The 143,136-nt window shown below is 38.7% G+C and overlaps 10 protein-coding genes, 1 long non-coding RNA gene and 2 pseudogenes across 23 annotated transcripts in view; 4 read left to right on the top strand and 9 right to left on the bottom strand.

Annotated features, from left to right (window-relative positions):
• Positions 1–38,294: 38,294 nt before the first annotated feature.
• Positions 38,295–41,839, top strand: LOC126588048 (leucine-rich repeat receptor-like tyrosine-protein kinase PXC3). Its single transcript, XM_050253180.1, has 2 exons — positions 38,295–41,161; positions 41,312–41,839. Exons 1-2 carry the CDS (start codon positions 38,575–38,577, stop codon positions 41,617–41,619), a joined length of 2,895 nt encoding a protein of 964 aa, XP_050109137.1. The 5' UTR covers positions 38,295–38,574; the 3' UTR covers positions 41,620–41,839.
• A 44-nt stretch (positions 41,840–41,883) lies between these two features.
• Positions 41,884–45,781, bottom strand: LOC126588050 (dihydrolipoyllysine-residue acetyltransferase component 5 of pyruvate dehydrogenase complex, chloroplastic-like). Its single transcript, XM_050253182.1, has 6 exons — positions 44,722–45,781; positions 44,107–44,298; positions 43,922–44,009; positions 42,650–42,720; positions 42,457–42,540; positions 41,884–42,368 (listed from the first exon to the last, which is right to left on the bottom strand). The coding sequence occupies exons 1-6, from the start codon at positions 45,601–45,603 to the stop codon at positions 42,264–42,266; spliced, it is 1,422 nt and encodes a 473-aa protein (XP_050109139.1). The 5' UTR covers positions 45,604–45,781; the 3' UTR covers positions 41,884–42,263.
• Positions 45,782–51,360: 5,579 nt separating this feature from the next.
• Positions 51,361–57,403, top strand: LOC126585501 (uncharacterized). The gene is made up of 7 exons (XM_050249945.1): positions 51,361–51,864; positions 52,636–52,788; positions 54,518–54,752; positions 55,246–55,468; positions 55,606–55,755; positions 56,945–57,032; positions 57,130–57,403. Exons 1-5 carry the CDS (start codon positions 51,514–51,516, stop codon positions 55,745–55,747), a joined length of 1,104 nt encoding a protein of 367 aa, XP_050105902.1. The 5' UTR covers positions 51,361–51,513; the 3' UTR covers positions 55,748–55,755; positions 56,945–57,032; positions 57,130–57,403.
• A 1,692-nt stretch (positions 57,404–59,095) lies between these two features.
• On the top strand, positions 59,096–61,952 carry LOC126585500 (protein SENSITIVE TO PROTON RHIZOTOXICITY 1-like). Of its 2 annotated transcripts, XM_050249944.1 has the most exons (3): positions 59,096–59,254; positions 60,055–61,688; positions 61,933–61,952. In XM_050249944.1, exon 2 carries the CDS (start codon positions 60,075–60,077, stop codon positions 61,647–61,649), a length of 1,575 nt encoding a protein of 524 aa, XP_050105901.1. In that variant the 5' UTR covers positions 59,096–59,254; positions 60,055–60,074; the 3' UTR covers positions 61,650–61,688; positions 61,933–61,952. The 2 variants fall into 2 exon arrangements, with proteins under 2 accessions (XP_050105901.1, XP_050105900.1); XM_050249943.1 differs by lacking the exon at positions 61,933–61,952 and having other exon boundaries at positions 60,055–61,887.
• A 491-nt stretch (positions 61,953–62,443) lies between these two features.
• LOC126585499 (FHA domain-containing protein PS1-like) lies at positions 62,444–66,580 on the bottom strand. Its single transcript, XM_050249942.1, has 6 exons — positions 66,147–66,580; positions 65,830–66,035; positions 63,729–65,594; positions 63,459–63,594; positions 62,961–63,352; positions 62,444–62,855 (listed from the first exon to the last, which is right to left on the bottom strand). The coding sequence occupies exons 1-6, from the start codon at positions 66,460–66,462 to the stop codon at positions 62,619–62,621; spliced, it is 3,153 nt and encodes a 1,050-aa protein (XP_050105899.1). The 5' UTR covers positions 66,463–66,580; the 3' UTR covers positions 62,444–62,618.
• Positions 66,581–68,154: 1,574 nt separating this feature from the next.
• Positions 68,155–71,240, bottom strand: LOC126585502 (uncharacterized). Its single transcript, XM_050249946.1, has 4 exons — positions 70,796–71,240; positions 70,564–70,669; positions 68,622–68,770; positions 68,155–68,525 (listed from the first exon to the last, which is right to left on the bottom strand). Exons 1-4 carry the CDS (start codon positions 70,934–70,936, stop codon positions 68,430–68,432), a joined length of 492 nt encoding a protein of 163 aa, XP_050105903.1. The 5' UTR covers positions 70,937–71,240; the 3' UTR covers positions 68,155–68,429.
• Positions 71,241–81,373: 10,133 nt separating this feature from the next.
• On the bottom strand, positions 81,374–81,971 carry LOC126587552 (uncharacterized; annotated as a pseudogene).
• A 13,023-nt stretch (positions 81,972–94,994) lies between these two features.
• On the bottom strand, positions 94,995–95,367 carry LOC126585505 (uncharacterized). Its single transcript, XR_007610544.1, has 2 exons — positions 95,191–95,367; positions 94,995–95,059 (listed from the first exon to the last, which is right to left on the bottom strand). It is a non-coding gene; the product is annotated as an uncharacterized LOC126585505 (long non-coding RNA).
• Positions 95,368–103,540: 8,173 nt separating this feature from the next.
• LOC126585503 (uncharacterized) lies at positions 103,541–105,740 on the bottom strand. Of its 5 annotated transcripts, none has more exons than XM_050249948.1 (7): positions 105,618–105,740; positions 105,417–105,521; positions 104,993–105,123; positions 104,821–104,863; positions 104,517–104,554; positions 104,079–104,134; positions 103,541–103,893 (listed from the first exon to the last, which is right to left on the bottom strand). In XM_050249948.1, exons 3-7 carry the CDS (start codon positions 105,064–105,066, stop codon positions 103,799–103,801), a joined length of 306 nt encoding a protein of 101 aa, XP_050105905.1. In that variant the 5' UTR covers positions 105,067–105,123; positions 105,417–105,521; positions 105,618–105,740; the 3' UTR covers positions 103,541–103,798. The 5 variants fall into 5 exon arrangements, with proteins under 5 accessions (XP_050105905.1, XP_050105906.1, XP_050105907.1 ...); XM_050249949.1 differs by having other exon boundaries at positions 104,057–104,103; XM_050249950.1 differs by lacking the exon at positions 104,821–104,863 and having other exon boundaries at positions 104,057–104,134.
• Positions 105,741–110,645: 4,905 nt separating this feature from the next.
• LOC126587615 (GRAS family protein RAM1-like) lies at positions 110,646–112,303 on the bottom strand (annotated as a pseudogene).
• A 912-nt stretch (positions 112,304–113,215) lies between these two features.
• Positions 113,216–117,412, bottom strand: LOC126587616 (uncharacterized). The gene is made up of 4 exons (XM_050252699.1): positions 117,172–117,412; positions 115,524–115,676; positions 115,088–115,134; positions 113,216–114,064 (listed from the first exon to the last, which is right to left on the bottom strand). Exons 2-4 carry the CDS (start codon positions 115,635–115,637, stop codon positions 113,599–113,601), a joined length of 627 nt encoding a protein of 208 aa, XP_050108656.1. The 5' UTR covers positions 115,638–115,676; positions 117,172–117,412; the 3' UTR covers positions 113,216–113,598.
• Positions 117,413–117,916: 504 nt separating this feature from the next.
• LOC126587387 (embryogenesis-associated protein EMB8-like) lies at positions 117,917–127,657 on the bottom strand. Its single transcript, XM_050252429.1, has 14 exons — positions 127,297–127,657; positions 127,122–127,211; positions 125,649–125,710; positions 124,793–124,884; positions 122,279–122,368; positions 121,728–121,850; positions 121,245–121,322; positions 120,255–120,340; positions 119,987–120,035; positions 119,342–119,398; positions 119,128–119,258; positions 118,963–119,046; positions 118,706–118,772; positions 117,917–118,538 (listed from the first exon to the last, which is right to left on the bottom strand). Exons 1-14 carry the CDS (start codon positions 127,569–127,571, stop codon positions 118,089–118,091), a joined length of 1,734 nt encoding a protein of 577 aa, XP_050108386.1. The 5' UTR covers positions 127,572–127,657; the 3' UTR covers positions 117,917–118,088.
• A 7,906-nt stretch (positions 127,658–135,563) lies between these two features.
• LOC126586567 (bifunctional riboflavin kinase/FMN phosphatase) overlaps positions 135,564–143,136 on the top strand; it is a 10,641-nt gene continuing 3,068 nt past the window's right edge. Inside the window, exons 1-4 of one of the 8 annotated variants that reach the window (XM_050251425.1) lie at positions 140,548–140,569; positions 140,699–140,761; positions 142,476–142,600; positions 143,037–143,136. The exon at positions 143,037–143,136 is cut by the window's right edge and continues 34 nt beyond it. In XM_050251425.1, the coding sequence (XP_050107382.1) occupies positions 143,095–143,136 (42 nt within the window). In that variant the 5' untranslated portion in view covers positions 140,548–140,569; positions 140,699–140,761; positions 142,476–142,600; positions 143,037–143,094. The other 7 variants (XM_050251423.1, XM_050251426.1, XM_050251421.1 and 4 more) reach the window with 7 other exon arrangements.

Genomic DNA, 143,136 nt, shown 5'->3' with positions numbered 1-143,136 from the left:
ACATAAATAATATAGTACCGGTTCAGTTTCATAAATTGTGTAGGATCGTTAAGTTTCGTAAATAATATAGTATTGTTCAATTTCATAAACAATATAGTATTGTTCAATTTCATAAACATTGTTTGTGATGGATGAGTTAGGTTTTTTTTTTTTTTTAAATTATATCAAAATTGTGTCATTTTCATTAAAATTTAAGTTTTTTTTTCATTAAATAAAGTTATAGCATGGTTTTCTTTGTTAAAATAAACTTAACCCAAATCCTTTTCATGAAGCAAGTGACCCTTTACCACAGTGGTGGAAATGAGTTGAGTCCTTGTACAACGGTGTGGGTTCGAACCCCGTCGATAACTAATCTAACATTTAATTTAACAAATCTATTGTTTGACAAAAAAAAAAAAAAAACAATTTATCTTGAAAGCTCCCTTGGCTTTGTATCTGTGTATCTTTTAGTTTGTATTAAATTAGAAGAAGCCTTTTCCAAAAAAAAAAAATTCGTAATTTAAATTTACCGATCACGGTGCCAATAACAAGAAGCCCCTGCTCAAAAATCGCTTGGTGGAGTTTAATTCCACACTCCACATTGTAGAGACCACTCGTTTTTTAACTCTCCATTTAAAGTCTTTGCAAGAAACAGAACCATTGGTCAACAGTGCAAGTCAACTCCGCTCCCCTATCCCAACCAACACGCCCAGTATTTTTCTCTTCTTTCACCTTGTTCCCTGCTCCCACAAACTTTCCTGTTCCCCCAAACATTCCATAACCCAACACACAGACATCTACCTCTGATCTTCTCTCTCTCCTCTCTCTATCTCTCCTCCTTCCACCTGAAAAATCACATAAACTATAGTATCTGTATATCTTTTAGTTTGTATTAAATTAGAAGAAGCCTTTTCCAAAAAAAAAAATTCGTAATTTAAATTTACCGATCACGATGCCAATAACAAGAAGCCCCTGCTAAAAAATCGCTTGGTGGAGTTTAATTCCACACTCCACATTGTAGAGACCACCTGTTTTTTAACTCTCTATTTAAAGTCTTTGCAAGAAACAGAACCATTGGTCAACAGTGCAAGTCAACTCCGCTCCCCTATCCCAACCAACACGCCCAGCGTTTTTCTCTTCTTTCACCTTGTTCCCTGCTCCCACAAACTTTCTTGTTCCCCCAAACATTCCATAACCTAACACACAGACATCTACCTCTGATCCTCTCTCTCTCCTCTCTCTATCTCTCCTCCTTCCACCTGAAAAATCACATAAACTATAGTATACATACTACAAATCTCCCTCGCACAATCTTTGTAACCGGAAAATAAGGAGCTATGGCCGCCAAGCCACCTCACTTGTCCTGTATTTCAACTTCCATTTCTTCTTGTCCTTGTTCTGCTACCTTCCTGTTTCTGTGGTGTTCTCTGCACTATCCTCAAACCAGCGAACCGCCATGATCGTTCTCTCCAACAACCTCAACACTTCTGCTGGTGGTGTTGTTTCATGGGACGTCAACAAAGAACCGAACCCATGTTTGTGGAACGAAGTTCGGTGCAGTCCCCCGACCAATTCAGCAGTTATTCAGATTTCACTGTGACATGTCCCGACCCCGATATTCCCCGAATACCCGGATAGGCACGTGCTGGTTGACACCAAAGGGTGACGAAAGCCATTTATAGAATACAAGAGTAATGATTAGGGGGAAATATTCATGAATAAACATTAAAATCTAGAAGTAATAAACAAGGTTTAATGAAATGTCTAGAGTGCCCAGCACACGTTCTAAAACAAGATCACAAAAGGAAAGGTCATTACAAGATATCACTTAAGTGAGTGATAAACTGCTATTGGTAGGGGAATGCCTCGTACGTCGCATCGTAATCACCGTTTCTAAAACCTGAATGGGGGTGCAAAACAAAGGTGAGTGGACCAAGTTCATATATATAATAATAATAAAATAGTTATCAAGATACTAACCTCTACAATTTATTTAAAGAAAACTACTAGTATAATAAATGATGGTTTTACTGAAAACCCTAGCATGCCAAAAATATCTCAACAGACATCGTAGAACACAAAATATCAAACGTCTCACAGATCGTCTCGTAATGCGATGTACTACTAGTAAGATCATTGAATAAATATATATCTCCCGGTCCTATGCCAGCACCGTGGTCTCTGCGCCTGTAGCCAGAGATTACCAACTCCCGGCCCAATGCCTGCTCCGTGTCCCTCAGCCCGTAGCTAGAGATTATTTCTCTTGGCCTATCTACCAACACTAGATCCTCACCCCAGGCAGCATAGTGTCCACTAGGTACGCACAAATAGTTACGCCTCTAAAAAATAACCACTTCATAGTATAAAGTCATCCATCGTCTATACTATAAAAAGGGGTTTCTAAAACATGTTCTAGCATCCTATCGTCATCCATCAGATAGTCTACCAGTTTATGGTTTTTATAGAAAATACGATAATTTAAAATATAGCTCAATATAGGCCAACAATTAATTCCTCACAAAAAATGAGACGATAAACAACATATTTCATAAACATGCTTAACATAAAGATCAGTTAATAACTGGTAAGGCATGCATTTCATTTACGCAATTAAACTATGAAATTATGCAAATTTTAGAAAGGGTCCACTCACAGATACTCCTTAGCAGTAGAGTTGTGCGGATAAGGATTAAGAATTTCCTCACTAGCAACTTCACCTAAGCACAAAAATGTAATAAATAAATAAAAGGATTTTCTAAAAGATTTGGTTAGATTTTTTTTTTAAATTTGTCCCAAAAAAAAAAAAAATCAAATCCAACAGCTACTTGGCGTCAGCATGACGCCAACTAGCCGTTGCAATTCAAACTTTAGGCCGGCCCGGGGCTGGTTAACTGACTCATTTAGGCTAGCCGGTTGGCCTGATTTGGTATTTTTGGTCCAGTGGAGCCCATGAGCCCTATGGCCTAGCCCTCGGTTGGAAAAGGTTTTCGTATCATTTCACACTATTTTTAGCCCTATGGCCCTATGGCCAGATAGGTTGGAGATGGCCTTAGTGGACATATGTCAAGCTTTGAAAGTGATGGTAAGCATACACCCTAGTTTAGGGTGGTGAGAAAAAATGCTCTCTTACATATTACCCGTAAGTGTTACAACATGATGTTAACATTGGTTATAGGAGTAGCAATATCTCTCAAGTTATAAGTTGAGATCCTAAAACATAAACTATCGGTAAGTTCAAACACTACAAAAGACAAAAAGCTCAATGCTAATATGAAGTGAGTGTAATCATCTCAAGCAGGAGGATCATTCTTTGGAATGCTACGCTCCAAAGTTGTTACGCGACGCTTGAAATTTGCTTCCATATCATTAACTTGCTCGATCAATCATTAGTACGCTTTTGCACATACGTACATAAGTCATCGAGCTAAGCTATGGGCAACTATATCAATAACTGAGAAGAAAAAGCAAATGGATAATTGATATAAGAGTTGTTCGTGGCAAGGATTTCCTCCCACACAACTCCTCGGGGTGTGGCACTTGCTTGGTTTGTCGTCAGGCTGGATCTTGCTGTTTGGTGTGCTGCAAGATAAGTTAGTAGTTAGTTTGAAATGTGCATTTATGGGGCCTTAGGTGTAGGCCTTGAGGCTCGCAATCAAAACTAACAAGGATCTTGGCGTGCCACTGTTATCTCAGTATAACAAATGTTGAACAAGTGTGAATTAAGTTGATTACTTGCACCAAGTTACTTAAACTTCTTGTTATCAAAGGATTGTCACAGATGAGTTAAGTCTGCATTAGGTTTTTTTTCTTGCCTTGTAAACAAGGACTTTTAGTTCATAATCTTGTATGTCCAAAACAAAGGGAGTTCAGGGCCCTTTTAACCATTTCCTCGAACATGGTTTGTCCTTAATGAAAACAGATTTATTAAGTTAACTAGATTCGAATGCAAATGGGACTCTTAGGTAGAAAACAGTTGGAAATAACTTGAATACATGCTGAAAAGTACATTAAGGGACAGATCTACTAAATTAAAGTACAAACAAAGAGACTAAGGCAAGATTTCACCTTGTCAAGCAAGGTTGAACTTCTTGCAACCACTTCTCTTTGAGTTTACAGAGGTTGAATGCTAAAAAATGATGGATGGTAAATAGGTTTTACATGAGGGAATCGATACTACAACACTAATGGAAGGTAGCAGAGCTTTTACACTAGACAAAAGATAGCTTTTCTAAGGGAACTAAAGCTAAAAAGATTGAATTTGGACAAGTTTCAGCTTTCTAGGTACGAACTGGCGTGAGAGCAAAGTTTGTATATCTTTTGATTGGTTTTTTTAGTGTCTTTCTCTCTGATGTCTCTTTCTCCTTTTATAGACAATATGGCCCGATTGCTTTGGCTTTGTTCTTGGCTGAGGGCTCGTAGGGGCAGTGAGTCATCATGTATTTAAACCTCCATGCAATTAGAAAGTGTTTTTTGGCTGATAGTGAGTTGGTCTCTGTCATTTGTCACTTCAATCATAGGTATATGGCTTATGCCTTGGTTGAAAAAAGGCTTCAATTTGCTTCGGGCCCCAATGCTGGGCTTCGAGAAAGTTCGACTTGTTTTGGCGCCTTTGGCTCTCCCTAATACAAAGCCCAATGTTAAATATTAACCCAAACAAGAGTAACTAACAAGACGAACGAAAAAACTGAGTAATCAGACATCGAAAAGCATCACAAAAGTGAGCAAAAAGATGGATCTGCTAAAATGATGGAGACATTTAGATGTAACCAAACCAAGAATAACTTGGAAGCTGAGATAGTTTTAGGCAAAAGAAGCATGACATGTCAGACATGAAGCTAAAGGGACATATCACCATAAAAAAGATAAAATAAAGGGTTAATCTCAGTTTACTACTCTAAAGTTTCTTGGTTTTCAACATTTGGTACATGAAGTTTTTTTCATCCCAGAGTGGTACATAAAGTTATAATTTTAGCATTTTCATACATCCGTTAAGGTTGTTGTTAAATTTGTCATTAACTGATGATGTGGCATCCATGTGGACAATGACTAGGCACCATGTGGATATTAAAAAAATGAAATAATAAAAACTAAAAAAAATATAAAAAAAAACTTTTGGGCGTCTTCTCCCTCACCCCTTCCGACCCCTTCCCTTCTTTCCTCTGCACTCACCTTTCCCCCTTCCTCTTCGACACCACTCACTCTATTTCTTTTTTTTTTGTCCTTTGTCTCGTCTTCCTCATTCGCTCCATATTATCCGCTACACCCGCATGCCAATCCACTCCCCTACACCCTAAAACCCCAGCTGGTAGTAATCCGACATGTACCTCTTGGAGAAGCAGCAGTAGTGGCAAAGCAGCAATGGTGAGGGAGATGAGCAAGAATTATGTGCGGCTATGAGCAGCAGAGCAAGAAGCGGTCCAGGCGGTGCTGCTGGGCTGAAGAAATGGGCGGAGACGTGGGCCCAAGAGAAAATCGAAAGCTTGATAGGGTTGAGAAGAGATGTGGACTCTTTTGTCCTTTGTCCCGTCTTCCTCATCCGTTCCGTATTATCCGCTACACCCGCATGCTAGTCCACTCCCCTACACCCTCAAACCCTAGCCAGTAGCAATCCGACATGTAGGAGAACAACAGAAGCGACAGAGCAGCGGTGGTGATAGGGATGAGCAGGAATTGTGTGCGGCTATGAGTAGCAGAGCAGGAGGTGGTCCAGGCGATGCCACTGAGCTGAAGAAACGGGCGGATATGTGGTCCAGGAGGAGATTCAGAACCTGATAGGGTTTATGAGAGATGTGGACTTGGAGGAGGCCATTGATAGAGAGAGAGATGTGGGAGGGAGAGAGAAAGAAATGGAGTGGGTGGTGTCGAAGAGGGAATGGGAAGGGTAGGTGCAGAGGAAAGAGGGGAGGGGGGTCGGAAGGGGTAAGGGAGAAGATGCCTAAAAGTTTGTTTTTTAATTTTTTTAGTTTTTATTATTTTATTATTTTTAATATCCACGTGGCGCCTAGTCATTGTCCACGTCGATGCCACGCTATCAGTTAATGGCAAATTTAACAGCAACATTAATGGATGTATAAAAATGTCCCAAAATTATAACTTTATGTACCACTTTGGGATGAAAAAAACTTCATGTACCAAATGTTGAAAACTAAAAAAATTAGGGTAGTAACTGAAATTAATCCTAAAATAAAATACAATGTAAAAAACAGATAAATCGAAAGCTTTGCTATTAAAACCTACCTTTGTAACCTGTCGAACTTCAACCTTCAACCTTCAACTCAACCTCTTACTTTTGGCATTGAGCTTCTTTCTTAGAACCAGCTACAACTTATATGAACATGAAGCAACCATAGACTTGCTAAACAAGTTACCCAATGAACAATCAGACATAGATACCTATGTGCATTTGTTTTTACGCATATGATATATGACGAAGGTCCGTCTAGAGATTTTTTAGGCCCAGGGCGATGCCAAAAAATGTGCCCTTACTCCATATAAAAAAATTATTTGTTTTTACATGTAAGACGCCGATAAAATTATATTTAGAAAAGCACTTCAAACTCAGTAATTTAGTAACACGGAAAACCTAATTTATTTTGCATCGAGAAAAGTGAACAAAAAAACTTCAGGCTTACAAGTAGATAAATTATAAGTTTTGTCTTCTATATGAAATTTTAAAGTGTTTTGTATAAATCTGTTTGGGCCCAAAATATTGGTGTGGGCCGAGTTAGGAGTTCTCGGCCCAGCAGTATGTTCCTAGTATGAGGCAGATTGATGGGGTGAGTCAAATCCTAGTATAATAAGGAGTCTCAATGGAATGAGGATGCTAAGATTTTAGAAGTAAATGTGGCCGAATAAAGAAATTGGTTCAAAGTTCTAATAGAGGAAGGATTGGTCGAGATCTGGTTAGATTAGGATGAAGAATCCTAATCGAAGTGTAGTTCTGGTTCGGTCATGTCGAGATTGGCTGCTATAAATAAGAAGGGGTACGTCATTCTAAGCCCCCTCCAATTCAACACACAAACTGCCATGCGCAAACCCTCGCTCTACATGAAACCTTTCAAACATCTTGAGATTTTTATTTTCTTTTTTGCCAACACATCTTCAGTTTGGATAAACAACATTATGAAGGCAACCAGTGACGTCTTTAGTTTGGATAAATAGCATTGTTGCCGTAGAATTAGCTGACCCCGAAGCACATTCAGTTTGGATAAACAACACTGCGTCGAGGCCGACTGGTTACCTATCCAAGTCTTGACCAAGAAGAATTTTCAAGTTCTTATTGGCAGAGGTAATCTCATTAGCCTTACAGATTATTGGGCTCGACACATTGAAAGCCGAGTTGTTTATGATTGGATATTCACAAGCAAGTTTCAAAGTTTGGCATTCTAACGGCCGAACGACATTTACTATCAAGACATATATCTCTTTTGAGTACTTGTGTCTGTATAGTTTGGAGCCAGTTCGACATGCTTATACTCTCACGAATATAATCATCGTGATCGAACCCGGTACCGACGATCTGTGAACTTCGCAAGACTAGCAGCCTTGTCATCAGGTTCTAGAACCCGAAAGCCGAAATGTGTTCCTTCCTGGGCCGCAGTTGCAAGATCAAAGTCAGTAGTGCGCTTAATGCAACATCAACAAATTTTACTCCCCGGCTGAGCTCAACCAACAAGTTGGCACGCCCCGCACATAACCGAATGACGTAGTTAACTTATTAATTACTCGACCTGCGCATCATATAGGCTTGGTAGTTTTTAGGATCAACATTTTGGCATGCCTAGTGGGACCCAGTGCTAACTACGAATTTCATGACCATTGAGACATGATCGGCTAAAAAGAGAACAGTCATAGGAAAGTCCACCACCAATCTTCTAGTCTAGAACCCAGGACAAGAAGACTCGTCACAGGCACAGAATCCTTCTATTGCCTTGAAGCCTGAGGCCATAAGTGTGACACACCGAGAAAAGGAAGTTGGCCTTGGCAGCTAGCCCCTTAATGCAAAAACCCCTAACAGAACCAATGGCGTTTTAATAAAAGATTGTGATGAGGATGATAGTGAAGGTTCTGATCTACCTATTAGACCTTTTCTTTGGAGAAGACTCGAATCTCATATTTTCAGTTGAGAAGTAAGAAGCATACTTGAAGTAATACGTAGTAGTGGTGAGGCACACAACAAAGCGCTCGAATTATTGGTTTGTAAAGTTTACGACAACGAACCCACCGATCGTTCCTGACAACTTCCACCAAAGGGTAATACGGTATCAATGCTACAGACCGAGACAGGACTTGCTCGGCTCAAAATGTTCGATTTGGAAAAAAAAGAAGGATCAAGCAGCAGGTCAGACGGATCCGACCAGAGAGAAGAAATAGCATCCGTCGATGTGATCGAGGTCCAAAGAATGATCGATTCAGCTTTGAAAAAGGGGCTGAAGTTCGCAAAGTTCATCCATCCATACCTAGCTTATGTAGAGAAGTTCGAATATCCTAAAGGTTTTAAAATCCTAGATTTCAGCCTTTTTGCTGGTGAATTGTCCCAGTCTTTGTTAGAACATGTGGCTCGGTTCACTGCGCAATGCGGAGATGTTAATAACGACTTCCATACATTGTAACTATTCAACTTCTCGCTAACAGGTTTAGCATTTGCTTGGTACATCAACCTCCCACCCATTCCATCCAAAGTTGGGAGGAACTGGTCGAAAAGTTCCATGAACAATTCTACCAACCCAGAATGGAAATGTCAATTTCATCACTGGCTAGAATGGCTCAAGCATCTAACGAGTGGCCAATGGAACACTTAACGAGGTTCACGTCGGCCAGAAATTGGTGCCGAGTACCTCTCCCTGAAGTTGAATTCATAAGAATCGTTCTGAACGACCTGGATATGGAACATAAAAAGCAATTCTTAGGGGCAAACTTCTGAGATATGTACGAACTGGCCCAGCACGTCGAGCAATATGAGTATTTGCTCCGAGAAGAAAAGATCTTGAAGTCCCCATCTCGATGAACGATTTACAAAAATCCCACGGTTAGCTACGCATTGGCCGAATGCGAGGATTCCCAATATGCCAGTGTGGACACAGCTGAGATAATGATAGATAAACCGTACATATGCAAGGCATTTGCTCAAATTAATTCCAAGGATGCCAAAACCCACTCGGTCTGAAGAGACAAGTAAAACATCAAAAGTTTACACTTTTGATATCACTAAGGCCGATGTAATTTTCAACCAGTTGTTGTTGGCAAAAATCATCAAACTTCGGCCGGGACATAACATTCCCAAGGCCAAAGAGCTGAAAGGCAAAACATATTATAAGTACCATAACTCGAATAAGCATACCACAAACAATTGCGTAGTGTTCCGTGATGCTATTCAAAGCTAGATTGATAAAGGCAAGCTAAAATTTCCTGAAAAACAGATGATTATTAACTTTGATCCCTTCCTTTCAACGACAGTTGGCATGGTAGATGCTCATTTGCCCAAGAGGAAAAGGAAGGGAAAGGCTAAGTTCGTTCCAATACAACATGTCCCAAAGCAGAACTCTCGGTCGAGACTCAAGATTGATCTATTTTCAAACGAACCACCTACAGAGTTTTCAGGACCGGTTATAGTCGAATCTATGTCAGACTCCAGTGCAGAAGAAACTGATGAACTGATAGTTTTATGCAGCCATTGTAAAACACGCGTCATCTTAATCGAACCAAAGGAGAAACCACCTCAGGCTCCAACACCACGACAACCATCCACTGTCGTGGCTACACCTTCAAAGGTACTCAGCGTAGGTTAGCGCCAGAAGGTGTTCGATAGGCTTAGCCCTCAACTATGAATGGACGGCCCAACCTCAGCCAGAAGGCGTCTTGATTTTGATGCGCCGTTTTATAATGAGGATTATTACTCGCATAACTCCAGCAGCTCGAGTTCATCGGCGAATCAAAAAACCTTCAAGCCACCTGAGCCACGTGACCAACATTGGTATAGTTACAATTCTCCTACATGCATGTATACTGCATTATCCAAATCTCAGAAACGTCGAAGCCATTGGATAGATTGCATAGCTCAACGATAGGCAACGCATGCTACTTCAACTACCAAATAGCAACCGAAAGAAGTAACAGGAAGTGGAGATGACCGACAACCCTAGGCAATCATGGCTGAATTACTTTAGGGGAAAAAGGTAATTGATCATGACTTTGAAACCACCATTGAAGAGTCCGAGAAGCACATCAAACTCCTCATTCGGCCCGACGAGATGAAAGCTCGTTTCGAGCATTTCAGAAAAGAAGTTGAAAGCAAGCTTCCCCCATTACCCCTGCAAGAACCGTTAATAAGAGTTTGACGGAATCTACATCCTCCATTCTTCATAGAATCCTTGGAGTAAATGTGAGAATTTCACAAGAAACATTCTGCCAATGATTTGTACGGCCTACCCAAGGCATGTCAAGAAGCCCTCGACCTGGCACTAACTTGCCCTGATGCAGAACAGATTATCCAGAAAACCACTGATCCAGCAATGAACGCCAGGTTCCAGCATATACGTCTAGCTTGGGTCCTCGGCTTGGAGGTTGACCCGTACACAGACATAGACATTGTCGAGCTCTCTTTTTCTTTTGAAAACCTTCAGTATTTACGACATCATTTCGAAGTCTTCTCAGCCGTATCGCCTATGAAGAACGAGCCCGTAAAGCACTGTAGGGACAAAATCAAACCCTAGCAATGAACAAGCTCAAGGATGACAGCCAGAATGAAACTGGTTCAGTTAACATACCACAAGAGCAGGTACCCAATGAGGCTAGAGATAATCAGGTCGAGGATGCTCCAAAGCATGATACTGTACTTGATAACCCGGAAGACGATGACCAAAACCGGATGGGCCCTTCAGTCATTGAAAATATGGAAATCAGCATGGTCCATGTCTTACCTGCTGAATTTCAACCAACCACACACCAACCAAATTCCTCGGATGGGGATGTGATTGCAGAAGAAGTAACATAAGTCGACTTTATCGCCACCGAAGAAGATGGGCAAGCGAGTAAAGCCGACAAACTTAAAGCAGTTATGGCCATACTGTTTCCCCACTCCTCTTCGGTTAATCTTCAACATTTGAAGCCGTTGTATGTAACAGTTCACATTGAAGGTTATCCAATCTTTAAAATCTTCGTCGATTGTAAGGCTACAGTCAATATCATGCCTGTATCCATCATGAAGGCACTACGACGATCTAACAACGAACTCATTCCATCAGGAATAACCATGAACAGCTTTGTCAACGACAAATCTCAGACCAAATGAGTGTTTCCTTTGAAGGTAAACGTTGCAGGTCGCAATCATATGACCGCATTCTTTATCGTCGATTCCAAGACAGAGTATAATGCATTGCTCAGTCAGAATTGGATCCATCAAATAAATTGCATTCCCTCTTCATTATATCAGGTTCTTATCTTTTAGGACGGTAAATTAGTTGTGGTTCATCCAGCCAACAATCATCCGTTTGAAGCCAATATGATTCAGGCATGGTATTACGATGATCACGTCGGCTATATTACCCTACAAGGTTTGAACGAGGAAGGACGGCCGACTCGAATTTCAATACAGAAAGTAATCAAGGTAGGCACCGAGACTGTTCATCAGGATTCGTAAAGACTTAGGTTGGCTGATCTTATCATAGACACTAATGTCTGAAGATAGCTAGAACAGACACCATGCCATGGTTTCATCTACCATGGAACGACTACTGACCCATTGGTATGTTATTTCCAAGCAAGTAAATTCGGACGTAAGCTTAGTTGAATTTTTGGCCAAATGAGACAACGGCCCAATACTTTCACTAAACAAAGTTCAGGCTGCACTAGCCGAGCTCGAGGATAGTCAACCTCAAGTCAAGGATCCTTTAAAGGAAATAAATGTTGGAATGGCCAAAGATCCACGGCCTTTGTTCATTAGTGCTTTGTTACCCCCAACATATAAAAACCAAGCTTTATAATTTGCTCAGAGAATTTAAGGATTGTTTTGCTTAGAGCTACCATGAGATGCCTGGTTTAGATCGAACGCTAGTTGAACATGAATTACACATCAAACCTGGGTGTAAACCATTCCGCCAACCACCTCGGCGATTCTCAACTGAAGTACTACTCGGCATAAAAAATGAACTCGTTCGACTTTTAAAAGCTGGGTTTATTCAGACAGCTCGATACGTCGATTAGTTGGCAAACATCATTCCGGTTTTAAAGAAAAATGGTGTTTTATGTATCTGTATTTATTGATGCACAAAGCCGGAGGTCTTGGAACAACGTAAATCTGACCGTGAATCTGCAAGTAATGTAAATAACACAAGATGTATCGTGGTTCACCCCAAGGTTTGGGCTACGTCCACACTGATTATGTATTTATCTGAGGGAGAGAGAGCTCTGAGAGTGAGAGCTTTGAGAGGGGGTGAGAGGGCCTAGGAATTGGCCTCTCCTAATTGTGAGGGTAAGGGGTCCTTTTATAGAATAAGGACTCCTCACTTATTACATATTTTCCCTTTCATTTATCACATAATTACATTTAAGTCCTCCGAGTATTTGTACGAGATCTACACAAAACAATGATGTTGGGTGAGAATAGGCCAGTTTTTATCTTAGCCGAAATCGCAACCCACTGGAGATTAATTATTCTGCCGTCGAGAAGCTCCGCCTAGCCTTATTTTTCGTTGCATCAAAACTCTGGCATTACATGCTCCCGTCAATCACTCAGGCCATCACCCAAACTGATGTCATTCGTTACATGCTCACTCGGCCTATAGTAAAAGGCCGAATCAGAAAATGGACAATGGCACTGTCTGAATTCAGTTTACAATATGTGCCCCAAAAAGATGTCAAACGCCAAACGTTGGCCGATTTCTTGGCCCAACATCCCTCACCATACGGTTTTGAGGCCAATGACGTTGAAATCGGCATGGTGGAAACACGTGATAATTACTAGACGATGTACTTTGATGGTTCAAGTACTTCAGTTTTGGCTAGCGTTGGGATCGTTATTCAATCCCCAAATCACAATCGCTGGTAATTTTCTCTTAAGCTCGATTTCGATTGTACGAATAATCAGGTTGAATACGAATCCCTTATCATCGACCTTGGTGTCCTACACGATTTGTGGGCAACTCGTGTCTTTATTCTCGGTGGTTCTAAACTTCTGATTAACCAACTTAATGGGACTTTTCGTTGCATGAGTTGTACTCTGGCACCCTATCACATGGTTACCAACTATTTGGCCGTTCGACGATGTTACTTTCAAACACATTTCACGAGTTCGATACACTGACGCAGATGAATTAGCTCAAATAGCCTCCGGAGCACAACTCATGGAGGGCAAACTAGGTCGAGAAATACTTGTGTCAGAACGAGCATACCCGGCCTTGGTTAATCAACAAGTTCTCCAACGTGATTGCGTGATCCATACACGAGTCATGTCCTTACCTTCGTTGTTGAAGTGGAAAGACCCTATAAAGGTTTGCGCAGTCGAGGCAATGCCAGATGATTGGTGAAAGTCAATTATACCATAAGATAAGGGTTCACGCCATGAATTATGTAACGTACCAAAATGAATTGTACCAAAGGGGTGAGGATGGTCTATTACTGTTATGCCTCGGCCTTTACGAGGCTGCTCAGGAATTTGCGGGGCTCATCAGTCTGGACCAAATATGCGATGGTTGCTTCGTCGACACGGTTATTTCTGGCCGAGTATATTGAATGATTGTATTGAGTTTGCACAAGGATGTGTACAATGTCAAATTCATGGGCCTATATAGAGAGTCCCGGCTGAATCACTATATTCGGTCCCCAAACCATGGTTGTTCAGAAGATGGGCCATGAATGTAATCGGCAAAATTGCACCATATTCTGGGTCAGCAAAACATGCGTGGATACTCGTCACGACAGACTACTTCATCAAATGGGTCGAAGCCAAGTCATATACCAAGTTAACGTTTAAAGAAGTCTGTAATTTTGTAGAAGAAAACATCGTAACTAGATTCGGCGTACCAGGAACAATCATAATAGATAATGGAATAATCTTTACATCCGACAGTTTAAGGAGTATACGGTAAATCTAAAAATTTGACTCGAGCAGTCTACTCCATATTACCTGCTGGCGAATGGACAGGCCGAAGCAAGTAATAAGGTTTTGATCGATCTACTCGAAAAAATGGTAAAAGAGAGGCCCGGTATGTGGCATTTAAAGTTAAACGAAGCGTTATGGGCTTATCAAACTTCATTCCAATCAACCACCAGAACGACTCAATACGCTTTAACCTATGGACACGATGCGATAATACCGGTCAAGCTAAGTATAAACTCGTTGCGAGTGATTGAACAAAGTAGTTTGTTCAGTGCCGAGTACAGTTATGCCATGAGACAAGACTTAGAAGACTTGGAAGAAATTTGGTTTGATGCTTATAATTTATTGGTGGCATATAAGATGATTGCCGAGCGAGCCTATAATTAAAGAGTCAGACAAAAAACATTTGGAGAGGGATAGTTGGTTTGGCAAACTGTGCTACCTATGGGGATTAAAGACCCCATGTTCGGCAAATGGTCATCGAATTAGGAAGGACCGTTCGTCATTCATAAAGTTCTCGGTAAGAGGGTATACCACCTCAAGGATCGGACTGGTTTAATTCACAAATTGCTGAACAACAGGAAATTTTTAAAGAAATATTATCCAGTCACTTAGGAGACGCGAGAATAAAAGATCATTTCATTAATTTTGTAAAAGGGCGTACAAGTGAAGTTACAAAAGATTCCTAAGGCCAAAATCCTAAGGGGTCAAAGGAATAAAGGCTTTAAGAACGGCCTTCAGTTCCAACCATCTTACTTTGCCCCTTGTGACTTCAGCTTGCCTCGTTCTTTTATTAAGCTGAAGTTTCTGGATCTGCTTTATGCCAATCGTGAAGTTCGTCAGTCGAGCCTTATTCACTTCAAAATTCTTTTCGAGTTCTGAAGCAACAACCGACCTTTGCCGTTGAAGTTCAGCAATTTAAAATTGAAATTCGGCAATTTGATGATTCAGAATGGCCAGCCACGTTTTCTTTACTTTTATGGCCTCAACCTCCGGCCGACTGGCTTCATAAATAATCTTTGCAGCCTTTAGGTCGTCTTCTGCCCTGAGAGCCTGTTCAAAAATAATAAAGTACTGCCGGGTCTGCTCTAGAAGATTGGATAGGTGGATGACATTTTCGATGCTCAGCAAACCACTGGCTACAAGATCGTTCAGGCATTCTCCTATAGAGTCGAGGCCTTTACATTGAAGGACTTGTGAGGCAGGAAAGGGATAGGAGTTTCTGCAACTTGGCGAAGACATTAGATTCCGCCGTGATCGCCGAAGGCTCTGCCGACACAACAGATGACCCGGCTACTCTAGAAGTATTTGAAAGGAAAGTGTCGAGCTTGACTTCCCATGAAGGCTGCACATGAAAATATTTTAGGCAAAAGGAAAATTGTAAAGAATATAGCAGACATAATTTGTTTTAGACCTGCCGAAATGAGACTTCGGCCATGTCCTATGGTTCATTGCTCGAACCTAGAGAGCTTAATGGACAAGCCCTGTGTTTAAGACTGCTTCTCAATTCACGCGGCTGACGAAGGTTATCTACATTCGACTGCCACTGAGGTGGCCAGGAAATATAGATAACACTCTTCGGCGCATAGAATTTTCGGTGAAAGGAATAATCAGGCACCTGATATTTAATATTTTTCTTGATTCAGACTTGTTATAGTAAAATAAACGAAAGAAATGATTGAGCCTTACAAGGGTCGAAATAACTTATTAATGAGGAATGGGTCTTGATCCTGCGAATGGATTGGTGTCTCCGTTGTCACTTCAGGCTCGACAAGTGGCCTTTTTCCACGATCAGCTGCAGAAGGATCAACCTGGTCAGTCGCCTCAACCATAACCGGAGGGTTAGTGGTAGGGGGTTTAGTTGGTCAAAGGCGACTTATTAGCGGGATTTCTTCGCTGTTGTCATCCTGAAATAAGAGTTGTTAGTATTTGGAATCTAGTTGAAGAAAAAATTGCCAGCAACAAAATCATACCTTTTCCTCCAGAACGACTACTGGTTTTGTTTTTGGATTCTGAAAGAGATTTTTCTCGGCTAAGGTGGCCGCTTCCTCCAAGACAAGTGCAACGGCCGGCCCTGGAGCTACATGTTATTTGACCACCAGATCAACGGTTGGCTCAACCACAACTTGTTGAACGGGACGAACCTCAGGTGCGTGACTAGTATGAGGTTCTGGTTGCATGTCCGCTGAGGCTTGAACATCAAGAAAGTGAGGAGACTCAGCAGTTGCTCATGTGGTTTGGCTGGAGATGACATGAATCTCCCGCTCCCATTTTTTTGCCAACTTCTTGATGCATTTTTTAGTACGGGGAGCGTTGCTCGGCATCTAGGCGAGACCATTTCCCTGGCAAGGTCAACAAAGCAATCACGGTTTTCTTTAGTGAGAGGGCAAGTTTTTTCTTAGCCACGGCCGCAGCTGCCACATCCATATGACTGCCTGAAAAAGCTAAAATCAAATCAGAAAGGGAGTTTGAACAAGTGGCCAAAGTGAAATGAGAAACGCAGACAAATACCTTGAGCCGTTTCTTTGGATTTTGGGGTGGGAGTCTTCTTCAGGCGATCGTCGAAAATTTTCTTGATAACGTTTTCAACCGGTGCACCAAAAAAGTCTTGAGTATATACAGCCCACTAGTCAACAAAGGTCGCAGTATTGAGAGTCTCAGGGACGTTTGGCCGGAGGTGGAATTTCTTGCACCTTTCTTAAAATTCCTACTTAGCCTCCTGCATTATCTTTCTGAAGAACCAGAGAGGTATCATCGGCTTAGGAGAGAATGAGAGGTGAGTAGAGACATTGGGCAGCCTTAGAGGTAGCCGAGTTACCGTGTGGTGAAGTTGGGTTGGTAGACTTTCCAACTTGCCCGCTTAGCATCGCAGCCGAGAGGAAGGTCACGAGTTAACACAAACGATCCCCAGTTCTTTCGAAGGTCAGCATCTTCTGCTTCATTCCATGCCGAGGATGGAAGCTTGATGGAAGAGGGATATTTTTGACGACGGCAGATTAGAAACTCGTCGTTGAAAATGTCTTTTGGGCTGAAAAAGTATTTAAAAACTTCCTCAGCTAAGTGAAGAAGAACGGGTCTAGAGCCCAATTTAAGACCTAGTGCTTCAGAGGACTTGAAGTTGGGGACTTCTAGCCTGAGAGTGGGGAAGTAGGCTTGCAGCTAGAGTTGAAGAACCTAGAATGGGCCATTCTGATGTGGGTCAATCTTGTTGACCGTCGTCTCAACTAGACAGCGGGTGAGGTTGGCAAAGATAGCCGAGCTAAGAGCCAAGATATGACCACTGGCTAGGGCTTCAACAACCGGCATGTTCTTGACCAAACATTTATTCGACTTGGTACAGTAAATAAATTTGTTGTACCAGTAAAATAGGAAGGCTTTGTGTTCTCCCTTCCTAAGGGTTTCTTCCCCTCGGCCAGCGAAATGTTGGATGATGGTGTTGTAGTTGAAGAAATTCTTGTGTAACTTCTGAACTTTTGCTTTTGATGGCTCTTGGTTTTTCTTCCTCAGCGACTCGATAACACGTTATTTGAAGAGTGTCTTGAGGTCGAGGTTGGATTGGTACCCAGAGAGGACGACATTAATCAGAAGACCTGAAGGGGAAATCCCGCTGATGGCTGAGACGTCGAGAATAGTGGGGCCAATAGGGACCGAGTGGGAGGACCATAGTATTGGTGGCAGAGCACCAAAAACCTAGAGCTGCCATGAGAAGTTCTTTGTCCATGGCAATCTCGATGGTCGAAAACTTGATGGCATCGTAAATACCGAGAGTCTTCCATTCCTTGTTGAAGAACTTCTCCATCCTCTCTACCCAAGCTACCCAGGCCACAATAGTTGAAGGCCAAGCCCCCTGAGGTTTGGTCAGTTCCCACTTCGATCAGTCATATCCTTGAAACAAGGGTTCCAAGCAGTGAGCTTTGAGGAGATTGGTAATGGACGCTGAGACATTGTCTTTAAAGAGTGGTTCCAGTAAATGAAGTCCCGACACTTGGCGCATTCGTCGGAAAGTTTGGAGATTAAGGTGTTGGAAGCCATTGAGAACTCGAAGAAATTTCTGGACTTAAAAGTTTTTATAGTTAGAGAATGAGCTTTGAAGGTTGTTCTGGGAGTAAAAGGTTTGAAATTTCTGAAAGCATAAAGGAAAAAAAATGAAGGAATTTGGGTATTTATATGGGTTTTTGGAAGAAGGCCAATCGTTTGATTTTTGAAAAAAGGTAAGACCAGTCAGACAGTTTTGCAATCATCACGGATATTTAGGGAATCCATATGAAGGGAGCGAATAACTCGTGGATTAAGGTGACGTGGTGACGTGTGGCGGCAGGTTTTTATGATGAAAAGACGATTCGATGACCTAACGATTATTTGAGGTATTTCAGTTTTTATTATAGAGGTATAGGAGTCGATTTCGCTTCTTCAAGGTCGAGGCTCGGCCTAGGAATGAAAGCTAAGGACCTCAGAAGCAAAGGGGCAATGTTTGGGCCCAAAATATTGATGTGGGCCGAGTTAGGAGTTGTTCTCAGCCCGGCAGTATGTTTCTAGAATTATCATGGGCTGCTTGGTTAAGATCGGCCGAGTCCTAATATGGGGATGATTGATGGGGTGAGTCGAATCCTAGTATAATAAGGAGTCTCAATGGAATGAGGATGCTGAGATTTGAGAAGTGAATATGGCCGAATAAAGATGTTGGTTCAAAGTCCTAATGGAGGAAGGATTGGCCGAGATCTGGTTAGATTAGGATGAAGAATCCTAATCCGAGTGTAGTTCTGGTTCGGTTATATCGAGATTGGCTGCTATAAATAAGAAGGGGGTGCGTCATTCTAAGCCCCCTCCAATTCAACACACAAACTACCCTGCGCAAACCCTCGCTTTAAGCGAAACCTCTCAAACATCTTGAGATTTTTATTTTCTTTTTCGCTAACACATCTTCAGTTTGGATAAACAACACTATGAAGGCAACCGGCTACATCTTCAGTTTGGATAAACAAAACTGTTGTCGTAGAATCAGCTGACCTTGGAGCACCTTCAGTTTGGATAAACAGCACTGCGTCGAGGCCGACTGGTTACCTATCCAAGTCTCGGCCAAGAAGGATTTTTTAGTTCTTGTTGGCGAAGGTCTTCTCATTAGCCTTTTCGGCGAAGTGAGGTGTTACAGATTATTGGGCTCGACACATTGAAAGCTGAGTTGTTTATGATTGGATATTCACAAGTAAGTTTTAGAGTTCGGCATTCTGATGGCTGAACGACATTTACTATCAAGACATACATCTATTTTGAGTACTTGTGTCCGTATAGTTTGGTGCCAGTTCGACGTGCTTATACTCTCATGAATATAATCACCGTGACCGAACCCGATGCTGACGATCCGTGAACTTCGCAAGACTAGTAGCCTTATCTTCAGGCTCTGGAACCCGAAGGCTGAGACGTGTTCCTTCCTCAACCGTAGTCACAAGATCAAGAAGTCAGCAGCGCACTCAACACAATATCAACAAATTTTACTCCTCAGCTGAGCTCGGCCGTCGAGTTGGCATGCCTCGCACATAACTGAAGGACATAGTTAACTTATTAATTACTTGGCCTGCGCACCACGTAGGCTTGGTAGTTTTTAGGGTGAACAAAATTGTGAGGTGTTTTTTCTTATTTAATAACCTCGTCAATATAAGACTAAAAAAATAATGATATTTTCTAGTCTTTAAAGATAAGTATATGTAATGAATGGGCACCAAATTAAACCTTTTGATGACACGTTATATGATTAGCAAATTTGGTCTAAAAATTTAGTCTACGCATTACCCTTTGTTGTAGATTAGACTTGAATTGGAATGACTATTTCAAAATAGCAACGTACATAGTTACTAGCTAGTAATTAAAAATAAATTAGCAACCAAACAAAAATTTGTAAATATTGAAAAAAAATAAACATGCACATAGCATTTCGAACTTAGGATCTCTTGTTAATTTTAAATACAAAAACCATTGCTTCTAATTAAACTTCTAATCATTTAGCCAAATTTTATAAATTTATATTGTTATGAAAAGAAATTTGTAAAAATTGAAACTTAAATAAGCACACATGTTGTTTTGAACCCAAGACCTCCTCATTAATTTCAAACAACAAAATCACCGATTCTAGTTAAATTTCTTTGTCATTAAACCAAATTTAATAAATTTATACTCGTATGAAAATGCATATAAATATGCCACACTAATAATTTTGATGTTCCTAATTTTTTTGGGCCCCAGACGGTCGCCCTGCCGGCACTGGGCCTAGGCCTGCCCTGTATATGACATGTGTATACATGTACAACTATCTATATCTATGATTTAAACAAACCCGATAAGAACTACAAGGAATGTGTGAACAAAATAATTGCTGACATATACATCACTCGATACAATTTCTGACAGATACATCACTCGATACAAAGAAATGTAAGAACAAAACAATTTTTGCGCTCTTACCAACAAGGACCTTCAAAACTGCTAGCTAGCAGTAGGATTGCAAAGACTGATTATCATCAGCAGCCTACCCTTCTTACAAGAGAGCTAGCAGCAAGTTTGGCTTGTTTAATTATTTCCGAACCGAAAAACTTTGTGCTCTTGTGTAAGAACCAAGCCAAACCTAGCTTGAGCTCGGAAATAATTAAACAAGCCAAACTTGAGCACAATGTTTTTAGATTCGGTTTTACAACCATAACTATATTCGCAAACACTGATGTAATTTCCGTCAGTAATCAAGGGACCAAAACAACAATTTGATAATAGTTCAAGAAGTAGTGGTCCAATTATTTATTGAAAGAACGGAAAATTGAACTGGTGATCCAATTATTAAGGTTTTGAAAGAATGTCAAATGGTGGCCAGTTTGATCCAAGGAAGGTAAAACAACCAACACATCAAACACAACAACTGGTCAGTCAATGCAGGCCCGGTTCAAAGCAACCAATCGAAATAAAACTTTCATGACTTCAAGGAAATCACATTTTCCAGTAACAAACGATTTTTAGTGGAATCAATCTGCTCCCTGCACCTTTCCATTCTCATCTGTATTTTTAACTTCTTCTTTCTCCATTTACGCGTTTTTGAACAACCTAGTTTTCTAGTAAAGCATGGCTCCACACGATAGAAACTTTTATAGGGCCATATGAATTGAAAAGATATCCTTTCCGGATCTCTTTCTCTAAAACCATCAGATCAAATGATCGGGTTTTTGAAATTTGATCCAACGGCTAAAAACTATTATAGCTTTTAATTATTTTTTTACTAACTTCTCTGTTTTTAGCCGTTGGATTAAATTTCAAAAGCCTAGATCACTTAATCCGGTAGCTTTGGAGGGAGAGATCCAAAGAGGATCTTTTTCCATATGAATTGAGGAATCCTTTTAAGTATCAGTTCCCGTGTCACGTTACATATACACTTAAGAAAAATACAAGGAAAACTTTCGTTGGTGTTTGGATCTCACCCGACCCATTTTGGTGGACCTCTCTTTGGCATTTGGATCTCACACGACCCATTTTGGTGGACCTGGATGCAAGAGTCTATTCTTGTATGTATTTTGAGTTTATAGTTAGTAAATTCGCGTGTAATATGCATATGGTACAATTTTTTTTACATCTTAAAGATTGCACTTGTTTTTAAGCTCTAATATATGATACATGTGTTCTACACGTACATACATACTTTTTATTTTTAGGGGTGTAATATCCACACACCCCATTTTACTTCTCACATACCTTTTTAATTTTCAGCCGTTGGATCGGATGAATTGAAGAAGATCAATGGACAGAAATTATCAAGGGGTGTGTGAGAAGTAAAATGGGGTGTGTGGATAGCACACCCCTATTTTTAATACACGTTTAAATATTTTTCAATAATACAAATAATTTTTCATCTCTATTAGAAAGATAATACAAATGATAGTACAAATAGATGGTAAGAATAACATTTTTTAATATTAAATTCAAAAATGCTTATTTTTAGCTACACTATGTAGAACTCTATTTTGCTCTCACTTTGCCTCCTGACTCCTGTAACTCAGAAATCACCACTTTACTTCTTAAAACTCAAAATTCGTTCCACTTTGACTTGTGGACTCTCTTCTTCCTAAAACGTTTATGTCACATCCTAAAACATATGTGGGATCCAACAACCAATAAGACTATGCCACATGAGCAATAAATTTGATTATAAATCTCTATTATGTGTTAACATTCTAGACTCAGAAAAAATTAAGTTTAAAAGAAATTAAAGAGATGAAAACTAAAAAATAAATTGATTTGCATGGTGCACCCAAATCAAAATCACATAAGAGATTAACAAATCTAAGACAACGTGGAGAGAATTTTGAGTTTTATAGAGAAGACTTTCAAGTTTCAAGGGAAAAATGCAATCAAAATCGAATTCCATGGAGCAAAGTGAAGTGAACTTTGAGTTTTAGAGGTAAAGTGGCGACTTTTGAGCTGCAATGAGCAAAATTGGATTAAATTCGAGTTTCATAGGACATAGCTAAAAGTAAGTCTTTAATAAAAATGAAAACTAATGAAAATAACTCTAAAACTTTACATTTTAACCAAAAGCTATCCTATAACTTTATTTAATAATAAAGACACAAGAAAAAAAAAACCTTATTGGCGCGCGTGCAACTCAATGAGCACTCCCAGGTACTTAACATCAATTTCTTCAAACATTGGGGTTTTCAGGGTTTTCACCCACTTCAATTTTTTTTTTAGTAATTTTTTTTGTTATTATGGAATTTCCTGTTCACGGCCACTGGGTGATCTCCAACTTTCTCAAGAATTTTTCACCACTCCAACATTTTTGTTCGCTCCCACTCCAACATTTTTATGTGATTACAAAGCTATGTAGCTTCGTAGCAAGGGTTGTGTTTGATTTGGGTATCTCATGAAGAGAACGTGAAAAAGAAGGGAGGAACAACTGAGTATCTCTTGAAGGTGGTTGTTGCGCAGAGGATGCATCAAAATCAAAGAAGGCATTATTTTTAAAACTGAACCAAAAAACTGGACCAAGAAATAGACTATTTATGAAACTGGACCAAGAAAAAGACACTATTTATGAAACTAGACCAAGTCAGATATGGAACTGTACAAATTACTATACACTATATATGAAATTGGACCAAGAACTAGACACTATTTATGAAAAATGATGAAGAACTAGGCACTATATATGATAGTGGACCAAGAACTAGGCACTATATATGAAACTGGACAAAGAGTGAGACACTAGTTATGAAATTGTACCAATTACTATACACTATTTATAAAACTGGACCCAATAACTAGGCACTATTTATGAAAGTGAACCAAGAACTAGGCACTATTTATGAATTTGGATCAATAAATAGTGTAATCCTATTCAATTTCATAAATAATATAGTACCGTTCAGTTTCATAAATAGTATATGTTGATGCACAAAATCAGTGGGGACTTTGGTACAACAGAAAGTGTCAAGTTTGCGACCTTCGCTAGATTGCTTCAGTCACTAGTGTGGATAAGTATATAAATGGATGGAGACAGTGAAGCAAACACAAGATGTACATGGTTCACCCTGATCGGCTACGTCTACGGAGTAGAGGAATTCTTATTAATTGTGAAGGGTTTACACAAGTACATAAGTTCAAGCTCTCTTTTAGTGAGAACAAGTGAATGATTTAGTACAAATGACATTCGGAAATATTGTGAGATAATGATCTTTATGTATAGAAGAGAGTTTCCAGTTTCATTCTGACATTGACATGTGTCGTGTTGTGATTGGCTTCTGATGTTGACACGTGTCGCGCTATGATTGGCTCCTGGTTTGAGGGAAACTCTTATGGGTCCCTGACGGTATAACGTTGACCGGTGCTCAGTAGTTTCGGGATTGGTCAAGTATGGTACAAACAGTGCTCCCCTAAGTTCCCGAGTGAGGGAAGCTCCTCGGTTGGGGACTTGCAAGATCCAGCCCATTGAGTAATCACGAAACTTCTAAGTACCGAAGTGTGGCATCATTTTCACTTGCCTTATCTGTCTCATATGTAGATGTGGCATCTTCTCTGGAAGTACTTTTTCACCATCCAGGGGTGGTATCTTTAACCGATGAAGATGCACAAGGTAATGTATCAATTTCACTTGAAGCTTACTTGTAGTTTCGGGCTTGGTCAAGTACGATACAAACCCTATAGTAGGAGTCCCCCAAGTCGCCGAGCTAGGAGATATGACCAATGAGGTAACAGACAAGGTAAGCAATCGGACTTCCAAGCAAGCAACCTGGATTAGAGGTTCGACTTCGGCTTCCGGTTGATTGTTCTCATTCTCCTTGTGTCATAAACAGCAACAAGAATAAAGGGAAGCAAATGGAGAAGAGATGATATAAGATACTTTTGCTTTTGAAGAAGTAACTTTCCACATGCTTATTCTTGAACTGGACTGGAGGGTTTTCTGGTTTCCTCCAGAGTATAAGGCCGACTCAAAAATTTGAGGGTCAAAACAAGTCCATCAAATCTAGAGTACGTTCGACCCTGATGATATAGGATACTTTTGCTGTTGACAAAGTAGTGGATGTATCGGCACGTGTTCTGTTACGCTTGTCTCCACGTGCTTCCTTGTATCCTTCTCACTTGCCCTATCTGTTCCTCAGGCAGATGTGGTATCTTCTTTGGAAGCATAAGATGTTGAAGATGAGTACTCAAGAGAAATGCCAGGTAAGTAATTAGGCAAAGGGTTACAGGCAGTCAGTTCCTGACTGGAAGCTGGATTCCAAGTGCTGACTAATTACTCTTTTTCTTCTTGTCTTGCAGGTAAGAATAAGGCCAAAGGAAAAGACAAGGAAAAAGCATGATATGGGATACTCTTGCTTTTAACCCTAATGATATGAGATACTCTTGCTCTGGTGTGGCTTGTTTGCAGAGGTATTATCGGGAGGAAAAGAAGCTGAGTATTTCGAGAGACTCTGCTAAGAGTGCCCTCTCTGATGTGAAGAAAAGTTGAGCATTTTTTTTATTTGCAGGTCTGCCTGGTTGTGGAGGATGAAGGTCAACATATATAGAAGTATCCCTAACAACAAGTAGTAATGTTATTCCTTTACCTTTCTTGGTCATAGCAATGTAGTGGGAGCTGCAAGCTTCGCGTGTTTTAACTTTGTCAGAGCACTTTGAAAAAGTGGTATGTGGTATCTGGAAAGCTGATGTTGCGTGTGAAGATTGCAGATAAGCTTTATCCAAGGAAATCTGGCTCTCGAAGTTTGGAGAGAGGTGCCTCTTCAGTTTTCGAACAAGCAATCCTGTCAAGGATCTGGCTCTCGAGATTCAGAGAACGATGCCTCTTCTATTTTTGAGAAAGCAATCATGTTGGGAGTCTGACTCTTAAGATTCGGAGAGCATTGTCTCTTCGATTTTTTAGAAAGTAATCATGTTGGGAGTCTGGCTCTCGAGATTCAGAGGGCGGTACCTCTTCAATTTTTGAGCACATAATCCTGTTGGAAGTCTGGCTCTTAAGATTCGGAGAGCAGTGCCTCTTCGACTTTTGAGAAAGCAATCCTGTTGGGAGTCTGACTTGAGCAGTGTCTTTTCGATTCTTAAGAAAGTAATCCTGTTGGGAATCTAGCTCTTGAGATTCAGAGGGCGGTGCCTCTTCGATTTTTAAGCACGTAATCCTGTTGGGAGTTTGGCTCTCGAGATTCGGAGAGATGTGCCTTTTTGATTTTTGAGCAAGCAATCTTGTTGGGAGTGTTTTCTCGAATGTGAGTAAAGGTTTGGCATTTTTACCAGTCTGCCTTGCCACGGAGCACGGAGGTTGACACACATTAGGACTTTCTAGTTATCAAGCAGTGATGCTGTTCCTTGACCCTTGTGGGTAATAGTAGGGTAGCTGGACCTTCAAAATTTATGTGTCTAAACTTTGTCAGAGATCTTTGGCAAAGTTATCTGTGGTACCTGATGAGCTGATGTTGCGTGTGGAAAATTATGCCTTTTCAGAATCCGGAGAGTGGTGCCTCCTCGATTTTTGAACCAACGGCCCTGTTGCCCTTTCTTTTATTAGGGCACCAATTGTGTGCAAGAAGTACATTCAAAGAGTTATTTCTTGTAGGAATTTTCCCCTTACTTCAAAGATTTATTGCACCTCATTTCTCCTTCATCATTTCTGAGAATGTCTGGCTCATCCGACTGTCGTTTTGACTTGAACTTTGGTAAAGAGGCAGCCGTGCCTTCTCAAGACAACATATGGTGCCCATCCTTCTTATCCCCTACTGGTTCTCTTACCGTTGGGGACTCTGTGATGAAGAATGATATGATCGCTGCGATGGTGGCCAGGAACCTTCTCACTCACAAAGATAACAGACTACTTTCCAAACGGTCTGATGAGTTGGCTGTTAAGGATTCTCTGGCTCTCAGTGTTCAGTGTGCAGGTTCTATGTTTAATATGGCCCAACGTTTATTTGCTCAAACCCGCCAAGTTGAATTATTGGCGACTAAAGTGATAAGTCTAAAACAGGAGATCAGAAGGCTCAAGCATGAGAATAAACAGTTGCACAGGCTCGCACATGACTATGCTACAAACATGAAGAGGAAGCTCGACCAGCTGCAGGAATCTGATGGTCAGATTTTACTTGATCATCAGAGGTTTGTGGGTTTGTTTCAAAGGCATTTATTGCCTTCGTCTTCTAGGGTTGTACCGCGTAATGAAGCTCCAAATGATCAACCTTCGGTGCCTCCTCCTTCTAGAGTTCTGCCTAGTACTGAGGCTCCGAATAATCACCTTCTGGTGCCTCCTCTTTCTGGGGCTCTGCCAATTGCTGAGACTTCTCTTGAGCAACCTTTGTGAAGGCTCCCTCTTGTTTGTTTATTTTGATTCATGTATATGTACATATTTGTAACTTATCGGAGATATCAATAAACAAGCTTTGCTTCATTTCAACGTATTGTGTTAAATACACCAAGGCCTTCTTCACTAAGTTCTTTGAATTTTTCCTTTTGTTGAAGCTTGTATGTTGAAGCTTTGTGGGTGAAGCATGTAGGTTGAAGTAGTGCTTCCTTAATTTCTCGAGTGAGGAAAACTTCTAGTTTGGAGACTTGAAAAATCCAAACCACTGAGTGGTCGTGAGACTTCTGAGTATCAAGGTGCAGTAGCATATGGTAGGAGTCCCCCAAGTCTCCGGTCGAGGGAGTTGACGAATAAGGCATTTCCTATCTAAGTGGTAGCCCAAAACTCCTTCTTCATATATATTTGTTATGAAAGTTGTTAGGCCCAAAGAAGAGGATTTTTTTTTCTTCGAATTTTCGAATTTTTAAATTTCCGAATTTTTGAATTTTCAAATTTCCGAAAAAAAAAAAAATATATATATATATATATATATATATATTTGAATGAGGCATTTCCTTTCTAAATGGGTTAAGCTTTTGTGGGTCAAACTTTTGTAGGTTCTTTTGTAAGTGAAGCTTTTGTGGGTCAAGCTTTTGTAGTTGAAGCTTTTATGGGTGAAGCTTTTATGGGTGAAGCTTTTATGTTGAAGCTTTTGTGGGTGAAGCTTTTGCGGGTGAAGCTTTTGTGTTGAAGCTTTTGTAGGTGAAGCTTTGGAGTTGAAGCTTTGTAGGTGAAGCTTTGGAGTTGAAGCTTTTGTTGGGTACCATGAATTGATTTTGCATCACACTATCTTGATCAAGATAGTGTGAAGCTTTTGAGAATTTGTAGTTGTCCTCCATTGATGAAGCTTTTGTTGGTAAAGCTTTTGTGTTGAAGCTTTTGTGGGTGAAGCTTTTGTAGGTCAAGCTTTTGTGGGTCAAGTTTTTGTGGGTCAAGCTTTTGTAGGTGAAACTTTTGTGGGTGAAGCTTTTGTGTTAAAGCTTTTGTGGGTGAAGCTTTTGTAGGTGAAGCTTTGGAGTTGAAGCTTTGTAGGTGAAGCTTTGGAGTTGAAGCTTTTGAAGGTGAAGCTTTGGAGTTAAAGTTTTGTAGGTGAAGCTTTGGAGTTAAAGCTTTTGTTGGGTACCATGAATTGATTTTGCTTCACACTATCTTGATCAAGATACTGTGAAGCTTTTGAGAATTTGTAGATGTCCTCCATTGATGAAGCTTTTGTTGGATTTCCCTTTTTTTTTTTTTTTGGGAAATAGAAATTTGAAAATGTGGGAGAGACAACATATACAAATTTTGCTTCCACACTGTTGAGCAAAAGATTATGATGCAAGCCACACCTTGTAGTAGTCGAAGGTTTGGATGAACCATATAAATTGAATTTGCTTCGAACAGTCTTGAATTTGCTTCGAAGGTTTGAGAATTGTAGTTGCCCTCCATTGATGAAGCTTTTGTTGGCACCATAAATTGGTTTTGCTTCACACTGTCTTGATCAAAAGTGTGTGAAGCTTTTGAGAATTGTGGTTGCCTTCCATTGATGAAGCTCTTATTGGCACCATAAATTGGTTTTGCTTCACACTGTCTTGATCAAGAGTGTGTGAAGCTTTTGAGAATTGTGGTTGCCCTCCATTGATGAAGCTTTTGTTGGCACCATAGATTGGTTTTGCTTCACACTGTCTTGATTAAGAGTGTGTGAAGCTTTTGAGAATTGTGGTTGAACTCCTTTGATGACAACATATACAAATTTTGCTTCCACACTGTTGAGCAAAAGATTCTGATGCAAGCCACACCTTGTAATGTTTGCATTATTACAAAGGAGAAATGTCTGAAGCAAATGCAAGAGGGCTGAATAGCTTGATCTTCGTATGTCATGCACTGAAGTTGTTGTTGGCTTGCAATAGACTTTGTTAGTGACTATAACTCTTGTTGGGCATAAGTGCTCCCCTAGTTGAGTTGTAAAACATGAGGGTTTTTTATTATTTGTGAATGCTAGGAGTTCACATGTACAAGTTGTACCACTCGTCTTCTGTTTGGTGGAATGAATGGTGAGTTGCTTTCATCACATGATTGGTGGCACAAAGATGATTTCCTTATTCACCTGGTTGGTGGCATGAGTGGCAAGTTGCCAAATGATATTAAAGTATGGGTTATACATTTCATCACCTGGTTAATGGCATGAATGAGAGTACGGGTTGTACATTTTATCACCTGGTTGGTGGCACGAAGATGAGTTCCTTCTTCACCTGGTTGGTGGTATGAAGGAGAGTACAGGTTGTACATTTTATCACCTGGTTGGTGGCACGAAGATGAGTTCTTTCTTCACCTGGTTGGTGGCATGAGTGGCAAGTTGCCAAATGATATTAGAGTACATGTTGTACATTTCATCACTTGGTTGGTGGCATGAATATGAGTTCCTTCTTCACCTGGTTGGTGGCATGAGTGGCAAGTTGCCAAACGATATTAGAGTACGGGTTGTACATTTCATCACTTGGTTGGTGGCACGAAGATGGGTTCCTTCTTCACCTGGTTGGTGGCATGAGTGGCAAGTTGCCAAATGATATTAGAGTACGGGTTGTACATTTCATCACCTGGTTGGTCGCATGAAAGAGAGTACGGGTTGTACATTTCATCACCTGGTTGGTGGCATGAAGATGAGTTCCTTCTTCACATTCCATCACCTAGTTGGTGAGAATAAGGGCAAGGTGTCGAGGAACATTGTAGCAAGTGTCAAAGACACAAAGTATGTTGAACCCTTTTGAAGCACAGTTGGCTTATGTATGGATGTGTTGGAATGTATGATGTTTATGTATGAATGTGTTGGAATGTATGATGTTTATGTATGAATGTGTTGGAATGCATGATGTTTATGTTGATTAATATGAGTGATGCTTATGAATGTTTTGCTATGCATGAAGGGATCCATGCTTTTGATATGTGAACCATGTTGGTTGTAACACTTAGTGTCATATACTTTGTGTCAAAGTACGCATGTTGAAGCTCTAAGTTGGAGTAGAAGGGTAGGTCAGCGTAGACCAAGTGTTCCAGTGCTAGGAACGCAAAAGACTCAAAAGAAGTTGTCTGAATTCCCTCTTCTTTAAAAATTTTCCGAATGGTTTGTGTGACAAAAGATCTCAAGCGGTTGAGAGTCAAAACATTTGTAATGTGTATACCTTCTTATAATAGCATTTCCTTCAGTACCTGGTCATCCACTTTGAAAGAGTGAGGCCTGGCCCCATAGTCATAATAGTCGACGATACGTTCACCCCTGGTTGTCTTGATACGAACTTTTATCCCTCTTGTTGTAATGGGTTTGCTGAGAGTAAAAATCCTTCCTCTTACCAAGAGACAGATACGTTTAGTGACTTAAAAAGTAACTAAATGAGGCAGGAGATGATGCAATGGGTGTCTGAATGGCCAAGATCTCCTCACTTGGCAGAACTTGACTTCCACTTACCACGTGTTGATAGGGGTTAACCATATGGGGGTTCCCTTGGTATGTCCTTGCTTCAGCAGAGGCGTGGTTGTAAGCTTGTGTTATCACCTCAGAGTAAGTCTTCCAAGTGCTGGCATTGATCATGTACTTGAAGAAACAATCACGTAGGCCTGCCGTGAAGGCCTTGAGGGCGGTCTTGTCATCTACCTCAGCGCAACGAGAATACTCATGGCTGAAGTGACCGGCATACTCTCGTAGTGACTCGTCCGGCTTCTGGCAAATAGTGTACAAGTCATCTATAGAATGTAAGCGATCGGTCTGAAAGATATGTTGAGAGACAAACAGTTTCCTCAGTTCCTTAAATGAGTCTACTGTCTCAGGTGGAAGACGGCAATACCAGTTTAGAGCTCCGCCAGAGAGGGTGGAGGGGAAGAGAAGACACCGTTCTTCGTCGGTGTTAATCCGATATGCCATGGTGGACTCAAAGAGGTTAAGGTGTTCAATTGGATCCTTCATTCCAGTATAGAGTTGTAAACCAAGCTTTTGTTTTGTCTTCGCTTGAAGGGGGTGTCGAGGATCCTTCTTGTGAGAGGGCCAAGCTTGGGTTGGTTCCAGTCAGGTATCTCGGCCTAACATTCGGCCTTCAACTTGTTTACTTCCTCAATGAGCTGTAGGACAAGAGAGTCCTGAGTGGAGTCATGTACCACTGGAATTTTCTTTCATAAGTCTCCATCGTCTCTTGGAAGTAGGAAAGTTTGAGCAAGGGCGTGTGGTTTTTTCTTGGACTCACCGTACTGACTTTTAAGGCGAGTCTGTCAGAATACCTCAGAGTCCCCCGTACTTTCATGTTCCTCTGGGACCTGTAGTTTCTTCCCCAGATTGACAGCTAGCCTGGGTCGTTGGAGGGGACCGGGTCTTTTAGAAACCATTGGGTCATTGATCTTTGGGCATATATGGAGGGGATTCTCTCGACTTTCGATCTTTCCAACCCTTCTGCAAGGAGGTGTCTTCCTCCACTTCTTCTACTTCGGGTCGAAGCATCTGGGTTGAGATAAGTCTCATGTTGATCAATGTTTTGATGATTAGCTCGCTCCTCATCAGGGATATCCATGTCGAAAGGAGGTGACCCTCCGTGTTGGGGGGCACCCAGATGATGATTGATGTCCACAGGGGCAACGAGCTCGCGTGTTTGAGTACGCCTAGTTTCGTGGAGCGTCTCAAAGAGCTTCTCGTACTGTTCCTGGAGGACCTCATTTTTCATTGCTATCTTGTTGTTCTGAGCTTCTAGCTCATCAACTTTAGCTTGAAGAGCAACCCTCTTTCCTTCATTCTTTCGTTGTTTCGCACTAGGTGCAAGAGGGGTGTCATTCTGTGTGTTGTGGCTTCCTTCGCTCCCCATGTTGGAGAGGGATGCCTGGTCAGAAGAGAATGTATGAGTGGTGGAAACCAACTTGGCAAAGCGGAAGAGAGTGAGAATAAGTGTCGTTCCCACAGACGGCACCAAATGTTGATGCACAAAATTAGTGGGGACTTTGGTACAACAGAAAGTGTCAAGTTTGTAACCTTCGCTAGATTGCTTCAGTCACTAGTGTGGATAAGTATCTAAATGGATGGAGACAGGGAAGCAAATACAAGATGTACGTGGTTCACCCAAATTGGCTATGTCCACGGAGTAGAGGAATTCTCATTAATTGTGAAGGTTTTGCACAAGTACATAGGTTCAAGCTCTCCTTTAGTGAGTACAAGTGAATGATTTAGTACAAATGACATTCGGAAATATTGTGAGAGAATGATCTCTATTTATAGAAGAGAGTTTCTAGTTTCATTCTGACATTGACACGTGTCATGTTGTGATTGGCTTCTGATGTTGACACGTGTCGCGCTATGATTGGCTTCTGATGTCAACACGTGTCGCGCTGTGATTGGCCTCCTGGTTGGAGGGCAACTCTTCTGGGTCCTTGACGGTATAACGTTGACCGGTGCTCAGTAGTTTCAGGATTGGTCAAGTATGGTACAAACAATATAGTACCATTAAGTTTCATAAACAATATAGTACTGTTCAATTTCATAAATAGTATTTGTGATGGATGGGTTAGGTTTTTTTTTTTTTTTTATATCAAAATTGTGTCATTTTCATTAAAATTTAAGTTTTTTTTTCATTAAATAAAGTTATAGCCTCATCAATATAAGACTAAAAAAATAATGATATTTTCTAGTCTTTAAAGATATGTATAAGTAATGAATGGGCACCAAATTAAACCTTTTGATGACACGTTATATGATTTGCAAATTTGGTCTAAAAATTTAGTATACGCTTTACCCTTTGTTGTAGATTAGACTTGAATTGGAACGACTATTTCAAAATAGCAACCTACATAGTTACTAGCTAGTAATTAAAAATAAATTAGCAACCAAACAAAAATTTGTAAATATTGAAAAAAATAAACATGCACATAGCATTTCGAACTTAGAACCTCTTGTTAATTTTAAATACAAAAACCATTGCTTCTAATTAAACTTCTAATCATTTAGCTAAATTTTATAAATTTATATTGTTATGAAAAGAAATTTGTAAAAATTGAAACTTAAATAAGCACACATGTTGTTTTGAACCCAAGACCACCTCGTTAATTTCAAACAACAAAATCACCGATTCTAGTTAAATTTCTTTGTCATTAAACCAAATTTAATAAATTTATACTCGTATGAAAATGTATATAAATATGTCACACTAATAATTTTGGTGCCCATAATTTTTTTCGGCCCTGGACGGTCGCCTTGCCCGCACTGGGCCTAGGCCTGCCCTGTATATGACATGTGTATACATGTACAACTATCTATATCTATGATTTAAGCAAACCCGAAAAGAACTACTTAAGTAACCTATACTACAAGGAATGTGTGAACAAAATAATTGCTGACATATACATCACTCAATGCAAAGAAATGTAAGAACAAAACAATTTTTGCGCTCTTACCAACAAGGACCTTCAAAAATGCTAGCTAGCAACAGGATTGCAAAGACTGATTCTCATTTGCAGCCTCCCCTTCTTACAAGAGAGCTAGTAGCAAGTTTGGCTTGTTTAATAATTTCCGAACCTACAAATATTGTGCTCTCATGTAAGAACCAAGCCAAACCTAGCTTGAGCTCGGAAATAATTAAACAAGCCAAACTTGAGCACAATGTTTTTAGGTTCGGCTTTACAACCATAGCTATATTTGCAAACACTGATGTAATTTCCGTCAGTAATCAAGGCACCAAAACAATAATTTGATAATAGTTCTGTTCGTCTTGAGGAATATCCAGTGGGGACTTTTCTTGGCCAACGAGCACACAGCTCCCCGAGAGGTTTGGCGCCAGTTGATATTGTCTATCGGGCTTCTGCTTATTGGCGGGCTATAAGAGAAGGACAGAGTTAATCCTGAAAGGTGCCTTTATGGGGCCTTAGGTGTAGGCCTTGAGGCTCACAATCAAAATTAACATTTAGGTGTTCAGGCACTGTCATCTTTAGCATGACAGATGTAAAACAAATGTTCAGTTTGATTAAATATGCCCGAATTTAGTAATGAAAGGTGCCTTTGTGGGGCCTTAGGTGTAGGCATTGAGACTTCCAATCAAAACTAATTAAGTACTCGAACATATATTGGTTGTTTCATTGTTGCAGAAGTATCACAACCGTTATACCTTAATCGCTCGAGCCCGCAGAGCAGAACGGACTCAGATAGGTGCCTTTGTGGAACCTTAGATATAGGCTATAAGGCTTCTCATCAGAATTAATTCTATACTCAAGCGTTCTGTAGCAATCATGATATAACAGAAGTAAAACTAAGAAATAGGCTAATTATTTGCACCCCAAGTAACTTCGGACTTCTTGTTATCAAGGACTGTCGTGGATGGGTTAAGTCCACATAGGGTTCTTTTTATGCCTTGAGATCAAGGACTTTTAATTGATAAATCTTGTATGCCCGAATGGTTAGAACTTAGAAGTCTTTTAATCATAAACTAGCTAGAAATAACTTGGATGCAGCTGGAAATATACATCATATTACTAGATTTATGAATGAAAGACAAAAACAAAGGAGGTCGGGCAAGATTTCACCTTGTCGGGCAAGACTGATCGTCTTGCAACTTCCTCTCTTTGTGATTTACAAAGGCTTTGAATGCTAGAAAGGGAGATTGGGAGATGAGTTTACAAGAGGTAATCGATACTACAACAAGATTTAGATAGGGTAGCAGAGCTTTTACAAAGGCTTTCTGGTGAAGGTTGATCCCTAAAGGGATGAAGGCTTGAGGGCTGACTACAGCTTCGTGAAGGCAAATCTGGCTTGAGCAGAGTTTGTGCTTGTATTTGTTTGTTTGATTGAGTGTCCTTGTCCCTGATTTTTCTTCCTCCTTTTATAGACGATTTGGCTTGGCTGCCTGCAGTATTTATTTTGCCCGAATGCATCTGAAGGGTAATGACTCATCAGCTTTTTACTTGTACTGCCATTGTAAAGTACTTTTGAGCTGATTAGCTGGCTGGTCTACATCACTTAACCTCTAGGTAGGTGAGCAGGTGGTTTGAGTGATCTGCACTTAGTCAAGAAAAAGGCTCCTTCTTTCTTCTAGGCTTCGGCTAGGCCTTGGACTTTTCCTCCTTCTAGACCTTCTTTTGGGCTAACCCCCTTTTTAGCCCAAAATTTAAGTTTTATCTCAAACAAGTTCAAGAACTAGTGATCCAATTATTTATTGAAATAACGGAAAATTGAACTAGTGATCCAATTATTAAGGCTTTGAAAGAACGTCAAATGGTGGCCAGTTTGATCCAAGGAAGGTAAAACAACCAACACATCAAACACAACAACTGGTCAGTCAATGCAGGTCCGGTTCAAAGCACAAAAGTCAATGGCGGGCCCAGAAAAAGGGCAGCCGATCATTCATGACATGACCGCCAAGGTCAAGACGACTATGTTAACCAATCGAATTAAAACCTTCATGACTTCAAGGGAATCACATTTTCCAGTAACAAACGATTTTTAGTGGAATCAATCTGCACCTTCCCATTCTCATCTATATTTTTAACTTCTTCTTTCTCCATTTACGCGTTTTTGAACAACCTAGTTTTCAAGTAAAGCATGGCTCCACACGATAGAAACTTTTATAGGGCCGTATGTATTGGAAAGATATCCTCTCTGGATCTCTTTTTCTAAAGCTTCCATATCAAATGATCCGGCTTTTTTTAATTTGATTCAATGGTTAAAAACTATTATAGCTTATAAATTTTTTTTTACCAACTTCTCTGTTTTTAGCCGTTGGATTAAATTTCAAAAGTCTAGATCACTTAATTTGGTGGCTTTGAAGGGAGAGATCCGGAGAGGATCTCTTTCCATATGAATTGAGGAATCCTTTTAAGTATCAGTTCCCGTGTCACGTTACATAAACACTTAAGAAAAATACAAGGAAAACTCTCGTTGGCGTTTGGATCTCACCCGACCCATTTTGGTGGACCTCTCTTTGGCATTTGGATCTCACACGACCCATTTTGGGGACCTGGATGCAAGAGTCTCTTCCTGTATGTATTTTGAGTTTATAGTTAGTAAATTTGCATGTAATATGCATATGGTACAATTTTTGTACATCTTAAAGATTGCACTTGTTTTTAAGCTCTAATATATGATACATGTGTTCTACAAGTACATACATACTTTTTATTTTAGGGGTGTGATATCCACACACCCCATTTTACTTCTCACACCCCTTTTTAATTTTCAGTCGTTGGATCGGATGAATTGAAGAAGATCAATGGACATAAATTATCAAGAGGTGTGTGAGAAGTAAGCCTATTTTTAATAGACGTTTAAATAATTTTCAATAATACAAATAAAATTTCATCTCTTTTAGAAAGATGATACAAATAATGGTACAAATATATGGTAAAAATAACATTTTTGAATATTAAATTCAAAAATGCTTATTTTTAGCTACACTATGTAGAACTCTATTTTGCTCTCACTTTGCCTCCTGGCTCCTGTAACTCAGAAATCACCACTTTACTTCCTAAAACTCAAAATTCGTTCCACTTTGACTTGTGGACTCTCTTCTTCCTAAAACTTATATGTCACATCCTAAAACATATGTGGGATCCAACAACCAATAAGATTATGCCACATGAGCAATAAATTTGATTATAAATCTCTATTATGTGTTAACATTCTAGACTCAGAAAATATTAAGTTTAAAAGAAATTAAAGAGATGAAAACTAAAAAATAAATTGATTTTCCTGGTGCACCCAAATCAAAATCACATAAGAGATTAACAAATCTAAGGCAACGTGGAGATAATTTTGAGTTTTATAGAGAAGATTTTCAAGTTTCAGGGGGGAAATGCGATCAAAATCGAATTCCATGGAGCAAAGTGAAGTGAACTTTGAGTTTTAGAGGTAAAGTGGCGACTTTTGAGTTGCAATGAACAAAATTGGATTAAATTCGAGTTTCAGAGGACATAGCTAAAAGTAAGTCTTTAGTAAAAATGAAAACTAATGAAAATGACTCCAAAATTTTAAATTTTAACCAAAAGCTATCCTATAACTTTATTTAATAATAAAGACACAAGAAAAAAAAAACCCCCTATTGGCGCGCGTGCAACTCAATGAGCACTCCCAAGTACTTAACATCAATTTCTTCAAACATTGGGGTTTTCAGGGTTTTCACCCACTTCAATTTTGTTTTGTGTTTTTTTTTTTTTTGTGTGTTTTTTTTAGTAATTTTTTTGTTATTATGGAATTTCCTGTTCACCGCCGCTGGGTGTTCTCCAACTTTCTTAAGAAATTTTTCACCACTCCAACATTTTTATGTGATTACAAAGCTCTATAGCTTCGTAGCAAGGGTTGTGTTTGATTTGGGTATCTCATGAAGAGAACGTGAAAAAGAAGGGAGGAACGACTGAGTATCTATACACTATATATGAAATTGGACCAAGAACTAGACACTATTTATGAAAAATGACGAAGAACTAGGCATTATATATGAAAGTGGACCAAGAACTAGGCACTAGTTATGAAACTGGACCAAGAGTGAGACACTGGTTATGAAACTATACAAATTACTATACACTATTTATGAAACTGGACCCAATAAATAGGCACTATTTATGAAAATGAACCAAGAACTAGGCACTATTTATGAATTTGGAATGAATTTGGACCAATAAATAGTATAATCATGTTCAATTTCATAAATAATATAGTACCGTTCAGTTTCATAAATAGTGTAGTACCATTAAGTTTCATAAACAATATAGTATTGTTCAATTTCATAAACAATGTTTGTGATGGATGGGTTATGTTATTTTTTTTTTAATTTATATCAAAATTGTGTCATTTTCATTAAAATTTAAGTTTTTTTTTTTCATTAAATAAAGTTATAGCATGGTTTTTTGTTAAAATAAACTTAATCCAAATCCTTTTCATAAAGCAAGTGACCCTTTACCATAGTAGTGAAAAGGAATTGAGCCCTTACATAACAGCGTGGATTCGAACCTCGTCGGTGGCTAATCTAACATTTAATCTAACAAAATCTATCGTTTGACAAAAAACAAAAAAAAAAAAGAAAAACCTTTTTCATGAAAGCTCTCTTAAAAAAAGGGGTGTGTTATGTACACGCCCCTTAATAATTTCTGTCCGTTGATTTTCTTCAATTCATCCGATCCGACGATCGAAAATTAAAAAATGTGTGAAAAGTAAAATAAGATGTATGGATATCACATACCTAAAAAAAATAGCCACGTTTATAAAATATCAATTTTGCAAAGTTGGCCAGTAATATACGTACGTGATTTTCACGTACTAATTTCGTAATTTAAATTTACCGACTACGGTACCAATAACAAGAAGCCCCTGCTCGAAAATCGCTTGGTGGAAGTTTAATTCCACACTCCACACTGCAGAGACCACTCATTTTTTAACTCTCCGTGTGAAGTCTTCGCAAGAAACAGACCCATTGGTCAATAGTCCAAGTCAACTCCGCTCCCCTATCCCAACCAACACGCCCGGCATTTTTCTCTTCCTTCACTTTGTTCCCTGCTCCCACGAACTTTCCCGTTCCCCCAAACATTCCATAACCCAACACACAGACATCTACCTCTGATCCTCTCTCTCTCCTCTCTCTCTCTCCTCCTTCCACCTGAAAAATCACATAAACTATAGTATACATACTACAAATCTCCCTCACGCCATCTTTGTAGCCGGAAAATGAGCAGCTATGGCCGCCAAACCACCTCACTTGTCCTGTATTTCAATTTCCATTTCTTCTTGTCTTTGTTCTGCTACCTTCCTGTTCCTGTGGTGTTCTCTGCATTATCCTCAAACCAACAAACCACAATGATAGATCTCTCCAACAGCCTCAACGCTTCTGCTGGTGGTGCTGTTCCATGGGACGTCAACAAAGAACCAAACCCATGTTCGTGGAAGGGAGTCGGGTGCAATTCCCCGACCAATTCATCAGTTATCCGGATTTCGTTGTCCGGGCATTCTCTATCTTCCTCGGACTTTCTGCCGCTCGTTTGTCGGATTGAGTCTCTGCAGGTTCTTGATGTGTCCAGCAACCGTCTGACCACAATTCCGCCTGGGTTTATCTCAGCTTGTGGAAAGCTAGGTGAGTTAAAGCTGCTCAATTTTAGTCTGAATAATTTGGTGGGTCCTCTGCCCGATTTTGTTGGGTTTTTGGGTTTGGAAGCTCTGGACTTTGCTCGGAATAACTTGAGTGGAAGCATTGGCTCCAAGTTGGACGGGTTGGTCAAGCTCAGAAGCTTGAACCTTACCTTCAACCATTTTGCTGGGCATGTTCCAACCCGTCTCGGAAAGTCCAAGGTTTTGGAGGAGCTTGAGCTTTCTGTGAATACGTTTGATGGTCCTATCCCTGCTGAACTTGTGGGATATAAGAATTTGACTCTCATTGATCTTAGCGTAAATCAGCTTACCGGGAGTATTCCTGCTTGGATCGGAGAGCTCTCCAAGTTGGAGGTTTTGATTCTTTCGGCCAATAAGTTATCCGGCGGAATCCCACTAAGCATTTCCAATATCACAAGCCTTTGGAGATTTGCAGCAAATTCTAACGATTTCAATGAGACGATTCCTGGTGGCATTACGGAGCATTTGAAAAACTTGGATCTCAGTTATAATAAATTGAATGGGTCGATTCCATCGGACCTCTTGTCGGCAATGAATCTGCAGACTGTGGATTTGTCGAATAATAGATTAGATGGACCGGTACCTGAAACTCTATCTCCGAGCTTGGTGAGGTTGAGACTGGGAAGCAATTCGCTTGATGGGAAGATACCTTCTGCAGCAATTGCAACACATGACAAGTTGACCTACTTGGAGATGGAAAACAATAACTTGACTGGATCAATTCCTCCTGAATTGGGTGATTGCTGGAAATTGGCGCTGCTGAATTTGGCTCAGAATCAACTGTCTGGGGCTTTGCCGGCAAAGTTGGGTCACCTTAGCAGTCTTGAGGTCTTGAAACTTCAATCGAACAATTTGAGTGGGGAAATTCCAATTGAATTTACTCGACTACCCAAGTTGTCCGTTCTGAATATCAGCTGGAATTCTATCAACGGCTCGATACCACCTTCAGTTTCAAACATGCAGAATCTTATTAACATGAACTTACAAGGCAACAAGCTCAGCGGTTCCATTCCCGTTGGTATTGCCTCCATGGTTTCTCTGATGGAACTCCAACTTGGAGAAAATCAATTAAGTGGTGACATTCCAATCATGCCGATGAGTTTGCAGATTGCTTTGAATCTCAGCAGCAATCTTTTTCAAGGACCTATTCCGGAAACTCTTTCGAGGCTCCGTGGATTAGAAATTCTGGATCTCTCAAATAACAAATTCTCAGGTATGATACCTGATTTTTTGACTAAATTGGAAACCTTGACACAGTTGTTACTTTCTAACAATAAGCTCTCTGGAGAAATTCCGACGTTCCCTTCTTGGGTCATGGTCGAAGCAAGTGGGAACAAGGCTTTGATAAACAGAACAACAATAAACACTCCACCCCAATTGGAGAAGAAGAAAAAATCATATGCAGCGACAATTGTTCTTGCCGTTGTAGCAGCAGCTGTGGTTGCTTTTGGAGCGATCACCATTGTTGCCGTATCAATATCACGGCAAAATTACAGGGTTAATGACGAACAAGTGCAAACAGAGGAAGAACTTGCTGTTCCTGAGGTCCTCCAGGGCAATCTATTAACTGCAAATGGTATTCATAGATCAAACATCGATTTCACTAGAGCGATGGAAGTAGTTTCCGACCAGTCAAACGTTGTGCTGAAGACTAGGTTTTCAACTTACTACAAAGCCATCATGCCGTCTGGAGCAAGCTACTTTGTCAAGAAGCTCAACTGGAGTGACAAGATATTCCAACTGGGCAGCCACGATAGGTTTGCCCAAGATTTAGAGGTCTTCGGGAAACTAAGCAATTCCAATGTCATGAATCCTCTGGCCTATGTCTTGACTGGTGACAGTGCTTATCTGTTCTATGAATTTGCTCCAAAAGGAACCCTTTTTGATGCTCTTCGTGGTATCTCGGGCGATGACATGGATTGGGGGAGCCGGTATAGTATTGCAGTTGGAGTAGCGCAGGGTCTTTCTTTTCTTCATGGGTGCACTCCAAGTCCAATACTCCTCCTTGACTTGTCAAGCAAAAGCATTTTGCTCAAGTCCCTCAAGGAGCCTTTGATTGCAGAAGCTGAGCTCTTGAAGGTGATCGACCCTTCAAAGAGCACCGGAAGCCTTTCTACTATTGCTGGTTCTGTTGGCTACATTCCTCCAGGTAAGCAGTTCTGTGATTTCTTCACCTTGCAGTAACATAATATTGTTTCTCAGAGTCATCCCCGACTTGTCAGTATACCGCTTATTTAAGTAACTTGCTGGATTTGGAACTAATTGTGTCTGAATATTTGTCTCTGTTCTGTGGTGGCAGAGTATGCATACACTATGGTTGTGACAATGGCCGGGAATATCTACAGCTTCGGGGTCGTTCTGCTGGAGTTGCTGACGGGAAAGCCAGCAGTTAGTGAGGGGATTGAGTTGGCCAAGTGGGTCTTGAGTAACTCAGCGCAGCAAGATAAAAGGGATCACATTCTTGATTACAGTATCAGCAGAACATCAACTGCTGTCCGAAACCAGATGCTTGCGGTCCTGAAAATTGCTCTTGCTTGTGTTAGTGTATCACCCGAAGCAAGGCCAAGAATGAAGAGTGTGCTTACGAGGCTCCTCAATGCAAGATAAAGTAACACGGCATGATTCAAAGTCGCTATATGAATACAAGTTCCATGCATAAGATGGGATGAACCCGAAGCTTCGGTCAGTTCCTACAACTAGAATATCAGTCGTTCGATGTAGTTTAAAGCTTATCTTGCCATAGAATATATGGCAACTATAGGAAGTAATGTAACATGTAGAAAATTTATAAACTGAACGCGAATATATAAACAATGCGTTGCTTGTACCACTGCTTCATGTTAGTTGAAAATAGGCACGATACATACGAAGTCCTCAAAACATTTTGCGAATTGGATTTCGGTGGCAATACGTTTGTATCATGGATATGCTTGTTAAGTTGCAAATACATACTTCTACAACCTAGATAACCAGTTTCATGCAATAGCCAACTCTAAAAACCCGAAAACGACTGAGAAAAAACAACGGCCAGCAACATTTTATGATAGAACCTTTGATGAACTGGAACTAAAACTCATTATGCATTAATGTTCAAAATTGTTTTCCTATTCGTCATATAGAATTGAACAAGCCTCCCGTCAAACCTAAATGATTAGCAACGGTAGAAGCATGCCTGACGAGATCATACGGAGAAAAATCCCAGACATTCTGAAAGCCAAGCGGGGAACATTTGGTGACAAGACGTTTCGAGACTAGAAGGTAAGATCTTTGGGGTCCTCAATAATCTTGGCCAAGGTTTGCAAGAATGAAGCCAGATCAGCGCCATAAATTATACGATGATCAGCAGTAACATTTACCTGCAAATAATTGCATGTTCCAAGAGTTAGAAATCGTAGTTTCCTTTTTATGTATCATACCCATAAGTATAGCTTTCAAATTTCTTACCTGCATTTGGTTCTTCCGTCCAATCCGACCATCTTTAGTAGCCACAACAGTAGGCTGAGATGATCCAACAGCCATAATTGCTCCCTGTGAAAATTGAAACCAGAAACGCACAAATATTATAACCTACATACAACATGCATTATCACTCGAACAGAAAATAAATTGGGAAAAAGGCATAAAATACAACGCTTACAGTTCCAGGCGGCAGAATAGCATCAAACCGATCAACACCAAACATCCCAAGATTAGAAACAGTGAAAGTACCTATAAAAACAGAACACAGTCGTCATCTTAAATCAGAAATAAAAATATGGGCACTTTGAATGTCAATAAAACAAGTATAAAAGATAATATAAGTACACAAGAAAAGTAACCTTCACTTAGCACAGTATATTATGCTACCATTTCTCTCTTGAAGAATCCAAAAACTAGGATTATATGAACAATACTCTAACTCTGAAATCATCTATTAGAGTGCATATACCAAAACTCAAAAGTAAAACTAGGAGGAAAAATGGCAGAAACCCTGAAGCAAAAACAGAGACAGAACGTACGCAGGTATTCAACCATAGTAAGGTTCTCTGAGGGCCTAATAATATGGCAGACTAAAAAATAAGGGCCAGACCCCTCGAATGCACCACACAGTTAAAAGGTAACAGAAAGAACAGGCTTTGTAAACTGCATCATTAGAAGTAATGGCGAGGCCAAAGCTTCTTCGTCTATCTTGGAGTCAATTGTGACCTCAAAGAGCCAAGATTGAGTTGAAGCATTGAAACGAACCGACTTAGCAAGCCAACATTTCCTACTTGTAAAGAACTTTACACACAGTGTTAGGCATTGTTGCTTGGTTTAGGCATTGTTGCTTGGGGAAAACAAACGCTGACTGCATGATCAATGATCACCTTGTTCTCACTCCCACTATTCAGCTTTGGTGTTTAATTTCATACCACGATAAAGCATAAATTGAATTATTCCATGTCATACTTTAGCTAAGTAATTAAAAGTTTTGAAGGAAAAATTTATAACATCCTACAAACTGAATAGTCCATAAATAATTCCAGAAGAAATATTGATGAGATTAAAAGGGTTTTCTAATCCCATATGCATACCCACAGCAAAACTAAGTGAACGCCAGTGCACATAAATCTCCTTTTCTCCAAATGAACATACTTTTTTGTATTGATCAAAAAAGTTAAATACGTTTTGATGAATATGATTATTTCTATCAAATTTAGCAACATAATTTTTTGTATTGAACAAAAAAGCAGTTACTAAATTTGATAGACATAATCATGAATTTTGAAGCATGTTTATACAAGTTTTAAAAACTTCACATGCAAAGGTTGTTTATTTTCACATTTCATTCTGCATGACAATGTAATAGAAAATAAACCTAACACTTCCATTCCTTTTCTGCTCGACATGTTGTGTGGTTACTAAGCATTTAGGTACTTAATAATAGTACCTGTATTGTACTCGTGAGGTTGTAGCTGCTTGGCCCTGGCCTTATCAACTAACTCCTTCCACTTTCTCGACAATGTATATATGTCAACCTGACCCATTAAAACTTCAAGCATCAGGACCACCAACCACCTTCCCAAAAAAAAAGAAACCACTACTATAAAGCATAAAAAATGAAACGGCCCAAACCTTGTCCGCATCCTGAAGCACTGGTGTAATCAATCCACCATCGATTGCCACAGCGACTGCAATGTTAATGTTGCTGTTGTATGTAAAGCTCTTACCATCTCTACAGCCGGAGTTGACAACAGGATGTTTGACCAATGCAAGTGCTGTAGCCTTTGCAAGCAATGCTGTCATGGTAACTCCCTTCAACTTGATCTAGAAAATAAATAAATCATAACATCTACTCGTTACAACAGAATAACGTGGTAAACTTAACTTACGAATCCACTGTCATGATTTCAGATTTCTCGACCAGTAAGCCACATTCTCTTGGAAAATAAAATACAACCTTATTAACAATGCAAGCGCCTAGCATACTATAAACTACATAGTCTTCATTGAAATGGAAAAAAGAAATCGCTTTACGATTTCAAGACAATGTCGAATTATCAAGTACAGACTCAATTTTGATGATTGTCATGTTAAGCAGCCAAATTGTTGAATTGAAACTACCTAAAAACCATCTTTTCAATACTGAGCATTAACGAACAATGAATTTGAATTTTAAACCCAATAAGAATTCAGCATTGTTCTTGCAAAATGTGAAATGATTCCGAAAGCGAGAAAACGAAAAGTTACCTTTTTGTACAGAGCATCGAGCGCATCAGTGGTGATAGTGTATCCTACTCTGAAAGTTGGCACTGAGAGACTCTCAAGCATGTTTCTACTCACAGCCCCCTGCATTGTCGTAAAAGGCACCACCGATCCCAACTGAATTCCCGCCTCCGCCGCCACCGCAGCCGCTGACTTCCCAACACTCGGTTCAGCAACAGCCGCCACCGTCGGCTGAGCAGCAAAAGCTTCAACATCCTTGGCCACAATCCTCCCCAGTGGTCCACTTCCCACCACTGACCCCAAATCCACCTTCAAATCCTTTGCAAGCTTCTTCGCATACGGCGATGCCACGATTCTCTTCCCTCCCTCTGATGCCGGGTGGGTGGAAGCCACCGCTGCCACAGTAGCCGCCGCCTTAGGGACCACCGCAGGACCCACATTATCCGGAATTTTCTCCGGTAGTGGCTCCGGAGCAGCTGCAGCCGGTGCTGGTGCCACTGGAGCTGCTGATGAAGAACCGGCCTTGGCTTTGGCCTCGGCAATCTCGTCCTCGGTCTCGGCCAACAGAGCAATAGCCGAACCGACGGCGGCGACGCCGCCCTCCTCCACCATAATCGAAGCCAGGTAACCGTCGTAGAAAGTCTCGACGTCCATGTCGGCCTTATCGGACTCGACGACGACGACGCTCTCGCCCTTGGAGAGCTTGTCGCCCTCGGACTTGACCCAAGAGACGATCTTGCCCTCAGTCATGGTGGAGCTGAGAGCCGGCATGAAGATCTCCCGGATCTTGGCCTGGACTTGGGCCCTGCTCCGGCGCCCGGAAATGAGGGCCGGGGTAGAGGAAGTGGCGTTCCGGCGGAGGGATTGGGAGCTGGGGATGAAGGAGGTGTTGAGAAGGCGAGCCATTGGAGCGGGCAGTCAGGAAAGAGAGAGGGAGAGGGAACGAGGTGGTTTGGATGGGAAGGGGTTTTGTTTAGTGGGTTTATTTCATGGTTGATAAGTTGGTGATATTTGGGTGAGAGTTTCTCGAATGCATCGAAACCAAGGCGGGCGGAGGTTCCAACGTCCAACTAATTTACCAGTGTCAATCTTGATGATGGGCTCTTGGTTTGCTTCCTTTCTATAAATAATAATTTAAATATTTTGTTAAAATAAAGAGAAGTGTTATTGGCAGTTCAAAAATCTCATTCTACACCGGTCACAAGTGTATTTTTCTTTCCAAATATTGAAAATTTGAAATGTAGAATGAGATTTTTAGACTGCCGATAACAATTCCCAAAATAAATATTATTTGCAATTTTGTTAAAAATATTTATGTATTATTTTTTTTCAATAATATGTTAAATTGAAAAATATGTTTAAATAACGTGTATTATACTTGAAAGTACATAAATACGATATAGTATGTGTGTATTATATGTTGAAATTCTAAAAACATGCAATTTAGTTCATCAATTAAAGAGTGCGAAAAATGAAAATATTTTTAAAATATGTACGCAAATTTACTAACTAAAACGAACTTAACTAAATTAGTAAGTGCTTAGCTAAGATTGGGGAATAAAAACGGTGCACTAGAAAACCTATTCAAACCTAGTAAGAGAAATGTTAAGGATACTCTCTCAAAGTGAGATTCTTTATAAACTCTTTGCCACCTCTAGTTTTTGATACAATGTTTTATAATATTGACATATGAATTGTGTAAAAAACATAAGGTAACGGATAGTGGCGGAGTGAGGATTCTTGTGAGGAGGGGCCTCACATAAGTATAGAAGAAGACAAAATGAATAGTGGTTATAAACTTACTAATGCAAAACATCATAATATATATCCAAATAATTAAGTAGTCAAAATTAACATATGCATAGATAATTTTATCGACCGAGCACAATGGCGTTCTAAGATTCATATAGCCGATCCCACTCAGTGACTTGGATTTTCCAAGTCTCCAACCGAGAAGTTTTCCTCACTCAGGAAATTAAGGGAACACTACCTCAACCTACATGCTCCACTCACAAAGCTTCAACAAAAGAAAATTCAAAGAACTTAGCGAAGAAGGCTTTGGTGTATTTAACACAATACGTTGAAATGAAGGAAAGCTTATTTATTGATATCCCCGATAAGCTACAAATATGTACATATACATAAGTCAAAATAAACAAACAAGAGGGAGCCTTCACAAAGGTTGCTTAGGAGAAGTCTCAGCAGTCGGTAGAGCCCCAGAAAGAGAAGGCACCGGAGGGGGATCATTCGGAGCCTCAGTACTGGACAGAACCCTAGAAGGATGAGGCATCAGAGGTTGATCATTTGGAGCTTCATTACGCAGTACAGCCCCAGAAGACGAAGGCAATAAATGCCTTTGGAATAAACCCACAAATCTCTGATGATCAAGTAAAACCTGACCATCAGATTCCTTCATCTGGTCAAGCTTCCTCTTCATGTTTGTAGCATAGTCATGTGCGAGCCGGTGCAACTGTTTATTCTCATGCTTGAGCCCTCTAATCTCCTGTTTGAGACTCATCACTTCAGCCGCCAATGATTCAACTTGGCGGGTTCGAGCAAATAGGCGTTGGGCCATATTAGACACAGAACCTGCACACTGAACACTGAGAGCCAGAGAATCCTTAACAGCTAACTCATCAGACCGTTTGGAAAGTAGTCTGTTATCTTTGGGAGTGAGAAGGTTCCTGGCCACCACCGCAGCGGTCATATCATTCTTCATCACGGAATCCCCAACGGTAAGAGGACCAGTAGGGGAGACGAATGATGGACGCCATATGTTGTCAGGAGAAGGCGGGGCTGCCTCTTCAACAAGGTTCAAGTCAAAACGACGGTCGGAGGGGCCATACATTTTCAAAGGTGTTGAAGAGAGAAGAGGTCGGACAAATCAAGATCTTAGAAGTGCAAGAATGGAGCTTCTACTGGTGGAGATTCAAGTGTGCTTTGGAACTTAATGCCAGCCCCTATAAAAATCTGCACTCGACGGAGCTTTAGAAATCGAAGAGGCGCCTGCTCAGAAATTGAAGAGGCGTTTGCTTTCTCAAAAGCAAGGCTGCTCAGATACCACGAGGGTCGATCTCAGAAATCGAAGAAGCGTTTGCTTTCTCAAAAGCTAGGCTGCGCAAAGACCACGAAGGCCGATCTCAGAAATCGAAGAGGCGCTTGCTTTCTCAAAAGCTGGGCTGCTCAGAGACCACGAGGGCCGATCTCAGAAATCGAAGAGGCACCTACTTTTCCAGCCTTGTCAGCACCTGTCACACGCACACTCAGCTTTGCGGAAATTATAGGCATTCAGTCGAAGACTTCTGGTGAAGTAGAAAGCACATGAGTTTTACTGTTCAATCACCCACTTCCCACACGCAACAGTAGCTCATGGGTACCACAGATAACTTTGCCAAAGTTCTCTGACAAAGTTGAGACACGTGAAGCTTGCAGCTCCCACTACATCGCTCTGACCAAGAAGGGTAAAAGAATAGCAAAGAAACAACACTAACAAAGTTTAGACACATAAATTTTGAAGGTCTAGCTACCATATTATTACCCACAAGGGTAAAGGAACAGTACCACTGCTGGATAATTGGAAAATCCCTGTGTGTCAACCTCTGTGCTTCATGGCAAGGTAGACTAGCAAACATGCCCAACCTTTAATCACATTCGAGAAAACACTCCCAACAAGATTGCTTGCTCCAAAATCGAAGAGGCACCGTCCTCCGAATCTCGAGAGCCAGACTCCCAACATGACTACTTTCTCAAAAATCGAAGAGGGTAAAGGAACAGTACCATTGCTGGATAATTGGAAAGTCCCTGTGTGTCAACCTCTGTGCTTCGTGGCAAGGTAGACTAGCAAACATGCCCAACCTTTACTCACATTCGAGAAAACACTCCCAACAAGATTGCTTGCTCCAAAATCGAAGAGGCACCGCCCTCCGAATCTCGAGAGCCAGACTCCCAACATGATTACTTTCTCAAAAATCGAAGAGACACCGCTCTCCGAATCTCGAGAGCCAGACCCCCAGCATGATTGCTTTCTCAAAAATCGAAGAGGCATCGTTCTCCGAATCTCGAGAGCCAGATCCCCGATAGGATTGCTTGTTCGAAAACCGAAGAGGCAACACTTTCCCAACTTCAAGAGCCGGATCTCCTTGGATAAAGCTGTCTGTAATCTTCACACGCAACATCAGCTTTCCAGATACCAAAAACCACTTTTTCAAAGTGCTCTGACAGCGTTAAAACATGTGAAGCTGACAGCTCCCACTACCGTGCTATGACCAAGTAGGGTAAAGGAATAACATTACTACTTGTTGTTAAGGAGACTCCTATATATGTCGACCTCCATCCCCAACGGACAGGCAGACCTGTAAAAATGCTCAACCCATCCTCATATCTGAGAGGGCACTCCCAACGAAGCCTTTCGAAATATTCAGCTTTCTTTCCCCCCGATAATCCCTCTGCAAACAAGCTATACTAGAGCAAGAATATCTCATATCATCAGGGTTAAAAGCAAGAGTATCCCATATCATGCTTTTTCCCTGTCTTTTCCTTGGACCTTGTTCTTACCTGCAAGACAAGGAGAAAGAGAGCAATCAGTCAGTACTTGGAATCAAGCTTCCAGCCAGGAACTGACTGCCTGGAACCCCTTACCTGATTACTTACCTGACATTGCTCTCGAGTACTCATCTTCAACATCTTATGCTTCCAGGGAAGATACCGCATCTGCCTGAGGAACAGATAGGGCAAGGTTGAAGGATACAAGGAAGCATGTGGAGACAAGCGTAACAGCACACGTGCCGATACATCCATTACTCTGTCAAAGCAAAAGTATCCCATATCAGCAGGGTCGAACGTACTCTAGATTTGATGGACTTGTTTTGACCCTCAAATTCTTCAGTCGGCCTTATACTCTGGAGGAAACTAGAAAACCCTCCAACTCAGTTCAAGAATAAGCATGTGGAAAGTTACTTCTTCAAAAGCAAAAGTATCCCATATCATCTCTTCTCATTTTCTTCTCTTTATCCTTCATGCTACCTGCAAGATAGGGAGACTGTGAACAATCAGCCGGAGCTATGATTGCTTACCTTGTCTGTCACCTCTTTCAGCAGATCCCCTAGCTCGGCGACTTGGGGGACTCCTACTACATGGTTTGTATCGCGCTTGACCAAGCCTGAAACTACAAGTAAGCTTCAAGTGAAATTGATACATTACCTTATGCATCTCCACCAGTTAAAGATACCACCCCGGGATGGAGGAAGAGTACTTCCAGAGAAGATGCCCCATCTACCTATGAGACAGATAAGGCACGTCAAGACGATACCACACTCCGATACTTAGAAGTTTCGTGATTACGAGATCATTCTCCCACAATATTTCCTAATGTCTTTTGTACTAAATCATTCACTTGTACTCACTAAAGGAGAGCTTGAACCTATGTACTTGTGTAAACCCTTCACAATTAATGGGAACTCCTCTATTCCGTGGACGTAGCCAATCTGGGTGAACCACGTACATCTTGTGTTCGCTTTCCTATCTCTATCCATTTATATACTTATCCATACTAATGACCGGAGCAATCTAGCGAAGATCACAAAAAGCGACCGTTTTCGCTACCTAAGATCTATCGTGCAAGAGAACGGAGAATTAGATGGAGATCTCAACCATAGAATACAAGCTGGATGGATGAAATGTAAGAGTGCATCCGGCGTGTTGTGTGACCGTCATAGGTCACTGAAGCTCAAGGGAAAATTTTATAGGACGGCAATAAGGCCAGCGATGTTGTATGGCACAGAATGTTGGGCGGTGAAGCATCAACACGTACAAAAAATGGGTGTGGCGGAGATGAGGATGCTTCGTGGGATGTGTGGGCACACGAGAAAGGATAAGATTGGGAATGAGGATATCCGAGGTAAAGTAGGAGTAGCCGAAATTGAAGGAAAGATGAGAGAAAATCGGTTCCGGTGATTTGGACATGTGCAAAGAAGGCCTACTGACGCTCCGGTTCGAAGATGTCACTACTGGACAGAGGTTCAGGGCCGAAGGGGTAGAGGAAGACCTAGGAAAACTTTGGAAGAGACTCTAAGAAAAGACTTAGAGTACTTGGATCTAACGGAGGACATGACACAAAACCGAGCGCAATGGCGTTCTAGGATTCATATAGCCGACCCCACTTAGTGGGAAAAGGCTTTGTTGTTGTTGTTGTTGTTGTTGTGTTTGGTGCAATATCGGATAATGACTATATTATTTATATTTGTTTGGCATTATCTAGCAAGAAAACATAGAGTTCCATAATTACTCAACAGAATTCGACAAGGATGAGTCATTAGATATCAGACTACTCACCTAAATCATAATGAAAGTAGGATTCCATATCAAATCAATGTAATGCTAAGAATATAGGGTTTTTGACTAGCTCAATGAAAATCGAATCGGAAATGAGATTCTGGACCAAATCTATAGAATCTAGAAGAATATAAGGTTCTAAACCAACTTAACAAAACCATCAAAAAATTAGAACTCCATACAAACTCAATGGAATCCAATCATCCATACACAAGGTGGGTACATGAGCACTTTTTAATAGTAATTTAAAAAAAAAAAAACCGAACTAAACCAAACCGAATAGTAATTTCAGTTCGTTTTCGATTTTGAGAAAAAAAAAAAAACAAACTCACCCCTAGTTTAGTGTGATGTGAATGTGATTCATAACGTTTATTTATTTTTCTTTTCTTCTCTCAAAAAATTAAAATTCTGTTCAATTTGTTTTATGTTTTTCTGGATAAATATCCAAGTTTCTAAATTGCAACATCAAAATTACTCTTATTGGAAATGGTAGAAGTTGCAGTTCCTACCGGCGTTCATATCAGACCCTTTCTTTCTGTAAGCCCACAGCATCCAATTCGTCGCACAATAGTGGTAACAAAGACAAAACCATGGAAGATTCGTGGAGTTGCAGCTTCTTCTTCTTCTTCTTCTTTTACTACTAGTACTTGTGGGTATAAACAAACGGCTGATGATGGACAACAAGTAGTGTTGCCAAACAAGGCAAGCAAGAAAAGGGTCTTCTTTTTAGACGTCAATCCTCTCTGCTATGCAGGAAGCAGACCCAGCTTACACGCTTTTGCTCATTGGGTCTCCTTATTTTTCAATCAAGTTAGCCTATCTGACCCTGTTATTGCTGTAAGTCCTCTTTACCACTTGCGCACCATGTGTTCGATGAAATGCTTCACTAGTTTTTTCGCCATTCTCTCTTTCATATTTAAACTAAAATCGTTTTCTTCGACGTTCACAACCTCCAAAAACTTATTATGATGCTGCACTTCATATTGCTTACATCACTATAAGGCATATCAAAATTTGGTTAAGAAAAGATAAATAGCTAGCTTGGCAAAATATATTTCACAGGAAGATACCATATAGCTCCAGGCCTGACCATTTTTTTGTAATGCTTATAGGGAATTTTGATTGCCCTATTAAAGGTTTATGAAGCAGTTTATGATTTCACTAGAAGCCATTATTTTTTTTTTATTTCTAGGCACCCAGGGGCTGGTTATAATTCGTCATATATTTAGAGAGTTGTATTAGCTTATTTGGGTTATACAGCACTTATGGAGAATAATACTTCCCTATTATTTCTAGGGTAGTTAGTGGGCGTGCCATTGTTTAACCTGGTAGAGGCTTGAAAATTATAAACCCAAGCCAAGACATATTCTCCGCGATGCTCAAGTCACATATTTTCGTGAAGGGAATAGTGATAATTCATTGGTTCTAGTAGACTCCCTGCAAAGTTAATCTTATTCTTTCATGATTTTCAGCTGTAGAGGGTAGAGGGTTGAGATTCCTGGAACTTGAACATTAAAATTACAATTAACTAATGCTGTATCATGATGGTTAATCTTGGTAATAGTAACTATATGTTTTTTTTTTTTTTTCTAAATTCTGCACTTGCAGGTTGTTGATGGCGAAGGAGGAAGTGAGCACCGCAGACAGTTATTACCATCTTATAAAGCACACAGGTGGAAATTCACAAGACAGTTTTCAAAGGGGCATGTTGGAAGGTCACATGGAGTCATCACCAATGTTCTTAGAAAATGCAATGTGCCTGTGAGTGAACCTCTATTTTTGTATCATTACATTAGGTTGTAATATTATCTTTAGAGCAAATATGGATCTGATTATAGAGCTGGAAGCATTAATCAAAGCTAACTTTTTAATAAGTAAACACTGAGGGGCAACTACCGAGTACACAAACATTAACATGATGTTTATTATGAAGCGACAAAAAAATTCTAACAGAGTAAAGAAAGAGATGGATCTTACGAGACTAATCAAAGAGCCATCTCAACAACTGGTCTGTTAATTGACCATAGAAGGCTCCACTTCGTTAAAGGCTACTAACAATTCTTCCATGCCAACAAAGGATGAATTGCAAACTCGACCTGGAATACCGAATAAGATTTATAACTTTTAAAGATTCATCAAACCTGCTGTGCTTCAATAATTTCTAAATTTAACAAGAAAAAAATGCACAAAGCTCTTGTAAAGCTTTTCCAGTATATAAAGACCGCATTTACAGATAGAAAACTTGTATGCATATCTAGTGGTTGGTTCTGCAATTGAAAAAGGTTATGGAAATTCTGTGTACTTTGAAGTCCATCACATAGAGGATAAAAAATTCAATCGGAGGGTGGGATTACTGTATCTAGGATTACCACAGTTGAACTATATTATTACTAGCACTATCACTGCCAATGCGACCAACTGTTGTTATAGTCATTTTCATTGTTGACACACTACTTTATTCCGCCTTTATTGCTACCGCCAAGGCATTAGCACGACCAAGGAATTAACACCCCACCACCTACACTGATGCTGTTTTCCCCACTATCACCACTATGGTTATATGATCATTGTTGATTCAGTTGCCACTTGCCACCACTTACCCCCACTACCAACTTTTTGTATTCTTGCAGCAACCATTCTTTCCTTTATAATATTTTTAATGAAGTCTCAGTAATGATTTTATCTTTTGTTGAACCCATTCCTATTTGGAGCTCATATCTGATACTACACGTAATACAAGATACAGGATCTAACCGATTCCAGTCTAATGTAATTCTTTCACATTTGTCAAATATATCCTGCTCACCAAACATGACGTATAACTATAAGTAAACTCTCTTTTTTTTGAGAAGAAACGATAGAATTTTATTCAATCAATAGAAGGAATTACAAGCGGATAAGAAATCCACCTACTAGCAAAACTAGCTAAGACCTCTCAAGTAGGACTACCTAACAAGTAACTAAAGCTGGACCAAATTCATTTTACTGCTGCTAACACAACCATCACTTTATAAGAAAGAGAATAATCCGTGAACTCATTTGAAACTGATTCTAATGACTTCCTATATAAACATGATATACTTGTATCTATGAACAGTCAAGGAACTATATCGTCAGCGTAGCGCACGTGCCTAATTCTCACTTCTTTACTCATAAAGTCTTGCACCTTCACATCAAGTTGGTGAAGAAAGCTGTTCATTAAGACAGGATACAACGGACTGCCCCTTCTTTATTCTAGTTGTTTGAAATAAAAATTCAATAACCAGTTTGCTCTCTATTTTAAAATTGTGTCCTTTTAACTGTTGAGTCGTTTGATATATAATTTTTTGTTGGTCTGGATACTTCATATTATATTGGATTCTTTAAGCCATGCCTGAAGCTAATGGAATTGAAGCTTAAAACATGAAATCTCTCAAAAAGGCCTGTAGCTGATAAAATTAAAATATTTTGGTTTGCTGCTTTTCGTTATTTTGAACATAAAGTGTTGCAGGTCATAAAAGTAGAAGGTCATGAAGCTGATGATGTTATAGCTACACTTGTGGGGCAAGTTCTTCAAACAGGATATCGGGTGGTGATTGCCTCACCTGATAAAGATTTTAAGCAATTGCTTTCGGAAGATGTCCAGCTTGTTGTGCCCCTGGATGAGTTAGAACGCTGGTCGTTTTACACTCTTAAGCACTACCTAGCTCAGTATAACTGTGATCCATGCTGTGATTTGAGCCTTAGTAAGTATAATTGTAATGTGGTGGTTTCATAAATGGTAAATGTTTTCCAGTTTTGTTTCCAGAGCCAGTTATGATGTTGATGTATCTTATCCTGGACAGTTTTCTGCATAGATGCTATATCTGTGAATGTTCACTTTTATATAAGACTTATTGATTCATATAGTCTATGGTTTTTATGGCTCAATTAAAAATACTCATTAAATTCGCTAGGATGTTGTAGAGTGAACACTGACATATTGGGATAATTATTTACGGATGTAAATTTGCACAGCAACTGAACTGCAATGTTTTGTAAAACATTTGATCACATTCAAACAAACACATAAGGGGAGACAGTGATTATTTCTTCTTAATTTGTCAGTTTGTTTACTGTTGTAAGCTCCCAGAGTGGTTTTACTAGGCCGCATTCCTGTCTGATAAACCAAGCCCCTCTTAATGTAATATGTATTCACTTCCATAACATGTTTTGTAATTCTGTTAACTTAATGTCTAGGGTGCATTGTGGGTGATCACACTGATGGTGTTCCTGGAATCCAACATCTAGCTCCTGGATTTGGTCAGAAGACTGCCCTAAAGCTATTGAAAAAGCACGGTTCATTGGAAAACCTACTAAACACAGCTGCAGTCAGAACTGTGGGCAGACAGTATGCTCAAGATGCTCTAACAAAACATGCTGATTACCTAAGGAGGAACTACGAGATTCTTTCCCTTAGGAGGTAGTTACTATGTTTGCGGTGTTAATTTTCTTTTATCATTAAATTCCAGGGATAATGCTGTTATTCAGAGTTATCTTATTACCTTGCTCTATAGTAATCCATAGTTCTTGATATTCCCGAGTCACACTTTTCTGCAGGGATGTCGATGTTCAGCTTAGAGAAGAGTGGTTGCTTACCAGAGATACAAACAACGATTCTACAACTCTGTCTAACTTCTATAAATTCTTGGAAGAAACCCGGGATTTCCGTCATCAAAGAGCATCTGTTTCAAATGGCTAAGCTGATAGGTAATTTCTTTAACTTTCCATATGACAGAAACAAGTTCATGATCTGTTCCTTGTTTCCCATTGGGGTTTTAGGGAGGTGGGGTGGTACTTTTTGAGGATGAGGTCTTTAATTTACTGATTTGTCTTGCCTGTACATTTCTCAAATTTCTCAAATTTTATAAATTTCATTCTACATGTCTGTTACATAACTATGACATTTCTGAAATTTTGAAACACTATATAGTGCATGAACAAAATATCATCTACAGAAAAAAATGAATTAATGTATGAGTAAGATAGATACACAATATAAAGGCAACACATTTACAGTGTCTTTGTCTAACACACGTCCTTATTCAATATAATTCATTTCTTTACATCAAGATATTGAATTTGTCACGTATATATAATCATATATATACATTACCATGATGTGACCTTGTTCATTTTTATAATTCACCTGGCTCACAGATTGTTTAATTCATTATTTCTCTACGTAATCAATATACATAAGCTTATATTCGTCATGCGTCTTCTTGATAGAGCTCATGAATATTTTCTACATACCACTAAACAAAGGATTCTCAAATGACTTCTTTCAAGCAGTCATTTACAAACCCCTCGAAGTGCATTACATCTAGTCATTACAAATCCCTCTATCTAATGTTTAGAGTATGGGTCATTCCAGTTGTGTGAGATGTTAAGATTTGTCTAGAGAGAGATTTAGGAAATATAAGAGCTGATGTCTTTTTTTTTGGATCACCACTTGGAAAGGGTGGGAAGAGGGTGAAAACAACTTAATTTTGTATTTAGTTTGGGTTTTAGGTTCCTTTTGTGTACCATTTCTTCTACATCTCTCTCACCATCTGTCCACCTCATTTCATCTCTTCTCCTCCTATATCTTACCAAAAATTAAACATAAAAGACTAAACGTGAAATGGTTATTAAATGGGCCTTAAAATTTTCATCTCCAAAGTATATCTTCTGAAATCTTAATCAATTGAGCTTAAGATTACTGATATTATTTGAAAGCTTTTATAAAGAATTAATTCACTTTTATAGGCCATTGTTCTAGGATTAGCACATAAACAATAATCATGTAAATAATTTTTTCCCCATGACCTATTTCCCATTAAAATTTGTATAGTGGGTGGTACGAAGAACTACTATATCCTTTTAACCCGAGAACTTAGCAAAATTTAATGTACAGGGATGTGCTACCATATAGAAATCCTGAAATCGAAGAACAACAATGTGCAGACTGATATACTTTTGTGCTTCTGATTGCGGAATGTACTGTAAGTTACCACTACCTGTATTGTCTCTCTTCTGCTCTCCCTCTCCCATTTTTGTTGCTTCTCATATGCCTTTCTCCTCCTGTTTCTGGGATCTCAGATTTTGTTGTGCAGTGACTAAGAGAAACTTCGCAGCGGTAGACTGCAATGTGGTCAGATGGTTATAGTGCATGAGTGAGTGCTGATGTGTTTATTTGAGTCAAAGTTTTGGAACAGCAAATCTCAGCTACATATGCAAATGTACCAATTCCGCCCGGCAGGTGCATTTGAATGTTTTTTATGTCAAATTTCTTCTTACCTGTGTCCATATGGGTGTGTTATGTCAACTATTACCATAAATCAATGAATGTGGTCCATGGTTTTTCCTTGAGAAACTTTCTTATTCCTTTGATACCTCTCGTTAAAAAGTTATTTAGGTAACCGGAAATGCCTTTTGTGTGAAGATTGGGCCACAAGCTACTGCTTTGCAGTTTGTAGGCAACATTTGCGAAAAATGCACTATAAATTATACACATAAAGTCACTTGTACTGCAGTAATATTTCTCTTTATTTGTAAGTAAAAGTATCAAGTTGGGACACATATAAATAATGAGTTTGATGTCTGGTTATATCTGCCACATTGTGTCACTTAGTTTAAATCTCTCTTCTCCAATGTCGAAATATCAACAAAAATTAGATAAAGAGATTTGCGTCTGCTAGACGCAATGCACGAATTTGTGAGAATTTGTATATGACTTCTGCAAATGAGTTATTTGAAAATAATATATTTAGTGACTCTACACTACTCATGTAGGTTACTTATAGATAGATATACGTAAATATTCACCAATGAATACTCAATTTCTAATTTAACCCAATAAAAATATATCACTCGATCTTTGTTTCTTAAAACTAAAAAAAATAAAATAAATAAAACAACATATCTATTACTCTTTAAAATAATAAAATATGCGTTAAATATTCAGTATTTCAGTGTATTGTTGTTATCAACTTTAGCCTAGATGCTTGGGTTGTAAGAAATCTCTGATTAAAAACAAGACACAAATAAAGCAAGAAGACCAGGTAGTGTGGAGAAAGAGGCATCTGGACAGGCAATACACGTCCTTGTCAACGAGTGTGGCATGATTCATGAACCATCCATGGCTGGCTCATGTCCCATGGGGATTGGAGGACCATCTTCCAACATTAGATATGCAAATTTTAAATGTAACACTCTCATATTTTACTTCTTATATTTTTAGAAAATGTAAATATGAGTTGTATGGAGAGAGATGTAGATTTGGAATCTAACGGACCACTTTCTAAAAACGTAAAGAAAATGTAAATATACATTTTTATTTTTATCTTTTTGTAAAGATAAATAATTTACATTCCGTCACTGGAGAAATTTTCGATCCCAATATAACCTTTCCATTTCAAAATATTTTGCATCTCTCATTTTAGGTGCTCAATGCCTCAACCACTAAATAAACCATAACCCTCTCTTTTTAATAAAAGGGTACAACTAATGGCAAATTACAGTTATCCATCCATTCCGAGTTCGGAGGAGGCTAATTGAGAATTTCACTCTATTCGTTATCACGATCAAACAAATTCACAACTTATAAGTATCGAACCTAAACCCTTTTTTTTTTTTTTTCCTTTAGAGAATTAATGTTTGCACTTTTCCTAAGTAACTTGTCGTGGTTACCTAAACCGTAACTTTTTACATTTGGGCACTTTCTCTTTTATCTTCCTTGTCTAACTTGAATAATTAATTTTCTGGCACTTAAAATTAGGATTTAGTTTTATTTATTGTGAAAGAGTCGTCCCGAGTTCTGGGCGGCCCCACATCTCCAATCAGACTTCGCCTCCTTCTGTGAGAAATCTCAACCGTACAAAACTAATCAAGATCTGATCACAGCCCATGAACGGTGAACAATTAAATGTCTAACAAAATGATGAGCGAGTCCCACTACCCTTTATTAATCAATTATGTTCCAGAAATGGACGGTCTGATTGATGGGGTTGACAATTAACTATGGCCCCCACCGTGTTAGACTGTAAATTGAGAACTGTAGCAGAGATTGCTGATATACAGATGCAGCTGAGCTCAACTTCCATTTTGCTCTCTCTCTCTCTCTCTCTCTCTCTCTCTCAAACAAGTTTGTAATGTAAGAGCCAACCGAGCGGAGAAGGAGGAGAGGAGACAAAAGAGCATATAAGCACAATCACTCTTCAATCTGGTGATTTTTCTTACCTCTCTTTTTTAGGGTTCTCACACACCCACACATACACACATACATACATATATATGTGTGTGTGTGTGTGTATATATATATATATATTTTTTTTTTTAATTTGTCCAAAGATTGAGTTTTGTCTGTGTTTTCCTCCATTTTCTCTCCCAGGTTCTGGTTAATTTTTAATTTTTAATTTTTTTAATTTTACTTTTTGTATGTGGTTGAATCTTATGTAATCAGCTTTGTTTAACTGAAATGGATTCAGCTGCTTTTGGGAATTATGAATGGTATTTGATAGGATTTTGGGTTTCTTAATTAGGTTTATTGAAAATAATTCAGCTTAAGCTGTCTTGAATGGAGATCTTAGGATCTTGAATTGGCCTCTAATTGTTAATTAGCAATAACTGTTTCATTACAGTTAGGGTTGCATATGCACGTACAGCTACTAAATCCTAATCGATCATTATAAATTGTTTTTGGAAAACTGAGTTGAATTCTGGATGGGAGGTGGGGATTAATTCTGAGAATTGTTACCCTATGAGGATATTGACCGTTAATGGTGAAAGTTATTTTATTTTTCAAGTGTTTCATGAATAAATCTGTTGAGGAAGATGATAGTTTTCTTAAAACTAGCATCGGAGGGGAAAATGGGTATTGAATTTGTTCAGACTTTCGGCTGCGTGTCTGATGCAGCTATATCTTTATTCGATGATTCATTTCAGTTTGCGATTTCTTTGATTTACAATGACGATTCTCTTGTCTCGTATATTAAGCTGGATTGGTGTTGGATTTTGATACATCAGGTGAGGATACAAGTTGGGAAATGGATCCTAAAGAAAGGCAATGGGACACTTGGGAGAATCCTTCCACTGGGAATGATGTGACAAATACGATTTCCTCAGATCATCAACCTTTTACCAGTTACAAATCACGGCAGCATCAACAGAAGTGGGAAAGTCCCTCCGTTTTAGATTATGAAATGGGGATGGAACTGTCCTTCCAGAAATTCCACCAGCCTTCTGATTCGCAAACGTCGCATACTTGCAACTCCAATAACGATACAAAAATACCAGATCGAGAAGATGGTAGGATGCGTGAGGCGCAGCAGCCTGATAAAATCCAAGACTGGGATCCAAGAATGACGTTGAATGATCTCTCTTTTCTGGAACAAAAGATCCATCAGCTTCAGGATTTAGTGCATGTGATTGTTGGCCGGAGAGGTCAAGTTCTAGGACGACCAGATGAACTTGTGGCTCAGCAACAGCAGCTCATAACTGCTGACCTTACTTCCATAATTGCTCAGTTGATCTCTACAGCAGGTAGTCTTCTACCATCTGTGAAGCATACACTTTCCACCACGATTCCTTTTACAGGACAGTTTGGGCAGCTTGGTGGGTCATTCATTCCTTCTGCAGCAGGAAATGATGTGGGTGTTAAGTTGCAAGTTAATAGTGGAAGCAAATTAGCTGATCAGGCCAACCATACTGATCTAATAAGTAATTATGGGACTGAGCACATGGAAGAACATGAAACAAAGGATGAAGAAGATGCTGATGAAGGTGAGAACCTTCCGCCTGGTAGCTACGAAATTTTACAGTTAGAGAAAGAAGAAATCCTGGCACCCCACACTCACTTCTGTGCAATTTGCGGAAAGGGATTCAAGCGGGATGCAAATTTAAGGATGCACATGAGAGGTCATGGAGACGAGTACAAAACCGCAGCAGCACTTGCAAAGCCCAACAAGGAATCCAGCTCCGAACCAACACTTATCAAAAGGTATTCGTGCCCTTATGCTGGCTGCAAGCGGAACAAGGATCACAAAAAGTTTCAGCCCTTGAAGACTATTTTATGTGTCAAGAATCACTACAAGAGAACCCACTGTGACAAAAGTTACACTTGCAGCAGATGCAACAGCAAGAAGTTCTCCGTTATTGCAGATCTGAAAACTCATGAGAAGCATTGTGGTAAGGACAAGTGGCTTTGTTCTTGTGGCACTACCTTCTCAAGGAAAGACAAGCTTTTTGGCCATATTGCCCTTTTCCAAGGTCACACTCCTGCCATACCCCCCGATGAACCAAAAGGAACTCTAGGGCCAACTAACCACGGGGAAGGCAGTGAAGCATCAAACAGAGTTGGAAGCATTAACTTCAGTTTTGGCTCCACTGCTCCTGGCGGAGGTGGTGGATCTCAAAATCTCATGGACGTGAAAGAAAGTATCGATGATCCTACTAGTTACTTCTCTCCATTGAATTTTGAAACCTGTAACTTTGATGGGTTTCATGAGTTGCCTCGACCCCCGTTTGAGGATTCAGAGATCTCTTTTCTTATGCCAGTGTCTTGTAATTACACTGACAAAACTGGAGGGGAGTCGAATTTCAACAATCTTCAACGACACTAATGATTGCTCCTCGCCAGCGTATGACTTTCTTTAACATTTGTAAGTTTTAGGTGATCCCATATGTTATGTGATTTCTTAAGCTTGAATAAATGATGGTGCTTACTAGTTTGTAGCTTAATAGAAGTTGTAGTAGGCTCTAGCGATGCTTAAATCTTAGTTTACCAATTCTGCATCATTATTTCCCTTAACTTTCGTGTTCATCGGTCTGATTCTGCATTTCATATTTGGAATTCTTTCAGTGATGGTGTTTTTGTTTCTTTCTATTTACCACTTTCCTTTGCAGTTCTTGCAACTCCCAAAGTAGTTTTACTAGGCTGCATTTTGTTATCCATCTTCAGTCGATATTCGATATGAATTCACTGCCGTAGCCTATTTTGCATTTAAATTATACGAAAAGTCCAAAAAAACTTCCCTTTTAATGAAAAGCCCTTTTTACAGGTATAGTGAATAGTACTAGGGAAAGGTATAAATGTGATTTTTCGTTAAAAGTGAATAGTACCGAGAGTGTTTTGTTAAAACGCCCTTTAATTATTTGCTGCTGTAGATTCTTACCATAGTAAAACGTTTAAACACGTGTCGTGATTCTAATAGGATAGTAAATCTACTCCGCATCCTCGCATTGCAGAGTAATTTGGGATCTCTGTCACGGTCCGAGAGAGAGTAACAACAATTTCACCAACTTTTCCCAAGTCGCAAAAGATGTCATACCTAACCCTAATCTTTAGACACCCACCCCTACCCCTACACAGATCGAGTACTCTTAAGGAACTTTGTTAGTACACCCATAGGATCGGTTCACCAAATATGTTAGGCATATATTTCCTCAAGTTCTTGATCAAATCAGTTGAAATAAAGAAGTTTGAAGTGCTTGATAAAGCACAAACAAGTCAACAACTCGATCATCATTTTGCTCATCGTAACAATGCCATTACAATTTGAGACCGTAAATGAAAATTGTTTTTGGTTCATCTAACGGATCTGCCCGTAATGAGCATTATGGTGCAGAATGAGCTTCAAACCCTTTGCACTTTCTCCTTTTGACGACTTCTTCAGAGGGCCGCAGCTATTGTACTTTTCTCTCAAAGCTCCGTTTCCTAAGTAAGACCATGTACGCCCACAGGGAGAACTGTCGGGCCACAAAAACCTCTCAGAAAGTGGGTTAACCAGACCCTCACGAAATTCTTCAGCTGTCTCACAGAGCAAACCCTGAAACACAACCAAAATCATTCTTAAAATGCCTGCATTATGCGTCAATGGTGCGTCGAGTGTGGAAGGAGAAAATAGTTAGAGCGCTAGTTGTAGTATCATTACCTCTTCCATAGCTTTGATCTTCAGGGTGACATCGGTACTGAGAAGGACAAGTTGTCCATCGTTCCTCTTCATCCTTCTACATAAAAGAGCACAATCTAGGATATGGTCTTCTGGGGACGGTGATACAAGGTCCATCATGCTCCCACACCTCGAAAAAGTCAATGAGCCCGTTGTCCTAGAAGGAAAGCCCCAACTCTTCTCGCTAAATAGAGACTGCGGCGAAGCAGGAGGGGTTGGAGCAATCAGTCTTCCGTCTTCCATTGAGCTCTGGACATGGATCCACCAATTTGTTTTAATCATACAGTCTTTGATCCATTCCAGCACCAATTCAGCCTCTGTTTTCTTTCTGAAAAGGCTGCCACGTTGCTTCAAGCAATCCAGTTCCCGTATGACTGTTTACAATAAGCGAGTGCATTCACAATCATCAGGAACAACTTTACCTAGCAAATAATATGACCATGCAAGAAAACTGATGCAACATAATTCAAATTTCATTACCCATTCTTGGAATGATTAACTGAGTCCCCTTAAGACCTTGTAGAAACTGCAATGACTTCCTTGATTCCTTGTCGAGAAGAGTGGTAGCGTCCGCAACCATAGTCCAGCTCCTCTTTCCTTCTCCAACAGATTTATTCTGAAAATTAACTTTTGAGTTACATGTCTATGCTCGATAAAGCTAGTTAGCACCATAGAAATAAATTCATGGAAGAAAGTAACAGCTGTGGGAATAAATTTTTGGAACATTTAACCAAGTGTTGATCAACTTACAGAGCATGCATTGGCGACCTCCTTATTTTGAGTACAACTGAAATATGTACTGCTTCTTGTCGCTGTGTTAGGGACTGAGTCTTCTGACATGTTCTTGCCTCCAGAACGTTTGATTGATTGAAAAGGAATCCTTTCTCTTCTTACTTTTGTTACCGTCAACATTTCCTCCACCCTAGCTTGATTTCCAGAAGTGTTTCCAGGTAATTTTGTTTCTTGGAGTTCCTTCATTATCTGGTTCTCTTTTCCTGGGGATTCAATCAGTTCTTGTTGATGGATATTGGAGACTAGAGTTAGTTTTGACGAGGATGATGTGCTTGATTTGGAATGCTTAACTTCTATCTTACCCTTCTTTTTCAAAGACCTCAGTCGAAGAGTATTTGGGGTGAAATTTTCCTTGTCTGGAGTAAAGATCTCCTCCTGTCCAATATCATCATCATACGCAGCCTCAGGTTTTCCTCTGCTCTTATCTGTTTGAAGCTTTACCGCACTAGCAGGTTTACCTCTTCTTGCCCAAATGCTTCCCACCATCGTACTTGATTTATTCTCGGATCTCAGTGGAGGGCTTTCACAGAGTTTCGATTCAGGCTGTCCTGCTGCAGTAAAGAGAGATTGTGGGGTCTGCCTCTCCTTGTTATTTATTAACTCTGATATAGATGAGGTTCCAGATTCTGTCACAAGAGGTGCAGAAGAAATGCTTGTATCCCTTTTTTCATGATCTTCTGATGCCACACTTTTGTTTTCCGATTCTCCACAACTCACATCCACTAGACATTCTTTTTCATCAGAATGCTCAAAGTTCAGGTTGACAGGCAAGTTGGATTTTGGTTCTAGGGTCAGGCTTTCTTCTACAACTCTCTGATCTTTGGTCTCCCCGAGGACTTCTCCGATTGGCAACAATAAGTTCTCCATTTCAAGGGGTCCAGAAAAAAGACATGAAATATCAGTCTGTCCATTATCTTTTCTCAGTGGGCGTTGGTTCTCAATTTTATCAGGTACAGAAGCAGCCGCATGAGCTTCCCTTTCCTTTCCATCAAAATGTTCAAACTTTTGTCTAATCAGCAAGTTTGATTTTGGTTCTGGGGTCAGGCTTTGTTCTGGAACTTGCTCATCTTTGTCCTCCCCAAGGGATTCTCCAGTCGGCAAGGTTGAGTTCTCCATCACCTGAGGTCCAGAACAAAGACATAAAATATCAAACTGTCCCTGATCTTTTCTCAAGGGGCTTTGGTTCTTCTCAGGTACTTGTGCAGCAGGATCGGCCTCTTCCTTTTCACCAGAAGAACGTTCAGCATTCAGGTTGGCGGGCAAGTTTGGTTTTGATTCCGGGGTCAGGTTTTCTTTCTCATCTAGCTGAGTTTTGGTCTCCTCGAGGATTTCCCCAGTCAGAAGAGGTGAACTCAAAAAATTAGTATTTCCATGGTCTTTTCCCAATTGACTTTGCTTCCCACTTTCCTCTGACACTTGCACAGCAAGACAAGCTTCCCCTTCCTCTGCAGTAAAAAAGGAACTCTCTAGGTTCTCTCTTTCCGAATCCTCTTCTGTGACACAGTGAGGTTGTAGGCGCTGGTTTTCCATTCGATTAGGATTAGATTCTTCCATCTCCAAAAACAGGTTCACCGATTCCGTTCCAAATGCCCAGAAACTTGAGACTTCATTCTCTTCACCACTACCTTTTGATAATTTCTCGCCCCATTCTTCGCCTTGATCAAAAATTGAGTAAACGGCATTTTCCGGCAGTGGAGGTGCTGATGGGACCTCCATCTTCCCAATGACTCCCACAATTTCATCAGAGAACAATGATTCTACACCCACGGAATTTGAATCTGGAGATTCAGTTTCTTTGTTCTCAACAGGCAAAGAATTCTCACTCTGCACAAACCCAAATAGAAAACGCAAACGAAAATTGTATAAAGTTCATTGGCAACTTTCTGACCCTATTCAATTCAATTCAATTCGAATAAAGAAATACGAAACAGATTGAACGAACAACAGAATAAAAAACCATTAAAAAAACAATCTTGGTTTCATTGAACAATCCAACAAGCAATCTTTTGGACATCCTTCAGATTCATGTCTAAATTAAACAACCCACATATTTACTTACCTGATCCGATACTTGTTCTGCATTTTCATCATCGTCGTGCGCTATGAATGGCACGAAAGGTGTTTCGAAATCATAGGCCTGCCTCATAGGAATCCAATGCAAGCTGTAGACCCTGCTGGAACCACCAAGCCTGAGCGTGTCCCCTTCGCTCAGCTCCACTCGAACTCCCGGCTCGATCTTCTTGTCCGAAACCCAAGTCCCATGTACTGCAACAAAAACCCCAATTAACCCAACAAGTCCTATAAGTTTCTGGGGTTTTCTTATTTTATGCAAAGAAAACTTAATTGAAATGCTAAATAAAAACCCCAATTTCTTACCTGATGACAAATCGGTGAGAGAGAGCTTTTGAGAAAAAGGGTCGGAGAGGATTTGGAGGTGGAATCTGCTGATGCTGGGGTGAGTCAAGACGATGTTGCAATCCGGGTGTCGGCCGACGATCAAGATTTCTTCATGGGTTTTTCGGTAGACGGCGGAGATGGGTTTGGAGTGCGGCGGCGGCGGGGATTTGTTGACGATGAAGATGTTCTTGAGAATGGCTCCGTTCTTGAGGACTGTGAAGACTGGGATTTTCGGCTCCTCTTCTTCTTCCCTTCCTTCTCCGTTCAGCTTCCTATTCATTTTCTCATTCGCCATGACCGTGTTCTTTGTTGAAGAATTTGGATTCTGCGTAGGGCAACTGGATTTTAGAGAGAGAGAGAGAGAGAGACGGATGACGAATTGTTGTAATTCCTGGGGGAAATATTTGGGAGGTTGTGGCGGGGTTTTATTTCAAAAAGGCGACCGTTGGGATTTTTTTTCAATTATATAACGGCTATTGCCGCCGAGTTAAAGGCCATCCAAGACTAATAATTTTTTGATTTTGAAACTTGATTCAAAATTGTAAAGATTTTTAAGAAAAGAAATGTTCAATAAATAAATAAATAAGTTTGTTTTATTCAAAACTTAATTCAAAATTGACGTTACCTTGCCCGAAGATAGTAAACTGAGTTTGAGAAGGCTGGGCATTTGTGCTAAAAGTTGTCGGCTCACCACTTACCTTTGGTTATTGGACTGCTGGAGAGGATTTTTTGGGTTAGAGGGCAACATTGTTATCTTTACCTTTGCCTTTCACCAACTTTAGGCTAAAAATTGCGGCTCATCACTTACCTTTGGTTATTGGACTGCTGGAGATGATTTTTGGGTTAGAGGGCAACATTGTTGTCTTTGCCCTTACCTTTCACCAACTGGTGTAGATGCTTTAAGGAGAAGGATGAGCACGATCTGGTTTAGTACAATTCACCCTTAAAATCGAAAATCGAACCTAATAAAGTAGCTAGTTTGGTTGCGTTTTGGCTGTGTCTTGTTGGTTCTATTCCGTTTGAGCTTGAATCATCTTTTGGGATTGTTTCAGTAAACTCCAAAGATAATCACAACAAGGGAGTGGAGGACGGCGATACAAGTAATCTGCCTTGGATTTTGATGTTGGAGTATGTTGTTACAAGTGCAAGAGGCGCGAGTTCAGCAAACGAGAGCGAGCTTGTTGTTTAGTGGATGACAATGTTGCTTCCGTTGTTGCTAAAACACAAGAAAACTTCTCAAAAACTTTTAAATAAAAGGGGGCATGAGTACTTGATACAAGCGGATATTGAGAGGGGGAAATTCGAACTCGGGACTTCGAGTGCACAGAGTGAATGCCCTTAACAAGAAGGTACCAATTCGCAGTTTCAAGTTTAGCCTCTTCCCAGAAAACTGCCCCATTTTCTTTGCAGTTATAATCCTGAAGCTTTTGACAGTTAGCAGACTTCCGACAGAAAGCCAATAGTTTCGTTATTGCTTAAAACTGACCAAAACAAATATTTCACTCGGAAAATATCGAAGACGGGACTCCAGCCGAGCTGCAATTAAACAGCTGTGGTCATTTCTGCCACCGGAGACAACAAAAGAAATTGCTGTTATCTTAGCCCCAGTTTGCGGTTGAGGTGATTTTAAAAAAAGCTCATATGAAAAAAAGCTGGGAGTGTTTTTGGTGTTTGGTAAACTTAAAAAAAAGGACTTATTTTGGAAGCTGCTGTGAGAATAAGCTGAAATCAAAGGAAAAAGCTGAAGCTGCAATTTATAGCTTTGGAAAACTGGCTTTTTTTCAAAGCACATAGAACTACAGTGCTCCTTTAATGAAAAGATCCACTATCAGACTGCTTTTTTTTCCAAAAGCACTTTTACAAAAAAATTTACCAAACACTCTGCTGATTTATTTCACAGCCGCTTATTTTCACAGCACAGCCGCTTATTCTCACATCAGCTTTTTTTCAAAGCACAGCAATACCACAGGATCCCATCCACAAGAAATTAACAGCCAAAACTTACACGGATTGAGATCAGTTATCGTACAAAAAGATAGGTCAAAATTTGATGTTACAGAAAAAAGGATTATGATATGGGAATCTTAAGCACATTGCTTAGTTGGTCCTTTACATAATTCATGACTCGCATGGCCAAAATTTATCCCAACTCCCATCTAACTTGTAACTACAGCATCATCTAGACACAAGGAGTTCTGAAATAAAAAGCCATGAAAGACAAACCCCATATTGATTTGGCCGGCAATCCAGCACGAGAGGAGCTCAATCCTGCTTACTTTGAGAAAGCCTTGCACGATGTCTAAGCTCAGCTCTTTTCCACTTAACAATTAGGCGACACAAGGAAAAGAGTGTGTTTACCTGCAAAAGAAATTAGATTCAAGTTAAAACAAAGAATTGAAAATACGGAATCAGACAAGATAGAATAATACATGAATATCAATCGCACATACTAACCAAAATTATAATTGCAATGACGAGAAGAGGACCAGACCAGAGCGTTGAGAGAAAAACTCCACCCTCATCAAAATAATCCTGACCGGCAAAGCTCTTCCAGTTTGCACGCAGGAAACTATTGAGCCTCTCTGCAAGATATACTCCTGCCACTGCAAAACAATTTCCACGTATAAGTATCTAGATAGGCAACAGGAACATATTACATTTGTAAGTTGACATGCTGAGGAACATATATAAGTATCTAAAAAGCAAACCCCAAAATACATGAAAATTATTTCTTCGTCGCCTTCATACTCACAGCAGCACAAAAGAACATCAGTACTTAACGCTGATGTCATAATTCTCTGCACTTAAAATTAAAAAATTTATAACCCCTTGTGATAAGTACTGGTTGGTGACTGAATTGGCAAAGTTTCCAACCAATCTCGAAAACTGGAAATTACTACAATTCTCCATTGACAAGCTTCTACAAAAGGTATGAGGAACATGAAATCTTAGTCATAAGATTCATGCATAATTTCACTAAAACAAAAATCCTCTGATGAAGAATAAAATAATTCTTCCAAAGCCCTAAAGAGAAACAAGGCTAGCAAAATGCTATTGTTTGCAGTGCCAGTTCCAAGAATTAAATCAGATGTTTCAATGGATTTCCTAAATAACCAGAACACGTAATGGAAGAGATTCATACATATTCTGGAGAAATCACACAGCATGTGCAATACAAAAAATCTATTTATATTAGAAGCTTTAATTAAAAGAGCACACAAGTGATTAAATAATTGCCAGATATATTTTTGCTGTAACCTCCTTCTGAGAAAAGTTGTGTCCAGTCGAGGCCAAAAACAAACCTTTGGTACTCCTTCCCCAGTTTGATATAAAGCTTGGTCAAGGCTCCTATGGAATCTTGCCTAACAACTAGAAAAAAAAATTAAAGATTGGTCGTGTTTATTCATCAGTCATATGGTTCCCTCATCAAACAAGATCCTGAAACCATATCCTAAATTTGAAAGTCTCACATTGAACTATCGAAGCACAAGTTCACTAATAGATAGTGAAAACTTGTGTCAGTGGAGTCAATCATAATCATTTGATTTTATCCAATGTTATGGGCTACATCTAGCAGGACATAAATCGAAAATTATTTCACTGAAACTGCAATCAAATAAAACAAGAGTTCTGCTACCATATCACTAGTTTCATTAAAACCATACGAAACTGACTAGTTTATGTGCTGAAAATGCAATGAGTTATGGACTTGTGTAACCGTATAAACCACCCAAATTACTTGTTCAGTAGAACAGCAGGTTTCTTTACAGGCAAATTTTCCACCCTTTGAACCAAGACCATAAAATGATGGTTTCTCTACCACCACCATCAATTATTTCAAGAAAAGCAGCCTGAACCAAGACGAGCTGCTTAGATCTTGCAGAGGTCATCTCCAATTACCATTCTCAATCATGATTTTTTGCTTCTGGAATCAACTTATTCCGATCCTAATAAGTATGCAAAGTGAACTAAGGACAAGCCGTGAATCTAACCAAATGAAAGTATTTTAGCACCACCCATTATATGTTTCATCAATGATCTATTCTAGTCACAAGCGTAAAAATGCGGCTTCACTCACAAGAGAACTAAAGACATGCCGTGAATCTAACCCAAATGAAAGCATTTTAGCCATAACCCATTATCTGTTTCATCAAAAAACTACTATATATATATTTCTATTGCTGTAAGGGAAGAACAATCCTCCACGGATTGACTGAAGGCGCAATCACACATTACACCATCTCGCAAACAACACATAAACCTACATATTATACCAAAATTAACACATTATCTATACAAACTCAAAATTAATACCACACCAGAAGCTACAAACATAATCAATCTAATCGAAACATAAAATCATATGTAAGAAATAATAATAATAAAACCAACTTACATGCCAAAAGGAACAGAAACATTTGGAAGTTGAGATTCCTCCTGGAGGTGATGGCTACTATCAGAAGCACAAGATGCATGCCCATTAAACCCATCAACCAAGGTTCCTGCCAATAACCCATTAAATTAAATTAGATTTTCTTTTCAAATTTGTTTACTTTCTGGGAAACCAAACACACGGAGAGAGAGAGGGAGAGGGGGAGAGAGAGAGAGAGAGATAAAAATAGAGGTACCGTCCAGTCGATAGCGTGGAAAAAGCCCAAGAAATTGTTTACAGCAGGTGCAAGACCCGAACGTAACTCTGCGGATAACTTCTGGACGAGATCTGCCATTTGATCCATGTGCTCCTCCATTGCCGACCGAACCTGCTCCATTTCTCACTTTCTCACTTTCTCACAGTGCTTCTTTCTTCTTGTACCTTCCACCTTCTTCTTTCCTTTCTCGTTTAATTTCACAGTGTCAGATCCAAAGCTGAGAGTGTCGCCCTTTAGTCTTACGAGTCCAATGTTGCAGAGAATGGAGATGAGAGAGATGAAATACACTTGACCCGTTCAAATCGACCCCCAAAAGTTTAAATGGGCCGGGTAATTTCCCACTTTCTTATTATTTACGAGCAGTAGTGTCCGCGCGTTGCTGCGATGCTGTTTCTTGCTCTTCCAGAATGTTAAATTAGAATATTTTGGAAAATGATAAAAGAATGTAGAATAGAACAAATATACAAATATTTGAAGAACCAAGAAGTTAGAATCAAAGATGTAGAATGATTTGTAGACCAAATGAGAGAATAAATGGATTAAAATTAATGAATTATTTTGTTTTTATTGAAGGAAATAAATAAAAGTAGAGGTCATATAACCTGGCTGCAGACACGAAAGTGTTAAAAAAGTATACTCTACACTTAGTATCCAAAGAAATACGCAATATAGAAGAAGAAAAAAATGTTTGGTAAAATTGTTTACCAAAAAATCTGAAAGAAAAGACAAATGTTATATACTTTGAGCACAAAATGTTTCAGCATTACATACGAAAACCTTAAAAGTGGGGTGGGTCTAACACATATTAACAGAGCAGGTAAGAAAATTTATGCACCATTTGACAAACCAAATCAAGTAATGCCCAAAGATTAGAAAAATATGTTAAAAAGCAGGATTGTATTTGATATGGATTAAAACGATTGAGTAATTGTGGGCGACTTGCGACAAAATGAGGATGATTGAGGGTGGAGAGTAATCAAATTCGATGATTTCAACTAGAACAAATAGAAGGCCACCCTCCAAGGTTCTAAAAAACGCTAGGCGCTAGTCGAGCGGCGGGCTAGCACCTAGCGCCTGGGCGGCTAGGCGGCCTAGGCGTATTTAGGTAAATTTCTTGTATATCTTGTATTTAAGTGCATATTGACACCTAAAAAAAAATTATACTTGTATGAATAATAAAATAATGATAAAATGCAAATTAGGTACACTATTTCCATAAGTATTGGATGAACTTGTAGTAAATCCATCATTTCAAATTAGATATACCATTTCCATAAGTATACCATCATGAAACCAAAAAAGAAAAAAGCACGCAATTAATAAAAAATAAATAAAAAAAACCTCCTAGGACCGCCTAGCCGCCCGGCCCGCCTAGGCCCAACCCGATTTTTCCTCCCGATTTGCCCAAAAACGCCTCGGTTGCTAGGCGCCCAGCGCTTAGGCGGCGCCTAAGCAGCCGCCTAAGGCGTTTTTTAGAACACTGCCATCATTAGGGGGAAGATGTTAACACCTCTCTGCATATCTAAAAAGCAATTATAAAAACTTTGTTTATTAGAACATGTTTAATCTATTTGAAAATACTTGAATTTTAATTTTTTGCATGAAATTTGAAATGGATAAATGTCAATTTTTTTTTTTTTTTGCAAAATATTAATAAACATGATAGGTAGAGGAAAGAAGACATTATTGAAAAAAGGTACCTAGTTTTGAAGATTAACATGATGAAGCAATTTTATAATTGGAATCTGTAACAAAAATAGACCACATCAAGAATCGTCATTGAAGAGTATATCACAATGAAAGACAGAAAACACTCATAATCTTGTCTCCTTGTTTTGACATTGTGTCAAGTTTTAATCAGAGCAAACTTTAAAAGAAAGAGAGATATGATTATTTTTATTTACGAAAGTACCCAAAGCGGTGCTAATAAGTTTAGTGTAAGTTGAACATGTGCAGGACAATTTAAATTAATGTTGTTGAAAAAATGGGGACATAGAGTGTTGAAAGATGGAGCAGACAAAACTTATTCGATGTAGATAAACAATCATCATTTTCATTTTTCCTCTTCAGAGGAATTGATTGTAACCAATTTATACACAAACATTTGCTTCGTTTTACCTGTTTTGGATACATGTCAAATTGCATGGCTAATAAGTGATGGATTTAAGATGAACATCCAAAAGCATGTATGCAGTTGTTGAAACTAAATATATACTATTTTCACATGGTTTATTGAATTGAAGAACAAGATAAGAATAGTGGAATTGTGAAATTTATCTAACTGATAATGAGATGTTTCAATAAAAATGCAACAATTGCTCTATTACTAAAGTGTTCTGTGGTTTTATTAAGCTATGTGGAATGGGTGTATTTGTTGTGATAGTGTGTTCACCAATGCTCTTGAATGTCTAGGTTAACTGATTGGCAGGGTGATAGGTAATTGGACATACATTTTGACCATATAAAACGAAGATAGTATGCAAATACATTTGCAACAGCCAATTCCCCTGAAAAGAAACATTAGTGCAGATAAGCATAAAATAGTCATGAAAAAAAGGGCATAAATTTTTGAGTATTTTGATATACCGTTTGAACGGAATAGGCGATGAGCTTGGCAAATAACCTGGCAAGGTGATTAGCATCGCAAATAAGTAGATTGATATAAGGTTTTCGACCATAAACAATCTTTTAATCCACATGTTGTATAAAGTATGATACACATGGCAAATAACCTGGTAAGGTGCTTTTTTTGTTGTAGGGCTGGGGTGTTGACATGTATTTATTAATGTGTAAGTTAAAGGTGTTAAATTTATGTAAACATTTAAAGCGTGTGTGTAATATGCTATAAACCAAATGTAGACAAAACATGCAAAAGAAAAAAAGTAGAAGGCAAGAATAGGTAAATATGGTATTAGATTGGTTTTAGTAAAAAGGAAAGCAACATTGCAACATAACTTTTTAAACCAATATTTCATTTGTTTGATCTCAACCTCAATTGTTTTGGAAAGTGTGAATGTGATATGTCTTCTTAAGTGTCCATACGACATCTGCAAAAGAAAGAAAGCAATGGAAGAAAGTCAATGATAAGTGAAAAATATTCAGTATAGTTGCAAGAAATAAACAGTCTGCTCATAAATTTTGCAATACATCCTTAAACACTTTGTTTGCAGTATAGTTGTTTACATTATTGTCTCCATCTGGAATTAAAATCTTAAGACATTCTTTTGATGTAACTCTAGATAATGATACATATAATTGATCAAGGGTGAAAACAGGTTTAGGAAGATATAAACCAACTTATTTCAAAGATTGCCCTTGACTTTTGTTGATGGTCATTGCATAACATGGTCTAACAGGGAATTGACGTATTTTAAAAATAAGAGGCCACTTATTTTCTGTTGCTGTTAGAGTGATTCTCGAAATGAATACTTTGTGACCAATATTGTTTCCAGCAAGTATTTTAGCTTCAATAATTTGGTTGAATAATTGAGTAACCACTAATCTAGTTCCATTTCACAAACCTAAAGACTGATTTAAATTTCGTAACATCATAATTGGCATTCCTATTTTCAACATTAGGTTATGTGTAGGTAAACCATTGAAATCGAACTTATTCAAAAATTCAACAGGATACAATGTTTCTAAATTTTCATTATTTCCATTTGAAGAACACAAAGAATCATAGCTTAGAAACACATGTTCTTCTCTAGGTAACAAATCGATTATATAATTGATTAAGTTGCAATTTTAAATTTGCGTGTTTTTTGACAATTCTTCGGAATTGCTCGCCAGTGTACGAATCGTTAAGTAGTATAGTAGGCAAGCACAAGATCGTTCCAACTAAGATTGAAATAATTTTACCTATTTAACTTAATTTGTATTGTATTTGAATTGAAATTGTACGATTAATGATTGGGAAAGATTTAGGAGTAGAGCTTCTAAATTAATAAAAATTAAAATGAAATTAACAAGTAATGGAAAATGATGAACCACTTGCAAAGAAAATTATAAATCAGTTGTGAAAGACACTAGAGCATCTGATTCACCATAACCAATCCAACTCAATTCCTACAATTAATTATTAATGAGTAATCATCCAAATTGACGGTCTAGTTCCTCTAATTCATATAGTATCCATGGCATCTAGATTACTATGTATACTCATATGTACTTACAATCTATGACATCTAGATTACTAAACACACACAAGTTCATTAACGATTTGAGAACTACTTAAGAGACCGCATGAAACCTAGTGTATGACATCTACATCAAGGAATTCACGGTACCATTTGCAAGGCGCTAAAACCTAATTAACAACATGGCATCTGTGTTAACTTGCATCAAATACACTCAACTCAAACCAAAGTGGTGGCCAATCACCAAGATTAAATCAAGCTCATAAGCACATCAAAATGATACTCAACTTGAATGAAAATTCATAAATAATTAAACTGAGAAATTAAGAATTCATAGTTAGGCTACATCGTAGCCCTAGCAAAAATAAATTAGTTTTGGAACATAATCGGAAAGATTATTGAATTCATAAAATTAAAAGAAAAATAAGTTTAGAAAAGCCTGAAAATCTCCTGCTTTGCCGCTGCCTAGTTTTTTTTCCCTCTTCTTTATGATCTGCTTAATATTGCCAAATTAATACCAAGCAGCCACTCCTTTTTCTCCTTGAATGATATGATTGCTTCTTCGTGTACTCCCTTTTTTAATCCTCATTAATGTTTAGCCCCATTACTGATACCTTAATACCAAAACAAAACTCTCAGCCGTTCCTTTTTGTTTCTTTGTCTTCCCTCTTCTTCATCCTTCTTTCCTTCTCTGTAACCGACAAAGACTTAATCACCGATTTATTACCTTGTGGCTCTTGGGTTTAATTGCTGCAGGTATAGCCTTCATATTGCCCTCTTCGATTCCCTGGTTGTTTCGAAAAGATAATCGTATTTTTTCCCAAATGGGCGTCCTCTAATTCTGAAAGTGATCAAATCCCCACACTAACTGAACCAACTTAGTTTCCAAATTCTCGTATTTATACTTTTGGTGAAGACCCCTGACTTGAAGATGGAATTAAGAGATTGATTCTCCATATTTCTTTGATCTTTGCTCGATTGAAATCTCTTCCTCTGCTGCTAGAGTGTCGGCGGTTGGAGCTCTAGAAAAATTGGATTAAAGATGGACTTGCCTCTCTTCTGTCGGTTTGAATGCAAAGTAGGTCAACCCTTACTTGTGCTAGTCACGTGCTGATGAAAAGAATAAGGAAGAATCCTATGTGAGACAAATGCTCCACTTTTCTCTTAATTGGTCATACTACATAACATTACTATGATAAAAACATATCACAACATGGACAATATGCCAGCCAACGTGTGTGACAAACAAAAAAGGAAAATAATAGGATCTTTTTCATCTCCTTAATTTGGCCATCAACACATAAAGAACATGCAATTCCTTTCATTTAAATCAAACATATCACAAGAAAATGTCATTCTCGAGGTAAAATAGGTAGAATAATTTGCGCTTATCAGGAATCATAGTTTAATTCTTCTCTTAGAAACTTATTTTTAATTTCTAACATTTTTCTTGCATCAAGCATCGGTAAATGATACTTGGCTAAAGAACTTGATGCATTGTTAAAAAACAATTCTAATTCAAACAACACAATATTTTTTAATTCATCTTGCGGTATGATCATATCAGGAATTGCAAAAGTTTTTCGCAAACTGTACAAAATGTCATACATGTTTTGCCAATGAGCATAAAAAAGAATTTCAAGATTTACCACATCACAATATAAAATTATCGTAACAAATAATTGCCTCAATTGAAGAGATGAAGCTACATTTACAGCACTTGACAAAGCCTCAATCCATTCTTTATCATCTCTTAAGAATCCCAATGATTGACATGCAGCATGATATGAAGGATGTAAAATATCATTAACAGTTTTGAGATCATCAAAGTTTAATGCACATTTTTTTTCAAGTTTAAAAGCATTCGTAAATAATACAATTCACTAGATGCATGATGCATATACGCTATTCTACCTATTGAACCTTTTTGTTTTCTAGGTTTCCACATTTCTTTACGAATGTCATATAACAATTTTGAAGGAATTTGTGCATAAGTGAGTGAGCGCACTTCGCTATAAATTTTGTTGGTTTCAAACCAACTTGTTAACATTGTATATCAGAAGCGTTTTGTTTGAAAATTGATTGGAGTGATTGGTCACCACTGAAGACAATGTTTTGTTCTAACGGTAAATGCATTGGTAATCGATCTACAAAAGGTTCGCTATAGTGTATAGAATATTGAAACAATATATGTTAATATTTCATCATTTGGATCTTGTTGGAGAGCCAACTGTGCTCTAACTAAACCTTTGTTTGCATATTTGAATAAATATTTTATAAGCATGGATTGACAATAGGATTCAACATTTATATGAGCATTATATCTCAAAAGTAGTTCAGGATTGTTAGCACGAAATGCTTCAGTGCTAGTTAGCGCGATAATTTGGTTTGTTATGTGAGGAAAAGTAATAAAATATGGGAGCATGATGTGATTTGATGGAAAGTCATTTCCAAGGTGATGTGAGACTCTAGAGTAAAACACAGGGAGAAGAGTGCCAGAGAACATTAATTGAAATAGTAAAGAGAGTCAACAACTAGATTTGTCTATCACATCAAATAAAAGCAATGAAGCAGCCAATTCCAAACCTTGTTAAAGAACAACAAAAGTATTATCAATTTTGATTCCATTTTTTATAACAAAGTTTGTATCATCATCCCGACGCCTATAAATTGGAAAACCATTTTGTTAAAAAATTGTTTCATTTTTATAGGACTTTTTGGAGCACTTATTTTCCCGCATGCAAGGAAAATTTTGATTAACATGCCCACATGGACAATGAATCATAAATTGATTAACAATCTTATAAAGTCGATGGTTAACAAATTTGTTTGGCAATTCTACACAAATAATTGAATCTATATATGATGGTACATAGCATTTGAAATTTGATTTCAACCATATTAACATATGAGAATGAGGCAACCCTCTTTTTTGAAATTCAATTATACAAATATCTATTTGGAAAAACAATTGAGACAATCAAAAACCCCAAAAAAAAAAAAAAAAAAAAAGCAAACCGAGATAAGCAAAGTAATAAGTTTTTAGAACTCACTTGCTTCAACTTGACCAAAAGGCTCTCCAGATTTGATGAAATCAAGCATATCATCAAGTTTCATTTTAAATATTCTAAAAATTATATTAGGTATATCTTCAGGTTTGTAGCCCAGTGTTTTTTCAAATTCTCTTATAATTTCCGTCCACTTCACATTACAGGTAAATATTATAAACAAATCAGGATGTTCATGTTCTCTAAAAATAGCCATAACATCTTGATAATTATTAATCATATATCTAGGACTTCTTGTGTACGAAGCTGGTAAAACAATTTTTTGTCCCAAACTATTTGCATCTTTGTCACCTCTTGACATAGCGTCATAAATTCATATGTAAATCTCACTTTTTAAATTTTTTTGATTCAATGTTATGTAATCCAACCTATCTTCTTCAAGCGTCGCATAAGAATCTACTAAATATTGTTGAAAAAAGTCTACCTCCTTTCAACAACGAAGTGAAGTATGGATCTCTTTCTTGAATATAATAAGCTATATAAGGTCTCATAGGTATTCTTTTTCCAATTTGAGCAAAAACATTTTGTAGCTTAAATAAATTGTTGTGACAACAATCTACAATAGATAACGTAGTTATAAATAAGACATACAAAACAACAACATTGTAATAATCCATTTTTTTATTTAAAGCAATAATGATCAATACAGTTAATAAAAATTTATAAATTCTACACTTAACACTACTTTATAAGCTAACTAACATTTTTTTTTTCAATTTCAACAAAAGCACTTTGTAGCTTATATAAATTGCTTCCATAATGATCTGCAATGGAAAATGCAGTCACAAATCAGATACCCAAAACACAAATAGTACTATAATGATCTTTTTTTTCGTTGAAAGCACTGCATAACTGGGAAAAGAAATGAAAACTTAAGTTAAACTATCAAGAACCAAATGATCTAGCACATTTTAGTTATTCTTAAACTATAACAATACAGTATATCCACCACAAATAGTATGTAAATAGAACCGTTAAAATCTCTTGACCCCAATAAGCACCTTTTGCCTTACAAAAATTCTATGGATAATGACTTCTTTATGCAACCTTGCTATTCCAAATACCTAATCTCACACTTTGTAACCAAATTATTACATGCTTGTAATGTTACTTTCAAGTAACAGTAAAACCTAAGAAAAAATTTGAAATGCCAAGATCCTTATGGCTTGTAAAAAATATAGAAAAAAGAGCAACATTATGTTTTTGGTCCTTTATTTTATACAAAAGAAAACATAGTTGTTAAGTCTTGGTACTTTAAAACATATAACAAAGAGAAAGCATTTGCCACTCTATGTATAAAAGCTCGACACACCCTTTCCAGAAGAATTTGAACAAAGAGCAAAGAGTTGGACAAAACTTTGTCCAATTAATGGACATCATGGTTTCTGCTTTTATTTAAAAAAGCCATGTTACCAGATCATAACCTCCCTTATCACAAATTATACATAAAGCTTTTCATATAAATTGCACGCGCGCACACACACACACATGTATACAACCTCCTTTATACAAATTATACATAAAGCTTTTCATATAAAATTGCACACACATATATATACTAGGGGTGGGTTCAAAAAACCGAAAATCGAAAAAAAATCGAACCAAACAAAAAAACAGAATCAAATTGAAAAAATCGAACCGAACCGAATTCTTTTGGTTTGATTTCGATTTCAGTGGTCTAGAAACCAAATCGAACTGAACCCCGCCGAATTAATTAAATTAATATGTTTTGGGCATTATTTTCTAAACCTAATTTGTAAGCCCAAATGTGCTAAGCCCAATGTGTTGCCAAACTTTAAGCCCAAAATATTTATATAAAAAAAAAACCCTTAGAAACTCTAAACCCTAACCTATTATTTCTCCCTCTTCTTTTCCTTCACCCTAGCCACACCTTACCATCTCTCTATCTTCCTTCTTTCTTTGTCTTTTCTGTCTCTCTCTTTCATTTCTTTATCCTGGACTCCAGCCGCACCTTCATTCTGTTTTGCTCTCTAATCATCCTCTTCTTTTTTTCTCCCTATTCGTATTTTGCTGCATCAATAGCAGCCCACTAGTCTTGCAAACCCTAAACTTTGCCCACACTTGCCGAGTGAAACCCCAAAGAAAAAAAGTAAGCCAGTTTGCAGGTTTTGTTCAATTTTTGTGTTGTGGGGTTGTTAGTTATTTAAACTTTGATGTTTATTTTAAGTTTGGACTTTGGAAATGTTAAACTATAAATGTTTATTTTCATTGTCTTTAATTCTAGTTAGAGCTTATGTTATGATTGTGTTGGAAATGTTAAAACCACAAATTCTAGCAAGCCAAATAACCAACATAGACAGAATCAGGAAGCAGCAAAGGTAGGAAACCATACCCAAAACAACAATTGCAGTTCGTGGGAAATTTCAGATTTGTTAATGAAGGACAGCAAAGTAAGAATCCGCTTTTAGCCCCTAAGGTCTCAACAACACTACAACTTACCACAAATCCAAATTGTTAAGGTTTCCTCAAAATCAACAAAAAAATCCAAAATTAACAACGAAAAAACAAAAACCCAAAAAAAAATCATTATGAACCTGAGTAAAAGCCCTCTCTAAGCCGTCTGGAAACACGACACCCCCAAACTGGGTTAGAAATCAACCAAAAATCTAGACAGAAATTGAAAATCCCATATGGAAAAAAAAAAAAAGACAAACACAACATATTGTTTTTCCAAAATCCACTCAGCCTTTGCTCGAAAGAAACAACGATCAGCAAAGGGAAACACAGAACTGGAAGCAAGAATGAGCGAAACGGAAAAGGAAAAACCCAAACGAATAAAGAGAACAACAACCGACTAACAATACCGGAAGTTGAGGGAATAAGGATGGGGGACTCGTGGAGAACAAGGGCAAAAACATCTCTTCACTATGCCATCCAAGTAAGACAGACGGAAACAAAGGAGAACCGCGAGGGCAAATCCATCTGGACACTATAAATCAACAGTGCCAACCCAAAAACTGGGTTTTAGTATATATAATTTGGCGAATTGCTTAATGTAATCCATTGACGGACATACTTGAGCAAATTCACTTGCATGGACCAAACTTGAGGACCACCGATCTGGATCAATGTAAACATTTTAAATCTGATCTAGACGGTTCACAACATATTAGCTAAATTGAGCTCATTTTTTTTATAGGAAAGAAGATTCATTAAAGAGAAAACCCCTCATATAGCCAGGGCCGATACAATCAAAATAGAAAGCCAAAGTTTGCCTTCACAAGAAGACAAGCATCCTAAATACAAAGGTTATCTATCTTAAGCCCAATAGACGCCACAACATCTGCAACAAAATTTGCTTCCCTGAACATATGACCCCACTTGATATCTTAGAAGGACGAGGCACACCACCTGATGTCTCCGATAATAGATCTTAAATTTCATGACACTTCACAAGCACCGCGGACATCATCAATGCTAAGCTTAGAATCACCCTCCATTATCACGTGCGTTAGGCTCCTCCTCTTAGCCTAGATCAGAGCCTCACATAATGCTAGAGCCTCAACAACGTTAATGGTTGTAGGCCCTAAGTTTATAGCACTGGCGAGGATAGGTTTGCTGTTCCAGTTCCTAATAATAAAGCCTCCGGCAACCAAATAGTTTGGCATCGACTAGTCGAAATTTAATTTGATGTAAGGAGACATTGAACATTTCCACTTGATCAAGTTATTTTCAACTAGCACTTTTGCACTCTCTAGATTAGTAACATTATCCTTGAAGTAATCATTAACCGTAGCCGTAGCTCGAAGAAAAGATACTATGCAAAGGCTCTTCATTCCTGAAAATACGGCCATTTCTATCATTCCATATTTGCCAGCAAATAGCCAGAGCTTTACTTAAGTTGCTTACAACATTCTTATTCCGATGAGAGAGGTCTCCAAGCCAGTCACTTATCTTGAGGTTAGTATCAATATTTGATAATAACATATCATTGGAGCAACTCCAAACTTGCTTAGCATACTGACAATGGAGAAACATATGATCTTGATCTTCCTCGTTGTTGTTGCACAAAGGACACTGAGTATCCATATTTGTTATGAACTTGCTTTGTTTCTTCCTAGTTTGTAACTTAGCCTTGATAAGGCTCCAGGCAAACAACTTTAATTTGGGAGGCAAGATTTGTTTCCAAACTCTATTCATAAGATCTTGAACTGGTGAAGGGCTAAGATCCTCCATTTAGAGCCAAGTTGCGGATTTAACCGAGAAGCTACCATTATTACTTGTGTTGGATAAATATCAACAATCAATGATAAATTTATATATGCTAATAAATAATAAATGCGAATAAATAATTTAACATAGTATGAACAAAACAAAATAATATTAAACAGACAAATTGAAGATCGAGGCTTATGTACCGTAATGTCCTTGAAACAGAAATTTTGTCCTTACTCAGTGCTTATAGTTCTACAAACATCTGCTTCACCAGGATTCAACGATCTAAGTCAAAATTTCAGCATCGAAAAACTTGACATCTAGCGAATTTCTTTGTGGTTCTCTTAGTAAGAATGTTTGGGATTGTAGAAGAAGAATTTTATTTCTCTATGTTCTAAATGTCATGTGGATGGATGTATATATAATAGGTTTATGCATGTTCGCAACAGGTATGAGAATGAGATGATATGTTAGGAGACATCTTCTCAGAGGGGTGCTTTGCTCTCTGGCGTTCTTTCATCATCTTAGATTTCATTTGAAAAGATGAGTCTGTTGATATAAAAAATAATTAATTAATTAAATTTGAAATTAATTAAAGAATTTAATTATTAGAGTCTGAGCCCAAAAACCTCAAGGCCCAAGTCCATTTTTGATAATTAATTATATATTAATTATCAATTAATTACTACACCTTAAAGCCCAACCTTGGGTTGAGCCTAATTTTATTATCCATGGTCCATCACTCCAATCACTTTCTATAAGGGACAAAATCTTAAAAAGTGAGGGAACCTTTTTGTAGTGACCAACATGGGACAATGAAATTTCTACTCAAAATTTCCAACAACTTGGACCCCAAACAATAGCGTCCTTGGAAGAATAAAGAGGGATAGGAATGTCACATATTTTGTTCACAATATAATTGTCTATCACTTGACTTAAATTGTTTCTATCCCAATGACCATCAACAATAAACTCTACAACCTTAGTGCCCCATTGGATTCGATGTCTTTGATTCTCTAGTACGAGATGGAAGAGAAGGTGAGGAAAAACCCAGTTATGAGTCCAAAATAGGATGTCCTTGCCATCACCGACTACCCACCTCATACCCTTACTGATAATGTCTCTGGACTATAGAATACCTTTCCAGGCGAGCGAGTGGTTTAGTTTAGTTTTAGTCTCCATAAAAGTATCATGTCTAAGGTATTTCCTTTTGACTATAATAGCCCACCAGTTATCATTATCGAAGAGCACCTTCCATCACAATTTAGCAAGACACGCCTTATTGAAATGGTCTAGGTTCCTGATACCTAAACCACCCACTTTCTTTGGTCAACATATTTTGTTTCCAACTCACTAGGCTACACTTACGATTATTACCTCAAAAAAATTGTCCGCATTCTTTATTTAATTGACTGGTTAGTTTATGAGGATATTTGAAGTAAGACATTATATGATTAGGCATTGGGTCCTTCCAAAACACAATATTATGTATACCTAGATATTTACTGACACACCCCGACCTAGATCGAGGCATGTTGGCTGTCACGTGAGGGTGATGTAGCCATGTGCACAGTGCGGAAGCAATAGAGATATAAAGAATTGCGAATAAACAAAAACCAAATCAACTAGAGTACTAGACAAGATAAGGTGTAAGTGCGAGATTAAGTGTGAAATACACAATCATAGCATGAATGGCCTAAGTGTAGTCCGACTGGACAAGTAGTAATTATACTACACCCAAAGATGATCCTACATTTATGATGTTCTGTCAGAACCACCGACGAAATCCCCGTGAACCACCAAAGCACTTCTATCTAAAACTTGAAGGGGCGCAAAACAGAAAGTGTGAGTGGGCAAAAAACAAAGCTTTTCATTTCTCAAAAGTTCTAACCCTTCGCCGTAAAACCTGTATAATTTCCCAGAAAATATAATACATGTTATAACAGAAATCATGTTCAGGATGAAAATCCACATAAATATACTATGCCACAGTATCTCGATGAAAAGCTATAAGTAATCCAGTTAAACATATCAATGCCAGATATCATATCAGCCGGATCTACCTAACGTGACCTGCACGGCTGAGTCTATAGCTCATAACTAATCTCAATCATATCAAATCCTGCACACGAGTCGGAACCACCGAAAGTGGTCTGTATGACAGGACTAGGTGTAAAATAAATATGCTCTAGTGCTACGATCACGTGAATACTGTGCGAATGATCGCGGGTCACCTACAAGTCAGAACCACCTAAAGTGGTCTGTATGACAAGCATGTGCACCTAACTTGGATCCAAGGTGAGCATATGCTGCGGGAGGTGAACATCATGTGAAGGATTGTGCCCTAACTCTGGGCAGGAGCACTAATACCGGGGTGCATGTATATGAACTCTCAATACATCACATCATATCTTGCATAGCTGAAGCAATCTCATATCTTTAATTTGTGAACTTACCTGTGCGTCCGCAGCACCAATCATAAATATATGCAACTACTAATGCATACATAAAATAGGCAGACACTTTGCATGGCATTTCAAAACGTATAATCATTCAAATTCATTTTCTGGGAAAAATCTCAAGTATATAGGTATATACGGAAAATCAAGCCCACTCACTGATATGTCGAAGGGTCGTAGCCCCCAAGCCTCGATTGATGGCGCTCGTCTTCCGAATAGGTTTCACCTATATGCAAAATAACTAAATAAACGTTATTTAAAGCACATACACAAAACTAGGAATTGACTTCTCATACATTGCTCAAATAAGGTATTTGAATATACCACCATGACCTACTTAACCTCAGGAACATCCCCATATTTTTAGAAAAAATTTCCGAGCACCCACGCGCCAGCCAAGGTACGGCCAGACGTACGGCTCACGCGTAGGCATGTGCCTGGCACACCAAATGGATTCCCTAACGGCGTTAGGGAATATTCCGTTAAGAACAGTATATACCGTTAGAATTACATGACGGCGTTAGAATATTTTGTCAACTTTGACGGAATATTCTCCTCCTTTTTCCTTGGTTCACCGGTGCCTTTGCGATCGCCGGAAACTAGAAAAATCTTAGAACTTCAATATCTTCTTTATTTCTCAACCAAAATTCATGAAATTTGTACCAAAATGAAGCTTACAACAAGTAGAACAAAGCCTTACCAATTTTAAGCTCTAAAACCGACGGAATCTCGCTGGAGAAACCTCGATAATCCGGCCAAAATTTGAAACTTGCCAAACTAAGCTTCCCGACGTCCAAAACACTCTAACTTTCTTCCCCGAGCTTCGTGAAGACGTCCTAAAAATCCCTAGAACCTTAAAACTCGAAGAAAAGGCCACGATCACTGCATGAACAGTACTCAAAATCTGAGATTCCGGGTTCTTGGATTTTTGAGGTTTTCTTGTCCAATCACCACCACCATTCAACTCCTAAGCTTGTAAGGAGTTCAAAAACACCAATCACGACATCGATCCGTGATGTTTGAAAGGGTTTTAAGGGTTGTCCGTACATGTTGTAAGAAAATGGTAAGAAAGTCCAAAAGAGGGAGGAAAGAGAGAGGGTACGCGTGAGTGATGTATGTGTGTGAGGTTATGGTCCAGCTTGTCACCAATAAAAAACAAAGAAAACTTAGTTCTAATTAGGTCCAACCACTTAACCTATTTGGTCCACATCCAAAACTTAAACCACATGACACCACAAACGTTCAAGGGTACTTTAGTCTTTTTACATCACCGATAAAAATAATTCGGGACGAGCTGTGACATTTACCAATGGTAGTTTTATGTTGAATTTGGAGAATATTAACAATTTCATTCTTTGCCTAGTAATTTGTATTAGAAGAGAAATACAGAGAAGATTTGTTGACCCAAAGCATTTGCAAACTTATTTAAAACCTCTAGTACATTCCTAGCACCCTTTGTAGTTGCCTTGGCAAAGACAAGGCAGTTATCCACAAAAACTAAATTCATGACTTTGTAGCCAAAAGGGGAAGTGAGTAGACCAATATGGGTTTTTGGAGTATAAGCTAACTCATTCAAACTTCTAATTAGGGGTTCCATGCAAATAATGAAAATGTATGGGGATAAGGGGTCACCTTGCCTAATACCTCTACTTGCGCGGAAGTAGCCATGAGATTCTCCATTAATATTGATTGAGAAGGATGCAGAAGAGATACATTCCATAATTAAATTGATCCACTTATGAAAAAAACCAAACCTTTCCAAAACACACTTGATATAATTCCAATTTAGAAGATCATACAATTTTTCCAAGTCTAGCTTGATTGCTAGATCCCCTTTCCTGCCTTTCTTCTTGTTAAAACTAGAGAACAATTCATGAGCAATAAGAATGTTTATCCTATATAGATCTACCTGGAGCAAAAACTCCCTGGTTGGGCGATATACACAAATGAAGGAGGGATTTCAATCTGGTAATCATGACTTTCATGATAATTTTGTAACTAACATTACAAAGACGAATTGGATGATAATTATTGACAATCTTCGGATTCTCCACTTTTCGGAATTAGGGCAATATTTGCATGATTAATTAATTTGAGACTGGTATTATTGACAAAAGAAAAGTCTTTCACCATGTTGCGCACTGAAGGTCCCACCAACTCTCAACATTCTTGGTCGAAACTTGCATGGATTCCATCAGGTCCTAGACTTTAAGAGCACCAATGCTTTTAATAGCATCCCAAATCTTAGCATTTGAAGGAGTATCAGTTAACATGTTATTATGCTCATTTCAAATACAAAGGTTTATTACTTGAGTGATCAAGTTGATGTGATCAACAGTAAGATTAGAGCAATTGGTGAATCACAATTTAAATTCATGCACAAAAACTTGCTCCTAACCATCACCTCTAAACCACCAGACACCATTGCCATCTCTGATCTTGTTGATTTCATTATGCTTTCTTCTTATCGTGGCGCTCAATTGTAAGAATCTTGTATTTTTATCTCCATATTTTAACCAATTCACTTTGGCTTTTTTAGCCCACATTACTTCCTCCTCCTTAAGCATTTGAGTGAGTCTCTCATTAATTTGAGCCTCTAATTGAGAGACATAATTTCCGTTTGAACTCGGTCTAGGTCACTTAGTATTTTACCTTTCTTTTCCTTGACAAACCTAAATACCGTATGATTCTAATTTTTAACAAGATAAGAGAAAGTACCTAAGCAGCCCCTAAAATGATCAAGAGGACATAGTCCCTCATTGCAAGTCCATGCACCTTTAACAAAATGTTTAAAGTCAGGATGAAGGTTCCACATGGCTTCAAATTTAAAAGCTTTCCTCCGTTGACTAACTTGAGGGCCTACATTATCCAACAATAAAGGACTATGGTATGAACCTAGAATATGAGGGCCTACATTATCCAACAATAAAGGACTATGGTATGAACCTAGAATAGGATAATTGTGGAGAGAGTAGTTTGGGTGCAGTTCAAGCCACAAGGAATTAGCAACAACCCTGTCCAATCTCTAAAAAATAAGAGTGTCATCCTTATGTTTGTTTGTCCAAGTAAAAGGAACACTAGAGGCTTGTAAAGAAATAAGACTATCATTATTCAAGAAGTTCACAAAATTAGTCATATAGGTGCTAACACTTTGATTCCCACCCCATTTTTCCTGTAGGCAAGTAATGTTATTAAAATCACCAAGTAACATCCATGGTTTATCAACAGGATTTAAGGCTAATAACTCTTCCTACATATTTTCTTGAAGAGATTTCTGAGGATATACATAAACAAAAGTATCAAAGTACTTAATATTTTAGTGCACATCCTTAACTAAGGCATGAATATATCTAGAAGAAGCAGCAATCACATTTAAATTGATAAGACCAGAGTTCCAACAAAAATAAATACCCCCAAACCTCCCCTCGGGGTTAAAACCAAAAAAATGATCAAAAAACCTCCTAAAGCAACCAACAGGGGCCTTGTCTACAACAATCTTAGTTTCAACAAAACAAAAGAAATCTAGCTTAACTAAGCTACCAAGATAATTGAAATTACTAGTGAAATTTGGTCTTCCTATGCCTCTACATTTCCATATAATTCCTTTCATTAGTCTAGCTCATCGAGATAAGTAAACAGTCTAGCCTCAACAACATCTTTCCCTTGAATACGTTTCCTTGGACTCAGCACTCCATCGGCACCCGGATGCAGTGTTAAATGAGCAAGAGGGCCATAAAAACTTCTTTTCGAAAGACTCCACTCAAAGATGTTTGGGAGCATATGCTCCTATCAACTTTACACAGGACACACAAAAGAAGTACTTTGATCCTATTGGATGGGGGAGGGTGAAGAAGCTAGGACAGAAGCGTAGAGTTCAAGAGAGTAGAATGCGTTTAGGAACGTGGAATATAGGAACCTTAACGGGAAAATCTATGGAAGTAGTGGAAGTTATGGTGAGGAGAAGGATAAATATTATGTGCATACAAGAAACTAAGTGGGTTGGTCTTAAGGCAAATGATCTAGAAAACTCAGGGTTTAAACTTTTGTATTCGGGCACAAATAGAACGAGAAACGGTGTTGGCATCATCGTGGACAAGACATTGACACAAGATGTTGTAGATGTCAAGAGGGTAGGAGATAAAATCATGGCAATCAAGATTGTAATAGGACAAGAACTCATCAATGTGATTAATGCGTACGCACCTCAAGTAGGGTTGGATACGAGTTCGAAGGAGAAATTTTGGGAAGACCTTAGAGACTTGGTGCAAGGAATTGCCCAGACGGAAAAGTTATTTATAGGAGGAGATTTAAATGGACACGTGGGCAGGGAGACATGCAACTATGGAGGTTTTCATGGTGGCCATGGTTTTGGGGAGAGAAACGAGGATGGGGAAGCTATCTTGGATTTTGCAATGGCATATGATCTCTTCTTAGCCAACACCTTCTTTAAGAAGAGAGAAGAACATGTGATCACCTACAAGAGTGGGTCGTCAAAAACACAAATAGATTTTCTTCTAATGAGGAAAGGAGATCGTATAACTTGTAAGGATTGCAAAGTTATACCGGGAGAGAGCTTGGCTAATCAACATTGTTTGTTGGTGATGGATGTACATATCAAAAGAGTGAGAAAAAAAGAACAAGACTTGGAAGTTCCCAAGGACTAGATGGTGGAATCTAAAAGGAGAAAAACAAGCCATTTTCAAAGAGAAAGTAATCACCTAGTGTGGGTGGGATAAAGAGGGGGAAGCTAGCCAAATGTGGGATTCCATGGCTAGTTGTATCCGAAAAGCAGCAAAAGAGGTATTAGGAGAGTCCAAAGGCTCTGCTCCACACCAAAAGGAATCTTGGTGGTGGAATGAGAAGGTACAAACAAAGGTGAAGGCTAATAAGGAATGTTGTAAAGCCTTATACAAGGACATGATCGATGAAAATGGTGAAAGGTATAGAAAAGCGAAGCAAGAGGTGAAGAAAGCTGTGAAAGAAGCTAAGTTAGCGGCTTATGATGACATGTATAAGCGACTAGATACCAAAAAAGGAGAGTTGGATATCTATAAACTAGCTAGAGCAAGGGAAAAGAAGACAAGGGACCTAAACCAAGTGAGGTGCATCAAGGATGAGGATGGAAAGGTTCTTGCTACAAAGAATGCGGTCAAAGACAGATGGAGAGGTTATTTTCATAATCTTTTCAACGAAGGACATGAAAGGAGTACTTCTTTAGGGGAGTTGAGTAACTCAGAAGAGTGTAGAAACTACTTCTTTTATCGTCGAATCAGGAAGGAAGAAGTGGTTGTAGCTTTGACGAAGATGAAGCATAGAAAAGCAGTGGGCCCAAACGATATACCGATCGAAGTGTGGAAAGTCTTGGGAGAGACAGGTATAGCATGGCTCACTGACCATTTCAATAGGATTTTGAAAACGAAGAAGATGCCAAATGAGTGGCGAAAGAGCACTTTGGTGCCTATATACAAGAATAAGGGCGACGTACAAAATTGCATGAACTATAGGGGTATTAAGCTAATGAGTCATACAATGAAGCTCTGGGAGAAAGTCATTGAGCATAGATTGAGGCAAGAGACACGGGTTTCGGACAACCAATTCGGGTTCATGCCAGGGCGCTCAACCATGGAGGCAATCTATCTCTTACGAAGATTGATGGAAAGATATAGAGATGGGAAAAAGGATTTACACATGGTCTTTATAGATTTGGAAAAAGCGTATGATAGGGTCCTAAGAGACATTCTTTGGAGGATTTTAGAGAAGAAATGAGTACGAGTAGCATATATCAAAGCTATAAAGGATATGTATGAAGGGGCAAATACTGCCGTAAGAACTCATGAAGGACAAACCAAAAGCTTCCCCATAACTGTAGGATTACATCAAGACTCATCCTTAAGTCCTTACCTTTTTGCGTTGGTAATGGATGAGTTAACAGGACATATTCAAGATGATATTCCTTGGTGTATGCTTTTCGCAGACGATATAGTGTTGATAGATGAAACTCAGGAAGGGGTAAATGCGAAGCTTAACCTTTGGAGAGAAGTGTTGGAATCTAAAGGTCTTCGCCTAAGCCGATCAAAGACAGAATATATGGAGTGCAATTTCAGTGCAAATGGAGGCCAAAATGAGTTAGGGGTGAGGATCGGAGATCAGGAAATACCAAAGAGCGATCGTTTTCGCTACTTAGGATCTATCTTGCAAAAGAACGGAGAATTAAATGGAGATTTCAACCATAGAATACAAGCTGGATGGATGAAGTGGAAGAGTGCATCCGGTGTGTTGTGTGACCGTCGTATGCCACTGAAGCTCAAGGAAAAATTTTATAGGACAGTAATAAGGCCGGCGATGCTGTATGGCACAGAATGTTGGGCGGTGAAGCGTCAACACATACACAAAATGGGTGTAGCAGAGATGAGGATTCTTCGTTGGATGTGTGGGCACACGAGAAAGGATAAGATTAGGAATAAGGATATCCGAGGTAAAGTAGGAGTAGCCGAAATTGTAGGAAAATTGAGAGAAAATAGGTTACGGTGGTTTGGACATGTGCAAAGAAGGCCTACTGATGCTCCGGTTAGAAGATGTGACTACGGGACAGAGGTTATGGGCCGAAGGGGTAGAGGAAGACCTAGGAAAACTTTGGAATAGACTCTAAGAAAAGACTTAGAGTATTTGGATCTAACGGAGGACATGACACAAGACCGAGCACAATGGCGTTCTAAGATTCATATAGCCGACCCCACTCAGTGAAGAAGGCTTTGGTGTATTTAACACAATATATTGAAATGAAGCAAAACTTATTTATTGATATCTCCGATAAGTTACAAATATGTACATATACATGAGTCAAAATAAACAAACAAGAGGGAGCATTCACAAAGGTTGCTTAGGAGAAGTCTCAGCAGTCGGTAGAGCCCCAGAAAGAGAAGGCACCAGAGGGGGATCATTCGGAGCCTCAGTACTGGACAGAACCCTAGAAGGATGAGACATCGGAGGTTGATCATTTGGAACTTCATTACGCGGTACAGCCCCAGAAGTAGGGGTGGGTTCGGTACGGTTACCGTACCAAAACCCTTGTACCAATTACCGTACCAAATTTTCGGTTTGGTAAAATCTATTACCATTACCGTACCAAACTTTCGGTATACCGAAGTTCGGTATTGACAAAATTTTGGTTGGCATGGTATGGCAATGGTAATTGCCATTTTGTTTTGGGACAAAATATGTTTTTTTTTTAACCCAATTCAAGGGCAAAACTTTTTTTTTTGTACCTTTATCTCGTACATTATATATTAAATTCATCTATTATTCATCATTCACAATTCACACACATAATAATTCAAATGAAGCATCAAGATTCATCATGAAAATTAAGCTTACAATCCAAATAAAAGTTACGAACCAAAACAAATAGAAGTTAACAATCCAAATAGAAATTAAAGTTTCAAACCAAATGAAAATTAGAAGTACACTTCAAAAAGGAGAATTCATTGATCAGTTATTCAAGCTTGAAATGTCGAAGCTTTTGGAAGAGGCATTGAACTTGTAGAAGATTAAGTTTGTGTCAAGCTTACATTACAAACAAAGAAAATATATTAATTAGTAGCAAGAAGAATTAAAGTTGAAAACCATTTAATAACAAATTTACTAAAAAAATTAAAGCATATCTTTCTTGTTTTCTCTTCTTCTATTTCCTTGTAAAATTGAAGCATATCTTCCGTTGGTCCTTGTAGAGGTTTACTTCACCTGCCCTAAGCCAACCACTAGTATACACTAGTGCCTCAATTATTTTAGGAGTCAAGGATACGCTAAAAGGGTTCACAACCCTCCTCCCTAGACTAAATGCATTTTCACTAGCAACAGTAGAAGTGGGGGTTAGAAAGATATTTTGGCTATTTGTGAAAGAATTAGGAACTCTTTTTGTGTTTGATTTCCACAATTTTAAGAGATCAAAGTCACCAACAACAATGCTAATATAAGTAGGGTTTTATTTTCAAATTATTGGAATATTATAAATATGTGTTATATAATTATGTATTATATAAATTATAAATTATATTGTATTTTCGGTATGGTACGGTAATACCGTGGTAATGGTATCCATTACCAATACCGTACCATGAAATTTCGGTACGGTACAATACCGTACCATTACCGATTTGTACAAAAAATTTGGCACAAAATCGGTATGGCACGGTTGGCAATTCGGTTGGCACGGCAATTTGGCAAAAAAATCCACCCATACCCAGAAGACGAAGGTAATAAATGCCTTTGGAACAAACCCACAAACCACTGATGATCAAGTAAAACCTGACCATCAGATTCCTTCATCTGGTCAAGCTTCATCTTCATGTTTGTAGCATAGTCATGTACGAGCCGGTGCAACTGTTTATTCTCATTCTTGAGCCCTCTAATCTCTTGTTTAAGACTCATCACTTCAGCCGCCAATGATTCAACTTGGCGGGTTCGAGCAAATAGGCGTTGGGCCATATTAGACACAGAACCTGCACACTGAACACGTAGAGCCAGAGAATCCTTAACAGCCAACTCATCAGACCGTTTGGAAAGTAGTCTGTTATCTTTGGGAGTGAGAAGGTTCCTGGCCACCACCGCAGCAGTCATATCATTCTTCATCACGGAATCCACAACGGTAAGAGGACCAGTAGGGGATAAGAAGAATGGGTGCCATATGTTGTCTGGAGAAGGCGTGGCTGCCTCTTCAATAAGGTTCAAGTCAAAACGACGGTCGGAGGGGCCAGACATTTTCAAAGGTGTTGAAAAGAGAAAAGGTCGGACAAATCAAGATCTTAGAAGTGTAAGAAGGGAGCTTCTACTGGTGAAGATTCAAGTGTGCTTTGGAACTTAATGCCAGCCTCTATAAAAATCTGCACTCGACGGAGCTTCAGAAATCGAAAAGGCGCCTGCCCAGAAATCGAAGAGGCGTTTGCTTTCTCAAAAGCTGGGCTGCTCAGAGACTACGAGGGCGGATCTCAGAAATCGAAGAGACGTTTGCTTTCTCAAAAGCTGGGTTGCTCAAAGACCACGAAGGCCGATCTCAGAAATCAAAGAGGTGTTTGCTTTCTCAAAAGCTAGGCTGCTCAGAGACCACGAGGGCCGATCTCAGAAATCGAAGAGGCACCTGCTTTTCTCAGCTTTGTCAGCACCTGTCACATGCACACTCAGCTTTGCTGAAATTACGGGCATTCTGTTGAAGATTTCTGGTGAAGTAGAAAGCACGTGAATCTTATTGTTCAATCATCCACTTTCCACACGTACCATTAGCTCATGGGTACCACAGATAACTTTGCCAAAGATCTCTGACAAAGTTTAGACACGTGAAGCTTGCAGCTTCCACTGCATCGCTATGACCAAGAAGGGTAAAAGAATAGCAAAGAAACAACACTAACAAAGTTTAGACACATAAATTTTGAAGGTCTAGCTACCATATTATTACCCACAAGGGTAAAGGAACAGCACCACTGCTGGATAATTGGAAAGTCCTTATGTGTCAACCTCTGTGCTCCGTGGCAAGGTAGACTAGCAAAAATGCCCAACCTTTACTCACATTCGAGAAAACACTCCCAACAAGATTGCTTGCTCCAAAATCGAAGAGGCAGCGTCCTCCGAATCTCTAGAGCCATACTCCCAACATGATTACTTTCTCAAAAATCGAAGAGACGCCGCTCTCCGAATCTCCAGAGCCAGACTCCTAGCAGGATTGCTCTCTCAAAAATCGAAGAAGCACCGTTCTTCGAATCTCGAGAGCCAAATCCCCGACAGGATTGCTTGTTCGAAAATCGAAGAGGCACCACTTTCTCAACTTCGAGAGCCAGATCTCCTTGGATAAAGCTTGTATATAATCTTCACACGCAATATCAGCTTTCCAGATACCACAGACCACTTTTTCAAAGTGCTCTGACACACGTGAAGCTGGCAGCTCTCACTACCGTGCTATGACCAAGCAGGGTAAAGGAATAGCATTACTACTTGTTGTTAGGGAAACTCCTATATATGTCGACCTCCATCCTCAACGGACAGGCAGACCTGCAAAAATGTTCAACCCTTCCTCATATCTGAGAAGGCATTCCCAACGAAGCCTCTCGAAATACTCAGCTTTCTTTCCCCCCCCCCCGATAATCCCTCTGCAAACAAGCTACACCAGAGCAAGAATATCTCATATCATCAGGGTTAAAAGCAAGAGTATCCCATATCATGCTTTTTCCCTGTCTTTTCTTTTAGCCTTGTTCTTACCTGCAAGACAATGAGAAAGAGAGCAATCAGTTAGCACTTGGAATCAAGCTTCTAGTCAGGAATTGACTGCCTGGAACCCCTTACCTGATTACTTACCTGGCATTGCTCTCGAGTACTCATCTTCAACATCTTATGCTTCCAGAGAAGATACCACATCTGTCTGAGGAACAGATAGGGAAAGTGAGAAAGATACAAGGAAGCATGTGGAGACAGGCGTAACAGAACACGTGCCGATACATCCACTACTTTGTCAACAGAAAAAGTATCTCATATCAGCAGGGTCGAACGTGCTCTAGATTTGATGGACTTGTTTTGACCCTCAAATTCTTCAGTCGGCCTTATACTCTAGAGGAAACCAGAAAATCCTCCAGCCCAGTTCAAGAATAAGCATGTGGAAAGTTACTTCTTCAAAAGCAAAAGTATCTTATATCATATATTCTCCTTTTCTTCTCTTTACCTTTCATGCTACCTGCAAGATAAGGAGAATGAGAACAATCAGCCGGAACTCGAAATCAAACTTCTGATCTGGGACTGATTGCTTGGAACTCTGATTGCTTACCTTGTTTGTCGCCTCTTTCAGCAAATCCCCTAGCTCGGCGACTTGGGGGACTCCTACTACATGGTTTGTATCGCGCTTGACCAAGCCTGAAACTACAAGTAAGCTTCAAGTGAAATTGATACATTACCTTGTGCATCTCCACCAGTTAAAGATACCACCCTTGGATGGAGGAATAGTACTTCTAGAGAAGATGCCACATCTGCCTATGAGACAGATAAGGCAAGTGAAGACGAGAGCTTGAACCTATGTCATTTGTACTCAATTATTCACTTGTACTCACTAAATGAGAGCTTGAACCTATGTACTTGTGTAAACCCTTCACAATTAATGAGAACTCCTCTACTCCGTGGACGTAGCCAATCTGGGTGAACCACATACATCTTGTGTTTGCTTTCCCGTCTCTATCCATTTACATACTTATCCACACTAATGACCAGAGCAATCTAGCTAAGATCACAAACTTAATACTTTCTGTTGTACCAAAGTCCTCACTGATTTTGTGCATCAACAATCCTTAAGTCTTTATCTTTTTGCGTTGGTAATGGATGAGTTAACAGGACATATTCAAGATGATATTCCTTGGTGTATGCTTTTCGCTAACGATATAGTGTTGATAGATGAAACTCAGGAGGGGTAAATGCGAAACTTAACCTTTGGAGAGAAGTGTAGGAATCTAAAGGTCTTTGCCTAAGCCGATCAAAGACAGAATATATGGAGTGCAAGTTCAGTGCAAATGGAGGCCAAAATGAGTTAGGGGTGAGGATCGGAGATCAGGAAATACCAAAGAGCGACCGTTTTCGCTACCTAGGATCTATCTTGCAAAAGAATGAAGAATTAGATGGAGATCTCAACCATAGAATACAAGCTGGATGGATGAAGTGGAAGAGTGCATCCGGCGTGTTGTGTGACCGTCGTAGGCCACTAAAGCTCAAGGGAAAATTTTATAGGACGACAATAAGGCTGGCGATGCTGTATGGCACATAATGTTGGGCGGTGAAGCATCAACACGTACACAAAATGGGTTTGGACATGTGCAAATTAGGCCTACTGACGCTCCGGTTTGAAGATGTGACTACGGGATAGAGGTTCAGGACCGAAGGGGTAAAGGAAGACCTAGGAAAACTTTGGAAGAGACCCTAAGAAAAGACTTAAAGTACTTGGATCTAACGGAGGATATGACACAAAACCGAGCGTAATGGCGTTCTAGGATTCATATAGCCGACCCCACTTAGTGGGAAAAGGCTTTGTTATTGTTGTTGCATAGTCGAAAATCACTAGTGTAGTAAGACTCAAAAGGAACTAATAACGCATTCAAATCTTCAATGATAGATAAAACAGACATATCCCAATCAGTTAACAAATTATTATCATTTTTATGATCAGGTCTAGCATTGCCCTGATGTTTAATTGTGCCCTCACTTACCTGCTGATCACGCTCTTTCGATTTCCCAACCATTCTCCAGTCCTGCATAATGTCATCATTTGCCACCCACTTTGGTTTAAGACTGGAGACCACATCTCTATGTGACTTGTCATCCCTGAAACTATAACTAGTCTTCCTCTTATCCACTTTTTTCCTCCATCTTGGAACAACCGTAGTCCAACCTTCTTCATCAAGGCCCATGTCCTCCATGCGTTGGCTAGGCTCTCCATCTCCATGTAGTCTTCTTCCATATTTGTAGCATTTGGAAAGTAGAGCATCACATCCTCCTGTAAACTAGCCTTTATATCTTCATCCACCACCACGTCCTCCAGGTAAACAGATGGTACGTCCTCAAAAACCTTGTCAACCATAAAGCACCCGTCAACAGCTTTAATTTCAGTGCACACATGTCCCTCAAGCCTTATTCTTCAAATTTTTTTTGTATCTAATAAGGATTGGGTAGTCATCCTTATGGTTAACAATGAGCACACGTTTAAGAGGAAAACGTAAGTCAACTTCCAGAAGAACTTTGACAAAAAGGCCATTTAAGCCAAATGTCACCTCATCTACTTTGTTCACTCGACCAATAGGCTAGGTAATATCCTTGATAATCTTCTTTTCTTTGTATTGCACAGGGACACGAGGTAGGCGAGCCCAGACAACCAGCTTGGTGATAACATCCGTGTTCTTAAAATTTGTTGTCCACCTTTCAAGATGAAAAATTTGACCTTGCACGTACCATAGTCGATTCTTCAGGAAAAATTTCAAATCATCCTCATCAGAACCCTGGAAAGCATGTGTTTAACATTAATAGAAGAGTATAAATGGGTATTCACCCTGGTTACTTCACGTTCCATAATAACGTGCTCATAGCCTTTTCAACAACAACCGGGTCTTGACCAGGCTAAGAAACAAGGAAAGGATTCTGCCAGCTCGGGATATAACCCTCAGAACAGATTCTAAACTTGCAGACATTGCTAGAGGATTAAGTAGCAAGCAGAGGGTTTGTCATTTTAAGATCTCTGGGAAACAAAGGAGAAGAAAACAAGAACTTTGATGGGAAGATGAGGCACCACCAAAAGTAGAACATATAGAGAAGTTAGAGGGGAACCAGCCATCAAAGCACACTAACACAATAAAGAAAAACACGAAAGTGAAACCCAAATAACCTACACTACATGTCATAAAATCCAAACTCAACCAATTACTGAGAGAAGAAGCGACAAACACTAGCAAGAGGCTTAAAAAACTCCAAAACGTCAGCCTAAAGCCAAAAAGAATAAGCAAAAATGAACTTGGGAAGATCAAACGTCTCCAGGTATAGCTAAAAGATCTAGGATTGTAGATTGTAGGGAAAACAAAACACACAGGAAAGATATAACTCTACACAAGGTTTTCACTGTGATTATCTACTCTACAAAGAGAGACTGCATGTATTTATATTTACGTACTTAATACATCAGGAATATGCTGCACGTGGTGCATGTGTTTGAGGACCTATAAACTAACAAGCAGTCCATGCTGCACATGCTGAGGACAAATATAAAATTAACAAGTCCATGATCATCTCCATGCTGCCCGTGCCTGACTTGTCGAAGACCACATGTGGAGATAGAAAACTGATATATAAAACTGACAGCCCATACTTCTTGGTTCCCACATTCAAGTTCTAACTGTGCGTCTAACATCCCCCCGCAAGCTAACAGAACGAGAAACGACTGGAAGCTTGGACACCAGCATTTTGAAGCGTGCAGAAGACAAACCTTTTGTACATAGGTTTGCAACTTGATCTTGGGAACATATGAAATTCACTAGCAGCTCTCCACGAACTACCTTTTCTCTCACATAATGATAATCAACTTCCAAGTGCTTGGTGCGTGAGTGAAAAACTGGATTAGACGCCAGGGAAATTGAGGAAATATTATCACACCAAATCGTAGGACAAGCAAGATTAAGTTGCAAGTCCCTGAACAACGAACGCAACCAAGATATTTCAGCAGCAGTGTACGCAAGTTGTCTGTATTCGGCCTCAGTGCTAGAACGAGACACTGTCTTCTGCTTCTTTGAACTCCATGAAACTAAGTTCGAACCCAAGTAAATACAAAAGCCACCAGTAGAATGTCTCGTGTCCGGATCACCGGCATAATCCGCATCTGAGAAAGCACTGAGTTGCATTCCTCCTGGTTTATATACCAGGCCATGATCATACGTTGCCTTCACATAACGTAGAATCCGTTTTACAGCCAGCCAATGAGTAGTTTTTGGGGAATGCATAAATTGACACACCTGGTTAACAGCATAAGACAAATCTGGCCTTGTTATTGTCAAGTATTGCAAGGCACCAACAACACTTCTGTAAGTTTGAGGATCACTGTGCGTCTCACCATCCCAAGCACTCAACTTTTGTCCACAGGGAACTAGGGTAGAGATAGGTTTAGCATCCATGAATTTGGTGCGTTTCAAGAGATCAAGAGCATACTTGGACTGATCCAGATGCATATTGTTGTTGAAATATGTTACTTCAACACCAAGAAAGTAATGAAGAGGCCCCAAATCCTTCATCGAAAACAACGTACCAAGCTTCTGGATTAAATGATTCATTTGAACTGGACTATTCCCTGTCAGCAAAATATCATCGACGTAGATCAAAAGAATCAAATAAACCCCACGATTTTTTAACACAAATAATGAATAGTCACACTTTGAAGCTTGAAAACCCAACTGAAGTAAAAATTCGGAAAACCTTTGAAATCAAGCACGAGGTGCTTGTTTCAAACCATACAAACTTCTCTGCAGTTTACAAACATGAGTTGGGCATTGCTGATCGACAAACCCTGCAGGCTGTCTCATATACACCTCTTCTGCTAGATAGCCATGTAAAAAGGCGTTCTGGACGTCCAGTTGACGAACATGCCATTTATTCGATACTGCAAGACTAAGAACCATCCGAATAGTACTATGTTTAACCACTGGGCTAAAGGTCTCAGTGTAGTCAATCCCTTGTTTTTTATGGAAGCCATTGGCTACTAACCTTGCCTTATGACGTTCTATGGAACCATCTGCACGCCGTTTTATTTTATACACCCATTTGTTAGGAAGCAAGTTCATCTGAGAATGATAGGGCACCAAACTCCATGTCCCACACCGTTGCAGGGCATTGAACTCTTTTACCATTGCATCTATCCACTCCTGATGTTTTACAGCCTGACTAAAACAAGTGGGTTCAACAAGGTTGTCAGTAGTAACAACATGCAATGCATATTTAGGGTTTGGTTTACGAACACCAGTTTGGGAACGAGTAGTCATTGGATGATGTTGCTGTGATTCTTGCACGGACTCACTCACTGGTTCATTATTTGGGACACACGAAACTATTTCTTGCTCATTTGAGGGTCCTATGGCTGATGTAGGTTGTCTAGGATTTTGGGGAGACACGTTGAGATGATTTGGAGATGGTGGAGGTATTATAGGTTAGCTAATAAGTGGTAGCAGCAATGGAGATTGGTTAGGATTAATTTGTGGGTGTAACACAGATGCTGACGCAGGTGGAGGTGGAGTAGTGGGGGGAGACACGACTTGAGGGAAAGCATTTGGATAATTAAAAAATAAATCATGGCAAGATACAGTACCGTTATCAACGCATTCCACTGAAGGTGTGAGTTCCTGGAAAGGAAAAGAGTCCTCGTCGAATAGGACATGGCGAGACAAATAAACTCGTCTCGTGGATAAATCCAAACATTTATATCCTTGATGATCCAGCGAATACCCTAAAAATACACAAGACTTTGATTTGGACTCAAGTTTATTTTTAGTATACGGTCTCAACCAAGGAAAAAACGACTCCCAAACACTTTGAATGACTCATATTTAGGCTTTTTGTGAAACAATTTTTCATAGGGTGAAGTATTATACAATACACGAGTAGGGAGTCGATTAATTAGATATGTTGCCGTTAAAAAGGCATCAAACCAAAATTTGGAAGGAACATGAGCATGAGACAACATGACTAAACCAGTTTCAACAATGTGACGATGTTTTCTCTCAGCGAGACCATTTTGTTCAGGATGTTTGGGACATGAAAACCTTTGAGAAATTCCATGTAAAGCAAGAAATTGACTGAATGCATGACTCTTGTATTCTCCACCTTCATCACATTGTAGAGTTTTAATTGAACAATTAAACATATTTTCAACTTTTGTTTTGAATTTAACAAAAATCTCGAACACTTCTGATTTATTTTTCATGGGAAAAATCCAAGAGTATCGTGAAAAATCATCCACAAATAATAAATAATAACGAAAACCTTCATTTGAAATTACTGGAGAGCACCAAACATCGGAATGTAAAAGTTCTAAGGGAAACATGGAAACAGACTTGGATGAACTGAAAGGCAACTTGGAACTTTTGCCTAACGGACAAGACTGACAAAACTTGACATCACTTGTGCCATGAATTGGCACTTGATTATTCAAAATTAAAAACTTTATGATTGTAGAAGCAGGATGCCCTAGACGAGAATGCCACTTCTGTGCAGAGACACGGACGCCTACAAACGCTGAAAAAGGATGATTGGATACTCCACGGCCATTTGGAAATGGGTACAACCCATTCTCACACCTCCCTTGGAAAATCGTCCTCTTGGTCTTGAGGTCCTTAACAACAAAATAATATGGAAAAATTAGAATGTAGCATTTGTTATCTAGGGTAAATCTATGGGCAGAGATAAAATTGGTAGAGGCTGACGGACAATGTAAAACATTCTTAAGGTTAAATGAGCAAGAATTAGCATTAATTTGATTTGAACCAGAGTGAGCAATAGCGAGTCCAGTATCATTACCTACACCACCAATGTTTTCATTACCGTTGTACTCTTTAGGATTAACCAAATTCTGGAGATCAGGTGTGATATGTGCATTAGCGCCTGTATCAATTAACCACGAACCATTTTTCTGACGGTTCAAGGGGATGGATGAGGAGGCCATTGCACTGAGACGCTGGGCTGGAATGCGTCCTTCGTATGCAGCATTCATGCGCTGGTAACAGTCAAGGGCAGGATGCCCTTCTTTTCCACAAATCTGGCAGGTTATTCGTCCTCCTCCACAACGTTCCCCATTACTGGCAGGAACACGTTGGTAATTATTGTTGTTGTTGCGAGGACCAAAGCCTCGTTGGTTGACACCACCACGGTTAGACGGAAAGCCAGCTCGTCCACCACCACGAGAACGTCCACCACGTCCTCTTGCAGCTACAAAGGCATTCACAGGGGCTGATTCAACTAGTGAAACAATTTGTTCAGCCATTCTCCTCTCTGTAGTCAGGAGAAGAGATTCAAGAGTAGGGTACGTGATCGGAGTATCACGTGCCTGTGCTGCATTAACCGTCATTTCGAACGCGGAACCTAGATTATTCAAAATGATTTGGACGAGTTCATCATCGTCCACAGGCTTACCAACTAGAGCCAAATTGTCAGCAATGGCATTCATCTTATCAAGAAAGTCAGCAATAGATAAATCACCCTTCTTACATTGGAGTAGTTCATTTCGCAGGAAAAGAATTCGATTCTGCGAAGAAGAAGCATACCTTTGCTCCAGTGCTTCCCATGTTGCACGAGCTGATCGTTTGCTTGCCACAGTAGCAAGGACAGAGGCTGTAAGGGAGCCATTGATCCAACTCAGGATCATTTGGTCTTGCTGCATCCAAGTGTTGTAGGCGGGATTGACAGTGGTGCTTCCAACGAGATACTTGGATAGACAGACAACGGAACCATCCACATACCCCATAAGATCACGGCTCTTAAGGATTGGAAGAATCTGGGCTAACCATAACGGATAGTTAGTCCTATCGAGCTTGATGTTGACAATGGTAGTCATGGACGAAGACATGTTGATTAGAGCAGTTGCAGGTGGTGGGGTTTGCTGGGAATCAGGGAAGGTGTTGTTGTTGTTGGAAGACATGCTGGAAAAAAAAAAATTATGGATCGTTTGTCGTTGGACTTAAGAGGCTCTGTATACCATAAAAGATCTAGGATTGTAGATTGTAGGGAAAACAAAACACACAGGAAAGATATAACTCTACACAAGGTTTTCACTGTGATTATCTACTCTACAAAGAGAGACTGCATGTATTTATATTTACGTACTTAATACATCAGGAATATGCTGCACGTGGTGCATGTGTTTGAGGACCTATAAACTAACAAGCAGTCCATGCTGCACATGCTGAGGACAAATATAAAATTAACAAGTCCATGATCATCTCCATGCTGCCCGTGCCTGACTTGTCGAAGACCACATGTGGAGATAGAAAACTGATATATAAAACTGACAGCCCATACTCACTACAAAAAATATGACCACTGCACACAAAAAATTATATGTGCCCTTTGAGGCCAAAGAGCACCAACATATGTGCCCATAGACCAATAGCAACAATGCAGCTACTAAGTTTGTATCTGTGCCCTCTATGGGCGTCACCATTTGTCAAAGAGCACAATAAACTTTTTGGTGCTCACAGAGGCAGGCACAAATGGACCACTATTTGTGCCTCGTTTCTGACAAGTTGTTAGATACCCTTTTCCAGACAAGTTGGCACTTTATATTGTAATTGTGCCCACATGAATTAAATATTAAAAAAAAATCAAAATTTGAATCTAATATTGAGAAAATGAAAATTTTTAATTTTCTTAAAATGAAAAGGCCTACAACACATTCCCAATCTCACAAACATAATGTAATGTTACATATTTTATCTCTAATACAATAAAACTTGAAAGCACATATTTTTGGACAGATGCATTTTCCCCAGCAAGCCTTGCACCTCATCAGAAGCCATAACAAATATAGTCGAATTCAAAACAAAATTACTCCAAGATTACACCTAAAAAGGGGTTAGTTAAAATCAATAATTACAAGTTTCAGATCTGCCATATCAAAGATCCATATTCCTCACTCCAGGTTGTAAAAGTAGCTTCTGGGTCTGAGACAACACATTTCTTTAGCTCATAGTCACCTGAATCAAAAAAATATGTAAGTTTGCATATTATTTAGGGTCAAAGTGAGTTGCTTATTTTAATGACATATCTAGTATACATCCATCTATAAACCTGCAATTTTAAATGAAGATAACAAATTAAATTTATGTTCATTTGCTAATAATGAAACAAGTAACATACTTCGTAAGTGATGTTTATTTACCCCAATTGTCAAAACCACAGCTCTCCTGCAAGGCATCAAAGAACAAACCTCTTTTCCTTGAAAGCGAAAACAGTTAGGATTAAAAAGGAAAAATTGACAGGCATGGTAACAGTACAATAAATCAATCCGATGCAATGAGACAAATCCAACAAAATTCACACTAAATGCCACATGAATTTTAGTTATTGATATTTTTAGAAAGACTGAAAATTCATCATAATGAAAAACTGCTTATCAATGACAGTGCACAACATTGTAACATTAGATTTAGAAAATGGTTTTGATTGGTTTTTATAGGAAGCATTGTAAGTTAATCCCAAACATTTAATTCATGCTTCCAAAATAAACAAATTCTACAACTGCAAGAGAAACCCTACTTAAATATCTTAAATGCCAAAACCAAAAACTGCCCTTATCTGCTGGAAGATAAGATTCTACCATCTTCTCTGTATTCTCCACCAGTCGCATTCCAGTATCTGCATTACCAAACACATAAAAACAAGGCAATCTAACTCTCCATCCAAGAAAACAATTCAACATTGTTATGACATTATCTTTCTGTTTGCTCCACAAACGAACTAATCTGGATGATACATGCAACATTTGGACCCTCTCATTGCCAAAGTCATGAGTAGTATAAAAAATTAAAACCATCGATCTAATTCATTAAATTTGATCAACAAACAGAACACACAAATGTAGAACTACAAAAATTGATAAAGCAAGAGAGACATGGAGGTACATGAAAATTCTGTACGATAGGAGCGAGTCTCCAAGTGAGTAAACTGTGACATGCATACAGAAAATGGAATTAAAAAAATTCGAAATCTAGAATCGATCCCAAAACTGAAAATTTTTATTTTGGAAAAGCACTTGCACTGGTGGACAGCCCACGAGGATAGGATCATTTTTACCTCTTGAATCTAGGCCCAATTCTGGCCAATTGCATCTTCCCCGGAAAGCTTTGCTGCTCCACAAATAAATTCATCAGGATGGTCTATATGTGGGTTCGGGACTTCTTTCTGCCTTCAATGATCGCTAACCCCTATATGGCTCAAGAAAACGATTCAACCTCCTAATTAATCCTGAGAAATACTCTTACAAACAACAAAGTCCTTAATTTGTTCCAGCTAATTTCACATACAACAACACTAAAACATACATCCACCAATGCAGACACAACAAGTCATCATTCCCACAAGCAGAGTTCGATCAAGCTTGTACTTCCACAGTAGGACTCAAACATATGAATTTATGGGCATAAAGTAAAAAAAAAAAGTCAAATCGGAATCGAAATGAAAATTTTCGCATATTATTTATTTCGGAGGAGAGTTTTACCTTTTTCTTTGTGGATTCAAGAGATTGTAGACCTTTTCCTTCCTGTTGTTCATCGATATGAGATCCGGTCCCATCATTTCATCACCATCATCTCAGATCGGAAACCTACATAAAGAATCAAACACATGCATCAAAAAGTTTTTCTTTTTCTGATTCACACTTTGAAATTGAGAACTAAAACACAGGGGGGATCATGGTTACCTTTTTGGAGCACCAGGATATGTAATCGCAGTTTTGACCTTGGCCTGGAGCAAGAGTATGGCCTGGGTTTGAAAACGAAGACGATTCTGAGGTTTGAAGGCAGAGGTTATATATATGGTTTTGAAGGCAGAGGTGGAACGGCTGCTAGGGTTGAGAAATTACCAAATGGAGCTGCAGATCACTTATATAGTAGCAGATGCTAGGTTTCTTTGCACACATGTGGCAAGCACGTGCACGCCCTCTGTCCCTTCTCTTTTTATTTAAATATATTAAATTAGAGGGCACGAGAGCCTTTATTGTGCTTTTGTATATTAATAAAAAAATCTAATTTCTGACATGAAAATGACATACATAAGCTAGACACAATAGTTTCGTGCTCAAATTTTTGTAGGCACAGATACACCTTTCTATTTTTCTTTTTCGGCACAAACCAATGTGCCCTTTGTTTAGAGAGCACATTTGAGATGGTTTTGGTGCTCATTGATATTTAAAAAGCACATATATGTATTTGTGCTCAATGATAATGAAAAGGGCACAAATGAATTGTGTTCTTAGCCCATTTTTCTTGTAGTGACTTCTTGGTTCCCACATTCAAGTTCTAACTGTGCGTCTAACAATAGCAACCTCGAAAGGAAGTTAACAACACCCCAAATAATACCAGTCATAATTAGAGCAGCAAATAAAAACCCAAGTTCAAAAAACCAAGTTTACACAAACACAGAATGTAGAACGACACCAAAAAGCACAAACCAACAAGCCAAAAAAAAAAACATAGTAAAAATAAGGCAAAGAGACCAATTACCAACCAGAAAACAATACATAAAGGATTAAATAGAGTAAAGTAACCTAATTTCTCACATCGATTTGCCAGACACCACCAAAGAGCTATAACACCTGGGAAATGAGGATACAGCAGTTCAATCGACTCCTCGGGACTCACCACCCACTTATCTAGAAACCAGTTTGCACTTAACCTTAACCTACTCGAACTCACGATTAACCTATTCCCAATTATCGGAATCCTAATTAGGGTAACCAAGCACTCACCTAGTACGTAATCAACAAAGATCTCCTTACCTCTAAGGCAATTATCTCTTACCCAAATGAAAACCCTAAAGGACACCCACAACAGAACATTGCGAGGACACCAGCGGCGCCTCGCGGGCAGAAACCCTAGACCTCCCATCTTCTCTCTTTTATTTTTTGGATAATTTTGAGCTCATTACTAAAGCCGGGTCACAACAAAAGTGGAAAATAGTTATAAAAAATTAATTTGCCGATGTAAAAGAAAAACCGTGCATTTACTTTGTTGTCTCCATCCGCCCAAAAAATTTCCCCGAATTCAAATGTTTTCCTTCGACACAAAAACAACCCGTAATTCGTTCTTTGCTTGGTTTTAGGACTTTGAAATTTCGGGATGTTGATTTGACTTGAGCAACTACAAGAACTCTAGAAGTAAAGTTATTATTTGTGTTCATTTTGATAAATTGATTTAGTGTGCATGGTTAATTATGCATGGTAGTTGATGAAATTTGTGGAAATTTAGGGTTGACGTATGTTTATAAACACTTTTGATAGGTTGTATCTCTATTATTAGATATCTCAAGGGCAATCTTGATAGTCACGTTGAATGCATTAACATCTCCATAGCCCTACAATGTTCTAAAAGCCCAACACCACGATTAATTTTTCAAAGCACAGCAATACCAAATCAGCCCTTAGATGCGTTGGGCGCTTTTAGACTTTTTGGTTTTATTTGTCTTTTTTAAGAAAATGACTCAGGTCACAACTCTCTCTTTTATACAGTAAATAAATAACTTTTATTTTACATTTTATTTTTCAATAAATTGTCGGAGACTTTGTTGGATACCTTGATGAACACTCATAATTTGTTTGTTCTCATTGTTTTCAATATATTGTAGTACTTTATAGTTTATATATCGTTCCATATTCCAATTTATGTTTCCGAATAAAATTATAGTATTTTTTAAGTATAAGCATACACTTATTAATTTATATGTTATATTGTAAATTTAATTAAATAAAAAAACCGTTTAGGCCCCCATCTAAGCACCAGTCTAGTCCCTTAAGCGCTAGGCCCCTCCCTGTTGGCCGACTACCGCATAACGATTTTAAGAACATCGATCATACTCAAAATGCCATGCAGGGGTTGGACGGGGATCATTGAGGATCGACTTCGGACCAGCACTTTTGAGATTAAGATAATTTGAGAATGATGGATTGTTGCAGGATGAACTGTTTGCAACCATTGACAAGGACGGAGTAAGCATTTTCATGGTGTGAGGAAAATAAAGGGAGAGATGTATGAAAGGCCATCCCACGTGTGTAAGTACGATAAGAGTAGTGTTAACTTACATGCTAAAAAGTAATGCTATACTTATCACATTTTTCACACCACATTTGTATCACATCTCCAATAAAAGCAGGACCTACCACTATTAAAGAGATGATATGAATGCAGTATGAAAATGGTAGTAAAAGTAGCACTTTTCTGCCACAATCATAAACTTTATTAATTTAGGGTTTGGCACACCTTTTGCTGAAACCACTTGTTGGGGTTGAAGTTGAACAATAGTTATTAGATCTAATTAGGGTTTCTTATGTTCGAGACGTTTGAAAAATGTGATAATTCATAATAGTACATATGAAAATCCTAAGTGGAGTATATATGAAAGGGTTTTTATCACAAATGATCCTTGAAATTTATTCTCACTATCAAGATGGTCCCTAATGAAAATCAATCAATGTAGTCCTTAAAAATAGGTGTCATAAATCAATGTAGTCATTCCGTCACAATTTTGTTAAAAATTCCATTAAGTGCTGATGTGGCATATAAATGGGCCCTACAAAATTTATGGGTTTTTATCACAAATGATCCTTGAAACTGACTCACACCATCAAGATGGTCCCTGAAATTGACCCAAATCATCAAGATAGTCCCTAAAATTAAAAATCGATGAATGTAGTCCTTGAAAATAAGTGTCGCAAATAAATATGATCCTTCTGCCACAATTCTGTAAAAAAAAATGTTATGTGTTGTTGTAGGTTTAATAATTAATTAAAAAAGTTGTCTAAATACCTTTTTGCACAATAGAATTTTTTCTTATAGTAGGAACTACTCCAAAGAGAGATCCATTCCATAAATTCTCAAAGGCACAAGGTTTAACCAAGGGCTGAAATAGGGTTTGGAAATAGTTTTCAACCAACAATAGATGCACCTCGGTTATAACCTCATTATCTCAAGGCAGACATCGCCGTTATTTGAGTCACCAGACCACCAGAGAAGTCCTGAACAAGCTTTCCAAGATTAAGGTTGTGAGGATGTTGACAGCCTAAATGTTAACAATAATGTCCCATAAGTCTTTGCCAATCAGCCAAGCCATCACCAAAGGTGATCTTGATCTAGGTTCAATTAGGTGAAGGGTGTCGAAGTGTGTAAAGATGGGTGTATTGAGAATTTTTTTTTTAGAGGATAAACAGCAAAGGAGGTAGAGGATGTGGACTGGGATCAGAGGTGATTGTAGGATTGGGTTTTTAGGTTCACAACTTTTATTAACTATTAAATTATTAAACCTATTTGTAATTTTTTTTAATTTAAGGGGTGTGCTATCTACACACCCCAAATTACTTCTCACACACCCTTTGTTAATTTCTATCCGTTGATCTTCTTCAATTCATCCGATTTGACGGCCAAAAATTAGAAAGGTGTGTGAGAAGTAAAATGGGGTGTGTGGATATCACACCGCTAATTTAATTAGACTCGTGTGATCCATTTATGTGTCACATCAGCACATAACAGAATTTTTGACAGAATTGTGACGGAATGACTACATTGATTTGGGACACTTACTTGTGGGGCTACATTGATCGATTTTCAATTTTAGGGACCATTTTGATGTCGCATGTCGATTTCAGGGGCCATTTTGATGTCGTGGGTCAATTTCAAGGATCACTTGTGAGAAAAAAAGACTTATGGCACCCATTTATGTGCCACATCAGCACCTAATAGAATTTTTAATAGAATTGTGACGGAATGACAACATTGATTTGCGACACCTATTTTTAGGGACTACATTTCAGGGACTATCTTGATGGTGAGGGTCAATTTCAAAGACCATTTGTGATAAAAATCGTATATGAAAATCCCAAGTGCAAATGCATGAAATGTATGCATGTGATCATACCTTGAACTTGTACCAAGCTACTTCATTTCTCTCATGAAATCAACCTTGAATTGCCACTACCATATTTCTAAGTCTATCCTATTAGGTGACTGAGTGATAAGAGCAATTACAAGTAAATATGCGTGTAGTTTTATAGTCAAGAAGCCAATAAACAAAAAGTCCTAACTTAGTACATTAGTTCTAGACTAACATGGACCTTCGCTCGATGGGGAACCCTAGGCGGCCATCTCACCAGGCTCCTCTGACCGGCCGGCCTAAGGTAAAATGGTTTGATAGATGTAGATGAAATGTGTAATACAGGTACAGAAAGGGAAAACTAAAAACTATTCCAAGTTGTTTTGTTTTTATTCGTTCTTCTTTATTTATTTCTCTCCCTCCCCACCACTCTTCTTTCATCCATCATTCATTCGAATACTTTCCTCACATCTCAACAAAAGGAAATTGTTATCAAACGGGTTCTTAGCTATCTAATATGGTGTATTTTGTATCAAAGCAATGTCAATTATATATAAATATATATGGGACTGGAGGACGTTCTTAATTGATACTGAAATAGATGAAGTAAAATGGAACTGCATTATTCTGCTTATCTGAGTTGATACAATATGTGTAAAGAGTCAATCTGATCTATATGATCATCAACAAACAATAAAGGTCGTACCCAGTGCACAAGGCTCCCGTTTTACGCAGGGTCTGGGAGATCATCAACAAACAATAATTGCTTAAATTCAAAGTTATTATATCTGAAGAAGAAGAAGAAGAAGAAGAAGAAGATTACAAAGTGATAATTAATGAATGTGTTAGAGAAGATTAGTATATATAGTTATGATACAGTTCAGTGCCATGCGGAAACTGTAAGCAGATACCTGTCTTGCCACCCAAGAGATATCGTCCTTCCATCATCTCTGTCGAAAACCTTGAAGCCAGCTGCAGCTCCATTACTCTCTCCATCAAAATCAAGTGAACAATAGTGAGTCCTTATTTTCAAAAGAAGTCTTGCTTGTATCTTGGACCTGGAGCTTAGATTTATTCCTTCAAAACCATGACTCTCCATCCTCGCCTTCCATGTTTCCATCTTTTCAATTTTCAGACAATTATCATCGTTGTTATTGTCGTAATTGAGCATGCTTTTGATCTCTTTTCCAAGGTGGTTCTTCTCAATGCTCAACCTTTCAGCACTCTCTAATGGCAGACATTCATCTAAAGAATCAAACATGGCTGCAAAATAATGCAAAGACTCCATGAATCTCGATAAGAATCTTCGAGGACTCCTGGTCCCTTCTTGTTCAACCAAGATTACAATGGAAGGGTTAAGTAAATGTACAGATTTTAACAAGTCAGATATCTTCAAATTATTGCTCAAAGTATTCAAATGAAAAACCAAATTCACTGCCAGTGTTTCGTTCCTCTTTTTCCTCAAGTTTACGAGCTTTGAGCCTCTCAACAACCCTTGAAATTCAAAAGCAAGATTCTGAAACCCATTTGAGAAGGTTGTCAGTCTGTTCTCCGTTTCCCGTAGCTCATCCACGCTTCTTCCAAACCCAGTTATTCTGAGCGATATTCGCTTCCTAATGCTTGCCTTCTCGGAGAGAGACTGTATAAGAGATGCCCACTGAAATCCATAGGAGACATCGAAATCGATAACATGTAATGCACGATTGTTCTTCTCTTCTTCCTTCTCAAAGGCCTCAATGATTGCTTGGATTGCCGTGAAATGAGCAAATTGGTAGTACGGAGACACCCGATAGAGAGCGGTGAACGCTACAAACTCTTCTTCGCTCGTCGGTTCCTTCATGATGATGTCATAAAAGGGGGATCTTCGTGTGAGAAGCCTTGCGGCCAAGCTGTCAGCGAAATAAGCCACTACTCGTTGGATGGAGTCACCGGATAATGAAACACTCTTGTACAACTCAGTGAGATGCTCCAAGGCTGAGCCTACATTGTTTTCGTTGACTGCAGTGGCTGTTATGAGCAACATGTGGATCAGGTGGAGTCCTTTTCCGTCTTCATCATCGACATCAACCCCTTTCTTCTTGTGGTGGTCTAGGTTTTTTAGCATTTGTTCCCTCATTTGAAGAAGCCTGAATATCTTCCCTTCACAACCTTCATAAGAGTTTAGAGGGCTCACCGAACCATTAGCAACACCATCATCTCTTGATCTCTTCCTTTTTCTAAATCTTTCCCTCCCTGTACTTGTAACAATCGCAAGGCTAAGATTCAAAAGCTCCTCCTCCTCATCTATGTCTTCCATGGATTTAGAGAGGGAAAAAACACAAAACCCTAAAAAATAATAGAGAGAGAGAGAGAGAGAGAGAGAGAGAGAGATAGAGGGAATCTAGTACTAGATTGAGAACATGATGAAAGAGATCATGAATGAGCATTTATAAGGCAGGAAGGGATGGAATATCTCATTCTGAAAATTCCGTTCTGTCATTTTTTTTTTTACTTTTTATTTTTTGTTTTTTTATTTATTATTTTTTGTAACCTATGAGATGGAGAGACAAGAGATGGGTATCTTTGTATTCTTCTTGAGAGAGAATCATGTCTTCGGTTTAGAAAACATTTTTGATGATTTTGTTTTTTGTGTGTATTATTAAAATATGAAGGCTGTTTTGGAAATTTATGAAAAATGTTTGATTTTTTTATCCGTAAATTAAACCGTTGGTTTGATAGATCCCGATGGCTAAGATGATGCCGTAAGCATTCTGACAAAAAAAACAGCGGGAAAAAGTTAGGGTATCAAACCTACCGTCTTGAAACATTGTCGTCGTGGGCAGCATTTGGCTACCCTAAATAAGACGGGAGGGGAAGAGCTAAAACCTCAATGGAATTGGGTTCTTGGATTTTCTTTGAAACAGCCGTCTGAATGAGTCCAAAGATGACCTTGAATCCTCAAAAATCATATAAAAACGTGGAAGCATCAAAGTTCTCTTGGTTGGCTTCGTTATGGAGGACATAGTTTAATAAAAAGGAACTTATATTGTGTTGTTTACAAGTATTCTGTCGCATCGAGCCTGAGGTCGACATATGGCAGATTCCCAGATGCTCTTTCAAATACAATGCCAAATTTTAAATCGACATGATCCGCTAAAAGATGTTTTTGCAGTCTCGTGGATACCTGGAATTGTTTTTAGGAAGGCTGCATCATCACATAGCTGCAAGCAGACCTAAGCGAACCCAGTTTGTAAATCTTACGTTTTTGGTCGGCTGTAACTCTTTTAATGCAAGGATGTAAAATTCTCGACATTTTATTTTAAAATCAACGAGAGTAAGGTCCTGGGTTCAATTCTTTATATTTTTTGTGAATAAACTGTTAGATTTAGCGGAGGTAGTCAACCAAACCAAATCAAACCAAACCAAACCAAAATCATCCATCCTCCACCGCAGAAAAGATACAGTTCAATTTGCCGTTAATAGAGAAATAACTAGTCCAGGGCAGCAGCCAGTGAAACAATCAGTGCATAATTATATTGACCATACAAAACACATGGAGAACAAGGCTAGCGATACCCGTGCTCCTATTTTGACCTCTTGCACTCGTGTGAATATAGAAATAATTGTAAAATATTCAGTTTGAAGTGCAGACGACTGAAAGACGAGCACCAAAATCGCCACCGAGAAAAATAATTCACTGGGTGGTGGAAACGTTTAGGAACAATCCTAACCTCCAAAACTCTGGTGCAAAGCATATATTATCTTCCCTTTATCATTTAACTCAACTATCCTAAGTGAAAGGAAACAGAAGAAATAAGCAAAACAAAATAGCATAATTCAATTTATTCCAATACCACAGTGGCACCCAACTCCTTAAGCTTGTCGACAATGGGCCCCGCCTCCTCCTTGGTTAACCCTTTCTTCACCACTACAGGGACCTTCTCCACCAACTCTTTAGCCTCCTTCAGTCCCAAGTCAGTGAAAGTCCTAACCTCCTTTATGATCTTGATCTTTGCCGCTGCGTCAAATTTCTCAATCTTTATATCAAATGCAGTCTTCTCAGCAACCATGGATTCTGTCGAAGCAGGCCCAGATTCAGAAGATGCCGAGCCAATACCCGAGATTGCTGGGCCGTACCGATTGAGGCCCATTTTCAGCCTGAAAAGGATGGCGTAGTCATGCCTCTCGAGCTTTGTGAGGTCAAGGAGCTCGTCAGCAATGCGCTCAAGCTTCTGGGTCTGAGTCTCATTTGCTGCAGTGGCTGTGCTGAGGGCACGGGAAAGAGTGGAGGCAAATCTTGATAAGGACCTGCAGGGAACTTTTGGTTGTTATGTGTTGGACATTCCGGCAACCCTTGATGCAAAAAATATTTGGATACTCTGACTATTCATAACCTAGCAGTAATAAAATGTTGCAATTACACCCTCATCAAGTAGTTTGGATTTGGTATTGACTCTAAGAAGAGCGGTTTGATTAGTTACTACGCAAAGAACTCAAAAAGGTCGTACCCAGTGCACAAGGCTCCCGCTTTACGCAGGTCTGGGAGAGGTGAATGTCGGCTAGCCTTACCCCCATTTATGGAGAGGCTGCTCCCAAGTCTCGAACCCGAGACCTACCGCTCATGGGCGAAGGCACTTGCCATCGCACTTGCCATACGCAAAGAACTCAAGATGAAATATAAACACGTATTTAGATAACTTCAGTAGAAAACATAAATAGGATTTCTGATGGAACATTTACATTGTTTAGCAAAGACCCTGGTGCAGAAGATTACATTAAGCATAAAGTATAATACCTATGTACCGCTTTTAAGTTATTGATAATAACAGAAAACATCCTTAAGACAGTGACTTCTAGCTGATCATGGTTTGGTATTGCTGTGCTTTGAAAAAAAACTGTTTCTACTGTGCTATAAGAATAAGCTCATTTTTGCTGTTTCACGTTTTCAGCATTTTTTCACCCAAAACTGTGAAAATAAGCTGTTTTTAAGTGTTTACCAAACACATTTTTGAGCTCAACTTTTTTTTATACCCACTTTTTATAAAAGCACCTCAGTACCAAACCAGTACTTACACCGGTGAGCAGAACATCCAGGTGCATAAAGACCTATCTTATGCAAAAAGTGTTAAAACCTATCCACTGCTGTTAACTGCAATGGAAAATACCTCAAACACAGAAAGTCCAGTAGGATCAAAGAAAATTCAAATTCTACAACAGAATTTCACTCATCAAAGCCCACATAATTCTTTCAACAGAAACTAACAAAAAAGAAATGGAAAAAGAAATAAAAAACGGAACATACTTCCATTGATTTTCCACCTCTCAACTTACCCTGGTCCTTGTTGGGTTGCAGTTGTGGCAGGTAAGCCCATTACATGCTGTCATGTAACAATGAAAGAATTAGAAGAAAAGACAACAGACAACAGATATTACCAAGCAAAAATGCACAATTACTTTTGATAGCAAAAACTGACTTGGTGACTACGCAGAACTTGTGAGTTCATGGAAAGAAAAATGTTCTGTCCTAAATTTTTTTTTTTTATTTTCACAGGAATATACCAAATTGTGCAAATGCCCCCATTGTATTGCCATACCAAAACTGTTTCCCTAACATAGGAGATTACTTGATAAAAAAAATGGATTATGTGCCCCCAATGGAAGACTCCGTAAAACAGATAATTAATCAGATTAAATTTTAGAAAGAAAAATGTTGAGGGTTGTACTCCACTATGAATATGTTCTTCTCAAAGCCAAGGACCATCCTTACCTCAACAGGTTTGATCTCGACAAATGCGTCCACCAAGAAAGGTTTGGATCCTGAGACAAAAGTGGTTCGAGAAAGACGAACATGGCTGGAGAAGCGTTGCAAAGAGCTCGCCATCAGATATTAACAAATAAATTGGAGAGTCAAACTTGCACCCTGTTGAATGCAACATCATCAGGACATCCAAAAAACAAATCAATATATGACATTCTTGGTTCGCAACTAATTGTAGATACTGCTAATCTTTTAATTTAGCAATAATTTGCATATAACAAACGCAAGATTCAAAACAAATAAGAGTTCAAATCCTAAGAGCTCAATGGTTGATGATTGAAACAGGTAGACACGTGATGATGAATACAAGAAAGAAAGAAAAACCTACCATCCTAAAGGTAAATGGCGCTTCACAAATGAACCATTTATAAGGATGGTCCATATAACCACCATATAGTTAACCCAATCAGTAAACTTCCTCTAAGTGCACAATAATCCAACCACTTTAGTAAATCGTCATGTCGCATTTAGAACTCCACTCAAAACATAAATCACAAATCCTTTGAATAAATTTCGAAAAGAAAAATCAATTTTTTTTTCTAGTAGCCTGACAATTCTTAGAAACTAACATCACCGAACAAATTTTACGTGTAAACCTGGCCCAAATTATTGAAAAAGAAATGGAACAGCTAACCAGTCTTACAAGAAGCACGGTATACTTAACCGATATTCCAATTTCATGAATGTTAATGTTTTACAAATGGAGGTTGGCTATACAAATGCAGCAACACAACAGTAAATTAACAAAACTTTGATAAGATCGATCAATGAAAAAGGTTCAAAACAACAACTAACAACAGAAGTTCCTTTAACCATAGGTTACATGTCTTTTGTAATGGGCTTATGTCCCAGGATAGAACCTTTACCGTTCTACAGACAACTGCTGTCTGACGACATGAATAATAAAGTAAACGCACATTGTGAGCAGTAGTTATGCAGTCACCGAGAAAATGGCAACCTATGCCCTTTTTTGGGAAAACTTTACAGCAAGTGCCAAGAACCGATTACATTTCCTTGATTTCACAAAAATGCATTTCTTTTAGTTCATACACCAAAGTATCAATACGTCAAAAACTATCAAAAGATATGGAAATTCAGAATAATTCCGAAATGGATTGCCTATGGTATAAAGCGTTAAACACACAATCATATGAGTGTAATCTCAATTCCGACCATACCAACAATAAAAGGAGATACATTTGTATGCAAAGCCGCACCGACAAATGCACCAAGAAGTAAAAAAAACAAACAACACTCATACACAATAAGGTCAGTTGGGTCGGGTTCACCTACACCCTCCAAACCCATGAGAAAAACCTCCCAAATTGTTTTCTCCGCTCCGCTCTACTACTGCAGGATCACTTACACAAGCAAAGTGTTCACACAATAATGCAGAGGAGGCAATTAGAACGAAGACATTAAAAACAAACAAAACAGGGAAATGAACAACGTTTGAATACCCAGAAACCAAACATCACCGACCTTAATAGGAACAGAGCTCACATAACATGAGATTAAAAAATCTTTGTAAATATAAATTTATAATTCCTTAGTTTCCTATGTATGATTGGCTATTAATAACTTGGATGTAATTTACCTCTGGAGTGAGTAGTGTGGACTAAACTGTGGTGGCTCCGTGGCGGATGTCGGTGGTGGTGGTCATATGGTGAAATGGTTGTTAGGAGGGCGAGAGACTGGGAGAGAAGGTGTTTATATGCGGCGTCGGAACGGAGAGACAGTCGTGGGTGGTTGAGGGCTCAGAGAGGGAGTCGGTGTGGAGGGGGCGAGAGCGTGAGACTGAGATTTTAGGGCTTAACAGCCATCATTAGTGATTAGGTGTTGGAAGGTTCATGGTATTTCCTCCAATAACCACTCATGTTTGTGCCACGTCAAAAAAAAAGAAAAGCTAGTGTTATTCTATCATTTTTATTCTCACACATACTTGTTAATTTTTATCCGTTGAATTTTCCAATTCATTCGATTTAATGGTTAGAAATTGAGAGGGCACCATCCAAAATAATAAAGCATGGCTCGTATGTCGCGTGAATTTTATTGACACCGCAAAAGCTTATCAAATTTTTACAAAAACTAGGTTTGAGAAATTACAATAACACATACCTCAGGTTGTCAATTTTAAGAAAACATGCACCATTAATTTTTTATTTTATTTTAAAGAGGGACAAGTGATGGCAAATTATTGTTATCCACCGTTCAAGGGCCGGAAAGACTTACAGTCACAGAGACATTTCAACATTTCCCTGACCACAAATCTGGCTTCCATACCATGTTAACTGAAGGCATTCACTTGTTTCATGCACTAATAAGTGGATGCGAAGGAGAAATTGAAGCGCACCATGTCATGGATGCAACGATCGCTGACAAAAAGTTTCAAAATGTCATCGTCGTCGACTGATCCAGACTCAACTGGTTTATCATCTTCTTTCATATTAGTTTAATACAATGTAAGCATTCAGCGACAATCTGCTAGGGCGAAACAGTTTCTTACATGTATTATCATTTCCTAAATAAATTTCTGAGCTTCTTTTGCAATACAATTTTAAGTGCAGAACCAACCAATGGCCAACTTGTGGCGATGCAAACATAAACAAGCAACCACAACGACCACTTACTTTGTCGGGAGTGCCGATCTAAGCATCTTCTAACACTAGTAGTTACATCGAGAGGCTTCGCATCCTGCATGCTAGTAACTTGTTCGGATGATTGTGGGATTTCTGCAAACAAGTGTGATTCTGCCTGAATCATCTCTTCATCTTGTTCTCCAGAAACCATTTCGTTAGTTGCTCTGTAATGGATCTTTTGCGGTTTAAGTACATCTCCTATCTTATTGTCTATCGCCTGTTCGTTTCCCACGGCAGCTACCATTCCATCTTCTGCAACGTTTACGTAGGGACCTTGATGATCTATTGAAAAGTCCAACGATAACTGTGGGCAACTACTCACCATCTGACAAACATGAAGATCAACAATATTAATCTGCAAAAATGGCCGGTATCCTGCAGCGTACTAATAATAGAACACAATGTGATGAGAAACTAAAACGCAGACTTCATGCACCCAATAACTAAATTACTTCGTTAAGCACTCGAAGACTAAGGAAAATAAAATTATACCTTCTGTACATGCATATATTGGCTAGAGTGTAGAATTTTGAGATATTCATCAACAGCCCTTACCCACCTGCAAGGGAAAGAAAATCAATCACGCATGTTAGAACAAAAGTTATGACGAGGTTGCCTAAAAGTGCACATCCCAACCATATCAAAGAGACTATTATGATCACAACAGCCGCATCGAACATATGATGACACAAAGACACCATACTACGACAAGCTTAAAAGGACAAAGCTAACATGGAATCATGAAGTACCAGATGCCAGAAGCAGTTAATCCTTCAAAGAAAGCCAAGTGTCCACCATGCTTTGTTGTAGCCAATACAATATTTTTGTTTGCCCTGTTGAAGACGAATACAAGGCATATGCTTGAATGATGCGAAAGAAGAAACCGTTAAAAGAAAACACTTTAAGAGGTCCACCTGCATTCATCCCAAGGAATGGCTTCCCTGGTGCAGACTGGATCATCTAAAGCACTGATACAGAGTAACGGGACAGCTACATTTCCCACGTAAGTAGCACTGGTACAGCGTCTGTAAAATGTGTCCACAGTCTGTAAAGAAAAAACAGAAGCTTAACGCAATAGATAGAACAAAGGTAAAGTGAGAGGAATTAGTGAAATCTCAGACCTTATACCTCAAAGTTCCCAACAATGCAGGTAGCATGCTGATCAAAATCATGAATGGAGCGTGACTATTGAAGAACAAGAACAAAACAAAGATTAGTATAGGGCAGGTAACGCCACTCAACGAAGCACAAACACACACACACACCGAGATTATTTCCACAGAACTGTTTCATTTGGATGTTTCCTGTTTTCCATGAGTAATATAAATCCACAATCAACTATTATGTGGTCCATGGGTTCAAAAGTTGAAAATTCCAGAAGTAAAATTACTTGTTGCAGGTTTTAACAATATTTCATAATGTGATAAATCGACAATTCAGTGTTTCCTTTCCAAAGCAGAAAGAATCACAAGTAAAAAAAGTTGTTTATTCTAATCAATTTGTTTCTAGCAGGGTACAGAGGTCGCACTTGGTGCGATGGCAAGTGCCTTCGCCCATGAGCGGTAGGTCTCGGGTTCGAGACTTGGGAGCAGCCTCTCCATAAATGGGGGTAAGGCTAGCCGACATTCACCTCTCCCAAACCCTGCGTAAAGCGGGAGCCTTGTGCACTGGGTACGACCGACCTTTTAGGGTACAGAGGTCTAGTATCAACTTTATTCGCTGCTCGAACAATGATGCTGAGCTAAACCAAAAACTCTTAAAGACAACACCAACCTTTTTAATGCCTTCCCAATTAGCGAGGCGCAAGAAGTGAGGCTGGTGTCTGCATTAACCATTCATGATTTGTCATAAATATATTTTAAAAAGGATAGAAACTATTGTTTAAATAAATAGATCCCATTCCTACCTTTTGTATATTGTAGGAAACTAAATGAATATGGTGCATGCACGTTGAGAAAATATATATACATATAAAGTAGCACACTGCATAATGTGTTATGAGGTATTTACTACCCAAATTAAAAGGGAGGAATAGACATACAATTGAGCATAGCCTTGAAGGCCAATTGTTAGAGCCTTATCATAAAACTTCTGCAACAGCCTACGGCCTATAAATCTATCACCAAGCTGCAAAACAACAAACAAACATAGGATAAGTAACTCCATTCAATATGAAACTACTACATAAACCAAATGAATAATTACAATTCCATGACACATGTGAAAGGAGAAAACACCGTTTTTTAAACAATAGCATCAAATGCACAATTAATTTTCTTATCTAGCTGAAGCTTATTTGGTAACTTGCAGACAGGTGTCAGGGGAGGTGAAGGCAACAGCAAAATGGTTTGTTTGTCCATTTTCTCAAACAGATGTCTAATATGTCTAAGATGTGTTAAATTAGAGTTGCCGCTACATTGGATGAGCTAAAAGAATAAGATTAAAGTCCAAAAGTTGACATGACCTATGTGACCACAATGGCTAAGGCCCAAAATAACAGTGATGTCCATGCAAGCCCAATGAAGAATAGAGATTAAGTCATTCTGTACCACACCATACAGCCCCAAATACCGAAGGCCAGTGACACTCTTATGACAAGCTACAATCTACGTGTGGCCAATCCACGCGCTGTCACGCTACACTGTGAAACCAAGCATGTCTCATGCTATTCTGCCATACCAGCATGTTCAACCTCTACACAATTGCTTTACTGAAAAGTACCTCTGCTTGGCTAATTAACATATTGAGCTCTTTCTAACAAAGTTCAGACCAAAAAAAATGTTCAGAAGTTAAAACACTCAATTCTGAAACCCAGATCAAACTCTAATCCCTGAATCCATACTACTGAGCCATTATTATTATCCCCTGCTGACCCACCATGGATATACACAATAGCCTAGAATGATTAACAGTAGAAACCAAAATTTGGGACAAAACCATATAAAGAAACTTGCCCACACACGCTGCCATTGCATTTAATCACAAACCAGAAACATTGCCCTTCACATAACCATTAAGTTGAGGCACTAACCAAAAGGTCCCAAGGGGAACAGACAGCTACAGCCCCAGCAGCAGGAGTCTTATCGCCATCCTCCCCAAGATACTTGACCTGAAAACAGTTAATTAAAATGGATGTTAGCTTCAGGCAATTAAACGAAACAGAGGATGTTGAAAACTAAGTTTATAATGAAAATTATTTTAAAAGATGTCCTAAAACTCACATAGCTAGGTGCTTTGCAGAGTTGATGCCAATATTACTGGCAAATGAGAATACAGAGAGATAATGAAATTGACTTTATAAACATTCTATAAGGATCTGTTTGATATCAGAAACATTAGAATAGTTCTAGAAATTGCAAGGCGAGCGCCTCTAAAACATACATGAAGTTAAGATATGATAAAGGGATCCAGAATTAGAATAAGTCGTGAAATCAAATGATACCATAAAAGATCAAATCTAACTTAACAAAAACAAAATGCTTAATAACGAATCTAACATGGCTAAATAGCATACCAAAACATTGGCACCTATACTTGTTCCAACAAGAAATAAAGGAGCCTTGGGGTATTCATGGTGGAGGTTATTAACAACACTCCGTAAATCCTCTGTCCATCCAGCATTATAAAAGCAATCAGACTGAAAATAACAAATAACAAAAAACTTAGATTACCAATATAATTCATTGGCTTAATAAGAAAACTGATTATTTAAAGAGAAATGAACAATATCCAGAAAGTTAGACAAGGAAGAAGCAACATACAACACATTACTATAACAAAATGTTTGTTTGGATCCTTTTCTTTTTTTTCTTTTTTTTTTTTTCTGTTTGTATTTGTAGAAGCTGTTTAATAGATGCTATTTGAACTTCAGTGGATAGCTTGTCCACTTTCATTCTTTTCTAGTTCATAGATTATGAATAAGGTGTGCTTCTCAGTTGAGAAATAGCAAAAAAAAAAAAAAAAAAAAAAAAAACAAAACAACTAAATTTTAACAATAGAGAATTATCAGAATCTTCAAATATCATTAGCTTGTCCACTTTTGTCGTTTATAAAACAGCTTCTTACAGTAACTGAAACGCCACCCAATCCTCTGTGATTGCTAACGACAGCATTCCATCCGTTTTTCGCTGTATTGAAAGCAAGATGCTTTATATACTGCAGCAACAAGTAACATCAGCTAATCATCATGAAAGCACACAAAGCACATCTTACACATGCAAAAGCTTATTATGGAATGAGTCTAAAGAAGATATCAAGAGGACGCTTATAGTTTTTTTTATAAATGAAATAGACTTTGTGATTCATATCATGGACTATATATTCATGAGTTAAATAGAAGAACATGATTTATTGATGTAAATCCTGCATAAGGGTGCGGAATTTCTTTAGATTCTGTGGTCGCTTGTTTATTGTAGGTTGTGGCCAGCTCTTTAGTTTTTATGGGCTGTTGGTCCACTTAGATTGTACTTCCTTCAATTTAATCATTATGTTTCCTATATAAACAAATGAAAAATCATAGTGTTTCCTATTGTAACAGCACAATGAAGTAAATGTGAAGCATAAAAAACAAAGTAAAAATAACTCTAAAGCTAGGAGTTGGGTCCTCTCCTTTTTCCATTTCCTCCTTTTGATGTAGTAGAACAATAGTGAGAGAAATGAAGAGGAGAGATTCTTACCCTAAAACCTGAAATCTGGCCTTTACAATCCCAACAAATGTGTATTTTGTTTTTGTAAGAAACAAAAGTATTAATAAAAAGAACACAGGTGCATGAATAGTGAACATGGAATCCACTTCTACTAAATCATGAAACCTAAAAATCAGCTCTACACAAAAGAATAGAAGCTAAGGTCAATGTCTGACTTTGTTACAACTGAATCGGGTCAACGCCTAACTTCTGTGTAAATTAACATTCCATGTGTAGTAAGGAATGGAAATACGCTCTTCACTGGAATTCTAATCCTCGTCTTTGTTAGAATTGACTGGAAATGCCAGCCTGACAACGTGCCAAACATCACATCTTGGTAAAATAGAAATTACTTTCCCATTCCTGGACTGGATTATGACAATACAAACTGACCTAACAGAAAGGGACAACTCCTCCAACTCTACAGATGCCCAAAAAGAAGCCCCAACTAAACACTTTTCTGTAAGCCCTCCACCTTCTCACCAATTACTTCTCAAGCACCCATTTAAACTTCTCACATTATAGCGCATTACAAGAAATTGGGATAGACCAATTGACGCTTCTCCTTCAGTAATCACGACCATAAAGGCCCGATCCACTTCTGGGTACATTAATGTCAGCGTCTATGGAATGGTGTAGGCAGTACAACATCTATCATTATTACAGGGTGCACTCTTGTTGTAGATCGGATGGCATGGTTTGGGCCAACTACTTCGGTTTGAAAAACCCTGAAGAATTTGATTCCTATTTTGGCTGAGACTAGGACTGATGTTTCCATGGCCAGGTCTAATTGTAGTTAGTATGTGTTTCAGACATATAATAACCAACAGGAAAAAAAAAGGTCCTTGCAAAGATCCTAAAGTTCCCAATGTAGTACAGTTTTTAACTGCCAGGGAGCTCTAGCTCAAATTCCATCGGGATAGGGTGGGAAAGTGGTAGTAGGTCCTATCTTAAAAGACTTTTTTGTAAGCCCTCCACCTTCTCACCAATTACTTCTCAAGCACCCATTTAAACTTCTCACATTATAGCGCATTACAAGAAATTGGGATAGACCAATTGACGCTTCTCCTTCAGTAATCACGACCATAAAGGCCCGATCCACTTCTGGGTACATTAATGTCAGCGTCTATGGAATGGTGTAGGCAGTACAACATCTATCATTATTACAGGGTGCACTCTTGTTGTAGATCGGATGGCATGGTTTGGGCCAACTACTTCGGTTTGAAAAACCCTGAAGAATTTGATTCCTATTTTGGCTGAGACTAGGACTGATGTTTCCATGGCCAGGTCTAATTGTAGTTAGTATGTGTTTCAGACATATAATAACCAACAGGAAAAAAAAAGGTCCTTGCAAAGATCCTAAAGTTCCCAATGTAGTACAGTTTTTAACTGCCAGGGAGCTCTAGCTCAAATTCCATCGGGATAGGGTGGGAAAGTGGTAGTAGGTCCTATCTTAAAAGACTTTTTTCCTGAAGAAAAAGAAACCCAGTTGAGATTCCAAGATTCAACAGCTTTTCAGGTTTCTTGAGATATTTATTTTACTATTTTAACTTCTTGCTTGACTAAAACCAAATATTTCTATTTAAACCAACTAAATTAGTTCATATATTTTATTCCTAGAGACAGACACCAGAACAATAACTAGTAGAATTAAAGACACTACGAAATTGAGTACCAATAAGGGTTTAGTTGAGTAGCTTGCTCCCACGTGGTCAGGGGTTCAATTCTTTGTAGTATGAATCTAATCTAGCTATTTGCAAGAATATCCTACCTTCTAAATTGTAGGGTTTGATAGGGGACACCAGTTTCAAACCAGAGCCCTTCATGTGGATATGGGGAATTCTCTATGTACAAAAAGGCAAATAAATAATGAAGAAATAAAGATGAAGCTTACAGGAGATTTAGAATCGCTGGTTAATCCAGGAATCACCAGCACGATAGGGGTGGTGTCAATAGCATTGTTTGTGCTAAAAGCATCTCCCAGAACTGCAATACAAGCATACACATGGATCAGAATAGCAAAAAAATCTATAACTACTATTACCATGAAATCAACTGAGTGTCATAGCACTTCATACAAGAGCATGATAAATACATACTAAGTAAAGACACCGTCACAAGCATACATTTTATGATTATGAAAAATCTTTTTGTAACCAATGAAAAAATGGTTTTTATTTTATGAGAAGAACCAAAATAATCTTTTTGGTGGGTTGGGTATATAGGGCTTTAGAATATACAGGGGTTCGAATCAAGGAATATATATCAGAAACATAAAATTAAAATGATAAAGTAAGTATAATTTTGTTCTAACTATATTACACGCCCTTGAAGCTTGGGGTGATTTTCAAAATGTGTCATTAAGTTTCAATTTTCTTATTTAACACCATAAAGCATCAAAATATGCATTTGGTCGGATTGATTGCTTGATCCTTCATTAAATTGATGACATAGTGAGTGAAAGATAACCATATGGGCTAACGTTTAAGCCACATTTGCACCACATTGACAAAAAACTCATCAATTTAATAGAGGGTTAGATATTCAAAGAGCAAAAGGTGTAAATTGATACAATTTCAAAACATAAGGGTGCAATGCGAGAAAACTAGAACCACATAGTCCATTTTGAAAATCACCCTCAAACCTGAAGGGTGTAAAATGTAGTTAACCCTTTACTTTGCGTTCATAAATGTCTATAAAAGGATATATGTACATGGTCATTAATTTCAGGTAAATCAAATAATAGTTACCATCAGAGTTCCTTAGCCAATCCAAAGCAATGGTGCCACCATCAGATAGATGAAAAATTTCTCTGAGAGGGAATATACATGGCTATCTGTTACTCAAAAGCATAAATCAAAATTCAAGAGGAAGAATAGTTGCTGTGACATTTTATTATCTGTATTTTAAATAAACATTAGCAAACCTATGTGAGAAATCAAGTTCATGGAAAAAAGATGTAAAGTATCAGAGACCCCAGTCAACCTTTCAGAATGAGACAGAAAATTTTAAGGATCAAAAGAGAACAATACAATACACAGTTACATTTCTCATTCTGAAAGCAGTAAATTAGTAAACTAACAAGCCAACTGATTCATTTCCCCAAATAGACACATCTCATGTATCCATACGGCTATAAATCACAGTGTGTCACTTTATATCTATTGTTCGGTGTCAAACAGGACTAAAACCACCTTATATAAAGTTAAAGTCAGATTCCAGGAAGCTAGTTAAGCTTCGGTTACGGCAGGGCTTAGAGACCTTTTTTTCTCTGATGTTTAAATAGATGGAGGGCAGCTGTGTGTTAATATCAGCTAGGATACGCTGTATTGTTTCTCTCTAAAACCTTGTTCAACAACCCAAAAATTCAGACGACTGTATGCTAACCTTAAAGCCCACCAGAAAAGCATACAGAATTAAGTTTCCCCTTCTGCGTTCTTTTCTTTTACAAGGAAATAAATATATAAGCCCGATTTAAACAACACCAAACTGGAAACACAATGCAATTTATATACATCAAATGCCAAAAATGGCCATCTCATATGGTGTTTTTATATTGAGTGTTAAATGTGAAACACATACGGTGGATGAAAAAATTTAAGAAAAACCTTTATGAAACACGGTACACAGATTACTATCAAATTCCTATTCAAATGATCATTGTTATAACTTTTTTAAGAATAATATATCAACAAGACTACGCCTGAACCAAACGAAATCAAACATATATCAAACGATATATAAAATCCACTGAACACTAAAACCCCCTCACACAATCACACTAACTCAAAGACTGAGAGCACTCTGGTTTAACATATCTACCAGACAGACAACTCATATAATACCTCACCATTTGCTTTGCAGTTTGCAGCAAACCCCTTCAAAATTCAAAATAAGTCCAAGTCTGAAATTTTGTTTTAACAAACTAAAAGAAAAGTAAATTAGTGTGTTTTTACTGTTCTTAAAATCCTAATCCACATACGAAGATTTGTAGTAACAATCCCAGCTGAATTGGGTTTTGCAGTGGTACACTAATACTCTAAACATTTCACTTCGAAAAATGCACATTGCACACAGATGCAGCATAACCCATCACACAAAACAACCACAAATTTCAAATCTCGAATTGACCCAGATGGCCAAATGCGAAAATATAAATAAACCCCTTTTGCCCACAGAATTTGATAATTGGGTCCACGAGTTAAAGACAGATGCAAGGGTACCTTCGGTAGGTGAAAGCAGGAGGCCGCCCAAAGAAGCCGACGAAAAGAGTCTGGAAATGGGGGCTCGAGAGCCACGGCGTCGCCAAATACCTGCAAATTAATCGACTCATTAGTTAATTGAACAACAAAATAAAAAATTTAATAGTTGGTTAATCAGAAAGTATTGAATTGGGACCTGGAATGGAGAATCCGGCACTTGGAAACGACGTCTTGGTAGATGTGGGAGGAGGGGTTGAAGGTTAAGGAGACGGCGGAGCCTCTGAAGGCGGTGAAAAGGTCCTGGAAGAAATGGAATTCGAGGAAGTGGTATAGAAATGCAGAGGAAATCGCGAGGGAAGCGAAGAGGTAATGCCAAACGGGAATCACAGAGAGGTCGTTGAGCAGAAGAATGTAGGGGTTGCCGGAATAGGAATCCTGACGGAGGAGGAGCTCCCTGCAACTGCAATCCATCGTCAGCTATGATTTCTGGTTTCTGGTAATGAAAGTTGATTTTCTTTCGACTTATAAAATGGCGGGGACAGGTGAAATATTCACCAGCCCTTCGGAATGGGACCCATGCTGACGGATACGAGCCGTTGATGAATGGAAGTGGAAACAGGGACTCGTAGTTTACATTTTTTTTTTTTTTTTTGAGAAGAAACAAACATTTTATAAAAGAAAAGAGAAATACATTGAAGTGGATAAGAAATCCACCATTTACAAGATCCAAGAAAAACTCTCAATAGGATTTGGCTACAGCAACAATAGTTAGACCTCACTCACTTTAATGTTGCTAACAAATCCCACAGTAATTGAGAAAGAGAGTAATTATTAAAATCATTTGAGACTGAAGCCCATAGGGCTGCCCAATATTTTACTCTTCCCCAAATTACTTATACCCCCATACCCGTATAATCCTCAAAAATTCTTTTGTTACGCTCCAGCCATATGTTCCAAAAAACTGCCGAGACCAGACAACCTCACAAAGCTTTAGCTTTCCTCCCAATTCGTAGGGCCTGAAACTTGGTGCTTAGAAGCTCGAAGCAACCCTTTGGAATGACCCAACTAGTTCTAACCTCCCGAAACAATTTCCACCACAGTTGAATCGTGTAAGAACAATGGAGAAAAATGTGGTTTACACTCTCCTCGTTAGCTTTGCACAAACTGCACCAATGTGGGGATAAGCAGATAAAATGGCTTCTCCTTTGAATTTGGTCACAAGTGTTGAGCTTCCCTTTGGCCACCAGCTAGACAAGAATTTGGACATTCGGAGGAACTTTTGATTTCCAAATCTGTGAATAAGGTGGAAAATATTGCATAATCCCATTGTTACTCAAGAAGGAACGATAGGATTTGCCTGTGAACAATCTTGATGCTTCCAGTTTCCACCTTCTGTTATCCGTTCTTGATTGAGACAAGCGAACCTCTTCCACTTTCTGTAATAATCTAGCCACCTCTTCTATCTCCACCTCATTCAAATTTCTGCTGAAATCAAAATTCCAACTCAAAGAATTGGTAGAAAGATCCGCAAAACTTGAAATGTTCTGATTGTGCATCATCGATAGCAAGAATAATCTAGGAAATTGCTCTTTCAATGGTCCTCCTTCTAACCACTCATCCTCCCAAAACCTCACCCTCTCCCCGTTGCCCACCTCAAACTTACAGCAATGAAGAAACAATTGGGAACCACTCGAAATATCTTTCCATGGGCTACGGCTTGAACCCCTCATCGGAGGAAATACGTTCCATCCATTATTCTGTAGCCCATACTTGCTTCTTATCACCTTGTGCCAGAGAGAATGAGGTTCCTTTGGGAATCTCCACAACCACTTAACAAGTAATGCTTCGTTCCGATTCCTCAAATTCCCCACCCCTAAACCTCATTCCTCTTTACTTTTAATAACTATCTCCCATTTTACCAGGTGGTTTTTCTTTCCTTCCTCCACACCTTCCCACAAAAACCCTTTCATTAGTTTTCTAGGCGTCCAATCACCCCGCAAGGAATTTTGAACAAAGACATGTAGTAGATCGGCAAGCTTCCCAAAACAGATTGAATCAGAGTTAATCTACCTCCTCTGGATAAGAAGGCCTTCTTCCAGCTTTAAAGTCTTTTTTCCATCTTTTCTACCATTGGATCCCAAAACTTAAGTGCTCTTGGCCTACCCCCAAGAGGGAGTCCCAAATACTTTATAGGCCAACTACCCACCTCACAACCCCAAAAATCTGCCAACCTATTTAATTTCTCACAATCTGAGTTTATTCCAGCCAAATAACACTTAGCTTTGTTGATTTTCAACCCTGAAACAGAACAGAATAAGTTGAGCACCTCTAATAGATTGTTCCAAACTCCTTCATCTTTCGCCAAGAAAAAAATGGTATCATATGCAAATTGAAGATGAGAAATCTCCACCTTTTCTTGCCCAATGCATAAACCTTTGATGAGATGATTTTCTTGAGCCTTCTCCATTAACCTACTCAAGACATCGACTACTAAGGTAAAAAGAAAAGGTGCAGTGGGTCACCTTGTCTCAAACCTCTTGAAGCTTGAAATTTTCCCCTAGGCCTCCTGTTGATCAAAACGGAGAAATTTGCAGAACTTAAGCATCCCTGCATCCATTTCCTCCATTTATTGCCAAAGCTTTTTCTTTGTAAGACTTCATCCAAAAATCTCCACTCAACATGATCATACGCTTTTTCAAAATCTATTTTGAGCACCAATCCGTCCTCTTTCTTCTGCCTGACCTCTTCTACCACTTCATTTGCAATAAGGACGGCATCCAAAATTTGTCGATCCTTAACAAACGCTCCTTGATTTGGAGAAATTGTGCTGCCCAAAACCTCCTTTAATCTTGAGGCCAAGGTTTTCGCCATAATTTTATACAAACCAGTAACAAGACTTATAGGCCTGTAGTCCGTCACTTTCAAAGAATCTAATTTCTTCGGAATTAGACAAATAAAAGTTTCATTTGTCACCGCATTTATTATCCCTATGTCATAGAACTCCTCCATAATCTTCATAATGTCCGCCTTCAAGATATCCCAACAATGTTGAAACATTTGCAAAGAATAGCCATCCGGTCCTAGCGATTTATCCTTTCCACAATCAAAAACTGCTCTTTGAACTTCGGCTTCCTCAAAAGGCCTCTCAAGCCAATCTGCCTCAAATTCGCTTATTGGGGCCCAATTGATACCTTCCAGGCCCCAACATGCCTATTCGTTGCTACTAAACAGGGACTTAAAGAAATTGACGATATGTTCTTCTATCTCTTTCGCATCCTCTATCACTCCCCCGACATCCGGTTCCAACCTTTCTATATAGTTTCTCTTCCTTCTCCCACTTGCAACTCGATGGAAAAATTTAGTATTACCGTCCCCTTCCTTTGCCCATTCCACTTTACTTCTCTGCCTCCACTTCACTTCTTCCTTGTAAGCCAGATCTCCCACAAGGAAAAGTAGTTATTCCCTCTTTCTTCTAGCATCAACATCTAGCCCTTCCATCCCCTCTCTCTTATCTAACTCCTCTAAGTTGGCCTCAGCTTCTTTAAAGTCTTTCTCGACTTCCCTGAAACTCTCCTTACTCCATCTTTGCACCTTTTTTTTTATGGCTTTTAACTTGATCAGAAACTTGTAACCCTCACATCCCTCCACCTGCTCAGATTGCCACCATAGGTTGAACTTGTTCCTGAAATCTGGATGTTGTAGCCACATGTTTTCAAATCTAAAAGGACTTGGCCCCCATTTCACCTTGTTGGAATCTAGCTGGATAGGGTAATTATCAGGAATGACCCTTGCCAAAGCCATTTGTCTTACCTCTGGAAAAATCTCTTCACAACCTACAGAGAACAGAAATCTGTCTGGCCTCCGACACATAGGTTCTTCTCTGAAATTTGACCATGTAAATTGAGCGTTGTGCATTTCCAAATCCTTGAGTTCTGTTTCTCGAATGAAATAATTAAAATTCCTCATGCTTGTAGTCAACCTTCCCTCATTTGATTTCTCATTTATGAATCTCACCACGTTAAAATCTCCTCCTACACACCATCTTGGTCCGCACAGGCCGTAAAGGCCAGCCATTTCTTCCCAGAACTCCCTACGCTCTCTATTTTTGCAATGACCATAGACACTTGATAACCACCATTCCAACCCGTTGAGAGCCTTAATTTTTATGGAGACAGAGAAAGCTCAAACCAGAGATTCAGTAACTGAGATGTGTTTGGTGTTCCAAATTACTGCTATGCCCCCAGAACTTCCTTGAGCAGGGGCGAAAATCCACTCTTTAAATCTGCTTCCCCACACGCTAACCACAAGCCTCCTATCGATTGATGTTTTCTTAGTTTCTTGTAATATAATGATATTGGGTTGTAAACGTCGAAACTGCTGTTTCAATGTCAGTCTCTTCTGTCTACTTCCCAATCCTCTAACATTCCAGCTAATTATCTTCATTAAGTCTGATAATACCCCTTTGAAGTTTCTTGTCTCCCTTGCTTCCACCATCGCTCTTGCTGACTTTAACTTTCCCAGTCTTCATTTCATGGAATAAAGACCTTTTCAGAGGAACCAAGGAAACTTTCATCTTTGACAAAAATTTGGAAGTTTGATCTTGAGCCTCACGTTTGACTGATACGCAAGTCGACCTTTTCCTTCTACTGTACTTTAACATTTTCTTGTTTTTTCCAGTATCTTTGAAATCAGACTGCTCCACATCTTCTAATTCTACCATATCATGCGTTTGATTAGGTGCCTCTTCCGACGTCGCCTTTGTTTCCAAATTTGTATCTATGAAGAGGTTATGAAGCTCACCGTTGAAACGATCAAAAACATCGGATGGTTCTTTTTCGTCTTGTGAAGAATCACCAATCTCCTCATTTGAATCTGATGATTGTGACATGTATTCTTCTTCAACACTATCTGACAAATGAGACGAATCCAAGCCAAGAGCCTCTGTCCATCTCATCCTTTGATCAAATGGTTCCTCCTCTGTCGACCCGCCCGGTGGCCGAACTGGATTTTCATCAACATCACTATCCTTTTCTTCCTCTAATTCACAAACAGAATCTAAGATGGTGAGATTGGGAGATTGGATTTCCATCATTTTAGGCCTTTCGAAAAGTCTGATAAGATCCGAATTCATGTGGAAGAAAATGCTTCAGCCTTTTTCCAATTTTGTCAGGTTCACCAAATCTCCCAAGGAAATTCAATTTGCAACAAGTGGGGGATCTTTTTGGATCACCATCGAAATGAGCTTCCTTAGCCCGTTGTCGATGAGACAAAATCTCTGTAGTAAGCTTTGGCATGTTGCTCACTCAAAACGACATCTTTGGTTCCGCCGGCAGGGATGGGTGCAAAAAGATCTTGTTTGATAGTTCCCTTCGTAACTGAAAATGATATCTCAACCCATCAAAGTTTAGAATAAATAGGCCTAGACATGACCCAGCATAATTATTTTGTGGGTCAAGACCCACCAGCCTTACAAAGTCACTTAGATAAAAATCCTTGTCAACCGAGGGCCCACGCACCACCAAAGCTTTTTCTTTACTTTTGAGACTAACCTCATTTTTTGATCTATTAAAATAATACCCATTTGTAGAACTTTGTGCTCCTTCGGTGGAAATACCACCGCCACCTACTTTCCCACATACTTCCAAGCCTTTGCCTTTTTCCGAAAAGAACATTTGTCTGAGACTTTCTTTCCTTTTTGAGTTCTTAAAATAATCCATTGCCTCTGCACTTTCTGGTTCTTCTGTAAAGCTCGCCGATTCTGTCAGACTTTTTGCTTGAAGTGGCGTCTCATGCTTGCTTATAGAATAAGTAAAGTCAGGAGTTGCATACTCCTCAAACTGTGCTTCATCTGTCAAGAGCTTATTCAGACCTTGCTTTCTGTCAGATCTGACAGTGACAGGGCATTCAAACTCACCAATCCGGAAATAGACACGTGTCCTCGGAGAGGGGACTGATTGTTGCAAATCTGCCTTCGCTGTAGGGATAGCTCCGGTGTTCCTCTGTATCTTCAGATCTGTCTTTAAAGATTAGGTCACTCCATCTTCTTCAGCCGAAAGATTAGGTCTCTTTGCTGGCGAAAGTTGACGAATTTTAACCCTGAAAACTGATTCTCCATCTGCCACATCAACGAACTCTGGAATAAAGCCTGTGTCGTTGGGTTTCAATTTTAATTTTGCTTCAATCAGAAAACCAAAGTTAGCGATTCTTCGGTCGATTTCTACCAGACCTCCGCATGCCTCTCCAATCTTCTGGAAAAAGTTATTGGTCCAAAGGTGTGGCGGTAATCCTTCCAGAGCAACCCATCCGTCATAACTAACCGTCTTTCTGTGATTTGAATTGATATTGTCCCACCATCCAGACAGCACCACGTCTGGTAGCTTATTCATGGCTAGAGTTCCAAGTTGAGCAATTTTTGTTGCTTCCTCTTCATTCTGACAAACGAACAACGCCTTGTTGCATTGGAAGGGTGAGAGCCTTATTTCCATTCCCAGAAGATTTCGAAGTGAGGCCTCCACCTTTCTCCAAGGTTGATGTACCACCTGTCTCTCGCAAACAACTACGCTCCCCCAATTGTAGGATTCCTTGGAAATGTCTCTCTTATTCCAGACTTTCTTCATCCATATTTCCTCTTTGGCGTTTCGAATGGGTGCCACTATTGTTGCCGTCTTGCCTCCGAGGACAGCGTCCCTATACGAAACCTGAGGGCCTGCACCCGTCTGGCTGCTCACAAACTCTTTTCCGACTATCTTCACTTTCCTCTGAGTAGCCCTCGCTCTATTTCCCCCACGGAGGATTTCAGACAGTAAGTCCTCCAAACTTCTCCATCCGAAAAAGTTAAAACCTTTAGGGACGAAGATATTTCTGACAAAACCTTCCTTTTCTGATTTGGAAATAACAAGGAAATCCCCGTTTTTGTTATGAAATCTTTCGACCCAAAACTGGTAGTTATGTCCTCTATATTTTCTGAAGAAATTCTGCCCGCTTTTAACTATTGCCTCATTTACCTGATCAACGAGCCATGCAGCACAACCCAAATCGAAAGAAATCTGGTACCCTCTGATTCTAGTTCTCTCAGTTATTCAAATCCTTTCACCAAAAGACTTATCTTTAACCTCTAAGATGAAAACCTTTTGCTCAACTTTGAAATCCCTGGATAAATGTCTGTAGCTCATTCTTGCTTCAGAGATGTATCATAGCCCTCAGAGAGATTGCGAGTAAATAATAGCATATGCATTCCTCAACCTACTATGAATTTCACATTAATTGCAGATTCCACTATAGTACCTCTTAGATTGGCAGAGGCACGTCAACATCATTGAAAGGATTGCACAAGGACTTCTTTATCTTCATAAGCATTCTAGAGTAAGAGTCATACACAGAGATCTGAAAGCTAGCAACATTTTACTTGATGAAAGCATGAAACCTAAGATATCAGATTTTGGAATGGCCAGAATCTTTGGACAGAATGAGTCCAGGACTCGTAGTTTACATCAAAGTTATGATTCCGTTATATGGTCTACCAATATTTTTCTTTACTTGTAAGTGTCAGGTCGAATCTTTCATATTATTATTAATTTATTATGAGACTAAACCTATAAATAATATCGTTTATTTGAAGGGAAAAAAAAGAGTAAAGTTATGAATTAAATTGAACCGTAGGTTAAATCAAAAGTTATGAATTGACCATCTAAGGAAGGTTCGATTGTTCGATTTGATTAAAAAAATGCGTGGAGCTGTAATTAATTCATAAAATTTTGAAAGTGATGTAAATTTTTACTCACAATTGATGAGAACATACTTTTTGATTGATGAGGCTCACGTTTATTTTACTGGTTCGACCAACAAAGAAACATCCAATTTTTCAAGCTTCTTTGCCTATACTATGGCAATGACATATTGACAGAGGGATTTAAATGTAAAGCTAATAACTAGTTTTTACCTTTAAACTGTCCTAATTAGGAACATTTCTCTATTCAAGAAACATAATCAAATTTGACAAGGATCTCTAAAATAATTCATATATTATTATTTATTTAATAATATCTCTAAGAATTATTGTCTAGCATACTTACGATATTTCAACATCTTAAAATTCTTTTTTTACTGCATCCAACAAATAACATGATCTAGCCAATTAGACCGACACATAGCATGAGAACTCTAAACATGTGGCTCTTACGCTTTATAACTATGTCAATCTACACACTTCTCAAGTAAGTTGATTCTACGCAATTCAATCCTAAATCACTCATCATTTCCGCAGAATTTATGACTCAGCCATCAACATTTGGGTCTAGCAACTATCATAAGAAATTGATAACATCACATATTCACGAAAATGATTTATATAACATGATTACACCGTCATATATCATTATGTTAATCACATTAAAATATTTAGACAAATATTTGCCCCGTACACCACGGTCACAGCGCCCATGCGCACGCACCACAACTGTAACGTTTTATTCTTTCGCATAACAACTACCACTACCAGCCACACCCAGACCCACACCGCTCCAACGTCTACCCACAGCAGGCCCCGTAGAACCTCCGTCATCTTCTCCGGCTGCCAAAGCGCAGCTTCTTCGCGCCTCTTCCACCGTATTACAGCTGTGGAGGTGAGATTATCCGGGATCAAAATTATCAACATAAACTCATCATTTACTTCCAAAACACAATAATCAAACTTTGGATTTGATAGCTTAGCTTTGTTAGGGTTGTGGGCGGCGTTTCTTTTCATTTCGATCTCACTTCTTCTTCTTCTTCTTCTTATTTTCTAATTATATGTTGTTCTTCCTCTGCAAATTTTTAATTTCCTTCTTTTAATTATACAGTTGTTATGCTCTGAATTTCTGACTTTTAGCTGTTTTGTATTAGGGTTTGGGATATAGGAAATTAGGACTGAGGAATTTAGGAAATTAGGGATTCAGATTTCAGCTTATGTTTCTCAAATTCAGTTCAAGTTATGGGCTGGAGAGCTTTTCTTTTTGTTGTGCACTGAAACTTCAGTTTGGTCCAAATTGTGTAAAGTTTTGAGAAGTTGTGTAAAATTTAGGGAATGCCATAAAAAACAAACTCTGCAGTTTTTTATAGTCTTTCCTCTAAAGTAGATTTGGCTTAAATGTTCAGGTCACCCCAATTTCAAATTATGTCTCTGCGTGTGCAGCCGCGTAATTTATGATGTTCCTCGTATAGGGTTTAGTAGCTCTTACCAAGGAAGAAAATATCGGTAATATCGGAAATATCGGTAGTCCGAAAACACGGAAATATCGATGGAAATATCGGGATAATATCGATATCGATAAAAATTACATGGAAACCACGGAAATTGTAAGAAAAACTTGGAAATTTTTAATGAAACTTTGTAGGATGTTTATTTAGTCAATTATCTATTAGTTTATCACAAAAAATTGGAAGGAAATGCATTGCATGATGGATTTAACTGATTTAAGTTGATTATATAGCGAGCTGACAAACATTGTGAGTGTAGAAAATATGTAGTAATTAATGAAAGAAGTTTAAACACACCATAATCATTTATATATAATTAATTAGTACAATATTTGGAGGTTTTATTTAGGATATTAAAAAAAAAGGGAAGTGAATAAAATGATGAAGAATAATGTGCCGAATTTGACACTTTAAATTTCTTACACATAAGAATAAGACTAAACTTTAATTTGGATGCCAATTATGTTTTTTCAAGTTTATATAAAGTAAAAGAATTGAATTTTGAAAGCCAGGAGTGTGTCAATTGAATTTTGGCCGGCGTGCAAGGTATCAATCTCTTCGTCTCGTCAAGTAGTACAACTTTCCTTTTTGTTTCACTCAATTTCGTTGAGTATTGAAAAAGTTATACTCATTTGAATCTTACCTAGTTTCCGTCGACCTCAGTGGCTTTCGAGGCAATCTCCGGCCAAACCACAACGAATCAGATGTCGTGTGAGGTACCATTCTCTTCGTCTCTTCGAGGGCTACAACTTTCCTTTTTGTTTCACTCAATTTCGTTGCGTATTGAAAACGTTATACTCATTTGAATCTTACCTAGTTTCCGGCGACCTCAGTGGCTTTCGAGGAAATTTCCGGCCAAACCACAACGAGTCAGACGTCGTGTGAGGTACCATTCTCTTCGCCTCTTCGAGGGCTACAACTTTCCTTTTTGTTTCACTCAATTTAGTTGCGTATTGAAAAAGTTATACTCATTTGAATCTTACCCAATTTCCGGCGACCTCAGTGGCTTTCGAGGAAATTTCCGGCCAAACCACGGCGAGTTGGCCGGCGTGCAAGGTATCAATCTCTTCGTCTCGTCGAATAGTACAACTTTCCTTTTTGTTTCACTCAATTTCGTTAAGTATTAAAAAAGTTATACTTATTTGAATTTTACCCAGTTTCCGGCGATCTCAGTGACTTTCGAGGCATTTTCCGGCCAAACCACGACGATTCAGACGTCGTGTGAGGTACCATTCTCTTCGTCTCTTCGAGGGCTAGAACTTTCGTTTTTGTCTTGCTTGATCGTTGAGTTTTGACAAAGTTATGGCCGTTTAAAGTGGGTGTAAATTTTCGGCCGAAATTCTGATTTTCTCCTATTGGGAGAGTCCCACATCGCCCATGCTTGCTCACTGCCCTTGCAATTTGTCCTATAAAAGCCACATTCCCCTGCTAAGTAAGCCATTTCTTGGTCGCCCTTTGGGCTATGATCAAGTGAAGTATGTGTTGAGTTTTCTCAACATATTTAAGTATTTTTTAGTATTATGTCACGATATTATCGATAATTTTGAAAATATCACGATATTATTGATAATTTCGAAAATATCGCGATATTATCGATAATTTCGATAATATCGCGATATTTTGACGAAAATCATATAGATAGTTAAAAAAAATTCGGACATCTAAAAAAACGATAATATCGGCGATATTTTGCCGATATTATCGATATTTTCTTCCTTGGCTCTTACAACAAAACAGATGGTTTTCATGGTTCCTGCTTAATTTTAAAATGAAACTAATTGAAACCTTTAAAATTCAACTTATACTTTGGAGAAAAAAATTTGTGCTAGAGAAAAAGCCTTGAGCTTTAAAATAGTGTGTGAAGAGGCTAATATGCAAGAACGGGTAGACTTGAATATGTGAGTACTTAAATTGCTTCTTTTATGGTTTCTAGCGGTAAGTCTGTTAAAACATGGACTGTTGTCATATTGAGCTGTGTGATGTTTGATCAAGATAAGGTGGGAAATTATACTCTTCTTGATTTTTTAGTTTTAGTGGGGTTGTATGATGAATTGGCCATTTTGCTCCCCTCTCATTTTCTTTCACTTTTCACTTTCCTTTTCTTTTCTTTTCTTTTCTTTCCATTTCTCTCTGTTTTTTGGTTTCGATTCCGATCAAATTCTCTACAAGGTGTTTGCCCTTTTTTCCCCTGTTTTCCACATGTGGATGATCATATGATTAATTTTTGGGAAGAGAGAGAGAGAGAGAGAGATAAAAATGTAGTCTATGTGAGTTCACATAAATTTCCTTTCAGTTTCATTGTGGCGCAGATTAGCTTAACCATTATTTCTTAAGAGCTAGAAAGGTTATCCAGAGGATCACATGTTATAGGTTAAAAATTGAGGAGACAATATGACTAATAGATCAGTACAAAAACTGTGTATCATATTGAGGAAACAATATGACTGATTTGGATTTTTTTTTCATTGGTGAAAACAGATGGTTAGCAGTAAATTGATTGTATTTTTATTTTTATTGAATTCAGGTAGCCATGTTCAGTTTTTCAGTTTGATTTGAAGGAATTTGATAGCGATTTTACCACTTGTAAAACAAAGGGTTAAACCATAGAAAATTCTTGCAAGAGAACAAGTGTTTGTAGTAAAGAATGGCTCAAGCAAGGTCGATCTCCTCAGGGACTGATATAAACAATTTACGAGTTTTTATGTATTTAACTTATTTAACTCTAAGAATTACACTAATTTAACGAAACTAAATATTATTGGATGTGACTTAAACAAATATCTAAAATGAGAATTGGTTTTAGGGAATAATGATTCAACTTAAACAAAACAAGTAAATAAGGAAATTCAAAATAAAATAAATGATTTAAGAAAAATAGATTGACAATATGCTAGAGTTCAACCTTTACCAACAACACTCCTACGTAGCTATTCCAATTGCTTAAATAATTGAAAACACACATGCTTTGAAGGTTGGATTTTCCTTGTGTATGTTTTACTTGTGACATTCAAGCTAAAACGCATACCACTACATGCAACTTATCCATGACATTTGGATTAAATATAAACATGAGTGATTCATTAATCTTGGTGAAAATCCTTTTGTTAAACCATATAATCCCTAAGAGCATGATATTTACCTTAGGAGAGTACAATTCTCAATCACAAGAAGCACAACCAATTTTAACGTGACATTCGTTCAAAATTGCATCCGATAACTTTTCTAAGCATCTTAATGGTGATCAAGCATCAAGGTACATAGATAGTTTAATTCAGTGATTGAAAATATCAAAGCAAGCATGTAACAACACTTAAGCAATTGAAAAATAAAACTACGTATTCATGTTGCGGCTCATGGCCTCACTCTAGCATAATAAATTAGTTACACATAATTATGTTCATACATAATAAATTATCCATAAAACAAATTAACAAGAAAGAAAACACCCATTTTTTATTCCTCCTCTGCTCTGCTGCACCTCTGCTTCTGTGCCTGCTGCCGTCAGTTTCTTCTCCTTGCACACTCTGCCTCTGCTTCTGTCTGACTTTCTGCGCCCCCTTGCTTCTTTGTTTCCACTGCACTAAGTCTTTCCCTTTGCTTCTCACGTCTGCTAGTCCCCCATCTTTCCACTCCCTCCTCTGCCTTTTTTTTATCTTTGCGCCTCGTGCGCACTTCACTCCCCTCAGCCCGTTTATTTCTTCTTATTCATTTCTGTCAGTCCCTCTTCCTCTCTCCACGCTTGCTGCCTTCCACTTTCAATTCTTTTCTTTTATCTTTTTCTTCCGTGCTCTCCCACTTCTCTCTTTTATTATTCTATCCATGCTTGTGCCATCCTCTCTGTCTATCCTTTATGCCGTGTCTTCCATCAACCCACTTTCTGCTGCCTTTTATATTCTTTTATTCTTTTCCTTTCACTCTTCATTGTCTGCCAGCTTTTGCTTTAAACAATAAGGCAATCATCCTTTCAAAACATCACCCCGTAGAGACAAGTTCCACTTTCATTTCTCTTATTTGTTTTTATTAATTCCTTTTCTCTATTTTACTCGAAAGTGATCCTAAAATAAATTTAACTGCACATTAACACAAAGTAAAATAAAATGCCACAATTTTAACACAAAAACATTACAAAGACTTTAGAAATGGATGGTATAAATGCATGAAATATATGAGTGATCAGAATTTCTTGCGCACAAGAGCTAGGGTTTCTTGGTGAGCTCTTCGGGTTGTGCATCTGGGTAATTTTCTTTTGTTAAAATTTGGAGCTTTTGTTATTGTGATTTCGGGTATCGTGATTTTTTGGGATTTTGTTTGTAGGTTCGGATTCCCCATCATGGTGTCTAATTTTGTTTTGTTTTTGGCTTTAGGAAATTGTGGTTTTTTGGATTTGGGGCTTTTGTTTGCAGCCTTCAGAGCCATGTGTATTTGAGGTGAGCGATTTCAAGATTTTAGAGTTCTGATTTAGAGTTTTGTTTGGTATTTGGTTATATTGGACTTGAATTTGCTTTTTTCTTGTCGATTATATTGAAATCAGAGCTTGGGTTTAGATTTTTATTTGGTTTTGATTATAATTTTTTGCACTTATTAGATTTGTTAAGTTCAGAATCGGTTATTAGTTTGGTTTGACAACTGAGGGAGGTAGAGGGGGAGAGATAAATTGTGGTTTGTCATTTTAAGTTAGTTGTCTGCTGCTTTGGACTCATTAGTTCAACCTCAGCTGGACAACCAAAACCAGGAATATAACATAAGAAAAGAAATCAAAATCTTAAGTATACGCTAAGAGTGTGTTTGTTTGGACTCATTGTCTTTCACTGGACTGGACTGGACTAAGTTTTAGTCCAGTCTTGTGTTTGTTTCCTACCCGGACTAAGTTTAATGGGATTAGGAGGGACTCGCCTCGACTGAGTCCCTCGCTAACGGGTCTTCGCGAGGACCCCCGATTCTGAGAGGATTGCTAAGCCGCCCTCTAATCCCGTCATTTCCCTTCTCCTTCGCACCTTCGCGCATCAACCGCAGCAACTGCAGCTTGCTCCTCGTCCCTTTCGCACCTTTGCCCTTTCCTTTCTCCTTCCTTGTCACTCCACCTTGTAGCCGTCCAACATATAAACAATCGATGATGGACCTGTATCGCTGGTAATGGTCTGATCAGGTGAGCTTCATCTGCCTTGCATTTCAATGGGTACTTTTTTAATTTTCCAAATTCAATTGCTTTTTGTTCATTCCTTTCAGTTTTGTTTACGCATTTCAATGGGATTTTTGAGTTTCTTTAGGGTTTTTGGTGATTAACTATAATCCAACATTCATAATTATCAAATTTAGTAGAACGGCACTGGGTCACTGACTGCAGCTTGTTTTTTGGATATACTTATTAAGAATTTGACATTGGGAATCCATTCGCAGCTTATGGATGTTTTCAATTTTTGTGGTTCTTCGAGTGAAATGTGTGAGAAATTCACCCTTTTATGGAGATCTTAGTAGTGGATTAGGAATGTATCATGTCCATGATGACTGGTATTGTATTGGCAGTGACGGGGTATCTACCTGTTCTGATCATACTTGATTTTCTCGAGCTTTGTATTCGAATATTTAACCGTTTCTTCAGCTCCAGACCTAGAAGGAAAACCATTTCTTCAGCCCTTGAAGGTGCCACTTGTTTTCTAGTGAATATTTAACATATTGGAAGCTTCTCTTTGGAAAATTTTGTGAGTAATCGTTTTATGAAGCTTTCATCAACGAATTTTGTGAATATCACACATTCTTTTCTTATAAAATAAATGACTAACAGAACCAAAGTATCTCAAAAGCATTGGAGGGCTAAACATTTCTAAGGAACACATATGGATGATCATGGTTAATTTTTGGGTTTAATTGAGTTGTTTCGGTTTTTACCGTGTGTCAAGTTATTTTAGTAACATTTACACTGTTATCTGTCATGATTAGACTTTCAGTTTGTTTCTTTTTTATTTTGTAAATTCTGTCTGTTTTGCCCTTAATTTGGATTATGTTAATCTGCATAAAATTGAGAGTCATGTTGATAAAAGCTTTGTTTTTATTCTCCTGTTATTGAAAATAGCCTGGAAATGTTTTAAGTTTGTTTTATCTTATTTGAAAATGAATTATTTTTGTGTTTGCAATCATCTGCAGGTTAATTTCAATTTGAAAAAATCTCTGCCGCATCTTGGTTCCTACAATAATTTTAGCTGCTGAAGTAGCTTTCAGCTGCCAAGGTTTCAAGCAATTGAGTGTGTTTGTAAGTGCTTTTTGCTTTAGTAAGATTGTGTTAAAGATTATATAATGCTATCACTAAATATATTTTATTGCATAAGACACCAATTTCCATCTTTGTTGTACTAAACTGCAAAAAAACTTATCTTGTCTGAGACGTTATTCAAATTTTCAACCCAGGTATGTATCCAATTTCACTTCCTCTTTATTTTTCAATGCATTTGTTAGTATAAATTAACATAACGTTAGTCAAAACTGAACAACTTACAAATTATGCTCAATTTATTTTTAATAATTTTTTAGTTGTTATTACCTACAAACTTTCTTATCCCGCAGCAATGCGCGGGTACCACCTCCTAGTGGCAACTATTTCTGTGAATAAATGGCCGATAAATTTCGGTTGGATTGAAATTTGGTGAATTTCTTGGATTAGTTATTAGAATTTCAGTCAATGAATTTAAAAATCTGTCTTTGCTTCAGATCTATTTCAACAGTGGGAACATAAATCTAACTGTGAGTCTTCTGCATAATTGGGAAGATGTCAACTGCACGGCCTTTAAAGAAATTGGTGTCCTGCATT

This window comes from Malus sylvestris, chromosome 10, assembly GCF_916048215.2.
Source record: "Malus sylvestris chromosome 10, drMalSylv7.2, whole genome shotgun sequence".
In the NCBI taxonomy this organism is placed as follows: domain Eukaryota; kingdom Viridiplantae; phylum Streptophyta; class Magnoliopsida; order Rosales; family Rosaceae; genus Malus; species Malus sylvestris.
The sequence above is the reverse complement of the archived record's forward strand: the minus strand, read 5'-3'. Positions and strand labels throughout refer to the sequence as shown.

Bases quoted from the DNA above. Each gene is read 5' to 3' on its own strand.
- LOC126587616 (XM_050252699.1), bottom strand. From the start codon at position 115,637: ATGGCGAGCTCTTTGCAACGCTTCTCCAGCCATGTTCGTCTTTCTCGA. The intron at 115,135-115,523 runs GTAAGGATGGTC...GTTACATGACAG, and splicing joins TCGAGATCAAACCTGTTGAG to CATGTAATGGGCTTACCTGC. The intron at 114,065-115,087 runs GTAAGTTGAGAG...AGTTCCCTGCAG, and splicing joins GCAACCCAACAAGGACCAGG to GTCCTTATCAAGATTTGCCT.
- LOC126588050 (XM_050253182.1), bottom strand. From the start codon at position 45,603: ATGGCTCGCCTTCTCAACACCTCCTTCATCCCCAGCTCCCAATCCCTC. The intron at 44,010-44,106 runs GTTTGGGCCGTT...TTAATGGGTCAG, and splicing joins TGCTTCAGGATGCGGACAAG to GTTGACATATATACATTGTC. The intron at 42,721-43,921 runs GTACTATTATTA...CTGTTTTTATAG, and splicing joins ACCTCACGAGTACAATACAG to GTACTTTCACTGTTTCTAAT.
- LOC126585503 (XM_050249947.1), bottom strand. From the start codon at position 104,872: ATGTCACAGTTTACTCACTTGGAGACTCGCTCCTATCGTACAGAATTT. The intron at 104,555-104,820 runs GTACCTCCATGT...TTGGTAATGCAG, and splicing joins CTATCGTACAGAATTTTCAT to ATACTGGAATGCGACTGGTG. The intron at 104,135-104,455 runs GTAGGGTTTCTC...TTCGCTTTCAAG, and splicing joins TTGGCATTTAAGATATTTAA to GAAAAGAGGTTTGTTCTTTG.
- LOC126585501 (XM_050249945.1), top strand. From the start codon at position 51,514: ATGGTAGAAGTTGCAGTTCCTACCGGCGTTCATATCAGACCCTTTCTT. The intron at 52,789-54,517 runs GTGAGTGAACCT...AAAGTGTTGCAG, and splicing joins TTAGAAAATGCAATGTGCCT to GTCATAAAAGTAGAAGGTCA. The intron at 54,753-55,245 runs GTAAGTATAATT...CTTAATGTCTAG, and splicing joins ATGCTGTGATTTGAGCCTTA to GGTGCATTGTGGGTGATCAC.
- LOC126587387 (XM_050252429.1), bottom strand. From the start codon at position 127,571: ATGGATTGCAGTTGCAGGGAGCTCCTCCTCCGTCAGGATTCCTATTCC. The intron at 120,036-120,254 runs GTATGTCTATTC...TGGTTAATGCAG, and splicing joins CTTCAAGGCTATGCTCAATT to ACACCAGCCTCACTTCTTGC. The intron at 119,047-119,127 runs GTGGACCTCTTA...CGTCTTCAACAG, and splicing joins ATTCCTTGGGATGAATGCAG to GGCAAACAAAAATATTGTAT.
- LOC126585499 (XM_050249942.1), bottom strand. From the start codon at position 66,462: ATGGCGAATGAGAAAATGAATAGGAAGCTGAACGGAGAAGGAAGGGAA. The intron at 66,036-66,146 runs GTAAGAAATTGG...TTTTTGTTGCAG, and splicing joins TCTCACCGATTTGTCATCAG to TACATGGGACTTGGGTTTCG. The intron at 65,595-65,829 runs GTAAGTAAATAT...GGGTTTGTGCAG, and splicing joins CAGAACAAGTATCGGATCAG to AGTGAGAATTCTTTGCCTGT.
- LOC126588048 (XM_050253180.1), top strand. From the start codon at position 38,575: ATGAGCAGCTATGGCCGCCAAACCACCTCACTTGTCCTGTATTTCAAT. The intron at 41,162-41,311 runs GTAAGCAGTTCT...CTGTGGTGGCAG, and splicing joins TGTTGGCTACATTCCTCCAG to AGTATGCATACACTATGGTT.
- LOC126585500 (XM_050249944.1), top strand. From the start codon at position 60,075: ATGGATCCTAAAGAAAGGCAATGGGACACTTGGGAGAATCCTTCCACT.
- LOC126585502 (XM_050249946.1), bottom strand. From the start codon at position 70,936: ATGGAGCAGGTTCGGTCGGCAATGGAGGAGCACATGGATCAAATGGCA. The intron at 70,670-70,795 runs GTACCTCTATTT...GGTTATTGGCAG, and splicing joins TCCACGCTATCGACTGGACG to GAACCTTGGTTGATGGGTTT. The intron at 68,526-68,621 runs GTTAGTATGTGC...TTTCTTTTGCAG, and splicing joins TCATTGCAATTATAATTTTG to GTAAACACACTCTTTTCCTT.